We start from the raw sequence: 144179 nt of genomic DNA, 5'->3' as shown, positions 1-144179 counted from the left end.
TATGTCTGCCTAGTAAACTCAAGTGTTTCTGCTTTTCTGACAATTTTGCAGAAACAATAAGCAACCAGTAACCACTGGCTGCAGGTCTTGTTGACATCAAATCTGTTTTGCATATGAAGAATAAAAACTTTGCTGCATCACCAAAGGTTCAAATTAGTGGCTGTGTCATATTTGACTATTTTTGGCATGAGTCTCAAACAGTGGCTGCCTCTGATCAGTCAGAGTCATGAGTGCTCACATTAGTGATGTAGGAACGGTTTGTGAACCACAGGTGGCCTTTATCTTAGGATCACTTCAACGTTTTTTGTGCTCTTTTTCATGATACAAATTAAAATGAATAAATAAATCAACATTATACTTTTATGACAACTTATCATTAAAATTGATCAAAAATATTGCCATCTTTACAAGTTATACTAATTATGTTCATGAGAGCATTTTCATGAATGATTCTGTTGTTAATTAAAATCTGCATCGCAAACAAAATACAAAAGCTTGCTGAGGAGCAGTTATTAAATATTAAGCATATAATCAGTGTGTAATACATACTGTTTTCTGGTATCAACACTAAACCTGGATAGTTATGTTCATTAGTGTGTTCTGTGCAATTGTGTCCAGGGAGATTATGCTAGCTCTTTCTGCTAATATAAGATGACACCCACACTCCAAGCCTCTCATATTACTGTATGAGTCATATTGTCCTTGCTATTTCGGTCTCAGCAGGGTGGTTTTGTGTGTTGTGTGCATGCGGAAAAAGGTTGCACATTTGGCTCTGATTCATTTGTGTGTCTTCTTAGAAAGCATCTCAATTTTCTAAAAAAAAAAAGAAAAAAGAAAAGCAAGTGATCAGATTCAGAGAAAAAAAAAACAATCGTCAAACACTATAATGTAAGCAGCGATAATAGATAATAGATTCCCACAGCACATGAATGCTCTGCAATCAACACGTGTCAACTATGCTCATAGAGCCGTCATACAGCAGCTGATGTCTTACAGTAAATGGGATATTGCATGCAAAATCATTGTTATAAAAGATAGATACATGTAGAAGAGGAATACATGAATTCACTACTCTAAACACGCAGAGCAGAGGAATGAAAACTGCTAAATATTTTAAGTACCATATTCATTTCTGCTTATGCTTTATTGAAAATAATTTTGAAGTAGGTTTCTCCAGCTACTATAAATATTGCCAGTATCCGAAACAATGAAATCTGGACTTGATTGGCTGCTCACCCCAGTCACACACACAAACTATACTTCTTTGTTACTTTATGTAAACACACTACATGCATATACACACACATACACTCATGCACTCAAATCCAATCAGATGTATTTATTTAATTTATTAACGGGTCAATATCTGGCACATATTTTTTCATCAATTTAACACTTTAATCTTGGAAATTAACCGGTGTCACAAATAAAAGAAGAGTTCATAAGACAAAAATAGAGAACCTAAATAGAGAACCTAAATAAGGGACACTTTAATGTAAATTATTAATCTACTCTGTTAACAATACGCTGCCAACAAGCCTCACTGTCACTTTTTGGTCCCTTTTACAGTTATGTTCGAGCTACTTTTAAATTCTGCATATCCTGACATTATCATTGTGCATTTTTCTAGGGACAAATATGGAGCCCCTTTTATGTGAACGGGCACAACCTAGTTGACACCGACTCACCTAACCAACATCTTAATCACAGTCATAGTACCGTTGAACACCAGTGTAGACAATCAAAGTTTGTCGACCCGGATTTTCCTTGATAACCCTGACTTAAATCTGAGTAGGTTCAACTCCCTTCGTAGTACAGTCCACAGGGCAGTTTATATGCTCAACTGGAAAGGCTCCCTAGAGGGCACCATATGATGTATGAAAGATGGCATACAGACGGTAAAATAGTAAAATAGGTCAACCAAGAGGGTGGTAAAGAGAAGGAGACAAGTAAAACGAATGAGACAGAAACACAGCCAAGGGTAACATCACAGAGAATTGGAGTCCCATCACTCATGAGAATGCTCTCAGGACATCGTAGGTCAGTGGTGAATTCTCTTTGTGTTTGTCCAAGTAGAATAACTGTAAGTATGAGTACATGAAGGTGTGTATATGCAGGGGAGAAGAGTAGTAAGGGATCAAAGAGGACCAAGAGGAATTAGGGTAAGTGGTGGTTTAGTTGGAGTTGGAGAGTTGGAATGAACTGTAAAGTGTTCATGGGGAAAAAATATATTGACTCAATGGGGGCAATTAAGACAAAAGTGCTGATGTTCTCAGCTTTGCTTCCTAAAATATGCGTCCTTAATTTTCATCGTCATCTATGGGAAGGTGTGTGTGTGTGTGTGTGTGTGTGTTTGTGCATGTAAGGAAAAAGAGAGAACTTTGAATATGTTGTAGAGAGAGGTGACATTGTAAAGAGTTGAACCTTAAGCTGCTCATCTGATCAGAGCTGGAGATATGAAGAGTTTCTTCTCTCTGTAATTTTTCTGCCATGTCACTTTTACCACTGGCTTTCTTGTCAGTCAGTTGCTTAGTTACTAAGTCAGTTGACTGGAAAAAATATACTAATTTACAGTAATTGCGCTGCTATTGAGTGGAGTAGTCACCCCATCTTTAAACTGTTGTATCTCTGTTGTGCATGTTATTTCTTTTACAAATCAGCTAGGCCTCTTTGTTCAGCCATCCATTCACCCAACCAGCAGCTAGAGATAGGTCCACATCATAGCATAGGCAGCCTGCCTGTAAATGTGTCAGTCTGTCATCTTATCTGTCAGTTCGTCCATATTTCTATCTGTTTGGCTCATACAAAACTGCAACATAGCAGAAAGAACACTATAATCCGCACAATCTACTGGCAAAGTGCTGGGGCTCAAATTGCCATTTACTTTCTTAGTCCCTGGAGATTGGGTTTTTAGCCCTGTGTTCAAGAGTGCAAGAGCTGGAAGAGTGCTTGGAATGGAAAAGCAATTACTGGCTCTCATGACTATAGTAAGTATAATACTGACAGGAAACCAAATGCTGCGATAGACTCCTTAGGCCAAATCCACAAAGGTTCTCTGCATATTGACTTAACGCACTGATCAGTGTAACTTCACCATGTGCTGTAGGTCCTGATGCTTTTTTGTGAGCCAGTCTTAGTCAAGCTTGACCCTACCTAATCAACATTACCAGTGCAGAGATTGAGAGTCAGGATGTAACTCCATTAAAATCCATATATCACCATATATCAGCCGAAGTTCCCTATAGCCTTCCACGCATAAGCATATTATAAATGTCTGTTTTTTAGATTTCTAAACTTACTATCAATAATAAGACAGATCTGGCACTTCATAGTTTGGAACATCCCAAAGAGCAGTGCAGACTGAGGCCAGACTGTATTTAGGCAATGGAATGACTGATTTCTTGTTGCAAAGGCCAAGGCAGAGTTCCACTGCTTGAAGACGAGAAGAACAGCAGCCAATTTGTAATTTTGTTATTTTGCAGTAAAACTTTGTCGTAACCCAATAGCAATGATGAACAGTTGATTTATAAAGAAAAAAAAACTTAAACAGCTTAAACACATCGCTTACGATATATGCAGCAGTTTTCGTATATGTGTGAGAATCTATGTGTTCTGTCTGTAAATGTAATTTTCCGTATGTTATATGCAGCACAGTAAACTGATTCAACCACCTCACAGACCTTTCTTTGGTTGTAAAATGTTTGGAATGCCTGCAAAACATCTGTCAATATGTACAGGTACAAAACACATTCCAGCCACGTCAATAGTTTCCATAATGCATGGCTTTCCAACTGCTATTGATTGCATCACCAACTTTCAACTAGAGATGTTCCTCTGCTTCATTTTCATAAATAAACTTTAATGTGTTGAAGATTAATACACTTGCATTGCTATAAACTAATTCCCTTGAGGAAGCCTTGTCCAATAAACATAGATGGAGACATCTTCAGAGAAACTGGTTTGATATTTCTGATCTAAAACAAGAACTTTTAATGGTTTCTCAGATTGTCTTTCAAACATTAATTAAAATAAGAATAGCAATAAAATGATACACGCAACCATTCCTTTTGCTTTCTGTTTAATCCTATTTATGTTCTGTCAAAGACCTACCTGTCCATGCATTATGGCAAGTTGCTTTCATTATTATATCATCTGCTTTGCTAGGTAGTTGTTATACATGTGTACATACAAATGCTGGCACACACACGAGCACAGACAAACACACCATCTTTCTCAAGAACCCACATCTGCATAGCCCGTGGACTCATTGGCACAAATATGTTGTTGAAGTGCATACAAAACAGGCATTTCCACACTGACACACATTACATTACAGTACAAACACTGACATACATCTGCCCTTGTATGTCACTTGAAGCGCTTAATCTCTTCAGTGCTTAAAAGCCGAAAGTCTTTGTAATTCGACATGCTACAACCGAGTGACAGTGTACACATCACAACAAAGATTCTAGCAACAGCGGATGTCTTTGATTCTTCATTTTTGACCTCATGCAATTTTTATAGGCAAATTATTGTTGCATCCTTCTTTATCCTTAAAAACACAGTCTGTGATTCAAATATAAACCCATCCATGAAAAATCAAGATGTGACTTGTTATCACTTTCAGATTGAAATAGTTGGTTTTCATCTGTTCAGTTAAAACTAATGAAATAACTTAACTTTTTCAATATAGATACATAACTTATACTGTCAACAAATACTTTTCAGCCTTTTGAGAGTCAATGGGCTGAATTAATTAAACTCTATTGTTCTATTGTGCACATGTTTTCCTCTCTAACAGAGCACCATACTCTTTCCCATATTCTTCATCTAAAAACACTGATGACTGTCACACCATCTTTTCAATTCCTGCTCCCAGACCAAATGTGGTCCATGCATTGCCAACTAATTCAAGGATTCTGACACAGATGACTAGAGTAGTCTCCTGGCTAACCTCACCAGTACCATCGGTGGTGAAGTGGGAGAGTATCCACATGAATATGAATATCCCCCTATTCATAGGCCATAATAATCCCACAGAATGACAAACAGACATCTGTCAGCTGACACTGTCTTCTGCTACCACTGGCTCCATAAGGACATTCCCATAAAGTGGAAGCAAGGCCATCGATGCTTCATTGGCACCAACTGGATGATGCGCATGCTAGCCCTTTCAGCTTCAGCACCCATTGGCCAGATGGTGGGACAGACTGGTACCAGCTAAGGCCAATGATGGTCATGAGTGCTTTTGTAGCCTCTGCCCTACACCTGGCTATGGATCTTCCAATAGAATACATTAGTTGCCAGGTAGCTGAAGCTAATGTAGTCTAATGCAATAGTTGTGCAATAAATCTTCCCTTCATGATAGTCATAATGTTCAGTTTTGCTTTTGTAGAGATGTTGTTCAACTGTATGATATTTTTGAGGATATAGTTTGTGGTGTTGCTGTTATATTGCACTATACTATACTACACAGTGGACAAAATAATAGGGGCACCTGACAGTAAAATGCAATACAATTCAATGGGACCACAAACAACAGCCTCCAAAATGATCATACAGCTGAATTATTATTCTTGCAGTACTGTTGCATTAGACTGCATTCATTTTAACTAGGCATACCTAATAAGCAAACAACTGAGTGGGTAATCAGGTGTGGTGGTGTTCCAATTGTGTTCCAACCCAGTTCATCAAAGGAGTCACTTATGGCCCTGAAGAGGATGTGACTGCCCTACCAATTCAACATCTACTTTAGCAATAAGCTAGTTTTGTCAGTTATTATTTCCCAGTTAGTTTCAATATAGTTTTCTGAATGAAAAACCTAAATGAATGATGATAGGCACTGTTTTCCTGTCTTTATTTTCTTTTGATTAGATTACTCCACAACCATTGTCTTGTCAGTTGCTTTTAAGTCTTCCATTAATGTGCAGTTATAGATGAGTGATACAGGATAAGGGGTGATACAAGTAAAGTAGTAAAGTAAAGGCTTAGTGCCTATTTTTTACCATGAAGAAAATTACAAACTTGAAGCCACCTTATTTAAGACAAAAAAACAATTAAAACTACCTGTAAGTTTATGTGTTAATGTTCTGTTGCATCCCATGTCTGCTACTACTGTAGACCAAGCTCCCTCTTTCAGTATATCCCCTTTATTTTAGTCAAACATAAAAAAAACTGGCCAAAGCCCATGGCTACTCTTGCCACATAGAGGTCACAGAGCTGACCCAGTTCTTCCTGCATCTGGGTTCATTCCCTCTGTCAAAAAATGGGATGCTGGGGAAAACATGTCAGAGAGGGACTGAAATATATAAAAAACAATGCCATTGCCTTACACATGCTCCTTACATCTTCCTCCTGGGGACCCATTTACCAGGGGTAAATATGTCCCCAAAAAAGTAACAAAGATAGATTTCATAGCCACAGAACTACACTGCAGCCAATAAAAGCCAAAAATATTATCTATATATATATGTCAGATATACTTACTGTATAATACGTCTTTACTTGGTGGACATAATAACTTTCATCTAAGAATAAATAACTTGTAAACTCATAATAAAATATAATGTATAGATTAGCGCACATTCCACCAAGTAAATCCTTTATTTGGTGTGTCATGCAGTGTTATCTAAGATTCCTACCCTGTGGCCCTACAATTACATTTATTGTATTACACTTGCAACTTGGAAAGTAAGATGGCTGCCTTAGAAGCTTGACAGTAAATGCACCATAAACACTGGCCTTCAGTTGCAGTTGTTATTGCTAAGTCACTTACCTCTTTTATGTTTTCCATATGTTTTATTTAGTTAAAACATCATGTACCTGATCCTAAATCAATACCACATTCAGCAAAAAATGATATATTTAAAATGAATTCTTCATTATTCAGAATTCTTTTTTTTTTTTTTTTTTACATATTATGCCTATGGTCATGAAAACACTGGGCTAAATATAACGTATGACTCACTTCATCACCTTGCGACTTCAATAATGGCAGAGTATTGTGGCATAGCTATGTAGGGTGATGCATGCAGCTCTGTTCATGCTCTTAACAGTCTGAAAAACACAGTGAAAGGGAACTAAAGATGTGGTATAAAAGGTTATATATCAGCTTTTTGACCAGAAACGTCTTGACAGTAATGTGATGGGTATTTTTGCACTACAGCCAGGTGGCAATCATTCTAAATGAGTGGGAAGTATGAGTTGGTTTTCAATGTTGCATGTTTGAGACATTTGAAAGGAGTTCGAAAAACTGTTATCTGTCATGAGTTTCAAATGGTACCTCAGACATATATTTGGTTTATGATTATCTAGCTGTCACAGCTTACATCTTTATCAGTGTAGCCTCTCTGTCTCGGTCAAACTGACAAAAAAAACTGTCCGAAATGCAGAGCTAATCTTATCACAGAGATGTCAGAGAGATGACCCAGTTCTTGTTTCTGGGTTCATTCCCGCTGTCAAAAACTGGGATGCAGGGGAAAACGTGCCAGACAGGGACAGGGAAAAACAACGAGCCTTCCATTGTCCTCTGACATCAACAATCTGATCATTACGTGTCAATGTGTCACCACAAAAACAAAAAAAAAAACATACGAAAGCACAATCTTAATTTCATTACACCCCAAAATGTCTGCTATAGCTCTGATTCGTCTGAAATTACACCAGTTTAATCCATAACACAAGGACCACCAGAGTACTTTGCAATTCACAGCGTAAATGCTGTCTTACTACCATCTTACAGTATCCCTTCTCTTGTGAGCACCACATAATATCCCATATACACAATATTATTAAATGCACAGTGGAGAAAATGGGCAAAAGGCAAAAAAATCACCACTGCAGGAAGTTTATTTTTTCTTACGTTGTGCTTTTATTTTGAAACCTTACTAAGCACTACTTCCTGTGGGCGTGTTCTCATGAAATGCACACATGAGAATGTAGCCATGGGACTTTGATGTCAATTTGATGCCAATGAACTCATTAGGCTGCACCAAGTAGTCAGGAGGGAAGAGGGGAGTGGGAAGAGAATTTTTTTATGTTATGTTTGGCTTTTGTTTAGTATTTCTTCCATTTAGTGTGCAGTTTGTTTAATCGGTATTAGTTAACAGTCATGTGTATTTGGTTCAAGTAAATATTATTTAGATAAAGTTGTAAGTATCTTTTTTTAAGTTAAATGGGAGGGGTGTATAAACAATGTGGCCGTGGGAGTGGTAGAGGTGGGGAAGCAGTGTCAGTGTGTTAGAGAGGGGTTCAAGTTGGTAATTTCCTGGCAGCTGGGAATCTGCTACGCCTGAAAACCAGCTCTGTTCAATCACCCTGCTATTTCTGTGGTGTGGATTGTGGACTTTGTATAACTTGCTTTTGGACACAGTAAAAAAAATCAGATCACTGAACAAAAAATCCTGCCTCACTGGTGCTGCTTTTTTCTGCATTGCACTATACTCCTGGTTGTAAGAGTTTTCCACCATCATACCTTACAAGTATCACACCTAGTATTTATGGGTTAGTTATGGGACACACTCTGCAGGCAGCTCAGCCACCAAGACAAGATGACTATAACTGAATGATTTTAAATTGAATGCACATACAGTTTTGAATCTTCTGGTCTGCAGACTGTTAGTGTTTCCTGCTTCATCTTGCCTTGCCTTCTATCTACAATGCGGGGCTCTAGGGAAAAACGTTGGAGACTAATGAAAATGAATGAAAGAAGAAAGACAAGATAAAGATAAAGTCGAAATAGTAGCTCTTATGAATTCCAATGCCAGCTCCCATGGGACTCCAACAAGTTTTTGCCCTCTCCCCACATTTTTCCCCTGATTGTCTCATTTCCATCTGCTTTCTTTTCTTAGACAAAAGCTGAGTTAGATTCCAACATTGATGAGGTGTTTGGCATTTACGCTTACAAGGCTAAATTCTAAACCATTAGTCTCTTTCTCTCTTGCTCTGTGTGTGTGTGCATGTGTGTGTGTTTTTTTGTGTGTGTCTGATTTCACCCTATCCTCACCAGACCTCCCTCCATCATTCTTTTTCTCCTTTTGCCATTGTAATTTACCCCAAAAAACTTGTTGAGGCAGCAACTACTTTTCTCTCTCTCCCCCTCTATCTCTCTCTCTCTCACACACACACACACACACTCACTTTCTCTCTTTAGCTCTCCAGGGAGAGCAGTGTGTGAGAATTAGGTCTCTCAGCAGACGTGTTGTATTTTTGCTCCGACAGTTTGGGGCTACAGCAAGCAGAGAGAGATAGTGGATGGGATGGTAGGCTTGTAGACTCTATACGTGTGTGTCTGTGTTTGTGTGTGTGTGTGTGTAAAACAGAGCGAGAGAGAGAGGAAGAAGGAGAGAGTATGTCACGCCACACAGGCTTTTGGCGAGGACACCATCTGGCCACAGGCTCAAAAACTCATCCAGCATGACTGCTAGAAAATAAACAAAACATGCCTGCATGGAAGGTGCATACACAAGCATGCACACATACATACACTGCAATAATCAGTGGTAATTGTCACATAAATGATCGGATTGGGTCATTAAAGTTATGTGCAAGATGTTCTGGTCTGAAAGACTATTAGTCTTGTATTGTTAGGCTGTGAAATATAATTCAATTGAAGTGTCTGCAAAACAAAGTCCACAATGAATTGGGGTGGACAGTTCTTGATCTTTTAATTTGAGGCATAGTGAGGAGACATAATGTAAGGTACATTGGTAAATGTTAGTGGTTATACCTTTAATAGGTTATAAAGGCCTAGTATCCCTACGAATTACGTCCATATTGAAAAATTCTGTGTGTCATGATTTATGGTCCATGCCAACATTCAGCGCAGGTAGTAGTGTGCCCTTTATGTAGTGAGGAGGACATCAGGGTGTGCAGGTCAAGGTTGTGAATGAGTTTGCCTTCTGTTACAGATCTACGATTAATGTTCACATTTTCATTGACCATAACCACAATCTTTACCTAACTTTTTTTAAGTTTTTTATTTGCTGAAAGGTCCAATGTGTAACATTTAGGAGGCTCTATTGGCAGAAATGGATTATAATGTTCACAGGCATGTTTTCATTAATGTATAATAACCTTAAAATAAGAATAGTTGTGTTTTCATTACCTTACAATGAGTGATTTAAGCGAGTGGGTCCTCTTTAGAGCTATATAGTTCTGCCATGTTATATCGCCATGTTTATACTGTAGCCCAGAATCGACAAACCAAACACTGGCTCCAGATAACGACCTTTCACATGTTTTACAAGTTTCTCAGCTACCGTAGTTTCTCTTACACACTTGTAAGGCATTCAATCTTTGAAGGTATTCAGTTGGTTGCAATCTGCAACTTCACCCCTAAATGCAGTCTCTGAATTCCCATTGTTTGGCCAACATGAGTCCCATTTTGTCCAGACCGGACATTAGTAAGAAACAGCCTCAAGTCCAAATTGGGCTCGCATGGCTCCTATCCAGATCTCTTCCCTCTCTTCTTAGAACAACCCCAGCACCCACTGGTCCAGCTGATCTGGATGGGTGGATTGTCTCAAGATCCACTGCTCTTTAATCCAAACCCCGCACTTCCTTTTCCGATGACTGTAGGCCATTAATGTCATAGCAAATACGTGTTTCAGCAATAATGACGAAAGCAGAGAAGTTTTAAAGAAACAATGTTAGCTTAGCTCTTTAAAATCAAATCCAATCAGACATCATTCAAAAAACTACAGATTAAAATAAAACTGTAGCAAGTTTGAAAGTGAAGCCATTGCCAAGCATTAGAGAGCAGATATTAGCATATTTTACTCTGATGATACTCATACGTATGATACTCATCGTAAAACCTACATTATCTATACTGGATACTCATTTCAGCCGAGTACTTGCCCTAGTGTTGACACTACAGAATCAAAGTCATCTGCTTTTGAACATACTGGTGTAACTTGTCCTAGTAACTCGTCCTCACTGGAACTTCCAGTGTAATATGTGCAAAAGACCTATTTAAATAGGCTGTAGGTGCATGTGTAGTGTGTGTGTGTGTGTGTGTGTGTGTGTGTGTGTGTGTGTGTGTGTGTGTGAAGAGGCTTGTACATTCACTGTATCTAGGGACACAGAAGATGCAGAGGCAGAGACAGATGGAATGCAGTGACAGGGGCAGGTAGGACAGTGTGCCCCATTAAATCACTATATTTAATTCTCTAATTATGCAAGCAGCTAACAAAAAAACATTGCATTATCAGATACCCTCCTCTTGGTCTCTTGTTGTACACTGTAACGGTGTCAGAAACATCAGTAACAGTGACAATATTGTCTGTGGTTTTATAATGAGAATCTATATGATTGTATCTGAGGTCAAAACATGAGGCCTTACAATGCAATGTTCTCTCGAGACAATGACTCCTATGCTGACTTTGTCCGTCTCAATGTCAGACAGAGTGTGTGTGTGTGTGTGTGTGTGTGTGTGTGTGTGTGTGTGTGTTTGTGTGTGAGAGAGAGAGAGAGAGAGAGAGAGAGAGAGAGAGAAAGAGAAAGCACTTGTCTGTTTTATATTTGGATGCTCTTTTGTCCTGAACTTCATTCGCACTGTTGGGCCAATCACTCAGATGTGACCACATTAAAGTGTTGCTCAGCGGCCAACACACACACACACACACACACACACACACACACACACACACACACACACACACACACACACACACACACACACACACACACACACACACACACACGCACACAGTGAGAGTTCATAAACTTAGGAAAAATTCGCCAAACCCCAGTGTGACATTTAACTTATTCTGTGGCCCAGTATATTTGCAGCAACTAATCCTGTGAGAGTCCGCTTCAACAATTGACGATAATAAGAAGCACATGGGGTTTTTTGGCTTAATTTCTACTAAGAATTTTCTTTAGGCTTCAATGGTAAAAACAAAAATGAGAGCATTGTTCAAATTGAATACTAACATAAATTGATCTCCTCAAAGAATCTTTTCAATTGTGTTTTCCAAGTCAATGTTTTCCCCAGCCACTGCTTCTTAAATCCTAGGCCAGACTAGACTCGCACTCTGGAAACACATTGAAATTTCAAGGCCAGGCTCTGAACTACAAATAACTTTTAAAGTGAATGCAGCAGATTCCTTATTTTCACACAATGGCATTTATAGTATTATCTGTATAGCTTCTTGTGGCTGTCAGTCAGCACCCCTTATACATTCCTCATAATTAAACTAGAATGCACAACCCATTGGATTTAGTGTGTATATATATATATATTTAAAAAATAGATATTTGGTGAGGGTTTCTCTCTCTCTCTCTTTTATATCGATATTTGCAGGTTTTCTGTCCATAGGGTTCTACAAACATACTCTGGGCTTTCCATAAAATCTCTTGATCTCAATCATCAACAAACCATGCAGCATTTTGCAGAGTACAGACTGAACTACAGTGTCATTGATTTAAAAAACCCAACAATCATTTTGTGTTTCTCGATCTGAGGTGAGTGGACAGATATACTACAAGAGATGAGATACAAAACTGGTTGTCAAACTAATAAAACAAATATTAAAATGTTTTTGAGCATACAGTATTATAATAACAATTATCCATCCATGTCAGACTACTTTTTTCTCAAAATGTTGTTCTGTGTGATTGAATCAGTCTTATCTTTGACTGTGTTAAATATACGCCAACTATAAGGAACATCCTTACGGCCATCAAGACAAGCAGTTGTATTGACACACGCAAGTAGGTGCAGCGGCACGGAGACAGATAGACATGAAAGCAGGCAGCCAGTCAGCCAAACAGGCACAACATCAGGTAGAGGGACTGGCAGGCAGGTGGTCCGGTTGGCAGGCAGCCAGGCGAGGATGTAAGTGGACAGCAAGAAAGGCAGACCAGCATTCAGGCGTATTGACTCCCAAGCAGTCAGGCAGACTGACAGGAGGAGAGAGAGATAGATAGACAGACCGATAGACAGGGAATTATTTGACACCATCCCTTGTGGTCCACAAAGGACTTAGGCAGGTGGCATGAGGTATGTCACTGAAACCCCTGATGACAAGCAGAAGAGGGGTAATGGGAAGTTTCTAAAGGTGACAGCTAAAAAAGGGGGAAAGTTTTTAATGGAGCCAAAACTTTTTCCCCTTTAACTTTTGAAGTTTGAAGAACATTGTTGTTTGTCATTAAGAAGTAAAAGTATAATATAAAATATATGTAATGTTTATAGCAGTACTTAATGGGCCTATAAAATTAAAGTGATACTCCCCTCTCTTAGCCATTGGTGTTGTAGTATAAGTGCTGTTGCTACCAGTAATTCTGCACACTAACCTCTTGACTGGAATGTGTAAAATGCCACAATATGTATGAAATATGAAATCCTTACCTTAATCCTCATCCAAAACACAGTAAACAGATCACATTTAGCTTCATCAGATTTACTTTATGCATGCCTTTTAATGATCAGGTGCTCATTAGTGGAGAATCCGATAGGTTTGCATTCAAACACTCTTCAAAAAGTAAAAAATGATAGGCAATAACAACTATAATTCTGCCATACAACATTAGATACATATTACATTTCCATTTCCATAACGAGAAATAACGAGATACAATTAATGTCAAATTTAAGAAAAGGGACTATTCCATCTCCAAAACTACAGAGGAGGAGTACATACACTGCATAGAATTCCGTAAGATACCATAAATATGTACAAAATATAGAAATTTGATATTTTGATATCTAAAATAAAACATCTCAAACATATCAAAATTCAATATGTAATGTAAATACATATTAAAACTTTCACCCATCTTAAGTACTGGGAGCAGTGGGCAGCCATTGTGTGGCTTCCGGGGACTAACTCTAGATCAGAGAGAGAGCACAAAGCTAACCTGATGAAGCAACATGCAAAACCTACAGTTTACTCCTTTAAATGTATAGTGTAATCTTTAATAAAATAGTGTCAATCCCAGTATCCTGGTGTGTAGGAATATTTGTTTTTTTTGGTGTACTGTGGTTTGCTCTGCACCAGCTGGCACCCAGGAGAGCAGAACTGCCATTCACGTGTTATCTTCAGTGAATGCCATCCCTCTGCTGCATGTACTGTATGGGTGCATCTCCTCTCTCTTTTCATTTCAGGAGGTGGCTGTGGTTGAGCAGTACTGGCAGCTGTTTCCTTCCTCATTGGTCGCAGTGCTACTTGCTGTCCATGATGACAAAGTTGTCACTGATGTCCCTTCATCATGCTGTACTGACTTTGAAAGGTCAGTGATGACTGAGTTGACTTTAATGCCCGTTAAGATGTCCAGACACATCAGTCAAACATCTTGACTGTGCTTTTCTTTGTACTTGTATTTTCCTTTTGATTATCTACATCCAGTGACAGATTTGAACATATTTCAGTCTTTGCACACATTGTATGCCTAATAGGGGGAAGGTGATTCTTCTGTCCTTGGTGGCTTAGCACATTTTTTTTCCCCTTTGAATCCTTATCTTGTTCTTTATGAAGGTCTCATTTGGTCAATTTTTTTTCCTGGAAGTTTTTCGACCCAAATCACAAAATAGATAGTTTGTACAGTAATTGCCTTCCAAATCAACCGATATGCACCACATAACATTGTTTTTAGTGCCTTCCAAAATGATGTACATGTCAGTTAACAAAAAAAAATGTATAAGCTTTTTCTGATCTGCCATCACTGTGGTTTAGATAACCAAAAGTACTTGGTTAAGGTTATAAAAAGGTTGTGGTCACAGTTAAAAGAAACTACTGTTCATTGTTGGTACTGTAGGAGACAGGATGCAAAAGAGTCCCGCACTCTGCAGGTCTAACCACCTCCTCCTTTAAGGCAGTATAACAACACTTCACAGTCATTATTCTCCCTGCCCCAAGAGTATAGCTTGTCATTGACATTGCAAAGTCATTGTACGCCGACCAATATAGTGAAGAAAGTCGTTTTTTATTTTTTATATATTGTTCTCACTACATTAATTGTTGAATAACGTTGGTGCTGCAAAGCCCTATCACCATACATTCTAATTAGTTAACCTTATTTAAAAGCATGCAAACCAATTGCCTTAAACAAAACTAATTAAAGTGGAATATGTATTGTATGTTGTACTAACAAACATTTATTACATGTGCAACAGTGTAGTTGACAATGTACTTTAGATGTGCTCTTGACTTAGACAACTCATTACTAAATAACTAAATCATTTCAAGTATATAAAACAGTAACTTATTCATATATGCAAATAAACTTCTCATGACTACTTTTCTTTTGTCACTCGCTTTATTTTCACTTTAGAGCCCAGGCTTTTGTTTCGGTATGGTACTTGTCAAACCCATACAGATCCATTTTAGCTGTGTCACTCAAACTGGAAATTCTAACTGGTGATCTCATTAGCCCGGATCTGTAATCTTAAGGTCACTACTGCTTCATTGTGACAAACTCTGGCCTATCCATGACCTGTAAGCTGAATGAAAGGTTTGTGGTGGCCTCATGTCAGTCTGTCTGACATTAGCTGACAGGCTGAAGGAGTGAATGATGGCTTTTCATAAAGAAGAATGGCAGTTTTACAGACCACCAGCTGCTCCCAAACACTCATGTCTAACCTCCTATCCATGGCTGGTGTATTTGGGTGTGTGTACATTATGCTTGTGTGGATTGGTGTGTATGGGCTCCGGTTTAGGTTGTGTGTATTTTGCTTTATATGTATAACCTATAGGGACTGATGTAAATAAACTGAACAGCGAATAATTTGCATTGTGACACCCTAACACACATTTGTAATGACAATGCCTCAAAACTTTTGATTATTATTCACTCATTTTATTTATTTGGTTTGTGTTAATACCGGTATGTAGATTTATTTTAGTGTAGAACATTATCTAATACACTTGCATTGCCACTGACCCTGCTCTGAAGTACAGGCAATTAGGAAAAACATTAAAACTATTAATAGAAAAATCTCCATGAACAGACATTTGTGATGACAACAACAATACATATTCATTCATCTCCTGTATGCCCAGTTGATGAGGATCTCCTGTGAGCTCAATCATTTTGCCTGTTTTAATCCGCCGGGCCATAAACATCAACAGGGGTTACAAATGGGATAAATTTACTCCTCTAATCCTACAACGGGATCATTTTAAAAATAATCCGGAAGGTCAGCGGATTCTGTGTGTGGGGTTAAGGGACCGCCAGAGGCCTTTAGCAGCTTCCATGGTTACCCTTCAGATTTATTAAACTTAAATGGTGAGAGAGAGGAAATAACACCTAAAATTTCTCATCCAAAAAGACTTTAATAATAAAGTATTTTTAGATATGATATGCTCTTTTCTGCCAAAGCATAACTGTTGAAGGATCTCAAATGTGAGCCTTGTACTAATGGCTATTAGAATGCAGACTGTTCACACCAATCAGGTGTCCTCTCTATGAAGGAGTGCATAAACCAAAAAAACCTGTCCTGAGACCAGCAATCTAGTATCATGACTGTACTGTAAAACGCCTTAATTGTAGCAACATATCAGGTGCTGTGTTATAACCAGAGACACTGTAGGGAGATTCCAACTTTCCACTGCAATCAGCCCCTTCCTTGCAGAGCTGTGAGAGCTCGGAATCGTGATGGTGCCTTCAGTCGTGCTTGCGAGCTCTAACTCGACTTTCTGCTCACAACATGGGCTTGTGTTGCCCGCTGGAGGCGAGGCGGGGGAAGGCACGCAAACGGAGGGAAAGGATGAAGCGCTCTGTATATTTCCCTGCCTCTCCCCCGCTCGCTGTAGATAGCCGCGGCCACCCTCTTCGTCTCCACAGCAGAGAGAGGAGGCACTGGCAGAGCAAGGTGCTGCCAAGTCCACATTTCTGTTGCTCGATCCAACTGCAGCCAAGAAAATTACCCTCAGTAGGATAATTGAGTATCATTGTGCTCATTATTAGATAAATCTCAGTAATTTTAGAAATGAGGATCGTGTAAAGGGAGTCGTCTTGCGTCCTGACTGTCATCCACAGGTCTGGCAGTCTCACCCACCCCGCACGGCGCGCTCCCTCACTCTTATTTATTTATTTTGTTCCCCCTTAACGCGCGTCCCCGCTGCGATACCCAGAGCTCTCCTCACTCTCTCCTCTCTTCACTTCGCTTCCTCTCCTCCTCTCGACAGCATCCAGAACTATAGCGCAACCGTCCCCATCACTCTTTTCCTCCCCTCCTCCTCTTTCTCTCACCGCCAGATCTCTCTCCACTGCGTCTCTCACCCCTTTGCCCCCCTCCCCAGCTTAGTCCCTCACTCCTCTGACGCACGACAGGGAAACGGACCCGAGGAAAGAAAGAAAGACCAAAAAAAAAAAAAAGAGAGAAAGAAATAATAATAAAGCAGCAGCAGCTGACCCAACCGTCGATATGATCCACAGACTCCTGCTATTACTGCACCGGACAGAGGCACGGTCCTGAAACCGAGAGGAGAACACTCTCACCCGGCTACACTGTTGAGCGCTCGCCCGGGGGGCGGCGACGACGGCGGCGGAGGAGGGGAAGGAGGAGGAGAAGGAGGAGAGGGGAGGAAGAGGAAGCGGACGGGCACAAGTCGAGGGCTTGCATTTTAAGCAAACTGCTTAGAAAAAAAGAGGAGACGAGAAAGAAGGGGAGAGAGTCACCGGAGAGCGAGAGTGGGGGAGATTGCATTCCCATCACGTCTTCATTTCTCCTCTCTTTTGCCTCAGCTACTGAGTGAGAGAGGGTGAGAGAGAAGGAGGGAGAGAGAGGGAAATAAAGAGAGAGCGAGCAAAGAGAGAGATCTAACAAGATTCATACTTGTGGTCTTTTTTTTCCCCCCCGATGCTTTCCAATTGCAGTACGAAACTAAGGTGAGTGTGTTTGTGTGTATCATGAGGGGAATCTTATGCAGATATATGTGTGTGTGTCCGTGTGTTTATTGGAGTCTGCATAGCCATGGACTTCAACAAATCGAGGATAACGGATCGCAGGGATGCAGGCGCCTGATCAGTAACCTTTTTATTCTTTATTCACCGTTTTCCTGCCAATGTCACGACGAAAGGCTACTGCATTATGCTTGGCATGTATTTCAATAAGCGCTCCGCTCTCTCCGCTGTACTGACAGCAAGGTTATTTTGGGGGAAATTTCAATATACGAGAGCCTGCTTTCTTGACCGGACTGGGGAGCTCGTTAGATACGACCCTTTCTCAATAACTAAGTGTGCTATAAATTCAAGATTGAAATCTTTGAATGGGTCGTATTAAAATTGCCACTGGCGATGAGTAGCACTTTTAATTCGTGTAAGTACAGGGCTGTGGAGAATCTCCCCAGCTTGGTTTTTGAATCCATGGCTCATTCACATGCGCATCTCTTCCTCTCTCCTTCCTTCAATGCCCTGCTCCCTCTTTTCATCATCTACTTTTCTCTCTCTCTCTCTCTCTCTCTCTCTCTCCCTCTCTCTCTCTCTCTCTCTCCCTGTCTCCCCCTGTTCCTCTAACGGCTCGGTCACCCCCATTTCTTGTTGTCTTCCTCACAGCCCGGCATCGGACGGTGAGCGGGACGCACCGGGCGACAGCACAACACACCGCAGGAGGATATGTGAAGTTGGAATCCCACTAAACTAAGTACGTATACCACCCGATTTGATACAGCCCAAGGGGAATGTATTATGACAGATATTGTTTTTTTAATAGCTTTAAATGTCGTTAATACTTCTTTTCTGACATCGCACCGACGCTTTTTGATCCCTATCATGGAAGCGGAATCATTAAATACTGGAGGATTACGCACGGAGAGAGAAATGAAAACAGTGTATGTTGCAGGAGATCCTGTTCAAGGAAAAAAAAATCTCCCTTTTCTGTGTTTTTTGGGGGATTACAATCCATTTTCCCTTTTCCTCCTTCTCTCTTTTCCTTTCGCTGGGCTTTTGTTTTCAGCACCATGGACAGCGTCTCTGCTCCGGCAGTCGGTCCCAGCGCGTCTCCTCTGGATTTTCAGCATCCTGGTTTGAACGGACAGCGCTGCGTGTGTTTGTGTGTGTGTGTGTGTGTGCGTGTATGAAAAGTCTCAGCCCACAGCAAAGATTTTCAGAGAGTGTGTGTGTGTGTGTGTTTGTGTGTGACTTTTCCCCCACTTACCACCATGGAGACACTGAACGGAACCTTCGACCAGCTCCTATCCCCCATGTTTTTCTAAGAAAACAAAATTCAGAAAGCTTTATTCTTATAAACATTGTAATGATCACTTTTTTGTTTTTTTCATTCGTCCTCTTTATACATGATATTATTCATTTCTAGGCAGGCCGGATCTACTAAAGCACAGACTCATAACAGAGTATCTCGGAGCACCAGCTTCGCCCACTGCGCTTTTCACTTGCTCCTATTATCCTTAAACGGCATCACCAAGTGGGAAAGCCAGAAGAAGTTGTATTGATTGTATTTTCTGGCAAACGACAGGTTAAGTTACAATTAATAAGTCAACAGTTATCCCTGTTTATTGGGTTTATACGTGGAAATTTAACCCAAGAAAACACCGAGGGCATATGCTCTGCCGTTTTCTGCACGCCGGAATCATTGGACATACTGGACTATTTTCGTTTCCCTCCACCTGTTTTTGACATGTTTCTGCAATATTTACACTGGTAAATTCAGTTTTCATTTTCTATACCCGTGCTCACTTTTTTTTAAACCTTTTTATTAGATTTCCACGAGCTAAAGACGAGAACATATAAATATGCTAAGATTCATTTTACCGAGATGGATGTCCAGCAACAGTCACCAGTCCTCTACTTGTCCCACCAGTGTCCCACCTATTTCCCCGTCCTCTTCCTGCGCTAGACCTTCGATGCATCTACTCTAATTTCCAACGCGCTTTTCTGGACTCTCATTTACTGAAAGGGGGATTGAGATCCCTGTTATGTAATAAAGCTGGGGGACGTTGTCTCCTCACCAGTAACCTCACCCACCTGCTGTTGCCTTCGTTTATTCGTGGTGATAAGCATCTCTGAGGTGATTTATTGCGACCTTACCAGCATATCTGCGGTATAATAAATGGCACCCCCCATATACGGACGTTAACTGTCTGGATGTAGAGATTTGTTTGCGTTGCTGGGTATCATATTACCCATCCAAAACTGCTGTTTTTTTTTTTTTTTTTTTGAGATACCCAGCAATATTGCAACACCTTAAGCAGTCTACAGTGTCATTCTATTATTCATTGGTATTCATTTCAAAGCCATTTTCCATTCTACTGAAACTAATGCACCCTCCTCTCGCTCCTCTGCCTGTCTCTCATCTCAAACTTCACTTTGTGAGGGTGTGTACTTGTGTGTGTATTCCCTACCTCTATTCTCCCCTCCCATCCATTCTCTCTCTCTCTGTTCTGTGTTGCAGTGCTGTGAAGTGGCTCTGTCTCTGGAGCCGAGACTTCATCCCCTTGGTGTCAGCGAGGATGCTGTGGGTTACCTTGCTGAGCACCATAGCCTTAGGATGGACCACCCCGATCCCACTACTAGAGGACTCCGAGGAGATCGACGAGCCCTGCTTCGAGCCCTGCTACTGCGAGGTCAAAGAGGGCATCTTCCACGTCCACTGTGACAGTAAAGGATTTACAAATGTCAGCCAGATTTCCCAGATATGGACTCGGCCTTTCAAGCTCAATCTGCAGAGAAACTCCATGAGGAAGCTTTACTTTAACAGCTTCCTCCATCTCAACAATGCAATATCCATTAATCTGGGTAATAACGCTTTGCAAGATATCCATGCTGGAGCATTCAATGGCTTAGGAATACTCAAACGGCTTTTCCTACATGAAAACAAACTAGAAGTTTTCCGGAATGACACTTTTCTGGGGTTGGAGAGTTTAGAGTATCTCCAGGCGGACTACAATGTTATCAAACGGATTGAAAGTGGTGCATTTAGGCACCTTCACAAATTGAGAGTGCTCATACTTAATGACAATCTGATCCCTGTGCTCCCAAATTATCTTTTCCGGTCTGTGTCACTCACACATCTGGACCTGAGAGGAAACAGACTTAAGACATTGCCATATAAAGGCACGCTGGAGTACATTGGGAGGAGCTTAATGGAAATCCAGCTGGAGGAGAACCCTTGGAACTGTGTGTGCGAGATTGTCCAGTTAAAAACATGGCTGGAGAGAATCCCTTATACAGCTCTGGTCGGTGAGATCACATGTGAGCACCCATTCCAATTACATGGGAAGGACTTACGGGAAATCAAGCGCAGTGAGCTCTGTCCGCTGCTCTCCGATGCAGAGATAGAGGCCAAGCTGGGAATTCCCCGGGTCCCATTCAGCAATGAGAACACATGGCCTACTAAACCTTCCTCCATGCTCTCCTCCTTTCACAACACAGCCTCTTCTGTGGAATACAAGGAAAGAGTTGTCAAGCCTACCAAACGGCCCAGGCCCACAAAGAACCCCCCAACCCCTCGTAGCATCTACCCAGGCATGAACCTGCCCCCCATTGCTGGCTACCAAACAAGGCCTCCAATCCCAATAATTTGTCCAGCTGGATGTACTTGCAACCTTCACATCAATGACCTAGGGCTAACAGTTAACTGTAAAGAAAAAGGCTTTCACAACATCTCTGAGCTCCTGCCTCGGCCCCTCAATGCCAAGAAATTGTATCTCAGTGGGAACCTAATACAGAAAATCTATCGTTCTGATTTCTGGAACTTCTCAAGCTTGGATTTACTGCATTTAGGGAATAATCGGATATCCTATGTCCAGGAGGGCGCCTTTATCAACCTTCCAAACTTGAAAAGTTTATATCTGAATGGGAATGACATTGAGCGACTCACCCCTGGTATGTTCCGAGGGCTTCAGATGTTGAGTTATCTTTACTTTGAGTATAATGTCATACGCGAGATACAGCCTAACTCCTTCTCCCTAATGCCAAACCTCCAGCTGGTTTTCCTCAGTGACAACCTGTTACGCTCCCTCCCCACTGAAGCCTTTGCTGGCACTAACCTTGCACGCCTCAACCTCCGCAACAACTACTTCCTTTCTCTGCCTGTGCGTGGAGTTCTGGAACATCTGACATCCATTGTCCAGATTGACCTCCATCAGAACCCCTGGGACTGCTCCTGTGATATCATCCCCCTCAAACAGTGGCTGGAAAAGCTCTCCTCTGTCATTGTGGTTGGAGATGTCATCTGCAAGACACCTGAATATGCTTTTGGGAAGGACCTGCGTTCACTGGAGGTTGAGGTCATCTGTCCTGAGCTCAAGTATTCTTCAGGCCCCTCACCGGCCCTGCCTGGTGGGGATGATCTTACCACAGGGAGCTCTGACATGGGGGAGGCACATGGGAGGGGGGCTGTCCCACTCTCTGTCCTCATCCTCAGCCTACTCATCCTCTTCATCTCCGCTGTGTTTGTGGCTGCCGGGCTTTTCGCTTTTGTTCTTCGTCGCAGGAAGAAGTTGCCCTTCAGGAAACGTTCTGAGGTAGATCTGACGGGCATCCAAATGCAATGCAGGATTTTTGAGGACCCACCAAGGCAGAGTAGTGCCGGTAACACTGGCACACCAGAGAAACCAACGCCCAATATGCACACACACACTCACACTAGTCACACACATGCCCATGGTCACGTTTATGATTACATCCCCCACCCTGTGACTCAGATGTGTAATAACCCCATCTATAAGCCTAGAGAGGGGGAGATAGCAGAGGAAGACAGAGCACAGTTTTCAGAGAAGAAAGACAATGGCAGCAGTAGCAACAGTAACTACAGAACCTTGTTAGAGAAAGAAAGAGAGTGGACCCTGGCCGTCTCCAACTCTCAACTCAACACCATCGTCACAGTCAACCACACCACGGCTGACATGGCAGGATTTCATGAGAATGGAGGGCTCTGCCCTACAGTAATTGACAGTCAGAGGCCCACACCAACAGTGGGCTTTGTAGACTGTTTGTATGGGACAGTGCCCAAATTAAAGGACATGCATGTGGCGCATGCGCACCCACCAGGCATGCAGTACCCGGATTTGCAGCAGGATGCACGGCTGAAGGAGACATTGCTTTTCACGGCGGGGAAAGGCTGCTACCCTGACCCGTCCCAAAGCGATTACCTCGAGTTAAGGGCCAAACTTCAAACCAAGCCGGATTACCTCGAAGTCTTGGAAAAATCTTACCGGTTTTAACATCTCTAGCCCATGGAGAAAAAAAAAATGAAACACAACAAAATCAACACATTCACTTTGCCACCCTCAAAACAAAATCACCCAAAACCAATATCAAAAAAAAAATAAACTTGAAAAAGCAGCATGATATAAAATGAAATAATATATTACAGTTAAAACAAAGTTTCCCCCCAAATCACTTTGGAGGAGAGGCCATTCTCAGATATTTCAATGAAGTGCCTTTTTTTCAGAGTAGCCAGCAATGTCAACAGCCGTTATTTTTATAATATATAAATATCTCTATATGCCCAAGAGAGAGCAAAAGAGGAATAAGAGGGGCACCGGGGAATAAAACATAAGAAACATCCTAAATACATCTGTCACTTAAACCCCTTTTTATGGAGTTACCATGATGTGCAAGACGCACGGGAGCTGGACGTCTCCCTGACTTGAGGGTTTTCTTTCTTTCTCTTTTACCCCTGACTAGGATGTACAAACACCCGGAGGCCGTGCACATAACGTTTGTAGGATTTGATTGAAAGAGAGAAAAAATACATATATTAAAATGAACTGCAGTTTGCTGCATGCACTCGCTTCAGTGCAGAAAGCGAGGGGATTTACTCAGAACTATCACATCACATTATGAACAGAGATACTGCAACGCATTTACAGTTCAGTGTTCTATTTAATTTTTATATCTTATTAATATGGTTATTACTATTAATGAGGACTTCTGTCTATATCAGGGTGCTTCTCGTAAAAAGGACGCGCCGATGTACGGATGGTAAAACCTTTGTGAATATTATTATAAGACAACGCTCAAGGTTTTCTGGATATTTCCACACACTTTGTTGACCCCCCCTCCCTCCCCCTTCCATTGCTTCTGGATTCCCCATCGTCACCCACTAACGGCTTTGTAGGAAGCACTTTTAATGTTTTCTCTCTCACAAAGATTTGAAGAAAAATGTGCATATATTTATTCTGTAATTTCAGTGAAGAATTTAATTGTAAAGGTAATGTTAAATCAATGTATAGTGATTATGCGTCTGGTATAGCCTTCTTAATAAAAACAAACTCTTCAATCAAATGATGAAAGGGTTGATGCCACGGGAACCTGTGTGTGGAGCACTATTGACAGGCTGTGTATTTGGTGTCTTGTTAAAATGGCATGTTGAAGCTGTGGCCAACCATCATGAGTTAATGCTGCTGGAGATGGAAGGATAGCTACTGAACCAATAGAGTGCTAGACAGGAATGTAGTGGAGGGCAATAACATTTAAACTCAGTTCAGCACCTTATTATTTTCAGATTAGGTCTAAATTAATTGAAGTTAAAGGGAAAAGGTTGTCTTTTTTCCCGAAAAATATAATCACATTTTCTGTCTCCTAATAGTTTGTTCTATGATCCTCACCTGCTGGATATCATAGTGCACAATTTTGATTTGCCACTACATTACTGATCCTAGTTGGATGTAATCTGAAGGAAAAGGATACAGAAAACGCAATGCCAGAACAAGTCAGGTGAATGCTGCTGGTCTTGAAGTGGATGATATGACAGGATATACCAAATCAGTGAGGCACGCTGCAATTTCAATTATCTAAACGGGTACTGCTGATGTAGGCTAATAAACAGTAACTGAGAGAGGGTGAAAATGTGATTGGAAGTCACTCTTTGAATTTTCGCATCTAATTTCTCTGACTCCCTCCAAAGTAGCAGTGTGGATTCAGTCCACTGGAGGGCGATAAAAAGGCGTTCACATTTTTGGGCATTTGGTAGATTGGATGCAGTTACAGTCTAATGTAATGCACAAAATGTTTATCCTAAGAGGTCATTAAGTCTCGTATTCAGTATGAATTATTTTCAAAATATCTATATATAACATCTACAAGTGGAATAAGATAATTTTATTCATGTAAGCGCAGTTTCATCTGTTTCATTTTTTTCGTGCTTTTTTTCAAAATTTCATTCTAGCTGTATCAACAAATTATTTTTAAAAAAGAGACGTGATCAGCGCTTTTGCATATCGGTATTTTAATTTTCGGATTGTTGATTAAAATGACTATGTTTATTTTTATTTTTTCATTGTAATCCCAAGTGGTAAATTAATCCTCAACAGTCTCTTTCATAGCAAACATCAATTGCTTAATGTTTTTGCTGTGACATTTTTGACATTTTATATTTCCCTATCCTAGCCTGATTCATTTTTGGGACCAAATCGTAAAAAGCAGGCAAAACCCCAGGTTGAAGCAGCTGTGGAGTAAATATGGTGTTGCAGTACACATCATCATAGCGCTAATTCTTCTTCTCTTTCCTAAGGTGAAATTTTGATTTGGGAAAAATACGATGCAATCTTGATGTCTATAAATTTGTGATTATCTATGGAACGGAGGTGCATTTCTGTTTAAAATGATATTTTAAAATGGGCATCATATGCAATTTGTTTTGATTTCAATTTACTAGGAGTGGTGATCCTCAGTTGCAATTGGGTGTTATAGTTTCTCTTATGTGTCAACTTACACTACGTGGAAGATATGTAGCAAACCACATTCTTCTCTGTTAAATGGGAAGGCCCTTAGCTAGTGTAGTCTAGTCATATCCAGTATTGATCATCAATGATCCAATCTATAAGCTTGCATAATGTGGAACATTTTACCTTGTGTTGTACTCATTGTTTCCTTTTTTTGACAATTACTGTTGCTCAAATGAGTGGAGGTCACCTTCATATAAAGCCTTTGTAAGCATGGTAGCATTACGTCAAGGCTCTTTATTTTCTACTCGCAGAAAGTTTCACAATGCTGTACCCCCATGTTCTGCTGCACCATCTCATTTGTCTGCTCCTTTGTTTTAACTTTCTCACCTATACGCTCAAACACAGACATGTACACACACACACACACACACACACACACACACACACACACACACACCCACACCCACACCCACACCCACCCACACACACACACACACAGACTCACATAAAGCCTTCCTTTCCCTGACCAAGATGTTAGACTATATGGTCAGCATTTTCAGTGTGCACTCAGTTTGATTAAAAACATAATGCATTACTCTGTTAACCCTAACCCTCACCATCAACCCCATCCCCAAATGAATAAATAAATAAAGTTTTGGGATCATTGATGATTTTGCTATAGTCCCATATCTTGGTAACCTTTTATCCTCCACCCCTGTCACCTACCTACCATAATATTTCACAAATGAGTGCTGGGCTTTGTCCCATTATACCATGTTGAGTGGTTTTATCCCAATAAATCCTCTTGTTATCCTGCACTAATATCTCCAAGTGATTTCATAATTTGGTGGAACAGTAGATATGGACAACCACTGGGAATGAAGGTTGACTAAATGTTTCTTTTTTGTGTGTGAAATGTAAACATGCACTGCTTGTTTGAATCTTTCTCAATTATGTCAGTGATATTTAAATTTTGCAGTGGAGTTAACCTTTCCTTCAACATCTCTCTTGAGGCTTTTACGTTGGCAAGACTTCAGCACGGTAAATGCAGTGTGTGCCTTTCTTTCTGTCCTTGGGTTACTCTGTGTCTCTGTCCCTGCAACTTCTTTTTTCTATCCCTCTCTCTCTCTCTCTCTCTCACACACACACACACACACACACACACTCTCTCTCTCACTCTGACTATCATCTACTTTTGTCTTTCTTTCTTTGCTGAGATTGTGATCTATTTTACTTCTCTATATCTGGGCTTTGGCTGGTGTTACACCTTCCTTATGCTTATGTCTGGAGTCAGTTAAGTTCCAAGTCTTTGTTTTAACCATTTTAATCAACTTTGAACATGTTGTTAATATGTTGAAAGAGAAATTATTTTTAGATGTTGTTTTTGGAATAATGAAGGTTTTATTTGCCTCCATTTTAAATCATTCAGACTGTCATTCTAACTTTTGTGGAAACAAAATGTCTATGTTGGCTGTCTTGCACACACTTGACCCTTTGAAACTTGCATTATTTGAATGAAACCCACATACTAAAAAGCTGTGTAAGGTATCTCTTGCACCCTGGCTTTTGGCTGTACTTATTTTATTAAGATGTAGTTTGTGCTGGATTGGTTGTTTACGTGCACAGTTACACTGATAAAGTGATGCAAACTCCAATAACACACTGATAATAAGTCGCTATGCTGTAAATGTTCAGCAAGGCTTTTCTCTTAAATTGGTTTTGCTCTCTCGTACTTAATAGTTCAATTGTAAAAATGCTGGGCACACTCTCCTTCAGGCATACATCTAAAAGTCATATTAGAACATAATTGCATGCTTGTTAACAGACACATGTAATGACACATAATTCTATATCAATAGGCTGCTTTAAACCTTAACCATGACACAGTTGCTTCAAATTAGCTAGTTTTAGAGATTTGAGATACTATAAGCCTATTAGAAAAGCTTTGGTACACTCTCATACCAGCACAGAATTCACTCCAGCCATTTGCTGTCAGTAAATATAAGTGGATATTTTTCATGTTTAGTGGAGGCAGTATCCTGGATGTGACTGCGTGGATTACAGGTACACTTTTTAGGAGGCCCCCAGGGACGTGGTTTCATGTGTGGTGTGGTGTTATATTTTCTTCCTCTCCTCTCCTTAACTCTCCTCTGGCATTTTTGCTCAGGGTATTTTTGGGCCTCTGGCTGTTGTTTGGCTGGTGTGTGCCTGCACTGCATAGTGGAATAAGGCTGCTGTCAGTTGTCAGTGCACGTATGTGTTTCTGTGTGTGGGCATGCATGTTTACGTGTGTGCGTGTGCAATGTGAGAGAGAGGGAATGCGAGACAGATTGATAGATACATACATATTCACATCTGTCTTTGTGGTGGCTAAAAGTTTGGCAACATGTGTTTATTTTCTCTTGCTTTTCTCTGCTCTATTGTTGTGTGTTTGTTGATGGGTATTTGAGAGTCTTAATTAGCTCAGACATATTTTGAAATGAGAGCATGGAATGAATAGTGAGAGGAATAAGAAAATGGGAGGAAGGGATCAGTTTAAGAGCGCTATTGATGGGAGGGAGAGCACAGACAAGGGGCTTAGGAAAGTGTGAGAGAACATGGAGTTGTCAGTAGAGGATTGTGAAGGGTGTGCCACTTAGAGAAAGGAGGGATTCTTTTTGCTCTTTTGTAGCTGAAAGAAGCTGTAATCGTTCAATTAACCAAAAAGAAAGTCCAAAGCAGAGAGAGCATGAGGGGACTACGAGAGGGCTGTTACCACTTATATTTTGCATTAGTGTGTGTGTGTGTGTGTGTGTGTGTGTGTGTGTGTGTGTGTGTGTGTGGTGTGATATGCTTTCTCCGTTTGGGAAACAGGGAATTATCTCCAGTTTGCTGAAAAAGCCAATCTGTCTCTGACCATGGTGCTGAAGCTGCAGTATACTGCAGGTGCTGCATACAGAAAGGCACGTTCCACTTTTTGTGCATGCGTGTTTGTTTGTGTGTGGTGGGAAATGTGGGAAAGGCTCCTTTGCCCATTTGTGTGTGTGTGTGTTTTGTGTGTGTGTGTTTGTGTGTGTGTGTGTGTGTGTGTGTGTGTCCAGGAGCTTAGTTGAATTTTGTGTGATTATGCTGATGGCTCAACTTACTTCTGGTTTTCTTTGTGCTGTGTATATCTTTCTGCAAAGACAGTCAGGTCATAGCTGCAGTTTCTTCTGTGTCCATATATATATTTATATATATATATATATACACACACACACACACACACACACGCACACACACACACACACACACACACACATCTGCATTTCCTACTGGTGCTATTCTTTATACTGCACCAAGTGTATAATCCTCAGGAGACTGTCACACATCAGCGTAGCTGTCACTAAAATTACGTTACAAACAGTTCTAACTGGAACAAATGGTACATTATACAACAAACAACAAAACAAGTTGATAACATACAAAAAGAAAACCCAAAAAGAGAAAAGAGAACCACTCCAACCGGTACAGTTTCCTCAGTCTTGAGATCATGAAAAAGGCTTGAACACATTGCTTGACTGTGCTGCAGTGCAGGAGCTTGACTGACCCAGTATGTTGAAAGAGAGAGAGGTGGAGAGGGGGGGAAAGAGAGAGAAAAGCGGGGTGCAGAAGGAGAGCTAGAGTGAGAGTGTGTTTGTGAGAGAGAGAGAGAGAGACTTCTGCTGCCGTCTGCGCTGTAAAACTCTGCATTAGTATTGTTTGCCTAGTGAGTTTCGGGTCCCTGGAGATCATGGCCCTCTCTCCTGTCTAAAAAACGCTGCAAGTTTGGAAAAAGTTGCAGTCATTTGTGCAGCTCAGCAGTGTGCTACAGTCTTAGCTTTAGTATGTAAGAGAGATTAGCAATCTGTGTCGTTATCACTCATTTCAGGGAAGGGGAGGGCAGAAGGAGGGGCATGATTTCATAAAATAAAATATGGAGCATAGTGTCCCTGGCTGTGTTCTGAATAGCCCATCTCTGTCTTTGTTCCGCAGTGTGGGGCCTACTTTGTGCTTTAGAATGGCCTGTAGTGAATTTGCGGACTTGTCTTCTTCTCCTTTTCATCCGTCCTTTTGATTTCTACATTCAAACAGCAATGAGCTTGCCCACTTATTATATTTTCATGTAACCATTACAAATGAGGTGACATTTGCACAAAGTCAATCATCTTTTTTCTTCCCCTGACTCCTATGTTCGTGTGGATTCATAGTTTTCTATTCAGTTTTTCCCTCTTTTCACTTTGTATTCCCTTTTCTTTTTAACCCTCCCTCTCTTTACATTGTTTGTATTTTCCATCCATTATTCTGGACTCTCTCCCTCTACCCATCCATGTATCTCTTATTTAGTACACAGACAAACAACAAACTGTTGACCTGCTGACCTTGCAGCTAGTCTGTATGTTGTGCTCGGCTGGGTAATATTTCACTGACACTAGTTTAGTTCAATCATGTATCCTGTGCTTTGCTTTAGCTGACATGGTACAACTGCTTTTGCAGCTTGTCTCCAGGGATGAGCTTGTGTCTGTGTGTGGGTGTTTGTGTGTGTGTGTGTGTGTGTGTGTGTGTGTGTGTGTGTGTGTGTGTGTGTGTGTTTGTATGGGTTCATCGGACTGTGTGTGTTAGCCAGGTGCATTGCTTTTTAGAGAGTGCTCCATCACATCTACAAGTGACCCAAGAGAATGGGCCAAACTGGCTGAAATAAGAGTGTGATGACTGAGTAACAGAATAAGCCAACTTTCAGCATTTCTTTTTCAATCCAAGGCATTGAGTCGCTGCTGTTAAAAGGCCACTATTTGTTGTGTTGCTGGCAAAGAAATTCACAGCAAAGTGGTGTACAAAATATTATTCTAAAAATCAGCATATTGACTGGTTAGACTGATTGCCTCACAAGTCTCTAGAGACAGGTTTAAACACGTAAACTCTGTTTTGTGCATTTAGATTTTTTACTTTAAATTTAAACAGTTTAACAAAAATGTAAATTAAATTAGCCTAAATTATTTAAAGAACATTAAGGTTGAGATAAAGGAGTCTCTTTTGTGCCTGTGTGTAGTGGTTTGACATTCAGCTGCTCTACTCAGATCTGAAAGCTTTAGTTAGCCTAGGCCACCTCCTGGTGGCTCTTATAGCTGATGTGCCTGGTTGCTTTAAGCGTATAATGCTTCTTACACATGAATTCTTCAGGGGGTTCAATGCTGTTTCAGATTTAAGAATTTTTGGTAGGCCTATTCAGAGTTTTACTGAAAGAAAAATCTAGCAGCTGATGTAAAAATAAAAGCATCAAAGCATGTGTTAAATTTACACCAACAGAACCAGCCTTGAATTGTGTAATGCAGTGCTGTGCCAACACACTCACACACAGATTTGGCATTGGAATTGTGAATGAAGAGGAAAAGAAATAAAAGGGAAACAGAAGTATCGACTGAAAAGAGAGAAAAAAGAGAGAGGAAGTAGAGATGAAGGGAGTGCTGGGTTTCTCTCGTATTGCTCTTTGTCAGTACGGACTAGTCCATCTTTGTGGTGCACAGACAGTTTGTGTGTTTGTGGATGGAACAATCCACACTAATGCTTTAAAAATGCAACACAGACTATACAGCAAAATTCATTTGCATGTGGAGTAAATGATTCATATCTTTGGCAGGGTCAACATGAGGCAAAGCTGAATTTATGAGATCAAGTAAGGTGTAATGTCATATTGTACCATGCATATGAATAAAAAATATGAGCTTGCACAAACACAATTCTCTTCCAAAATGGAAACAACAGGCTTCTAGACTGGGTAAAGCTTACTTACACTTTTTTGTGGAATTGTTTTTGTATCACTTACAGTGCGTATCACCTGTGTGTGTGTCTGTGTGTGTGTGTCTGTTTGTGTGTGTGTGTGTGTGTGTGTGTGTGTGTGTGTGTGTCTGTGTGTATGTGTGGGTGATTAGCCCCAGGCTATAGCAGTGGCACAAAAAGAGGGCAAGTGGAGCAGGAGGAAGCAACTCAGGAGAAGGAAGCAGGGAGGAGTAATTTAGGACATATGGGACAAAATACAGAGAGGACAGAGGTACACCTAACAGGGCTGCAGTTGAATGAATAAATCATATGCTTTATAATCAGTCATGAAATAATTACTCTGACTATTGCTTGGAATTTCATTTGATGCTTTTCAAGTTGCTCATTTCTGTTTTTAGTTGGTTTTATTTGACCAGCTGGATTGTTTTAGAATTTAAAAACATTTTCATGTCATGGATACAACATTAACTGTGAAACACACCCAATCTCTCATTTATTTAAATTTGTTTCTTATAAATTTGTATAAATTAAACATACATTCAGGATGAGTTATAGATAAAAATTCTGCATTATGTGTAACATAATATCAGAAAATGCTTGCAACATACAAAGCTAGCTGACTTCAGGTTTGTGTTTTAATTTGGGGATTTAAAACATATATTATGTGTTTGTATGTTTGCGTGTATATGCAGTGGTTGCCTTTCAGCCTACCAAGACAGACCACTGGCATGTCCTCGCCCACTGACCTCATGTCAGCCAAACATTTATGCTCTGTTAGTGAGTGTAATGATGCGTAATGTGTCTTTACACTGTATGTGTGTATGGCCGTGATAGTGTTTCTGCATATGTGTGTTAGTGTATGTAGAGTGTGTGTAATGATGTGGATCTGTTGCTGTGCTAGTGAAAGTGATCTGTAAATACTACTGCAGCAGAGAGAGGGAGAGATTTGTGGAGATTTTTGCCTAATGAGCAGGGATCACTTGCATTGTTAGCGTTAGCTCGACAATAGCGGAGTTAGCTTAATTAAGGCCTGACTGCTTTTAGAGGATCAGCACTCACCCACACACACAAACACACACACACACACACACACACACACACACATACATTTCTATAGGTAATGAGTATTTTAATAGTAACAAATCCACAGCTACCAGAGGATCTCTGTAGCCAAAACAGTTTAGACAAGGATTTATGAGATGAGGAATTACTTTAACCTATTCAAATGTATTTGTAATGGGTAGAGCACTGAGGGAACTATGTTTAATTGGTCACATGGATAACATGTTAAGTGCTATAGTGGTATCGGTGGTGATTTTGGATCACATGCTGCAAATATCTTAGTACGTTATATCAAGTCTTTTAAATAGTTAGATCTATATGACCACTGTTGTTTCCTCTTCCTACCACTATTTGGTAATCTGTAAAGGGGGTGGTCCAATAACCGTCCCTAACCCCTATGGGTCTAGGGGTTTATTTTCAGCATCACAGAGGCCACTGAATGGTCATAGAAATGTTGTATGCATCTTATAGGAACACTGCGGACAGGACTATGTTTTTTTTAATGATCTTCTTGCTCTTCAGTTACTATACTACACTACTTTGTACAGTATATAAGCAACAATAGTGTATATAATTGAAGATTTATATAGTTTAAAGAATAGCAAAGATCGTAGGTGAAACTGACATATTGGTGGGACAGAAAAATTACAAATCTGTTTAATAGTTCAGCACCATGGACAGTGCTGTGGATTTACTGCAGCGCAGTAAGACTACTGATATTTCAGAGCCATGGTCAGGGTCATAGGTTCTAACTTGCCCAATCCTCAGTCAGATAAATGATCAATGAGTCAGGCAGACTAGACTAACATATTAAACTTAACAACCCACACTCTCTGCTACTAGGAAATTGATAGTGGAGATGTTGGTCATTTGGCTAACAAAGGGCATGTCATCCCCCTCAAATTGTTTTCTACCTACCACCTCTATCAATAATCTTGCCATGGTTTTGAATATGTATAAATCACCCCCTTTATCCTCTCTTACTATCCCCCCCCAAACCCCAAAACAATAGATAAAACCAGCTTTTAACCTGTAATAACATGCCAAGCACAGTCCCTAAGAACAAAAGGAATCCAGAATTGTACATGTACTAATTTTTTGCTGTGGAAAAGGTTACTATCATGTTTGGAATCCATAGAGCTCTGCCTGCAAGTGTGAACGTAGGAGGAGCATGTGTTTTTTCTTGTCACAGCTAAGCCATTGTATAATTTCTGTGGTGGTGTAAAAAACAGTCTCACCAACAGGGGAAAATTGACGTTAAGCGCTTGTTTTGTGTTATTTAAAAAGGTTCCACTGATGTATGTTGGCGTACTAGCTGCTGCTGTGTGTGCTTGTATTTGTTTCTCTGAACAATGTCTAGAGAGTATGTGGGTTGTGGAGAGAATCCATAATGCAGCCCTATAATTCAGGCAGAATGCTGATTCACGGTCACAGGCAGGACAAAGGCAGTATGTTTGCTTTACAGTGGCACACTGCATGGGTGTATGTGTGCTGGTTTTGCAAATCAGCATGCGTGTCTTACATGTCTGCTTTGCCCGCAAGAGTTTGGTGTATTTTTGAAGATATTTTCTGTCAGAGTATATTCCTGTGTTTCCCTGCAGGTTTAAGTGAGTACTTGTGCATAGACAGGCATGCATGCAAAGTATTCGTCCATGAATGCGTGTGTGTGTGTGTGTGTGTGTGTGTGTGTGTGTGTGTGTGTGTGTGTGCACAGCCACTGTCAGGCAGTGAGGGCAGCACCAGGCAGATCTCAGCTGTGTCTGAGTGAAGCTGAGAACCCTTAAGGAAACACAACTAGACAGAGAAGAACAGAGATACCTGCAGTGTGTGTGTGTGTGTGTCTGTGTGTGCATGATTGTGTGTGTGTGTGTGTGTGTGTGTGAGAGAGAGAGAGAGAGAGAGAGAGAGAGAGTTGGATAGTGAGATAGAAAAACAGAAAGGAAAAACCAGCCCCCACCCCACTTCCCCGTAAGCTGCTGTCAGTCTTCTCTCCACTATCTTCTCTTTTACCCTGGTCTTTTTTTCCCTTCTTTCCTTCTCTCCATCTTGCCTGGAGAGGAGAGGGCAGGGTGTGATAAGAAACCAGGGGGAAAAGAAGAGAGAATGATGAGATGGAGAGTTGAGGAAGAGAGAAGAGAGGATGGGGGAGATAAACAATGAAAACACTGCAAGCAATTGAAATTATGGACACCTAAAAAAAAAGGAGTTGGGGTGTAACTATTTTTAAATGTACGATGTATGAGCATGCTTAACTGCTTCGACTGACTAATTTTCTGGGCTCCACGAATACTTTGGTTTTCAAGAATGACTGAGTGGTGAAGAAGAGCAGGGCAGGTGATGGACAGGCGGGTGAGGGGGGAATTGTAAAGCTGTAATACTGTACTTTCTATCTGCGCAGAGTCAGGCAGTAATTTGGACTGGCGCTTAAGGCAGAAGCCAGAGCGATTTGTCATCATTTTCACTGGTCATTACACCAAATTATTTTGTATTAAAAAAAACAAAAAAAGACGTCACAGAGGATTTGAGAGATTGCTGCTTCATTTAATTGGTGCATTTAACATTTTTGCTAGCATCAGTTCTTTGAGTGTGAAAATAAATGGGAGGCAGACAAGTTGTTGGGGGAAAATGGGAGGAGAAAGAGTGATAATATGGAGAATGATGAGAAAGGAAAACTACTTAGAGAATGAGAGACAGATTCACATGTAGCAGGAGGAGCCTGCAGGGTTTCAGAGGCAAACAGGTAACCCAACCTTCCCCTCAGCCAGTCCATTGTTTCGTTGTATTTTGGAAGCAGCATAGAAGGTGGTGTCCCTCTTTTCTGACCAGTCTCCCATGTACCCTCTTCTTTCTCTCCTTCACCACACATCCTTATCCTACCCTCCATCTCTGAGAGCAGCAGCGGCAGCAGCAGCAGTTGATGGATCGTTCGGGTCGGCAAGGTTGACAGGCAGGTTGACGTAAGAGACGGAGAGACGGAGAGACACGGTGTGCATGTGTGTATGGGTGTAAGAAGGAAAGAAAGAAAGAGAAAGAAAGGAGAGAGAGATGGCTACCCTCATATTCTCCTTCACCCTCTCTTTTCCCCTCTCTCTTTCCTAGATGCCCCATCATTTGCACTTCTAAAATCAGCTACTGATACTTTGACCCCGATCTATTTTTCTCATCCTTCTCCCTCTTTCTGTATCATGTCGTGGTTTTACAGGAGTCATGCTGTTTGGGAGGAGCAGCAGTAGCCTAGAGGCTAGAGAGGCAGGCCTGTGACCAGGAGATTATTGATACAAATCTCTGGCATGGCAGGGAAAAACACGTGGAGAATGTGAATGATAAACATTGCTACAGCTAGGTAATAACATTTAAAGAAAAAGTTTGACATTTCGGGAAATACCCTTATTCACTTTTCTTGCCGAGAGTTAGATGGTAAGATTGATACCACCTGCTTCGCACAAAGACTGAAAACAGGATAAAACAGTGAGACATCTCTTTCTTAACCTCACAAATCAACATGTTTTCTCTTGTTTGGTTTGGTGGTGTCACTGCTGGTGGTAGCTTCATATTGAACAAACAAATATGAGAGCAGTATCAATCTGTATCAAATGTCAAACTACTTCCTTAAAGTGTTTTTAGGTACACATGAAGGAAACAACTGTATGTATTATATAGATATTTCTCTACACTGAATTATCCCTGTCTTAAAACAGATCGCTTATAGTTGCTGAGAGCTATTGTATTATCATTATATATTGCTCATTTACAACATGCAGCGCCTTCTTTCTCCTATCATAACTATCTCATACCGCTCTACATCTATTTAAATGGTATTTAGCTAATCACATTATAGTCCCTTACCTAAAGGAATTCATTCCACCTTTAATTTACACCTAAAGCTTCTTACTTTACTTACAATGAACCCTTTGACACATATAATCTCATGCATGATATTTAAGTGCAGTGGTCTGAAAAATGCAGTCTTCCATGCAATGCTTAAAAGTTTGTCATAGAGCATTTACATCGCAGTGATCGTTGGTGAGTCAAACTAGGAGTGGGAAATTATCTGACTTACCTTCATATAGACTTAATTTAAACCTGTGTTTTGCCTGAAAGATAAAATAGATCTTTAACTTTATAGACTAGCACCATAACATCTGTATGCAAGCTTTTATCTTGAGTTTGCTCCATCTTACTGTATCTCAGGCAATGGTATCATACAAGAGCGAAATCTTCCGGTCTTAACATATTGATCCTCCTTTTGGAGTGGGGGGAGGGCATAAGTCACAGGACAAATAAACAGCATCCATATTTTTCTGCATTTCGGACTCCTAATTGGATGAATAAACGCTCCAGCATGCATGAGTAAACAAAGCCAGGGTCTTTAAGAGGTTGGAGGCGATTGACATTGAGGTTGTGGCCAAAAGCTGTGGGCTATCTATGGCAGGCAGAGGGAAGTATTACAAACCATGCCAAAGTGTGTCACAGGATGGCATAGAGGCTGTTGAAGAGTTTGCTTTTCATATATTGAAAGGAATTTCAATCAAATTATGTTTAGTGGGCTTTTTTGCTGAAGATATGACAGTACATACATATTCCAAAATGATAATAAACACATATAAAAATGCTTTTGAACATAGTTTACAAGATTTTCTGTCTCTCAAAAATAACATCTCAGAGGCCTAATTAATTTCTGTGTGCCTGTATGCCTGATTGCTGGCATGTGCAGTACAGGTATGTTAGAATGAGTTGATTCTCAATCCTGTATTGAAAGGACTGGGAGGGTATGTGTAGAGATAAGTCCATTCTATGCTGCGGTGATTGGATATGGTTGTCTCTCAGGTTTCAGCAAAGAACTGACTGTGATTTTTACTTGTCAGTATCACAGCACATTCTTTAGCAAGCTAAATTCCTGCCTGTGTATGAAATTGAAGAGGGTTGGTTTTCTTTTTCTTTCTCATCATCTTCATTGAGAAAACATCAAAGTTACAGAGAGCCCCTTTCATATTCCAGTATTATTATCTAGTTTCCAGTTTATATTCAGTTCTAACAGTACTACAATAGTTTTGCTTCATGGCATTTTTTAAAATTTGCTCTGATTCTCAAGTTCATTCCTGGCCTCTCTGATTCATTTTTTGTCAAATTGAAATTTAAAAGATGCTGTCTCCACCTTTTGACTAACCCACAGGTGAATTGCAGTGACAGCATTATTCTGATGATTTGTAAAGTTTTTTTCTTTTTTTTTTTTGACAGTTGGCTCAACTAAAGAAACAGAAAAATCACTGTACGTATGAGAAAGATTAAAAATGATTTTTCATAGCTATGTGTGTGTGTGTGTGTACATGTTGTGGGTCTCAGATTAGATTGGTCTTGTGGGACCTGATTGAACCACTCCCCTGGATTGAACTAGACATCAGTAAAGCCTGACATGGCAAAGGGCTACTGCTGAGCATGCACTGCTTTATTTATCACCCCGAAGTGAGTATGCGTGTGTGTGTATGTGTTCACATTTTCAGGCCTTTCACAAGAGTGTCTGCATTTGAGGGTGTGTTCTGATCTGTGTGTGTGTGAGAGAGAATCAAAGTGACACATGCAGAACCAAAGACACATGCACACATATGTTGGGGCTCTGGATCCTGTCCAAGATCTGTTTTCTCCTTTTTTTTTATTTATACCACAAGGACAGAGATGAAGTCAGGGGCAGAATTTTGATGTGTGTGTGTGTTTATTTGCCTTTTTGCGTGTGAGTGCATGTGTGTGTGTGTGTGTGTGTGTGTGTGTGTGTGTGTGTGTGTGTGTGTGTGTGTGTGTGTGTAAGTATTTATAACACAAGGACAGTGATGCAGAGAGGAGCTGCATACTGATTAAGTGAAGTCGAAGAGAGGGCCTCTGTGTTGGCAGGCAGAGCCACACAGCAACAACAAGTCATTCACCTAATTTAGGACACACACCACACACACACACACACACACACACACACACACACACACACACACACACACACAGACATGTTTCACTGCAAAAATCTTTCTGATAACTGCATGCAGAATCTGTGCCACACGATGTTTTGAAAAACACATTTTTGTCTGCAGCTGCAGTGGTGTTTGCTTTGACTTAAGACTAATATTTTTTTCTAATTATTGGTGCAGTCATATAGAAATAGAGATATGCCATAACTCTTCATGGCCACTGAATCAGCAGAGAGGTCATTAGAGATGGAGGGAGGAAGGAGGAGAAAAAAGCTGAATGAAGAGAGGATAATGGATAGAGGGAGCACAGAGCGAGACAGAGAGAGAGAGAGAGAGAGAGAGAGAGAGAGAGAGAGAAAGCGAGAGAGAGAGAGGATGGGAAAGATCAATACAGTCTGTACTTTAAGAGCTAAGGATCGGCATATCATGGAACAGGGCGAGGAAGGAGAGTAGGTGTAGAAAAACAGAAAAGTACACGCAGTAAGTCTTCACGTTTTGTTTCCTTGTGTTCAGGAGGGAAAGAGGAAAAAAGAGGCATGCGAGCAGGTAAGAGCAGAGGTAGCAAAGACGAGGGGTCCCTTTAAGTCGATCGCACTGATAGGAGAAGCATGCAACAATGGTGTTCCTGAAAGAAATATAAAAGCAGATAAAGAGAGAGAAGCTGAGAAAGAAAGAGAAAAAGAGCCATGCTGCTGGAGGAGTGAGAGTGACAGACCGAAGGGGGATTTGCAGTCTTTCTGAAAGATAAGCACAGTGTTTTCTTTCTATCCTGCTAACCCTCACACTCTCAGTGGCACCACGTGCAAGTGTTCACACACACACATAGCCCACCGACACCCACATATATACACACAAACGCGCACGCACACAAAACCAACACTATTCTGTTGCAGCAAGCTCTTGGCACCTGACAAAAGTTCATCCGCTCAGAGTTGCCATGGCAACGAGGAGATTCGTTGTTGCTACCCGTACAGCCTGACTCCAAGCGTGATGAGAGTGAGAGAGAGAAGAGAGATAAAACAGCTAATTGAACTTTAAATGAGGATGTTAATTTGATTAGAAAACTGAGAAAATTGGAATCTCATGCTACAAAAATTCCATATTTATTTGTTAAGTGGTTTTTAATTAATGTTTGACCAACATGTTGGTATTTTACAACATCAAGTATACACTGCAGTTAGTTTTTTTGGCAGAAACATTTTATTATCATTGTTTATTGGACTAGTCGTGCAGTGTACTCACATATCATACCAAAATAAACCATCTAAAATGGCTTATATAATATTATAATCAATAACTGGGCGCTCTGGTAGCCCATCTGGTGAAGCTGGCACCCCATGTGCTGGGGCAGGGCCCTTGCTGCAGCAGCCATGGGTTCGAGTCCAGCCTGAGGATCTTTGCTGCATGCCGTCCCTACTCTCCCCCCCCACCTGTGCCATCTAATGAAGTCGAATAAGTATATATTTATATTTAAATGTGTTATTTAAGCATGTCTTTAAACTTAACAAAGCAGATATCACCTGCACAGCCACATTCCATCAGTCCAATTCTGACAAAAAAGGATGCAAAATGTGTCATTTGTTTCTCTACTTGATGCACTGATGCATTTAGAATTTTGATATATATTAATATAATATTAATAAACTGGATCTTCATTTAATTGACTTCATGAGATAATGTTAAAAGTATTTTATATATATTCTATGTTAGGTAGAAATAGGATTCATTTCTAGGTTTTATAGACTGCATAATAATATAATGGTATTTTATTTGCTCACATACTGCATATCTCCGATACATGGCTGGAGAGATTCTTTTGACATCGAGATTAAATTAAATTTAACATTAAATCAACACTAGGTAGGATTTGGTATTTGTTGTAATTTGGCACCACCAGTTGCACCACTGTCATAAATATGGACAACTGTACACATGCATTTGTTATGATTGTATTGCTTATGATCAAAAACTAGCAAGTCGACAACTTTGCTAAAAGCCAAACATCATGCAAGCGCAACAGTAGCCACTACCAGACATAGCAAGCCAGCTAATGTTACTTACTACTCCAACAGCTAGAGGACAGCTCGTTTGTCTGCAGCTTTTTATTTGCCAATGACTAAAAGCCAGTCCGAGATTTACTCTTGTCCAGTGGCTTTGCTCTCCTTTTCTCTTCATAGCTTCCTCCCTTGTCCTCTTAGGTCTCATCACCTCTGCCATTAGCTATGTCCTAAGAAGTTACATTGCCCGCTCGCCGAGCTCCAGTTCTGGCATGTCACCGGCGCCACTTTCTGTCAGCATCGCTGTGTACCAATAATAAAGTTTATAAAGATGATGAATGATCTAAAACATAAATGTCATAGTCACATTTTCCAAGTATGTGTAGATTGTAATCTGTGGAAAAAATGTAACAGGAGCAAATCCTGTAAAACACAGATTGTGTCTTTCCAACTCGTCAAAAAGGTTCCCCTTGTTACTTGATGTTCAGTTTTTCTTTCATCTTTTCTTCCTTGAGTTTGCTTGACAGGCACAGACATGATGAGGGAGTAAAGTTGCTGTGAATGCGCTATAAGGGCTGCAACTGCAAAATACAAAAAAACAAAAATACTAGAAAAGGCTCACACATATCATATTACATACAAGCAGAATTACATGCAAGAAGACATGAAAACATTATATTAAAAGTCATAACAAGCTTTATTAATCACCATTTTGATTTTGGCGTTACAGGACAAGAAGATTGTCGTGGAGTTAATCCGTGCTTCTTGTAGACATCTTTCAGAATGATTGTAATATTTATGATGTTTCACTGGGGATATAGAGGAAGAAACTGTGAATATAATAATAATTAAATAATTATAATTATAATCTATGGTATGACTATGAGTTTTGTTCATGCAATGTTTATCCTTTAATGGCATGACTATTTTGCTATCGTTGGCACATTCAATTTGAGATAATTAGCTGTCAGATTATATTATCTTTTAAATCTGCTATGCAATCTGAAAGAACGGCAGGGGTAAAATAGAGAGTAGTCCAAGAACTAAAGAATCTTTTATGTGCCCATGCACACACACACACACACACACACACACACACACACAGACACACACACAGCACGCCTTCCTCTTCTGCTCAGCACACAGAAATAATGAAATATTGATACTCCACAGACTGTGAGCAGCTCAGCAGCAGTAGTAAATTTGAGACCTCAACACATGAAAGGAGAGCAAGAAGTTTTTTTTTTTCCCTTTGTTTCCTACTTTTCTGCTTCCTGTGTAATATTCTACAACTCCACTGAACTGCAGGCCTTCTGGAGTTCACAAGGTCACGACCGGGTTTCTCAGCATGGCTCATATAAGACAGCTAGAAAGAGATATATTAGAAATATTCACACTTTGACCTTCTTTTCACAGATAATAGCAACTGCTGAGCTTTGCACCGATTGTAAAAAAAACCAACACAAACACACACACACACACACACACACACACACACACACATAACCAAATAAATAGTGGTTAATGATTATACCTGATGTAACACACGGTGCATTTAAAACAGCTATCAAGGCATAACACTGACAGTTGTTAGCACGCTCATTATTTTATGAGAGAGCGTATGTGCACGCGCCTGTGTGTGAGTGTGCGAGCGTGCATGTGTTTGAGTCTATTGCTGTCAAAACATGCAGAGGGTAACAGCAGGGATGGAAGACATTTCCCTTAGAAATGATGCAGCAGAAGCCTGGTGTGTGTGTGTGTGTGTGTGTGTGTGTGTGTGTGTGTGTGTGTCTGTGTCTGTGGCTCAAGTTGTGCATATGCATTTTCCTCTTCATTCACTATGCTGTTTGTCCCCCATAGGGGTCTAACATCCGTGCTATGCTTATGGGAAAAACTGCATAATGGGAACACTTAGATAGGCCACCTGCATATTATGACTTGTGCAGCCATTGGTGATATACACACACACACACACACACACACACACACAGAACAACTGCAACACCACAGAATAATTGCTTGATGGCTTTGTCTCCTAGGAGGTTGAATGGCTATATCAATGTGGACAGTCCATTGGTATATTGCCATTTCCTGGGCTTGATTTCTGTAAGGCAGAGAGCAAAGATAATCATTTTTTCCAGCACTAAACTTCATCCTGTGGCAGCAGTTTAACTGTGCCAGGATGGGGTTATACATTTGCCATCACAAGCCATATTACAACATACTGTGGGTAAATGCTGATGCAGTGGGAGCCCCAACACACTTTAATGCAAATACAATGCCAATTAAAGCATAAATTAGTACACCTCTTCACATAATTTATTATTCTAAAAATCCTGCTATATGGATATATTGATTTCACCCACACTTTCTTCTACCAGCCTTATGCAACGCTAACAGGCTTTCATTTTCACATAGAAAAGCCCAGGACACCAGGTTAATTAAGGGTGCTGGTGCTTACTCAACACTGGAGTAGCATGTTTGCATGGACTATGATTACAACCCTCCATTATGCTACCAACAGAAAATAGATGCTTGTTAAGGAGGCAAACCTACATTTTAAGATGTACTTGATAAACTGCAGATTCTTTTAGAGAGACTCTCCAACACTGGGGTTAGGTTAGATGTGAAAGTGCTGTACCACAAGGGTGCTTACTGAAAAGAGAAAGGTTGTTGTTCCATTGACATTTTGTGTTGCCAAGCAAATGCCTTAATGATAAGTATCAGAGACACATAAAGTGGTTACAGAGACCCCCATGGACTCAGCAGATTTCTGTTTTGATACCTGGAATCAATAAAGATACACTGCTACAAAGTCTCTGAGCAATTGCACCCACCCATGCACTGTATAGTAACATTACAGTAACAGTTTAGTGGAATTATATGGATGGGGAACAGTACTTGCTAACAAAAGAGGCTGTTAATTTAGAACAGGTTCTACGCACCCTACTCTCCAGATGGACTTCTTATGTGTGAAGTGGAAGCCCTATGTGAAGAGGTGAATCAACAAAAGAGGAGCTGGTGTGGAGATCTAGCGCATAAGGAGCAACAATGAGACCACTGCTGAGGACTGCAGACCCCTACAGGTAACAGGGTTAAAATGTGTGTGCACATATTTGTATGGTGGCCTTAAAATAATATATTGTGTGCATGAATTGAAACCACAGCCCATCTACTTCCAATGTCAAAGGGTTAACAGTCCCAGGTCATTGCACTGTATTACCATTTATCTCTACATTGTCCACAACTTGACAACCTCCTTTTTTAAATTTTGTACTACAGCCTACACTTAACAAAGCAAAGTTAGCCAGCATAGAGAAAAGAATTTCCATTTAAACCTATATGTAAAGGAGAGTGCAGAAGGGATAAGGACAAATTGATTGAATTCAATATATTTGTTTGTAGAAATAAAAGCATACACGGCAGGCAAGCAGAGAGTTTTTAAATTACAGCAACGGATTATTCTGTCACAATATGTGGAGAGGTTTGTTTGGGTAAAGAATATTAGAATCTGGGAATAACATGACATGACAATAAGTCACAGCATGGAAATGTCTCTTCTCTCAAGCATTAGACTGAAAGTGTGCATTAGAACAGTAGTCCTCCATTCACTATACCTTCATATAGTCAATTATTAATAGACCTGGCATTTATCACTGGAGAGGATAATTTAGTGCAGAGGAACATAGTCAAAGAGCCATGGCCAGATAAAAATCAGTATAAACACATTTATTATATTAAGACCTTGAGAGTGTTTTACTGTGTTGAAAGAACAGAGTTACAAAATGGGAATACAGATAATAAAACACTGCAAAAGTAATAAAATGCAGGAAAAAGATCCCTGGCACTACATGTGCTATAACTCCAGATGATACCAGTAAAGGAACATTTTAGCAGTTAATGGTATCTAAAAGTGGCTTCAGTAACTTCTCTGTATATGCCAATCTGGTATCCAGCTACTGGCTCTTTGGAATACAGGTGAGGGTTCATGTCATACCCACATGCACACAAACAGAAACACTCATATAAACTTGGTTGGTTGGCAGCTCTCAATGTTGAGTGCCTAGTTTTAAAGTGACTGGATCGATACAGGGGAGTGAATTGCCAATTTCAGTTTGTTCTATTGAAATCGGCTGGCGCTGCATTCTAGAGGGAGAGCACCTGAAATTGGCAGTGGCAGAGTGGAATTGGATTTGTAAGGAGAGAAAAGAGTGAGCACAATGATCAGAGAAGGACTTGGACGCCTACATCCATCTTCATGCACACACACACACACACACACACACACACAGAAGACATTCTTATGGCATTGCTGAACACATGATATCTCAGCCACATTATGGCAACAGTTATGAAAGTGCCTCTACCTCCCTGTCTTACGCCATCTCACCTACATGGGCCCACTCACACACACTCACTCAGCGCTCAACTTGGCTTCTTCGATCCTAAAGTCCATGGCAATCAAGCTCTGTGTCTGAAGAGCAGATGATTGTGTGTCTAGATAGTGAATAGCTCCTTCCGTTTGATACTGTCCATTCTGTTTATTGGAATGATATGGACTGAAGCCATCACCAAACGACAGAGCATATTGGCAAGGATAGATGTCTGGCCATAGAAATTGTATACAATTTAAACCATAGATTTTCAGTCCTTTCTAGCCCAGCAAACCAAAACAACAGACAGTTTGTTCAGCTCTGCTTTTGAAAGCTGCACAGGACCCAATGGCGATGGAACACAGAGAACCATAGCTCTTTCTGGACACTTTGAATACCAGACCCAATAAACTTCAAATACATAACATCATGTTCAGAGGCAGATCCCTGTTTAACAAATGGAGACTGCATCCCATCATATTTAATCTCTGTTTGGGAAGGCAAATATAACTATTACTATACTATAACTACTGCTTTAAGGCGGGAAAGCCAACTGCCTGCTTTGGTTTTCTGTGCGTGCCTACGATTCCCACATTTGATGGCCAGAGAGGAGGTGAGTGTAGTTCATCAGGGCTGCTGACCTGCTACATGATGATGATTGCGGCATTGTGTTACTGTCGCAGCAGAGGGTGCAGTCATCCGTCTTTACCTCTCAAAGCCTGGGAAGCATTGTTAGAAGACAAAGACGATGTAAAAATGAGCAATAGCTACACATAATAACTGTGACTACAAGCAGAGCTCAGTAGTGAGATACTGTATTCAATGACTCTAGTATCAATATATAAAATTGTTATATAAAAATAAAAAAATAACTTTGAAAGTTTGATCACTATGTAATATCTATATACTATAATCCGACATTCAAATGTTGCTTTTTTCAGCTGCAACCAGTCACCTCAATACTGGCAATTGTGTGTGTGTGTGTGTGTGTGTGTGTGTGTGTGTGTGTGTGTAGTACGTGTTGTTATCATTGACTGAGAGAAGTAGTGATGTGGTCACAGCTGGGTAAAGATTACTCGTGCTGAGTCACAGCTTACATAAAACAACAAAAAATGCGCAATAATCTCTAGGTAAATTATAACCATACAAGCACACATGTACACCACACACACACACACACACACACACACACACACACACACACACACACACACACACATAAGCACTGTGGAATCATAGCTGCATTGATTGTAACAAGCTGATATGAGGATTTTAGACTGCAGTTGTTTTCTCAGAGTGTAGATAGTTATCTGACATTTTATGGTTTTGGGGTCTGCATGCCGAGACTGTAAAACACACACACACACACACACACACACACACACACACACACACACACACACACACACACACACACACACATGCACACACATACACATGCACACTAAGCAGTAAAGGAGTGGTGAGGCCCTATGACCACAATACATCCTGTGGATTATAAGGTGCTATCTCACTTGAACTCAGAGCATTTTGCCCTGACCACTGGATAGAGCTGAGGTAAGACTGAAAGCTGATGGCTGCAGCTATTCAACTAAAATATGAATCATATTTATTTCATATTACAGTTACTATACTCTACAGTAAGTAAACATTTTCTACAATATAGATTATAGCATTTTTTATTGATACAGTATGGTTTACAATTTGATGCTGGATGATTATTACTGGATTAATTTTGAATAATTACACGATTAACGTATGATAATGGATGAATAAATAAAATAGCAGACTCACATAAAACAGATCATTGTTCAGTTCATTGCCATCCTTTTACTTTTTTAAAACTTTCTGTTGCTTTCAGATGTTTGTATTATGCAGTCATATCCACATTACTTTTTACAGACTGTGACCAAGTCTGTTAATGATAATGTTGGCTATGTGAAGCTCTACGAGTAGAGTCAATAATCCAGTGTAAATTGCAATGCAGCCCTGAGGAACAGATGTCTGTCGAGGGCTTTGATTACTGTTGTGTTGACAGATTCTTTTTCGTTTAGATGTACATTGCACTGATCCACGTTTTTCATGCCAGTCTCAAACATAATTACAGGTGACAAACCTCCTCTTGGACTGACATTAACTTTTAAGGATATGTCTCAAAGTAACCAGTGAACTAAAGGTTTTAAGTAAAAGTTCAAATGAAATGTATTATCCCAAACTGCCTGTACTCATGGGAACCATAAACAGTGCAGCCATAGTGCCACTGTTTGCTGTTAAGTGTGTGTGCATCTGAATGTATCAGAATCTGTCTGTGTGTTGGGAGGAGTAATATGATATGCTGTTATGGGTGAAAGCTATTTTTAGGTACTTAACAAAATGGAAGACGGGAGAGGCTAAAGGGTTTGTACTGTATGAATGTTTGTGTGTCTTTTTTCTGTCTGTGTCTCTGTGTTACATTGCATGTTTGCAGGCGCTTTTCAGTGCTTCTGTATGATGTGCAAGGGGGCATGAACACGTTTGGCTCTCTGTCTCTCTCTTTGCCCTAGCCTGCTCTTCACAGCACATTAAACAGGGTGGCAATAAGCCTCTCATTCAACCAAATAGACACATACCCACACACATACAGACATTCACCTTGTTTTTGTCTCCAAGAGTACAATGGAGTGAAGCCTAATTGCTTGAGTGATATGATGGGTGCCTTTGCAAAGACTAGACCCGGGCAGTCGGGCAGTGTTCTTTTTTTCAAAGTTTTGATCTCCTTCTCCTTCTAGTTCTCTTTACTCTCTATATATGTTTTGTTTAGAGGCTTTTCCCATGACTTATGAAAGCTTTTGAGTCCAAGGTTAATGCAAGGAGAATATGTGTGCGTGTCAGATCTGTGTTTACTATATTTGTGCGTGTGTTTGTGTGTATGTGTGTCCTGCCAATGGGCTTCATTAAGAAGGGGAAGTTTTTGAGACCTTTGAGACCTTGCCTTTAGGAAACTTGATGTCATTATTGGGTGTTAATGATGCTGGCCTTTGTAATCACTCTCTGTGTATGTGTGTGTGTGCATGTGTGTTTGTTTTTATTAGATGGGGAGAAGGCGGTTTTCAGGGATGGAGGTGACCCTAATGGTCATGTTCGCAGTGATGTCTGTGGTAGCCATCACTCTCCTAATTCTGTTTGTCACCGGAGAGCCTGGGGTCATTAAAGATGGTAGGTGAACACACTTACACTTACACAGAGATGCACATGTAAACTTAAACACATCTAAACCTTCAGCATGTTCCTTTAGTATTCGTGAAACTGTTAATGCTAGGTAGCTTCTGCAAAAACAGGAGAAATATGCCTTTTAGTAAGTCCACTTGAGACTTTTGCAGGCTAGCTAGCCAACAATATATCCTGAAAACACTCGGGTGATGTCCAGAGGAGGGACTGTGGGGACAGGAGTGCTGCCACGTGGTCCCCAGAGTTAGCTAGTGATGCCCAGAGAAGCCAGTCTATAAACCAGCTGCAAGTATCACATTTGATGTGTAAATGTAGTGGCTTTGGAGTTCTTGAGAGAAACCTTTTAGTGAAGTAATACTTATCATTACTTTTTTATTTCCATCAGCCAAAAGAAAACACATTTTCAACTTGTAATAGGCCTGCAATTATAGAAATCTAGCTTTGCTCCAAAACTAAAGCTCAGTACAAGATACCAACACAGCATATTTTTACATATTGTAGGTAATCATTAACAGACAGCTAACAAATTGTAACAGACTGGGTGACACGTTAGCGTTTAACTGCTATGTAATGAGTGTCACTGTGTTAAGAGATAGCTAGTAATTAGGTACTGACATTTCCAGTGTGAACTTGTTATTAAATGCTGTAAAAGGATGTGAGTCATTTCAACTATCTATGACAGTGATTTGTGTGAGAGAGAGTACCTCTGATTGGCAGAGGGTTGTGTTTGTTGTTCGTCCTGTTTGTTTAGGGAGTGGGGGAAATGAGAAAAAGCTAGTTCTTCTTTTTGTTTTTCCATTAGCTTGGCATTGGTACTGTTCGCTAATAATTTGCTAGGAAAAAAAAAAACAGAACACACAGTACAATTTGTTACATATGGGGCTGCATAACATTATGACCACCAGGGTGCCCAGGTAGTCATAATGTTATGGCTGATTGGTTCCAATCAGTTTTATGATTGGAGATGAGACATGAGCGGCAGCCTCTTAGGTTAGGGGACCTTCATTATTATGGTTAGTTACAATTTTTACCACCTGTTTATGGTCACGTAACAATCATCTGAAATGTTTTGTTGAGCCATCCATCCACCCATCCCGCACAGGGAGGAGGTTGCTCTATAAAAACTCACCTACTTTCCTAATTTTCTCCTTCATAACTACCACAGCCACCATGGGGCTTTGCTATAATGACTGATTATGTTGGTTTTCTCAGTTGATGAAGGCAATTCATTGGTCACATGGGTATAAATATGAAACTTCTGAAAAGACTGTATACTAATTTATCATGGTAAGATTACTACAGAGCCCCTAAGGGGACATGAGTGAAAAAAAAAAAAAAACATTTCAAGAGTATGTGGCTGCAAACAAAATGGCAGATCTCTGCAGGAGAATACACAAGAGGCATCTCTGGTTTGTTTCTTGGCGGACATAGTTGATTTCATTTGCAACTGCAGGATTACGTACAACTTTATGGACGTATACCAAATGTAACGTTAGGGAAATCAACAAGGTCCTCCAAGAATGAATGTTTTCCATCGAGAATATCCTCTTACATGAAGTATCCTCTTCAGCTGTCTTAAACTTATTTGAAAACTATGCCCATAACTGAGCACTGACTTAAATTCTTTATATTTGAGGCCAAGGTCAAAATATAACTCCATTAAACTCTCGATAGCAAACCCCACCTGAAGCAATGACCCAGAAGTGCTTTGACCCTCGGGTTTTGACCGGAATTTCTAGTACTTTTTTCCACTCAAAATATTCTCAGGAAAACCCAAAAGTTTTCCGAGAAAATTCAAAAGTTTCTCGGGGGAGAGCAAAAGTTAGAAGCTCCGCAGATTACTGGATTTTCACTTTGAATTTTTGTTTTAAGAAAACATTTCATCTTCTGACAGGAACTACCGAAGTATTCGTGCCTCAGTGTCCCAACATTCCTCTGGCTGAAAGAGTAGACTGTTTCCCTGATGCTGGAGCTTCAAAGGTATGACTCACTATCATTCCCAAGAATGTAATGTTTGTGGATTCTTTTCTAAAGACATTGAACAAAATTAGATTTGTGAAAGAGTTGAAGGTTCCATGATGACATACAACTCAATTACTGGTCTTAGTAATGTTACAGTTGAAATAATGATGCTGTTGATGACGATGATTTCTGCCACCCTGGTTGTAATGATTATCAGAACAATGATGATGATGAAGATAGCAACATTGTTTATAGTAGCAGCAATGACAATAATGACAGTGTGGGTGATGATAACGATGACAGCATCAACCTTCCTACTTCAACAGCTACAATGTGAGCAGCGCGGATGCTGCTGGAACCCACTGGATGAGAGAAATGTTCCCTGGTGTTTCTTCCCAACCAACCATGGATACACAGTGGAATCAGTGGAGCAACCAAATCCTTATGGTAAATCCCAGTTTTCCCTCCCTCTACACTGCTCTCCCACTTGTGCACTCCGGACTGATATTATTATAATATAATATTTGGTTTTATATTCATTAATATTATTATTTGGTCTCTAATTCTAATTGCTTTACATCCATTCAGTCAGTCTGTCTGTCTGTCTGTCTGTCTGTCTCCCTTATATATTTTGTTTCCTTTTTCACTTACTTTGCCTAAGGCATGGTTTTCTGTGAAATATGACATGGATGGCATATCAGAAAACATGATTGGCTTTGCAGCATGCAGGTTTTTCTATTTTCTGCTTGATTTCACTGCCTTATGTGAACTCAGTTATTCACAAAGAAGAACCATTGGACATTTACAGTCTGAACTACAACATTTTCAATCACATTGTTCAAATAGCACAAGGATTTTTTTTGAAAAGAAGAAAAAAAACTATTTGGGTGCTTGTTTGTGTGACAAAAGTAATTAAATTGAAAAATGGCAATGCTTAGACTGAGAGGAAAAACAATAATTTCTCTTGGTCTGCCTGAGAAAGGTTTGACACTATTCTTATATAAGTTTACCTGTCTTCAAATATGTTTAAATGCATTCTGCCATGGCATTGCTCCAGGCTACTATGCAAATAACTCACACTTACCTCCAAGGCAACTGAGGACTCTGTAAACTCCATAAGCATATTGCACCCTTTGGTCATACTGGTAGATGAATAACCTGGGAATACATCTGTGTTTGAAAGGTTTCCCATCCCAGTTCACCTGATGCATTTTATGTGGAGTGCTCAAACTGAGGAGTGTTGCAGTTTGTGTTTATTGTTGCACTCCACTCATCATTGAAAGGAATAGATGTTTGGTATATTATAATTAGGCTAAATGTTTTATTTTTTAATGCACTTATGTTTCATTATGTGGTTGGTGCACAGTTAATCCAACAATTATTCTCTTGAGCTTGGTTATCAGTGGGACATGTTCAGAGCATTACATAGAGCACGCAGGTTGAATATCAATACAGAATATTGGTCAGCAGTGTATCAACACAAGTATTAAAGGAATTGTTTGACATTCTCTGAGTCTTGTCATCACCATGACATTGCCAGACAACTAGCAGAGATTCCAGGAAGCACCCACCCAAGAAATAGTCCTGCAAATATTCCCACAACGTGTCATTTTTAAACTTGGGTTTTTGTACCGATTAAACAAACAAGATATAACATGTTAAACAGTCAGCTTTATAATGTGATCATAGGCAGATTTTGTTACTTTTGGAAAGAGCCAGGTTAGCTGTTTTCTCTTTCCAGTATTTATGCTAAACTAACATAATTCTATAGTCCTACAGTAGTTAATTATTAGTTTTGTGTCATTTCATCTTTACTTTGGGGGTTAAGTAGTAAAATGTGATTTCTTTCTTTAAATAAATATTTCTTTTTGGATCATAACCTTTGTCTCCCAATTGTCATGTGTTTAATTTTGCAGAAATGAAGGCCCAACTGAAGAGAATGCCCTCTCCCTCTTTATTTGGGGCTGATATACAAGAGCTGTCATTTCACGCAGAGATGCAGTCAAACAATCGACTCCGATTTAAGGTACACACCATCTCTCCCTCCCTTCTCTCTTCCTCTTAAACACCTTTATTTGCTTGAACGCAATTTCTCATCCACACACACATACACATTTTGACAGCAACAGAGGAAACATCTAGTCCAGTCAAATTAATTTCAAAAACATTTTATCAAAGCATGTTTAACAGGAATGCTGTACAGAACAAAGACATAAAACAAAACAAAACAAAATAGCTGTATACACAACAAAGTACGAACATGACCGTGAGATATGAGGCCACGCTCAGACTGCCTGTATGGTTGTTTCCTTTCCTTAGATCTATGATGCCCACAAGCAGAGGTTTGAGGTCCCCCATGAGCACATCAACAGCCTCAACAGTGACCCATCCAGCCCCATCAGCAACACACTGGAGGTGACAAACAAACCCTTTGGCCTTACCGTGCGCAGGAAGGAGAACCAAAAAGTCCTGTGAGTCCTTACCATGTGTGTATGTGTGTGTGTGTGTGTGTGTGTGTGTGTGTGTGTGTGTGTGTGTGTGTGTGTGTGTGTTCATTGTGTATTTGGTTGTGTCGGACAGGCAGGGGTTGTTTATAAGAACTACAATATCACATTGTCTGCCTTGAAGACAGTGAAGGAATTACAATAGACAGCAGGCTATGCATCATGTGTAATTTCAACAAAATAACATTGTTTGCATTCAGACATGCACTGCATATTTGCTATGTATTGCACTATACATCATATACAGTATAGGTAAGGCAAGGCAAGGCAAGGCAAGTTTATTTGAATAGCACATGTCAACAAGGGGCAATTCAAAGTGTTTTACAATAAACATGAATGGTTTTAAAGAAATGTGAAATGTACAACATACAGGGCAATATAAAAGGCAATTTAAATGCAATTAAAAATAGTTAATTAAAAAATGAAGAGAGATAAAACAGGAGAGTAAATGTCAAGTGCAGTGTAAGATATTATCCAAAATACGTCCTCAAATATGATTTAATAAAAGGGAAGGTGCAAAAAGAATTGTATTCAGCCTGTTGCAGTGTTTTAGATATGTGGTGCATAGAAGATAAAAGCTGCCTATTCATTTAGTTTAGTTTTCTCATAGTCTCATTATCATTTATTATTTCTAACTCCTTCCCACCTACGTTAGTTTCCCACAGCAACAAGTAATTAATGTTCATGTCACTGAGGGCACTCAGTGAACCCTGGGTGACATCGCAGTGATCAGTTACCCCTCAGAGCCCACACAGCTCACACACTTCCTATTAAACACCAAAAGGCATTAAACCATTAATACCGCTGATGTTATATAGAATATGGCACTCAATAGGGCTTGTGAGGACACAAAAAACCCTGTTTTTTTATTATTATTACTAGGTTGTAAAGCACATGCCATAACAGTGCCCTTATACACTAATGGTCTTTTGCACATCACTGTATTCTGTTGTTTTGAATCAGAGATGATGACCAAGATTTTCCTCCAAGGCAAACATTTATCTTTAATCCAGATGACTCAGTTTCTTTTATGGGAAGGTGAAAATCAATGATTCTCTTTTGTCCAGCAGCAACAATGCTTTCTTTCATTTCATGTATCCTTATTCTATGAGTTCAGGGTTTGTCTTTACTGCAGAGCTAAATATTAACATAATAATTTTAACCCTGAAATATCTTTTCATTGTCACTATCCCGAGTTTTCATAGTAAAATTATTATTTTTTGTCATTGTGAAATGCTCCTATATCACATGACAACCTTCAGCCTTGCTAACTAACATCACTTTCTAGTGTATCGTGCAACATCGTTGTCTTTCTCAACAGTGCACATGACCTTTAACCAGAAGTGGTGAGATTGTTCGAAAGATTAGTAGTTGTTTAGTAATCAAATTCATCCTTTCATTGGACTCATAAATGTCTTTATGAGGATGCTTGTTATGTGAATGACTATTATCACTACGTTTGAAGTGTTTTGTGGTGTATGCCATGTCATGTATTAGGTACAGACTTTGGGTTTTCAAGGACCCTTTTTTGTTAACATAATTATTTGATTAATTCCAAAGTGGATATTTTCTTCTCTGCATTATACTCATCATAACTTTTTTAGGAAAGGACTAGGAACTCACTTAACTTTTGTTGAGGTCAGTGTAACAGTTTCTGCCAGTCACAAGAATACAAAAACCCAAATTAACCGCCCACACTACCAAATTAAATGTGAACATTCACTAGCATTTAATTAGAATCTTTCTTTTCTTTCTTTTTTTTATCACTGGGTCTGTTCTATTCAATAAGAGCTGGAGGTTGACTCCAAGTAAGTTTTAAGCGGTTTAGTTATTTAAACTTATTGCAGGAAAATAATTAAAAGCTAAATGCATACAATTTATCAACATTTGTAACTACATGCTATTAATTTAATAGTTTCATTGTATAATTATGATTACAAGTAATTTTTTTGTGGTTTAAACTGGCCTTTCTTTTTTTAGCCTCATTTAGGACAAACAGTGTGAGTGTGACGGCAAACACAAGAGAGAGCAAATCTAAAGAAAATAAAAAAAACGTTGGAAAATCCTATGATACAATAATCTGTTTATTGCTGATAATTGTATCTGTAAAGTTTGGTAACTTTTTCCCACATTTCCTTTTGTTCCTGCAGTTGTTATCAAAAGCAATATTCCATCCATTGTTTAATATTTTATAATCAAATGAGTGGCAGTTTTCCACTAAAAAGTAGAGAGAGATAACAAGGTTTATACTGGTATTGCCATAAAGATTACACCAGGTCATCATTAAATGTTTATTAAGGTATCATTACCCCAGATATCCAAAGTTTAATTGATACATAGAGCACATGAAGAGAAAGTAAGTGTGTGTACATGGAGTAATTATAATCACTCTGCTCTTTGACCTGTCTGGCCGGTGTGTGGGCGTTCTCTTCTTGTAACCAAAGCTATGCAATATCAGTGTATATTTACTGCATTTGCATTTACTGTATATTTTGTCTCTATATTGTAGCTTTGTTCTGGCAGCTGCATACAGCTATAGCAGGCTTAGAATTTCAACTACCAGCGTATGTCTTGTTTTGAAGGCTGGAGAAATGCTACCCAGAAGGCTTATTAGTGCTTGATGGGATGGTCTGTCTTCTCCCAGTTATTTTTTTTTTTACAACTCAACTCCTCCGCACGTCCTTGTCTCGCTCCCACTCCCACTCTCTCTTCTCGCTGAATCTCACTCTCACTTTCTTTCGTACTTATTTGTCTCTCACATTTTCTCTCTCACCTGGTCTCACTCTCTTTTTTCCATCCCCTTGCTCTTTCTCACACCAGTCTGTCTTCTCACATTCCAGTGGTGACCCTTTGTTATATCTTTTTATCTCCTTTTCTTTTTTAAAAAGGTTTGACACTACAATGGCTCCACTGGTGTTTGCAGACCAGTACCTACAGCTGTCTGCTAAGCTTCCATCCCATAATATATATGGCCTGGGTGAGCATGTGCATAGACAGTATCGCCATGACACAAACTGGAAAACCTGGCCCATCTTCACCAGAGACGCTTTCCCTAACGGGGTGATTAATACAAACACACACACACACACACACACACACACACACACACACACACACACACACACACACACACACACACACACACACTTGGTTGGTTGAAGGTACATTTTGCATGCAACTGTATACAGTCTATATCTGCAACTATACACCTGTCAATCCTTGTAATGTAATGTGTGGGTCTTTACTTACTCGTTACTGTTACCTTTACACTCAAGGGCTTACACTTGACAGGTGTAGGGTGTATGCATATGTGTTTGTGTAACTGGCATGTTTGTGTGTGCTCCCAACGTGTATTCTCATTACCCTTCATCCCCCTGTCTCTCCCTATGTCTTCCCTCCCTGCAGGGAACCCATAACCTCTATGGACATTATCCCTTCTTCCTCTGTCTGGAAGATGAGAGTGGCAAGTCATTTGGGGTCTTTCTCATGAACAGCAATGCTATGGGTAAAGATAATGCACACACACCCAGACACACACACACGGCACCCAAAACATAACAAAACCATTTCAAAGTGGTTCAAAGGCACATGAACCTTCAGTTATGACTGAAGACGACACAAAAAAGTGTGCTGACAAATCAAAGAGAATAATGTATGGCTGTTTTATTCTATGAAGGAGATGACTAAAGGCAATGGGAGTGGCCACTGACATGTCTGTAGTCTCCTCATATAAAAGCTTATTCTGCCACTCATGGATTGTCATACATAGATGATGTGTCTTTCTTTATTATATTTAAAACTCATAATTGAGGCCACTTATGGTTATGGTAATTGAGAATGGTATTAGGATGAAGTTTGCATCATTTTTTTCAGAGGTGACTTTGCAGCCTGCTCCTGCTGTGACCTACAGAACAATTGGAGGAGTCCTTGACTTCTTTGTTCTCTTTGGAGACACTCCAGAACAAGTGGTGCAGGAGTTCCTGGTGGTGAGGCACAAAAACTGTACAAAAGAACATACTGTAGTTCTACAGCGAAGGTTTTTCTATATCTATTGTGGAAAAAGTGGTTTGTGAGTAGCCTTGGCAGAGTAATTGCATTAACAATATGTCCAATTGTGTTGTCCAGCTCATTGGCAGGCCTGTTATTCCTCCCTACTGGTCACTGGGTTTCCAGCTTTCTCGGTGGGACTATGGCAGCCTGAGTGAGGTCAAGAAAACAGTGGAGAGGAACCGTGCTGTAGCCCTCCCATATGTAAGATCCTGTCTGGTCAATTTTCTTTCTTTTTCTGTTTCTTTTTTCTGTTTCATTTTTTCTGTTTCTTTTTTCTGTTTCTTTTTTCTGTTTCTTCTTTTTCTTCTTTTTTTTAGGCAAGCATCAAGCCTGACATCTAACATTGTTATCAAGGCCACTGCAGTCTGTGAATTTCTGTTGATATTCTTCAAGAAATGTGAAATAACACAATTTGTTACAACAAATTTGACAAATATAATATCACCATCCGTGATACATGATGGTTTTCAGGTGACTACAGTCTGGGAAATAAAAAACATGCAACATGGTTTTCTTGCCTTTTGAATTTCAGTCAGTAGTTTTTTTTAAGTAAAAAATGCAAACTGGGTATAAAACAGAAGCAGGTCTTTGAATTTGACCTTAGATGTTAAAACAGAGAGACATTTTAAGGAGGTTGCAGGATTCTCCTTTTCTTTATATATATGCATTTTAAAAACCAACTCTCCAAAACAATGTTGTGACATTGCATAATATGTGCTTCTATAGCTTTTGTGGGGGAATTGAAGTGAAGGAAATCGATACTTTACCTTGTACACCCCTTGTTAAATTTGAACCACTCATGCACTACTGTGTGGTTCCAGAGGCAATAGCCTTAACCACTACACTATCTGTGAAGACGTGATATGAAGGTTGAAGCAGGAGTTGGACGGACAGTCAGAGTGATAGCGATGGCCTTTAGCTTAGACGGGGTAATCCAGCTTTCTGTCAAATAATGGAGAGTCTGCTGGGCTCCATAGGTTCAATCCCGGGACAACTATTTTTCAAGCATCACTGAATGTTAGCGCTGATCAAAGATCAATCGACCGAGTTCCTTTCATTATCTCATTCATCCTGATCTGAATGTTAAAACTACTCCAACACCTCTTCCCTTCTGAGACACTTGATAAATACCAGTTCTGGTTGACATTTTCTTGAGAATGAGCCTCACTGCTTATTCGTCTGGGCCTGAGACTAGTAACCATAAGAAGTCCCTTACACACAGAGCACTGATGTTTAACATACTTTCTATTCCTTAATTACTAAAGTAAACTAATAAAGCTAATCCCAGGCTTTACATGTCCCCTCATAAATGTACCACAACTTAACAATGGCTGCACAAATCAAGGACATGGTTTGAACTTGTCTTATTTAAAAGATCAAATTTCTAACCCATCTCAATATTTCACTCTGATAATCTCCAATCTCTCTTTCATATCCAAAGACATTAGGATGCAGCTGCTTCCTCTCCTGCTACACTCAGGGACATATTTGATAACCATTAGATAGACCACAGAGGGCATTATCACATTCTCCCTAATATGTCTGGAGCTGATTACCATTAGAGGAAGGATCTGGCAGAGCCTTCCAAACCATCTGCTCCATCGATATGAAGTAGATTTTGGCAGACAACAGACAGACAGAGAGCAAGCATAAAGTCACACCCAGGCAAAAAAAGAAGAATGTGTTAATATTCCCATTGTCCTCCCAAGGTTTAGCAGCACATTAGCCAAGTTGTTTGCACTCACACCAGGTCTCCAAAAGTCCAGCAAAGGCAAGTCAGCAGACAAGCGTTTTTTTCAGTGAGGCTCACAGTGCAAATGCAACACAGTGTGTTTATTAGCCATGCTGAGTTGGAAATATAGTGTGTTGGGAGGATGCATTCATATCATATTGAAGATGCTGAGTGGAGGTGTCCAATTTATGCACAACAGTGGAAGCATGAGTAGTTACAATTAAGAGGTATTAAGAGTAATGTTTTAATTGATTTCATTAATGCAAGATGCAAATAGGATTTTAATATATGGAAGCCATGCCAGCATTTTTACATTTCCAATTAAACTTTGAATATCTAATGACATCTAGTTGAAGTAAACTCATCAAGTTATTCATAAAATATACTGTATTCCAAAAAGATTATCTCAAAGCAAAACTAGGTAATTTTGATTTTCATTTTGTTTTTGTAAAATAAATTTGACATGATTAAGTTTAGAATCCTTTTTTTTCCTGAACTGCATATTAATAGGTATCATATTTACACAAGGTGCCCATACACCACACTTTATTTTCTTCTTCTTCTCATGCAGGACATTCAGTACACCGACATTGACTACATGGAGGATAAGAAAGACTTCACTTATGACAAAGCCAAGTTCAGTGAGCTGCCGCAGTTTGCCGATTACCTTCATGAGAAGGGACAGAGATACATCCTCATCCTGGTAAGAAGTACTTAATTGTGAATGAAGCAATGTGTGTAATTAAAAACATTGAACGAATAATTAACCATTAAACATTACCGTCTAACTACAAAATAACAAGTTCTGGGTCGTATTTCCTAGTGTTTTGTTCTTGACTCAGCTACACCAACCAACCAGTGAACAATTCTAATACAGCAATTTCAAAACTTTTATTATATAGGCAGCCATGCTATGTAGTTTGTAGTAAATGCAGCAAAGGTTTTTTTTTCTTCTCATATTCGTATAAGTGTATTTCTTTTGTCTGCAGGATCCTGCAATAGCTACCAGTAAGAGGGTAGGGAATACTGCATATGGCTCCTATGACCGCGGGACTGAGAAGAACGCCTGGGTCACTGACTCAGATGGGAAAACTCCTCTGTTGGGAGAGGTGAGCTGCATTTGGGTGGAAGAAATAACTGGAGCACACATATAGCTGAATACACATAGTGACTGCTTAATTAGAAACATATCTTCCTTTAGGAATATATTTACCTTCTTCAGATGGTAATGCTCAAGCAAGATTCCATCTTATATATGTCCCATGTCTGCATCTTATAGAAATGTTGTCACAGTGATATTCAAATCATCCAGTTGTTGAGATGTCAACCTTAATGTTATAATTTAATATTATATTCCATTTGTGCCAATGCATCCTTCTAAATGCTACTCGATCTTTAACCAACCTTGGCATTTCATGATTGTTGCCAGGTGCACCAGGACTGGCATCTCAGTAACTGACAAACTGTTGGGAATTGTTTATTTTACAGCATATTGATTTCACTGAGAATAATGTGCTTAACAAAACATATTCAGTCAGCTACAGTCCCCTAGCAGTATTCTTGAACCAGCTTGTGCCGAGACTTGAAGTTAAGCCCAGGTACAGTATGTAAAATAAAAAATGAATTAAAATTTTTTCCAATTGCTAAAACACAATTTTGCAAACTAGGCTGGTTTTGTCAAAATACTTAACACAATTCACAAAACCACCCACCCAAACTGCAAAATGAAGCACAGCAACCAAAACTACATGTAGCATTCTCAAAATCAAAAAACTTTTGCACCAAATGGCACACACTTCATTCATATAACCAGATTTTTGTCTAACCAACTACACACTGTTGGGTATAATGAAAAGCACTCTCATCTTTAGTACGCTTTGTCATAATACTAAAATAATTCAAATTATAGAACATTTTTCAGATTGCTCACATGCACAGACATATTTGCAGATACACACACGCTGTTGAAACATTTATTTTATTATTTTTCACCACACAAGTCAGTGCAACGTATGCACAGCAGATTACATCGGAGTGAACAAAAATATGCTCACAAAAAAACAGTAAGAAAGAGAATTGCAGAAAAATATATATATATATGAAAAAATGACCCGTGGTCTTTTTATAGTGCTTACTTCCTGATTGAAGTGGTAACAATTAACCATTGAGGTGTTTGGCCACGTGGCACATATATTGGCCAATTAGCTCATGTAGTGTCATTTTGAATGGCAGTGTTTAGAAATGGCAAACATGTGACTTTATGTCAGATTGTTGTGTCTTATGCAGAGAACAGTTTTCAGTGCATTTAAAAAGGGCCATTTTGAATTGCAAAATGTGTGTAAAGCAGAAAATGTGTTTAGAGTTTTGGAGACTTGAGAAGAGGTTTTGCTCTCTGTGTGTCAGTTTGAATAATTGTGCTATGCATGTCATTTTAGTGTGTTAGCAATTGGAAAAAACTGTAAGTAACATAATGTTGGCGAGATACCTGTTGAATATATATAGGATCCTGGTGATTCCATGACCCACGGAAATCCAGCGGTGCAGAAGGTCTGCTGCATGTTTTGGCGTTTGGATTATACAATATATCATGCAACATTAGCATAAATATGCATCTGCTGTGTGTATGCAAGTGTGTGACTCTGGTTCTGGTTTCCCTGAATCTCCATCAAGCCATAATATTCCCTAATGGAAGTTAAAGCCTCCAGTGTGTTATTTTTGATCCTTTTCCCCACAGAGCACGTGTTTAAAAAGCTCTCCCCTGCAGAGAGGGCTGAAGGTGGGGGGTAAAAGTCTGTTGCTCCCATGCTTTTATAGTGTTGCTTTTGATTATGCACACGATTAGGCCCAGTCCCTCGGCTAATCGCTTTTTCATGCTGTTTATAACAGGTCAAACATATGCATTGATTCCGCATTAGTGTTTAATCTTAAAATGTTCTGCATCACCACATCACAGATTAGGTGTGTGTGTGTGTGTGTGTGTGTGTGTGTGTGTGTGTGTGTGTGTGTGTGTGTGTGTGTGCGTGTGTGTGTGTGGAATAAGCAGAGAGAGAGAGAGAGAGAGAGCGAGAGTAAAAACAAGTCTGTTTGTGCATCTGTGTGTATCCATTTCTCTAAATGAGAAGCTATTCTTGTTGTTTCTGCTTTATGTGTGTGCATATGTGTGTGTGATTATAATGGATTCCAGTTTATTTTCATATTAATGTATGTGTCCTGGTTATGAAAATAGTGGGGTCTGTGCAAAATGACCTCTGCAGTGGCTGTTTCAGTCATAGATACAGACAGACTGGTATTTATTTTGCTTTTCAGACAGCTAATTGCTCGCAAAGATAAGGATAAAAGCTTTTCCTGGTGGCCCATATGTTTCAGTGTGCAAGTAAAATCACTGCACGACCTCAGTCACATAGATGAACATTTCTGTTCCGAGCACAGAGGCAAAAAAAACAAAAAAACGGATAAGAGTAAACAAAGCAGCAGCGAGAGAAGGGAGTCTATGTGAGTTTAAAGGTATGAGAGACAGAAACATGGGTAGACAAGAAGGCAGGTGCAAGAAGACAGACAGTCACAAATAATAGATTAGAGAGTAATGTACAGGGAGACAGCCTGGCTGTCTTTCTGAGCAGTAGAGTGACAGGGAGGTACACAAGAAGTCAGCAATAGTGAGAGACAACAGACAAAAAGACAGATTATCAGGTAAAGACAAAAAGGGGACAGACAAGATGGAAGGTAGAGAGACACTTTGGAACAGAGGCAGGCAGAGCGACAGATAGAGACGGGTAGAAGAAAAGAAAGACAGACAGGTAATGACATAGATAGGCAGGCTGACAGACAGGAGAGCATAAAAACAGACAAACAGACGTAAAGATAGAGTGAGATATGCAGCTACACATACAGCAGCATTTGTTGAATGTGCTTACTGTGTCAGTATTAGTATTAGTAAGCAGCCGGAGACGTCAGAAAGACAAAATCTAGGAGTTAAAGGAAGGAAGAAATCACTATAAAACGAAAGATGGCAACTGCGCAGGACTATCAATAAGCTCTGACCTTGAAGTTCTGACCACCTGCCAAAAACATCTGCCATAAATCTATATGAGTGTGTGAGTGTGGGTGTGTGGCTGTATGTATGTGTGTGCGTGTGGGCACGTGAGCATGATTCATGTCTCTGCTACAGACTAGGTTGTAAAGTTATTGGCAGTGGAAGTAAAAGGTAAAAGATAGCTAGCGTGGAGCAACCTTGAGATTTAATATCTACTGTGCTCTACAGAAGGGTTCACACACAGAAATGCACACACACACACACTCACACACGCAAACGAAATCTCCTCCTTTCTCCGTGGATTAATCATTTTTCTCAATACATGTCATTAAGGACGACTTCTAACACACAGTCACGTCTAGAGATTTCTATTGCATTATCGATTTCTCCTCTCCTCTGTTCTCTTCCTCAACTTGTCCATCTCTCCATCTCCTCTCTCTTTCACCATCTCTCTCTCTCTCATCAATCCCGCCCCCTCCCTTACTTCATCTCTCTTCTGTTCTCTTTTCTTTGTCATTTCCACATCTCTAAGCTGTTTCTCTGACATTTCCATATAGGCCTAGTTTCTTTGGCTTTTGTGGAGCTTAACTGCGCCTACGCCATCTTAGCTGATCGCGCCCCATATTTTTGTTTACATGCACAGAATAGGCACAGTGTAGGCTAGATTATTGCCTAGTTAAAGTGTCACAGATGTTTTTTTAAAAAAGGATAAAAAAAAAAAAAACTAGAATTTTTAATGAAGTCCTGTTCCATTATGTGTGAAGTAAATACTGTCACCAGGAAGGCTCAGATGGCGTTGCCAAACTAATGTTCTCATAGTTGGTGCTTGTAAACACCATCTCTCATTTCTCTCTCTCTCTCAGGTGTGGCCAGGAGAAACTGTATTTCCAGACTACACCAGCCAAAACTGCATCGACTGGTGGGTTGATGAGTATGAGCGCTTCTCCAGGGAGATCAAACACGATGCCCTCTGGATTGTAAGTCAATTTTAAACATGTAAAATGAAGGTGTGTATTCACTGATTGGCTGTTCACTAACCTAAAATTCTGAAACTATTATTCTGCAAGCAATTACACACGCACAGGGGCGGCAAGCTTAAATTTGTGTAATTTTCGGTGGCAATTACTTCACCGCCGGTTGAACACCGAGGCCAATAAAGAGCACTAAACACTGGCTGACACAAAAACAGCCTGAAATTCATATTATACTGTTAATGATTCCTCAGCCGAAAATTTGGATTTGGTTCACTCATTACTCGGGTTGTATGCTGCAGTACACACAATTTCACATTTTACTTCAAACACCTTAGCTCAACCTAGGTCACTTAACTAATGTTTATCAGAGAGAAAAAAAAAAGATGAATGTGAAATCTTTAGTTAATCACTTTTGCGAAGTGATCCTAGATTGACAACACTGTTAGCATGCCATACATACTTGTAATATTTAGTTTAAACATATATGATTGCCTTTTTTTTAAACAAAGTTGTTTGGTGCACTTGCAGGACATGAATGAGGTGGCTAATTTCAAGAAAGGCTCAAATAAGGGCTGTGCTGATAACAAACTCAACTATCCTCCCTACACTCCAAGTAAGACACCTTTTTGTTTTCTATGTTCTGAGTCATAGTCATACTAGATACTTTTTGTTTTTGAAGTTGAAGTTATGATATCTACACTATCTTTGCTCCTTTAGAGACATGGTTGTGCCTCAAAACTTTGTCATCCTAGCATAGTTAGTTTGCCCTTGCTTACAAAACTGTTATGAGAACCAAGCACTAAAGTTACCATACTACAAAGAAATAGAGGATGTCATAGGCCTGCAGCTTGTAGCCCAAATGCTGTGCACTAGTTGATAAATTTGCCACAATAGCTCATAAAGTAAGTTCAGGTCCAGAGGAAAACTCATCTAGAATAGTGGGTCCCTGGCGAGGAATTTTGAAAATGACTCTTCTGCCATGTCTTTTATTCCAACTGTGTTCCAGACAGGATGATCATAACTGGAAAAGGCATGCTCCCCTGATGCCACCTTTTTATTGCACTCCTCCTTAGTCATCCTCTTCCTCCATTGCTCTTTCTGTCTCTTATTTCCTCATTGTTCCCACTTCCTATTGCAGTATATATCAATGTCTCTCTCGTTCTTTCTGTCCCCTTCTTCCTCTTTTTTTTTCTCACCTTCCCTCATTACATCCTGCATTTTGTATTCATCTCATACTTCCTGCAACCTTACGGCTCATCTCTTCACCTCTTTCATCTTCTCTACCCCCAGAGATTCTGGACGAGGTGATGTACAGTAAGACTCTGTGTATGGATGCCAAGCAGGCCTGGGGGAACCACTATGATGTCCACAGTCTTTATGGCTACTCTATGGTGCTGGCGACTGAAAAGTGAGTGCATACACGATCAATGACAGAAGGAGTTTGGCCAGCTTGTACTATGAAGGCCAACTTGCTGCCACCTCTTCAGAGCAATGGGGCATTTGCAGACCCAAAATGTGATGTCAAAACATTGTAATACACAAAATCTTTAAAATCAAGTGTTGCAGAATGAGAAATGGCCCTGTGCAACGGACAAATCTGTCACTTGAGTACAGAGACTTATGCCCTCCGCTAAATCACAGCTTGCGACTCTTGCAGACCATTTGCAAGTTTGATCCCATGTGATAAGTGCAGAAATATGTTTTAATGAGCCCGGCTCCCAGGGTGAGTAAATGAATTTCTCGTCTGGGTCTGGCACTGAAACAGTTCAGGGGTCCATTACTTACACAAACCTACAGAGAGTCATCAATGTGAGTATAGGATATAATCATTGAGATATGGAATTTGATGAAGCATTAATAAGGTTTAAGTTTATTTAACCTGTATTATCCTTTATTTATTGATATTTAGGCAGATACTCTCACTAGTTGAGTGCACACGTTATCCTGAACAATAATGCCACGTGCATCGTGCATGCAGGGGTCACATTGGTTTTTGTACCCTATATTCAAGTTATGCTAATGGTTGTAAAGCCCATTAAGTTATGTAAAATATATTTCATAAAGTTTGCCTTGCCTCTGCAACTGTGCTTGGGTACCACACAAATGATACAATTGATGATATTGTGATGAGTGAGGTGGCTCCGAAATGTATGTCGCTAATCTCTGTTTCCATCACAAGATCACAAACAAGCAAAGAGCAATTTGAAAAGAGTGTAACAAAAAATGCTCACCAGAGCACATCAGATTCATCCATCCTATCAAAATAATATAGACAGGAGAGTCAGATTAGCACATCTGTGGAAGCCTGGCACACAAGGAAGTGCTGCACAAAAACACAAACCACTCAAATGTCACAGAGGTATGAGGGCGACAGTCACATTTATCTTACAGTAATTCCTAAAGTCTCAAAGCCCTCAGCTAGTCATTTCACACAAGGCTAAAGTTGGCGTCAGTTGCAGAATTGTAATATGCACTAATGGTGATGGTATGGGAAATTGCATCAATTAGAAAGCAGCACACACCTGCACTGATGGGTTTCCGGCTGATGGAAAACAACACCCCATAAAACTAGACAAATGCAATGCACACCCCTACATGCAGATATATATGATATGCTGAGGTTAAACGTCTAAAAGTAGTTAAGATGGTGCCTGAATTGTCAAAATATTGATAACATTCAACTTTCAGTAATAAGTTCTATAACTCACGTCAGCATTACAAGGGTTCCTTCACCTTTTCTCACTTATTGGGAAATTCTGCAGCAATTTTATGCTGATTCATCACTGCCATAAGCTTTCAAATGTACCTCAGATACCAATAAAAATCGATGCATTTGAATAAAATGCTACTGTAACCTTTCAGGTGTTACTTTCTTCCTGAATGTAGCCTCAGCAGTCTAAATCATCAGACCCTAAATTTTTTGGGGCCATCTGTTTCTCCTGTTGTAGCAATTAAATTACCATTTCCCAAGGTATGATGAATATCTGTTACTGAAGCCCAACTGTTCAACCGTAGACAAAATTGTACAGTATAACTAAGCAAACACAGGGTGAACACATATCCACGACCAGTGTTGGGCTAGTTACCCCAAAAAATTTGATTTATTACTCATTACTATTTTTAAAAGTAATATAATTACTTATTAGTCTCTGCCAACTGAAATGTATTAGTAATTAGTTACACTACTAGTAACTGGGGAAAGTAATATCATTTCAGTTTGCACAACGGAAAAACATATTTACCTATGCACCTGAGACCATGAAATACAGGCCATCTGAAGTCAACTTGCTGACTCACTCCTAGCTCATCTTTCTTTTGTCTCCTTTCTCACTCTCTCTTTCATTTTCTTCCCCTGTCCACTAATTAAAATGTATTATTGGCAGGAGACACATTTTGTAAACATCATCAGGGTTTTGTATTGTCATGGAAATCAATGCTGCTTCGATTTCCCTTATCAAACAAAATAATAATGTACAATGGGGAAGGAAAAGTACTACCAGTTCTGGCTTTGTCCCCATGTCTATATCTTGCGCTTCTCTGTGAGCATGTATGTGTTTGTGCATGTGTTTTTGATATCTGTTTCTCCCTTGCGTTTTCTCTATGTCCCAATGTCCTTTTTATCCTAATGACCTCTCTTTCTCTCTCTCTCTCTCTTTCTCTCTCTGTCTCTCTCCCTGCTTCTCTCCTTATTGCGTCCTCTCCATCCCACAGAGCTCTGCAGCGAGTGTTTGGAGGAAACCGTACCCTGATGTTGACCCGCTCCTCCTTCCCAGGTGTGGGAAAATATTCTGGTCACTGGCTGGGGGACAATGCAGCCAACTGGAACGACATAAAATGGGCCATCCCTGGCATGCTAGAGTTTGGGCTCTTTGGGGTTCCCTATGTGAGTAGCAAACCTTCACAGAAGGGCAAATACTGTTTTCACTGTGCCTAATGTAAGTGAGTTTGACAGAATATGTATTCTACCTGGTATGTACGACAGGGCTTAACATGAGTGCAAGGAGTAATCTTTTCAGTTTTTCACTGGAGCATCAGATTCTAACATCAAATTCAGTGTTAACCTTTTAATTTTGATCCAATTTCAAGCCTCACCTTTGTGTTGTAGCACTGTCACCTTTGTCATAGCATACTTGCAGAAGAAATGATTGTGTTTTGTTAGATTACAATTGTGCATTAATTTAGGAAAAAGAAAAAGAAAAATCCAGGCACCCAAGACCTTTATGCAGTCTGGTTAATTTTTTATCAAATATCCATTTACATAGGCACATTTTACCTGAGTCTCCGATTTCCCTCAGATAGCATTAATGAAAGAGACATAAATTGAATTAGCTATGTGGAAGGCTTGTATCATACAAAAAAAGACCTTGTAAGAAATCTTAGAAAGTTAGCTTATTATGTGGTTCAGTTTAGTTAACATGTAGTTCTGGCATTAAGAAATTCCTCTTTTGCCTTTCTTAAAAGAGGATTCAGCTGCTAATTGAGATCTATGTTCAGGCGTGGGTATAAAGACAGAGGGGCAGGCAAGAAAAAGTGTGTCTGGAATGAGATCCATTAAAATGTCTGGAAGAACACTGGTTCTCTTTGCAAGAACACTAGTCAGTACCCCAAGTGCACGTTGTACTTGCATGTGTGTATCTGCAGTGCACAGAGTCCAAACAGCAGTAAGAAAATAACAGGGAGTCAAATGCACATGCAAACACACACACACACACACCCCTCCAGCTGTGCACGTCAGGTGGTCTTATAGATGCCAACTACGTCCTGGTGGGACTGTGTCAAGCTGATTTTAGGTTCTTCTGCACACACACACACACACACACACACACACACATATGCTGAGACCAACAAACAGAGAGAGACAGAGAGGGAGACAGCAGGAGAAATGGGATTTGGATCGACCCCCCCATTGAGTTTGTTGTAAAATGTGGCCAGTTGTAAACAATAGAAAGCAAGCAGTCTCTGTGGACTGGCCTTTGACTGAAGTCGCTTTCTTGGACTCCATTGTGCAATTAATGTAAATAAAGATCACTTCCCACATCTACTGCCTGCCAGTAAATCTTGACTGAATTGAACGGACATCAAGAAAGACATTTTAAAAGACAAATATGTGGCCAGCTATCACATCGCTGCCACTTTTTTTTTACGACTACATAAGATTTGTTGACCTCAGGTTCAGTTGTTTTCTTTCCCGACGGTGCCTGGATTGACATTTATAATATACATAGAGCTACTTCTATTTCACATTTCAACGTACAATTTTCAACTGGAATCCATAGCATCCCCTTTTCTCTGACTTTGTCAAACAGCACGCCAACTGTAGGATTCCAATACAATGAATTTAACATTTACAGTAATAGAAATATACTGTATGTTCCGTCTAAATGTCAAGCTGTCATCCCCTCATGCAATTCAGATCGGAGCTGACATCTGTGGATTCTTTGACGACTCCAGTGAAGAGTTATGTCGTCGCTGGATGCAGGTGGGAGCTTTCTATCCCTTCAGCCGGAACCACAACGCTCAGGGCTACAAGGTACTGTAAAGGCACTTTGTTCTACAACTCTTATATTAGACTGTCAGTTTTAGATTTATGTATCACACAGCCATTGTTTGGTCTAAAGTGCTGCAGGGTATACTTTTCATTTCATAACATTGTATAGGAGCTATGAACTCCAAATGGTTAAAAATAGAAACTTCTTTCAGTATCCATGGAGATTGTCATCATACTGTTTTAGAAAATGGGAGCAGTGGGACCTCTGATTTGGGGTTTAAAACTGGGAATGTTAGCTGCTGAAAATCATTATAGCGGCATTGGGTATTGGAAATCTGAGCCTGAAGTAAAAGGTAGCTCAGAAGCTCAAACACTTTAGTAAAAGATAATGTCAATGCTAAATTATACACAGCCGACATATTGTAATTTAAGCTTCAGTGGCCCCCATAGGCATCAAACCCTTAACTGACCTTTGAATGGGTAGTTTTATCTCTCTTGACTTATACACAGCTTCAACTCCAGCTGTGATATCTGCGTACATGTATTTCCTAGTGCTTGGATTTGCCTGAGATGTTGGGTGACAAATTGTGTGATGATGAAAAAAAAAGTGCCCCCAAAGTGTAATTCACAAAGCCCTTCTGCTAGACCTGTCAAGCTTTCCAGACTCACACAGCACCATTCAAATTCATTTTCAAAACAATGGGTCCTTGATTTCAGACATAGGCAAACAAAAGCAGCTTTCTCATTTCTAGATGGCGACTGTTGATTGTGTCGGCTGAAAAGATGAACTGTCGTGAAGGGGATCAGTTGCAGTGACGTTAGCTCATGAGTTGGTTGAATTGTGTCTCTTACATGATATGCTAAATGACTGAGGCTAAAACTAACAGGTACGATGTCTTAAATGTCATCACTCCCAGCTGATGATCAACGTAGAACAGGTGGACATAAAGAAGAAACAGCATTGTTCTATTTTGGGGGTTTAAGAGAGGGTAAAACAAACAAAAAACAAATAAAACATCACAACTCATTATGTATGTAGTATGGCTCCCTAGCACCATGCACACTGCTTTATAAAGCAGATCAATATCAAGTTTAACAGGCCTGCCTTGCCTTGTTACGGTTGCTAAGCTTTGATTGGACAATTGCTGTTCAGGGGAGGGGTTTAGCGATTCATTAGTTAAGGCTAGGTACTTAAAAACCTTTTGGAGGCCAGAATAGACCAGATTCACAATAACAACAAAACTGGTCTAATAATAATTAGAGCTATAATTAAGATATGGTGAAATTTATGTTTATCTTTAACAAGCACTCTATAAATGTCAATGTCACATAACACAGGAAGCCCCCGCTGAGCCTACTAAAGTGTTTATATTGACGTTGCATACTGAGCTATAATGGCAGATGAACACAAATACCGAGAGAAAAGTCAGTCTTTAGTGTTGAATAGCCTGAAAATTGATGCTCTCCCAACATTCTCCATGTGACATTTTCATGCTCATCACTGCTGTAAAAATAGCACAGCATTGAGGTAGGGAACAGGGCCGGTTGACTAAGAAATCATGTGTGTTGCATGGAGGAAGTTGAGGGGGGGACATGATGATGATGAATTTGAAGTACGATTTCCACTAAATGAGACAGCTAATGTGTGACCTTTGCTATGCCCTAATCATGGCTCTCATCACACGGCCATGCAGGCCAATCCAAACACACGCATACACACACACACACCTACACACACAGACACACACACAGACACAGTTCTCATCACACTCTCAGAGGAGCCGAGGGCATAAATGATTAGCCAGATGAGAGGAGCATGGCCTGTTAGCAGCTAATCACCCTCTCACTCTCCACTATCATAGAAATTAAATCATACTTCTCTGTTTCTTTCTCACACACTTTTTCCCTCTTTATGTCTTTCTCTCAAGTTCTCTTTTGCTCATTTTCTTTGCAGACTCTGCCTTTAGATTAGTCCTATGTAATGTTCAGTTCCATTTTTAATCATTATAAATATGTTTAATATCCACTTTTTCAATATTACTTTTTCTACCTCCCTTGTTTTTCCCTTCCCTTGCCTCCTCCCTTACACATTCCTTAACTCTCACTCCATTTCCCTCATTCAAACAACTTTTCTCTTTCTTCCCCCTATCTCTTTCTCTTTTTTTCCCCTATGGATAAAAGAACAATCTTTAGTTTTTCTCTTCTCTCTCGTTCATCAACCCCATCCGTTTAATCCATCTTTCTGTCTTCAGCCCCAGGATCCAGCTGTGTTTGGCCCTGACTCAACACTGGTGGCGAGCTCTAAACATTACCTGAGGATACGTTACACACTTCTGCCTTACCTCTACACACTCTTCTACAAAGCACACACCACAGGGGAAACTGTTGTGCGCCCTGTCATGCACGAGTAAGTCATTCAAAATATTGTAAGTATGCTGTCAAGTCCTCAGTTCAGTCAGCAACACTCGCAAAGCATTTGAACATTTATATCAAATGGGTATACAATTAGATTTGGCATAAAATGTTGCTGTTTTAGCAACTCACTGCTCAGATTCTGTGTGCTAATCCAAAAAAACTAAATTATGCTCCCTGCTTGATAAGTATTAGGATGGATCGCATTAAAACCCCAAAACAACATGGCCACTTTGAGCCACCATCCTGAATCTATGCGACAAGCAAGCCAGGCCTCCCCTCTACTTTAATCAAAGCAAATGCAAGGGAAACACAGCTTCTGTCCTGGCATCTGAAGTGACCAGCTGACCACTGCGAGCAGCAGGTAGCAGAAGAAGAGTAGCAAACTGCTATTATTTACTCTTTTAAAAAGTTGTTCAAAACAATAATCATGACAGGTTGTCCTCGCTGTGTACCTGCATGAATATGATTGGATGTTTCTCGTCACACAGTTGTGAATTAGCCAATCATTTTAAACCATGTTGCAACAGCTGAAGCCAATCAGCCAATACAAGCACAGCTTCCATGCCCCTTCTGAACTTTAACTACTTATATAGCAGTTTTTGCACTTTGGAATACAGGATTATATTACTGCAGATTAATGAAAAACATTGTTTTCCTTATTGAATATACCAAGTTGGCTGGTGAAGCAATACATGCATGTGGAATATCATTATTTTATTTATGTATTAAAAGTTTTGCAGTGTTTTCCTTTTAGCTATCTGAACTCATTGGAGGCACTAGAGACAAATAAGCTCTTTTTTAAAATTGTCTCATTATGGAAACTATGTGAAATATGGTGATGATTTTATGAGCTGGGTCAACATTCCTGCATCTTAATTATAGGCTTAATGCTTTAGTGGAAAAGTGTGGCCCACAGTGTTTCCTTCAACTTTATTACATTTGAAAAAAAGAATGAATAAGGAATAATGAGGGTGGAAAAAGTGTTAATAGAACATTTAGCATACTAACATATGTATATTTCCCCAAAGTTAATGGAACTATGCAGCAAAGGATATGGTGATTTTTACGCAATGAATGTAGTCTAAAATATGTTGTTGTTAGCCAGAACATTATGAAAAATATGTCTAATTGATTCCATACTTTTCTTTGTCACTTCCCAGGTTCTACTCTGACAGTGCCACCTGGACAGTGGACCGCCAGTTCCTCTGGGGGAAACACTTGCTTATAACACCTGTATTGGACCCGGTCAGTCAACAACACAAAAAACATTGCAGAATACACAGGCATACATATATGAACATACGTTGGTCTTTCAAATACACATGCTCACTCAAAATGTACTTGCATATACTGCATCACCTCTAAACACACAAACTATCATATACAGTATATATAGAAACATACACTGAGAGATGTGTCTTGCAGATGATGCAAATGAGATGATCAGCTACTGACACACACACTCACTCACACACTCACAGACACACACACACACACACACACACACACACCCTGACCTCCACTGGGAAAACATGACATGGGATTTTCTTTGTTGCCCTCCCCTTCTCTCATCCCTCTTTTTTCTCTCTTTCATATCCTCCCTCTTTTCTCTCAGCTCTAATGAGAGCACTGACCTCATTACTAGCAGATTAGAAGTGTAGATAGTGTGTATGTGTGTGTTTGTGCATGTTTGTCACAGTGTGTGTGTGTGTGTGTGTGCGTGTGTGTGTGTGTGTGTGTGTGTGTGTGTGCGCCGGTGTGAACATACAAACGTGTGTGCCTGTATGTGCGTGCATACACAGCGATTGCGGTCATGTCAAAGTGGCCTGATTAATAAGCAATTTAGCATGGCCTCTTGTGAATTACAGAATAGTGGAAAGCGAATTGGATTCATAGTGGGGCCGGGGATAAAGTAACTTCAATAAGTGTGAAAAGTTTCTAATAAAAGAAGGAGGGGAGGGTTTAAGCTTGCAGTGCTGCAGGGTTCAAGCTGTCCTAGGGGTAGGGAAACGGAAGAGCCATAAGGTGACTATGCAGGTTGTTATTTTTGTGAATCATAAAGGCAAGCAAGGCAAACACAAACAGCAGTCAAAAGTGCACCTACTTTGGGTCTTTTTAAGGCTAGTAGTGTACTGTAGTACAACTGTAGTGCAATTAGAAACAGGATAGGATGAAAATAAATCCAATTTCAGTGGGTGTGTTTGGGGCTGGCATCAATTATGACCAACCTTTAAAGTGTGTGATCTCTGCATCAAAGTGCCCTGATAACTGATTAGAGAGAAATGTCTCTATTAATTCAAACTAAATGTTGAAAAAAAATTATGACCTTGCTTGTGATGGTGCAGACATGTCATGAGTGAATTTACAGTACAGTGAACTTCACTTCAACACTCATTTGGAGACTATTTGGGTGACACTGTAAGCAACTACAGGGACAGTTTCGTTACAGGGGGAGCATCTAATAGCCAGTCCCTGACAAGTGCAGAGGATGCATTCAGCCCTACAATTTTCACTTAATGCATCACAGCACATTTTGACAGGTCTATGTTTGAAACCAGTCATTCACACCACAGCCACATGTACAGTAGCCTATGCCGCTGGAATGAAAAATACAAGTTACTTTTTCTCTGCTTGAGGGAGTTGAAATTTAAAATCATGGCCAACATACCATCCACAGAGTTTGTAAATTCTGAGTAACACATGTTCAATTTGGGTCAAACCAAACCAGAGCAAAATACAGGAGATGCCCCATGCTGCTTGATCAATGCTGACAAGACCCCATACTGAACCTCCCCTCCCACTTCTGAATACTGAAGTTCATGAGAGACATAGAATTAGCAAACAGGTGCAAGTTAGCACAGCAAAACTCTGTTTCTGATAGAAATGCAAGAGAATAGCAGAATGTAGACAAGCCAATCACAATTGGCATTCTATTACCCATTGCCAACCAATTTAAAGGTGGTTTTGAGCAATTATTTACATGGAATGGTTCACACTTCAGTGTGATAATGTAACCTAAATCTACATGTGTAAATTTTTTAATAAGTTTCCAACTGTGAAACTCTATTTTCTTTTTTCATCCTCTCTCACATGTTATGTTAGAGCTATTTCCTGGTATGTCTGCAAGTAACATCAAATCTGCTGTAGAAAACTAACACACTGACATAAGCTTAAGAGGCATTTCGGACCTCTGCTCCACCACTTGAAAAGGACTCTTTCCAAGCTACAGATCCGATGTGGCTAAATATTCATCTTTTGTGGTGACAGGGTGCTGCTGAGCTGTGGTGCTGTGCTTTAAGCCAGGGTGAGGGCAGACATTAAGAACAGAGTGCCTACTATCTGTTACAGATGCATCAGGCTGTGAAGGGCCACATGAAGAGAGTGTCAGCGACTCGAGTGAGGTCACAGGCTGATCTTTAACAACCCTTCACATCCTACCTTCACTTTCCTTTTTCATTATTCTCATCTCTCTCTGTCTCTATCTATTTATTGCTCTGTCTGTCTGCCTGCCTCTCTCTTTCTCTAATGATGCTCTTGCTCTATCATTCAGATCAGCCAATGCTTTAACCTTGATCTCTGTGATAAACCGGGGAGATCTCCTGCACTCTCTCTCTCTCTCTCTCTCTCTCTCTCTCTCTCTGTCATCCCCTCTGGTCTTCATCCATGCTTTCACTCTCCCTCCTCTTGCCCATTACTCCCTTTTCTTTTTAGTTTACCCTTTCATCAAACGTTGGATCCCTTATCTCATCTGCATTCTCTTAATCAGCTGCTGTCAACTCGCCCTTGTGATCCCATTTCATTTCATTTCACCCCTCCCTCACCCCCCTATCCCCCCGTCTCTGCGTCTCTTTATGCCTCTCTCATCTACTTCAGCTACCATCTGATCAGTCTGCCAGTATGAATCGTTGGCCCACCTGATCAAATCTTACCTTATGGCTAACAGAACTTATGGGGATACAGGCCTCACGCCTTGTCCCGCTCAATCACAGTTAGCAGCCACGCTAAGTCCTGCAGTCCCTTCCCATTTGTCAGCAGACTGAGTGATAGGCGCCGCGAGCTAATCAGACACCAGAAAACGAGGTATAGGGGGAGCATCCATTTCCCCAGGCTGTCATCCCACAGGCCATACAGCGGTTGTGACAGGTGATCTGCCTCAAACTGCAAATGTGGGCCCTAAAGATGGCATTAAGTCATTTAATTTGTTTAGCAGGCCATTAAAGCAAAATGTCTCTACTCTTTATAGTGTTTCATATGCACTGTTTGGGTGTATTGCTTTTCAAAATGTATCTTATTTGCTTATGTGTAATTATCCTTTGCTCCTTGTTCTTTCAACTGCTTATTTTTTCTTTATCATCTCTCTTTCTTATTCCTAATAACAGGCCACAGAGAGAGAGAGAGAGAGAGAGAGAGAGAGAGAGAGAGAGAGAGAGAGAGAAAGGGAGCAAGATGTTGGTGCCATTGGTGGCTTTGACAGACGGCCTTGGCCTACACAGCTGACATAGTGTATTTCACAATTTGGTCTGTTATGAGGAGGACCTGTGGTTCTCTCTTTCTTTCGCTGTGCTCTCTGTGTTTATCTCTCTCTCTCCCTCTGTTCTGGCCTGTCAGAAAGAGCAGGGAAGTGACAATGCTATCAAAGGCTTGGTGCACTTCTATTGATTGTTCCTGTCTGTCCACCATCGTAAGCCATCAAAGGGTGTCACCTATCATTCGCTGCCTGATGCTGTCTTTTCCATCATCTGTTGCATCATAGCACTGTAGTCTGAAATGTCACAAGGGCTTTGTGGAAACTTTATATCAGATGATAGGTAGTTTTAAAATAAACCTCTTTGATGGAACCATTTTATCTTCTTCTTATTTATTATTAAGTCGCAGTGATTTATAGCAGCAAGACATATCCGTACTTTCTTTGTGGAGTATTGTAGCTTCTCTCTTCATGTTTAGTCTTGTAAGATTAAAGTGTCAGGATTTGCGCAGTGAGCTAAAGCAGGTGTTACTGGGTGCAAACACAAATCAGACACAGGAACACTTTGACATAAAACACAAAGCTGACAACTTTTGATGTCTACTCCACAAATCAGAGGCGTACAATGTATTTACAGGACCAGCATGGAGAAGTCAGTGGCATCTAGCGGTGAAGTTGCAGATTGCAACCATGTCAATACACCTCAAATTTTCAAGCGTTTAGGAGAAACTATGGTGGCTGCAAACTTGCACAAAATATTATATTAATAGCCAGTGTTTGGGTTGTCCATTCTAGGCTACTGCAGAAACAAACAATCATACAATACACAAATGCAAACATACCTATGAATATAGTATTACATTTCTGCCAATAGATCCTTCTAAATGGTACACACTGGACATTTAGACCATTGCTCAAACAAGCACACCTATGAAGACATATTTTGTTTTTTGTCTGCAGGGTATGGACACAGTGAGGGCATATATCCCAGATGCCGTGTGGTACGACTATGAGACGGTAAGACTATTCTGATCATTTCCTCTTCAGATGTGTCTCAAGAGAAATTCCCAACAGTGTGCTAATTATAATTAGGAGAATTTGACATGGTAAAATTGTTGTTATACATATAAATTAATTCATATACTTACAGCAGGACATTACAGGCACTTCACCTCCTACAGTTCAAATTGTTGCTAAAAAATTCTCCATGGTTTCCCCAACCCTAAATACCTACATGAAGAAGACAGACTATTAAAAACACCGTCCAATATAATGTTGATTAAAAAACTAAATACCATAGAATTGAATAAACATCCCTCTGATTCAGTCCTAAAAAACTGAACATCACAAGCTTCATGAATATGATAAAGAGGAAAATGGGATGATACATTTGCAGGGGTATTTTATAATACATTAGATTGTACAGATTTACCCAATTAATTGGTAACATTAATGTACAGTGCTCAACAAAAATGACTGCGAGGGGAGCTTATAAGTATCATGTTACATTAGTGGTAGTAACAAGTACACAAAGAACATGTATCACATGAAAGTGTTTGCCTCGAGTTCTTTGTTTGAGACGAGAGCGATAAGACAGAGCGAGAGTGGGGACAAAGATAGAGTGAAAGAGGGGACAGGGAAGAGAGGAGAGACTATCTCCCTGACAGAGAGATAAAAGAGGTGTTGAGCTCCTTTGGGACCTTATTTGGGTGTCACAGTGGCGATGTAAAGCGCCCACTGATCAGATGAACGATTAGATTGGCTGTCTTGCCGTTGGCCCCTTGTCGTGGTTGGTCCCCTGTGATTATCTGGGTAGGAGAAAGGAAGGGGGTATTGATGTAGTGAAAATGATGATGAAAAACAAGTTAGAGCTGGAAAGGAATAAAGGAAAAACAGAGGGAAGAACGAATATACTGAATGGAAGCTGAACAAAGACAATGTAGCAAAAAGAAGGACAACACATGACGTGTAGAAAGGGGGGAAAGCAGGAACAAAATAGAAGATGAGAAGAAGAAAATGGGGGCGACAATTACAGTATGTGGAGTATTGGGAAGATGGGAGGATTGGCCAGCACGAATAAGGAGAAGACGAGAAGACAAGGCTAGAGAAGACCTCCTTAAGGCAGACAATGAGGGGGTGATAAGATCTGAAATTGCTTGTAGACGCTCCACTAACTCCAACCCACACACTTGCCCATACTCTACTGTACTGTATAAAATGGTACATGCACATACACACACACACACACACACACACAGACCTCCATGAGAATGGTAAAATGGGATAAAAAAAAGAAAGAATTAGAGCACCACAAGAGAGAATAACAGGATGTGGAGAAGGAAGTAGGTAGAAGGGGAATGAGAGCAGATGGAGGGAATAGAGTTTTAAATTGTTTTAGGCTGGTCTGAGGATTAAGTCCTCAAGAGATCAGAAATTAACTGTGCTCTATCTGTGTCCTCAGAGAAATGATGGAGGGGCAGAGAGAGAGAGAGAGAGAGACACACAGAAACGGAGAGAGGAATTTGTCTCCACATTTTATAGAAAAGTGCTTCCTAGCAGAACAGCGCAGTCTCACATTTTATCATCATAATGCCAAAAATAACACATTTGACATTTTCCTCAAGCAACTCGATCACTGCATTTTCAAAACTTTTTTTCTAAGGATTTCATTTTTTTCCAAAAATGAAATCACCTTCAAGGCAAGAATTAGGCTTTAGTTTGTTAAATAACTATTAGCTAAAAGGACATGCAGTATTTATTATGCTAAATAACTGGAAATAAAAAAAAGGAAAAAAATCCTCACTTACCTCCAGTAGTAATGTCATTCAGTAAGGGTTTGGCTTACTTGGGTTTCTAGATATTCTTCTCTAAGATTCCTGCTGCAACCCAGATACAACAGAGACAACTGGCATTTTATTTATGGATATCACAGGTGAACAAATTACAGTAGAAAAACCCATGACTCTGCATAATCTACAAACCTCACAGTGAACAGATATCATAGGGACTATTTTTTCAGTAGCAAGTAGTTTAATGTGTGCACAGTGAGGTCTGTGGAGTTTCCAGAGTAAAAGAAACAATATTTGTGCACAAAAACCTTTGCAGTGAAACTTTGAACAACACATGATGCAAGAGTGGAATGTATAGCTGAGAGGGCCAAAAGTCATCATCAATGTTTTTTATGTCTTGAGGTTTACTATGATGCTGTAATTCAAGAGTCAGTATCCTGTGTTCTCTGTGTTTGATTGCAAAGCAGCTTTGGACACAATAAATACCCCAGCAGGGTTGCATGCCTAGATCAATAACTGATTCATTTACAACATTGACAAACACATTTTTCCCTGCATTTCTGCTTCAGTGTTCAGAAGAATTCAATCTGCATTGTAGAGACATCAGTTTCATGCAAAGCCCAAAGCCAGTATTTCCCGGCCCAAGCTAAATTATGGCAACTGTCCTAATCTTGGAAAGGGGAGCATGATAATTGCCTTGCCCGCAGAGCATCATATAGGGGAATTTACTTGAATTAAGAAGATTTTTTGTCCTACCAATCAGATGGAAAAATTGACACACCGCAGAAACCATGTTGATATGTATCTACCAGCTGACAAGCTTGGTTTACACATTAGAGGTGGTGCAATCCTCCCCACGCAGAGACCGGATGTCACCACTACATACAGGTACACACACACACACACACACACACACACACACACACACACACACACACACACAGGCGCACACACACAGTTACCATCTCAAATAATGTTGAAACATTCCAACAAGCTGTAGTATATAGACAGATGTATCAAATTGTGTATCCTGTTTTTGATTAATGTGCACTGCACAGATTTAATTAGTTATGGTTTGATTTACTGAATTGTAACTAAATGTGAGTATGGTGTTTGTACTTTAGCGCTTGTTTATGTGAATGTCTCTAGTCGGCGTAACCCCATGGGTTTGATCGTTGCTCTTGATGACAACAACCAGGCAGCTGGAGAGCTATTCTGGGATGATGGGGATTCAAGAGGTATTGTAAGACAGGATCATGGGCTTCTTGTTTTTACCATTACATCATTACAGTATTTTTTTTATAAAATCAAATTGAAACTCCTATCTCGTTTAGTACAAAGCATCACATGAGTCAGTATTTCCATCCACCTGCTTTTACACGCTTTTTCAATTTAAGCATAAAAACCCTGAGGAACTGGCAAAATTCTGAAAAAGATACTGTAAAAAAGTGTATCTTTAAAATCAAAATGTGATTAACTTCAATAGAAACAGACTTACTGAATAAATTATGATTAAGAATGTGACGTAAACATCCGCTGAAGTGATGACAAGTAATGACAGGCGAAAACATCAGATTTGTGCGGAGTGATGAGTGCTCTGTAATGTTCCTCAAAATAATGAATGAAACCAAGGTAAATGGCATTTTTCCATCATGTTTCCGAATTCCATTAGAGGTTTGATTGGCATTCATGTAATCATCTTGTTGCACCCTCTTCTTCTGCAGTGGTTTAATGGATCCAAACTAGAGAGAATTAGTGCCACCAGCTGAGGAACGGATTCCTAATATTCACTATAAATGCTAGTTGATGGAAACATACATCAATTTGCATTTTCTTTTGATAGTTTTGCACTATATCTGGATGGAAATCTAGCTAGTGTGACTGTGCAAACACTATCAGTCAGCTCATACACATTAACAAGTTAAGGTCGGTTACTCTGTGTGACTCTAAATCAGTTGTATGACAACATCTACTCCTTTTTCTTTTTACAGAAACAGTTAAAACAGGCAACCACATCCACTACAAGTTCTCCGTTTTATATGTAAGTTTCCTTCACATACATCCACACCATCTTTTAAATCCACATATTCTCTCTGATCTGAACTCCAGTTCAAAGTTCAAAGCCACCAGAGACTTTAGACTTTCCCAGTCCAGAACACCAAGGATGATTGATCCATGTTACGCTGCTAAAGCTTTGTTGGATCAAGTACCCCATGCTTCTCACAGCACTGAGGATTCCCTTGCATGTTTAATGTATGACAGTGAAGTTCTTCCTATATGTTAGCAATACACTGGGGTGGGGGGTTTACAGACAGGAAATCTATGGGAACAGCTGTTTGACCGATGGACATGAGTTTTGGGAGTTTATAAACTGGTTGCTTTACCAGTATGCATGATAACAGCAAGTGATGTATGTTGTGACTGTTGTACATTTGAATATATGGTCTATCAATTAAAAAAAAATAAAAAATAGCAATAATAAAAAGCCCTTTTTGTTTAGGTGCACCCAATAACTTTAATGGGTTCAATTCAGACATAATTGTGTGTCTTCTGTCTTATAGGGAGTGCTGACAATGCAGGTGACCCACACTGGCTACAGTGACCCTAACAACCTGAAGTTTGACAACATTATTGTCCTGGGTGTGCCTCATCCTCCCATGTCCGTCTCTGTGACTCATGTAAACACCGGAACAACTGGAAACTCTACCACCACAGTGCCGAACTCCAACATACAGTACAATGAAGCCAAGAAGGTAAACACACACATGTTCAGGGACATCGTCATGCACACGTGCAAACTTTTCTTTTTACAAAAAAACACTGAAGAACAATTCAAAATGTCTTTTAAGCGCTTAGCCTTTCTAGGATGTGTGTAGGCATATGGCCACGCAAATATTTTTTTTTTTATATAAAAGTCTAACTACCCCACCCTTTAGTTCTGCTAGCTCCCTCCCACTCAGCAAATTTGAAAAAGTGCATCAGAAATCTGCAAAGGACAGTGACTGTAGGGGGCGTGGCCTCAACACCAACTGGAGTGATTGACAGACTGACCACAGTAGCGTAGCATAAACAACGAGCTGTTAGTCAGAGCTAATAAGCAGCTGCTGTCAGACTCTCCGTGTCTACCCTGCAAACACAAAGAGTCCGCTGGAGCTTTTATAGTCACTCGAAGCACTTTGAAGGTCGTTTCTGTGTGGTACCTGCGTGGTAACTAAGCAGTAAGCCTACATATGTGTGTGTCTGTAGAGGGCTGGCAATGTGTGGGATCAAGGTAGCCATTGCAGTCCGGTAGTGTTTCTATAGCTGTCTAAAGCACAAATCTGTACCACTGCGTCAGAATAGAAAAATACTTGGTATAATTTGTATTTAGAGATGAACACAGATTGTCACTTGATTTTGCTCATTCACACAAAAGATTCTATAGCTCATTGTTGTGGTTTCACAGCCCATAATTTTGCTGTTTTGGTTTAGTTTCACCTCTCTTACAACTTTGTTTACAGCAGTAAAAAAAGTCCTGACAAACCCACTGTACACTATCTGCCAAGTACTAGACACCAGACAGACAAATTTAGTGACTAGCTAGTGAGTATGGCCAAGAATTTGGCAGCTATAGGGACTTAGATATTTCCCTCAGGAGTTGATGGAGACCAGATAAACTTTATAATGTGATAATATGTCAGTGCTGTGTTAACAGAATGTCCCGCTGCTTCCAAGTGGCCAAACAATAATTTTTTGGCTTTTGCCTCAAGGAAAGCACAGAAACCGCATTACTAAGAGGGTCGCTATCATTCTTATGCACACACACAAAAAAGTGAATATTCTATCCTTATTCTGCTCAATTTAACTCGATTTGCTGCCTTTGACACCAATTATCACGCCATTTTACTCAATAGGTTGCATAACTCGGTTGGCATTTCTGTATAAGCTTTAAACTGGTTTCATTTCTATCTAAGAAATAAGATAATGTTTGTATCAATAATCATGTGGTTCTTGGTCCAGATCTCTTCTCATTTTACATACTTCCTCTGGGTCATTTGTTTGGCCACTTTCAAGACGTGTTATATCACTGTTGTGCCAAATGATACACAGATCTATTTCTGTGCAAAACCCAATAACCTGAATCAATTTCCCTTCCTCCATGACTGCTTAGCCACCAACAATGATTGGTTGTCTTAATTTACTCCATCTAAATCCTGACAAAACAGAGATTATTTTAATTGGACCTGATCATTTTGTCACTGTAGTTTTAGTTTATTGGATCATTTTGCTGATATATTACATTGACCATTTAGAATAGTGGCATCTTCTTCAACCAGTATATGACTTTTGATTATTGTGTTAAGCTTGTCCAGTCCTGTTTTCTTCAGCCAAGTGATATTGCAAAAGTTAGATGTTTCTTGTCTTCCACAGATTCCTCACACTATATTATTTCAGCCTTTCATTTTCTCCCGTATAGATTATTGTAATTTCCTCTACATGTGTTTCAGCCAAGCTGCTTTACATCAGTTACAGTTGGTCCAAAATGCAGCTGCCAAGTTATTAACTAGAACTAGCTGACAGTCCCCCTTGTTCTTGTATCCCTTGATTAGCTTGCTGTTTTAGCCACAACCATCTGCAATCATTTTACCCAATTGCTTAGATTTTCTGAATCTTTGGACTGTTTTAAGCAGCTCCTTGAAACACATATTTAAAGGCAAGCCTTTATATAGATTTCCTTCACTGTCTATAGTTTTGTATGTTTTTTGTTTAGTCTGCATCTTGTTTTGCTTTCATTGGGTGTGTGCACTTTGTAATTGTGTTTTAAAAGTGCTTTAAGTACAGGTTTTCTTACTTACTTGCTACAACTGAATTGCTACACTTTATTTATTAGTGGGTGCTGTTGTTTGTTACATTTTTGGCTTTTAATGTCAATTCCTAGTATTTAGTAAATCACATTTGGAAATGGCAAATAGCCAGTATAACTGAACTCCATAGTCATAGCATATGAAAAACTCCCAGACATATTTTCAGCTATTTCCACTTTGTCAGTAGAACCTTGCTGTCCTGATGCAGGACAGATGCAGGCTGGATGAGTTCTACTGTGGTGGCTCATTTGTTTCAATAGGAGTGAAACCATTACTGTACATTTCAAGGTTAGCCTCTAAGTGTAAGAAATGATAACAATTTACATTAGGTGAGGATTGTGAAAGGTTTGTGTGAGTGTGTGTGTGCGTGTGTGAGAAAGATGATCCTATAGTAAGCGCCCAGGGTTATGAGCAAAAAGCAAGAGTCTGTAAAGTGTCAAGAGGTTCAGTTAGATAATACTATAAAGATTTGCTTTGTACGCTTGTATATATTTGTCTGCACATGTGTTCATGTGTGCGTGTGGTCATCACTATGCTTGTGTAGATCCTCAAGGTCTCTCTGGTCACACATGCAAGCATGCATTTATCAAATGACTCTCAGCGGTAATCATTTCCTGGGGGTGAAGGGTAAATGTGCTGTTAAACCTAAACTCCAGCTTGTCATGTCCATCAGTCTTCGTATGCCTAGTTGGACTGGGCCTTGAATATAGCTCACAGCCGCCAAACATCATTAGTTCCATATACACTTAAATAGAGCAGTGCAATATGTGAGCCACACTGGGTTTATATAACAATTTCCTGCATACTATATAGCTTTATTGCCTTCTATATTGTTCACAGTGCATGTCTAAAATGATTCCTTTAACAGTCCCTGTGTGGTCTTTTTCTTTTTTTTTTCTTTTCTTTCTCTTCTTCTTCATTTTCCCCTCCCTTCAATTAATTTCTTTATTTATCCATCTTCCAAATCGTGACTTGTCTCCTTTCTCCTTTCTTCTCTCTAAATATGCTTTCTTGTGTGTGTCCTGCAAGATGCATTTTACACAGTAGAATTGCTGAAGCGTGATTCCAAAATAAAATAACACGAGCTACAAAAACTGATGAAGATCCCGGAAGTCTACTCAGCAGCTGAGGATGTATCATATGGTGACTGTAGAGAAAGGGGCTCCCTAAGATTTGCTGTGAGAATGACTCATAATTCCCAGCAGAGGCTGTTGAAACACCGAGGGAAATTAACAGCTGTGTCTTAATTGATAGCACACGCATTGTCAAGCACACATTCTGTCTCAAGGAAGCATGTCTGGGTTTACTTGCATAAGAAGTCTCAGAGCTTGGGAAGAATGGTCTCAAACTGGCATACTTGGATTAAATAATCTCTGCTTTCTCCCACCTTTCTCCTCCCCCTTTATTTTATCACACACACACACAGGTTCTGTCCCTACAAGGCCTCTCCCTGACCCTTGGGGAGACCTATTTGGTGCAGTGGGAACTTGTGGCGGAGGAGTATCAGCGGTTCGACTGCTATCCAGAGGAGAATGCAGATGAGGCTAAGTGCAAGGCCAGAGGCTGTACCTGGAAGGTGAGGGGTGACACAGATGAGGTTATTATTACAAACCAAAAAAACACTAACTTTTCAGACATCTGTACAATGTTGATACATTTTCTTTTCCGTCCCCATTCAGCCAAGCACCATTGAACGTGTTCCATGGTGCTTCTATCCAAAAGACTACGGATACTCTGTGACCAGAACCGACCAGACTAACTCAGGCATGACAGTTGATATCACTCGGAACAAGAAACACAGGAGCAATGGTCGCCCAGAGTCACCAGACATCGACACACTCCGTGTTGAGATCCGTTACCACAGCAGTGACATGCTGCAGTTCAAGGTGTGTGTTTTTTTTTATGCTAGTGGTGAATCCTCTTTTGAATCGTGTTTCTGCCTTCTCAGTGTCATTCTCTAACTGTTTTTCTTCATTTCAACGGATCCATCCACACACACACACACACACGCAACTACACTGACACACTAACGTCCCCTTCCTGTCCAGATCTGGGACCCAACCACAGATCGTTATGAGGTTCCAGTGCCGCTGTCGCTTCCTACTGCGCCTGAGACTAACGAGAGCAAGAGGCTTTACAAGGTCCATGTTACCGACAGCCCATTTGGAATCCAGGTCATCAGGAAAAGCACAGGAACCAAGATGTGAGTAGAAGTACTAGTATTACAGTTGTTTTGGGGTATATTTGGGTTTACCTTCTATGCTGTAAGACAAAATGGCATGCACTATAGCACTTGCTATTAGAAAGTGTAACCCTTGAGATTTTATTGAAGTTAAACAATAATTGATTCATTAGCAACCACAACAGTTCAGTAGCACAGGTACTTCAGTTTTTCAAAGACGTACTCTCTCACCTGCCTGCTTTTTTCAAGACATAAAATAAAAATGTTATGATAAAGAAATATTTCTTTAAAGGTCCAGTGTGTAGGATTTAGTGAAATTAATTGGTGTAATTGAAGATTGCAAATATGCCGCTTCAACCTCATCTAAGCGCAAAGGATGGACGATGACCCCAAAATGCCGGTGTTTGGTTTGTCCCTTTGATTACTGTAGAACAGGTGTGGAAGGTGACCCTTGACATTTCTAGATCCAAACCTATTCCTATATTCAGGTTATTACACACCAATAAAAACATACCTATGCGTATATTCCATTTATGCTAATAGATCCTCCAAAACACTGGACCCTTACTTTTGATGTGGTGACATATTTTGTGCAATATATTTTATGTTATTAGCCTTTCACCACTATTGCTACCTACCACAGCCAGGTAGCTCTTGAAAGAGAGACCTCATGAGGTTTTTGTTTTGTTTTCACAAGCACAATGCCTTCCTGTTGTCCCGTAAATTGGCCCCTTTAGTGCCGTGATTCACCAGGCAATTTTTGGCAAAATAGATGCTCCTATTAACAAGCAATAAACTGACATGGGGTAAAAATTCTATTCAACTATTTTCAGGCTAGAAACTGTTTTTTTTTTTTTATCCTGTGAGATTAAAGTAACAATGCTGAGTCAACTCCTCTGGCACTGTTCCCCTATCAGATATGCTCAGGAAAGTTGTCCTGTGTATCAGCACCTAAAGTAGTTTCTTGTTGTTCAGCAGTCGTGATGATGTCACATGAAGCAGTCGAGCGTCAGAGAGCCTTTTCAAAGCATATCTTTAAGCAAGGGTGACATTATTTTGTAGTTAAGCCTTCCGTGTTTTTTAGAAGTGTCAGTTGAAATTTTGCTAATTAAAATTTATGAAGTATGTTGAAGGAATGCCTGCAGTTCCTACGGGTTATTATGCTTATTTGTGTCAAACATATTGTGAATAACTCCCTTTGACAATAATTCCCTCTCCCTCTCTCCCTCCATTTCTCATCGATTTAATCCTCTGTCACTTTTCTCAGCTGGGACTCCTCTGTGCCAGGTTTTACATTCTCAGACATGTTCATCCAAGTGTCTACTCGACTGTCATCCGAGTATGTGTATGGCTTTGGAGAGACAGAGCATCCCACCTATAAACACAACTTCAACTATCACACCTGGGGTATGTTCTCCAAGGACCAGCCGCCTGGTGTAAGTATCATATTAAAGCACATTCAGTAACTTTACACATATGTGAAAACATGAGTACAGCACTAATGCTTATCAGGTTTAGCTGTTATTTCACACTGTTGTTGATGCATAGTTTACCAGCATATCATATGTTTGAGGGAATGTTTTACTGGAACTGATTTCCATGAACAAAATTTGACATTCAATAAAATGATTGTTTACCGCAGTGACACCCTGGCCTTTTTAAAGCCTCGGCATCAAAACTAATTTTGTGGCTGTTACGGCACATGTAACAAAACACGGTGCACCAAATGTCCTTAACATAACAGCCTCTAGACTGCAGAGGTGACTTGTAAACAACCTTCCTGCACAGTATGTAAACTTGTCTCTCTCACATTCATGTCACTTTGATGCGATGCTGTTGATATGAGCAGCGGTTATAGAGTGTCATCATGTTTTCCCTACCAGTGTCAAGGCCAGACAGGATGAGGTTTCCACCTGCATCAGCATTATCAAGTCTAATTGCTGAGCTGTCAAGACAGCTCCACAGGGTTTAGACTAATGTTATGAGAGCCCCTCAGAGAGCAATGGAATTAGAGTTAGGAAAAATGATGAAAATGGACTGTATTTATTATATTTTCATGTACTAATATTAAACCAGATAAGACAACACTTTAAATAGGACTTCACCACATAAAGATCATAAACAAATGAATACACAGAGCATTCACTTTTAGTTAAATTTTAAGAATACCAAAATCAACATTTTTTCACTTTACTACACATTTAACAGAATTAACAGAGAACAGAATTCAGTAATTTTCTGAAGCTCAATAGCGTTGTCTGGCACAAAATACCCACAAACTCTGAGGCAACAGCATGGATCTGTAATTTGCAAAGACAAAGATACTAACTAAAACTAGGTTGTGTGAATATATTATATATATAATATTAAGCTTTGCTTAACTTAAATCCTGTTTTATTTAGAGTGTCCACAATTGGACTATCACAATCCATGTAATTGTACCCAGAATGAGTGAAGAAAGACCGGCAGACAGAAACCAAGAAAACACTGTCACTGGCTGCCTTTTTTTTTTTAGTGAGTGAGCTAATGACCTTCCTCCTTCTTCAGTCAGGCCATCACAGCATGTAGCAGTGTCACAAGCCCACACACACACACACACACACACACACACACACACACACACACACACACACACACACAGCAAAAAAAGCCAACATCCCAACAAAACTGACACAGAGACAGAGCCTGTCCTCAAAGCCATTATGATACAGTTTAACAACTTACCTGATGTGCAGGGGGCTAATGGAGTGTGACGTGCCCATGAGTTTAGGTTGCGAGGCGATGACATCTTAAAGTGGCAGATTCCTGTCCCCCACCACCTCTCTATCTGTCTTGTTCCATCCTCATCTAAACACTGAAGACAACAGTTGGACCCTCATAGTAGTTACAGGAGGAACAGTCATAATGTCCACACTCTGAGACTCAGCTCATTCCTACTAGAGCAGTATATCGCTACATATGCATAATTACTGAGAAACACTACTCAGTGTGCATGCAGATAATCAATGCAAGCACACATAAATCAGCAAAAGGCAGATGTGTATTAACATGTGATTAACTGGTACAATAAACAAGAAAAAAATAATGAATGACTGCCTTCAGACACACAAACCAATTTAAGTAGTGGTTAAGTAAGCATTACACACTATTTTTGAAAAAGCAAAAAAAAGTTCTGCCCTGCTTTTAATTTGCCAAGCAAATTATAACTGAGTTTGGTAAACATAGCTTTTGTCATTAATTTTAATGTTCTGTATGCTTCATTTAGGACTTCATGATTTGATTACAGCAACCGACAGCAACTCAAATCCCCAAATTATGTCCCAGTTCTTGTTTGTTATCTTCAAACTCAGGCCAGAGAGGAATTTGGGGGATTTGGGAGTGCATTTGGGTGCTATAACTAACACAGAAAGTATATATTTTAATACATGTTTTAGTCAGTGAACATTAATTTGCATAGATGATAGTTCTAGGAATATATTTCCCTATTTTTGGGAAAACTGTAGGATGTTGACACTGCACTGGAAGCAAGCCCACTGTAGCAGTGTTGTTGTCATACCCATAAATACAATGAGAAATGCCCTGTCAGGTGTAAAGAAAAATGCTCATGAATAAACAAAATAGCACACAAGCAAACATTTGTACAATCCACAGAACAGACCAATTCTTTAACCAACATTCACCCATCTCACACTTTCACTTTTATTCTGACTCTCTGTCTCTTTACTACAGTACAAGATGAATTGCTATGGAGTGCATCCCTTCTATATGGGCCTCGAGACCACTGCTGATGCCCACGGTGTGCTTCTACTAAACAGCAATGCCATGGGTGAGAGAAACACACACATAAAGGCACACACGTGCTTGCACATGTGCAACGCAAGTACATCTCCATACTGGGCACTAAATGCAACAAACCACTCTCCCATGCACACACAATCACACTTGCATATGCAGTGAGCATCAATGTATAATGAGTGAGGCCATTTTCCATATTTTGAGCATGTCTTATATAAGGGCCAACACAGCACAATGAGCACTTTCTTCTTTCCTCTACTTTTGTGCACTTTTTTTTTACAGTAATACACACTTGCACAGAACGCAGACATGCATCATACATACATACACACACATATTACACATACCTTTCTCACACAAGACAAAGAGCAGAGTTACTCATTATGTGCCAGTGTCTTTCTAAAGTTATTCACCAGTATGTCATGGTATAATTCAACTGAAAAAGTGAAAGAAATATGGTATTCCACTCAGCTTTAAATTGCTCCCACACAAACACACCCATGACTTCATGTATTCATTCATGTTCATTTTTAGGAGGTGCATATATGTCTTGTTTGCTTTGTGTCCAGATGTGACTTTCCAGCCTACTCCAGCTTTAACCTACCGAACTCTGGGAGGCATTCTGGATTTCTACATGGTCCTGGGACCTACGCCTGAAATGGTTGTGCAAGAGTACACTGCAGTAAGTCTTCTTGGACTTCTGGTCTGTTTGTGTGTGTAACTGTGTGCATTCGTGTGTGTGCTTCTGCACCTATGTGTGTGTGTGTGTGTGTGTGTTTTGTGTCTGGCCCTGGGCCGCTGTTGATGGACTGCAGCAGCTGGGAGTTCCTCGCTTCATTGCGCTCTCTCATTTAGCCTATCTAAACACACACTCGCGCACACACACACAAACAATCAAACAAACACTTTATGGATGTTGTCCCGATTTCCTAAAAAACAACTTTTTTCTGTGCTGAACTGTTTTGACTTCCTTGTTTGTTTTTCTTCTTAACAGCTGATTGGACGACCTGTTCTACCTGCCTATTGGTCTCTTGGGTTCCAGCTCTGTCGCTATGGTTACGCCAACGACCAGGAGATAGCAGATCTATACAGAGACATGAGGGAAGCTGGTATACCCTATGTAAGTTTTCAGACAAATACTTTTTTTCATATGTCTGAATTCAATATGAGAAAAGCACCCGTCACAAGAGTATTGATTGCAATCACATAGGAGAAAAGAATATTGTCAGCATTAAAAAAAAATTATAAAAATACTACAGAAAGCATCCTCTTCTCAGATGCACCTCTTCCAAATGTTGATTCTGGTTACAGTGAACCAAATAAACAAATCAGACACAGTTAAATACTAGACTGCAAAATGAGAAGGATTAATAACTCTTGGGAGAAAAGGACCATGAGCCCACTGCATAAGACACATTTATGAAAATATCAAACCTCACGTATCACAACTTCACTAAAGTGATTTAAAATAACAGAATATTATAGGACACAATGCTGGTGTTGCACACATACATCTTATCCAATTAAATTCAGGTATGTTTGCCTGCTTTTGCCAAAACACTGACTTCATTCAATCAGTGTCTCAGCACAAGGAATCATTTTACTGCCCGCATCTGAGCAGATGCAATCTGATAGCTTCTTCTTGTCCACTAAGTTGTATAGTATGGGGAATTGTACTCAGACTGAGCTTATTCCAACAGACCATGTTTTACAATATGATTCAGTGGAATACGTACATAAAATTCAATTAGATAAAACAAGGTATTGGGATGAAGCAAAATGGAGACACTGATTTCATGGACTACATGGGACACATTCAGTGTAACCTAATGAAATGTGACCTCGAATTTCATTTGAAATGCATTCCATTGTAGGTTTCACAGCCGTGTCCAGTTTGTACCAGGACTAGTAATTTTCTCCGACAGTTAAATCCGGGGTTCACATTTGAATAACATTTTTGCAAAACAGTATAAGGAAGCGAGTGTGTAAGAACACATGCTGTTTTTGACCATGTCAAGATGTCCCATGTGGAAACAGGCCAGAATCCCATCCTCTTCATCATGCAGAGCAGAACATGAGAATTTCCATCGATAATCAAGTGATCCCCAGAATATGCTTTCACAAAGCCCTATCCTGCAAGGAGCTGACGCCAGCCAAAAGGATCCTGCATCATTAACTGGAATGAAAGAAGCAGAAAATGCTACAAAGAAAGGCTACATATCAGGTAGCTTTAGAGACTAGACCAACCTTAAACTGTGGCAGACACACCAGGCAAACAAGGCAGATAAAGTTTTGTTTTTGCTGAAAGAAAGAGCCCTCACTTTTCACATATCTCAGGTGTTGCATGTACAAATGTACAAACAAACTTTACAGATTCCCATGTTTATAGGTAGGAATACCAACATTTGACACCATTGTACCAAAAAGAAAATTTCCTAACCTGATATCTAAGTTAAAATGAATTTATTTTTTACAGCAGTCACACATTCAATTTAGTAGCAGCTGAACTTGCAGCAAACAGTTATCCAAAGACTGAAGTAAAATGCATGCCCTAATAAAAACGCTATGTCTATTACAGTGAGTTGGTCATGTTGATGTTATAAAACAGAAGACCTTATAATACAGGAAGATATTGCTGTTTAAATCACTGCTATGTGTAGTTTTAATTCCTGTCTGGTTCTTATATTTTTAATAAAACAATGTGGGTTTAGTCAATTTCAGCTTTAAATGTCATCTGCTGCAGGATGTGCAGTATGCAGACATTGACTACATGGACCGTCAGCTGGACTTTGTTCTGGACCCCGAGTTTAATGGACTGCCCACCCTGGTTGATCGCATGAGAGGAGAGGGCATGAGGTTCATCTTCATTCTGGTAATGCCATTATATCATAAGCTGTTGATATAGTCACAAGTGGGCACAAGGATCAGCAATCATAGGCAGATATAAATATTATATAGATAAATTAATGATGCCTAAAGCTTCTGTGAGGTGAATCTGTGAAGGCTGAATGTTAAATTACTGAATCATTAGCTACTCTCTAGTACTAAATTCTAAGAGTTGTGTGTATTATAATTCCAGGATCCAGCCATCTCAGGCAATGAGACATCTTATTACCCTGCCTTTGAGAGAGGTAAAGCAGCAGATGTCTTCATCAAATGGCCCAAAAACATCAGTGATGAAATTGTGTGGGGGAAGGTAAGAGGGAATGGATGTCCAAACAAACGAGTGGAAAAACACACAAGCATGTAATACTACAGAGAGATTGAAACTGACAGACAAAATGATGGCTTTTTCATAGTGTGTGCTGGTATAATTGTCCTGCACCCTTTTTGCAGGTCTGGCCAGATTACCCTAATGTCACAGTAGATAACTCTTTGGACTGGGAGACCCAAGTAGAGGTACAATATTTTCTTTATTTTTATTTATTTACTCTGCTGACACATAACACTTCCTAGCTTCCGACATATTGGAAAGTATGCAGACAAGATCTTGAAATGGCCCCTTATGCCATAATTACAACACAGTGAGGGACAATTAAAATGCATCGGATCTTTTGGACTTGGTTGGGTTGTTGAGGTTTCAGCATTTCATGTCCTGATCATTTGACTTTACCATTTTCAGAAATTCAGGGCATACACTGCATTCCCTGACTTCTTCCGCACTACAACAGCAGCATGGTGGAAGCAAGAAATCCAGGATTTCTATAACAAAACCACAAAGTTCGATGGCATCTGGATTGTGAGTAACCCGAAAGAGAAGAAATGTATAAAATGACCTAATTATGTCGTTCTGCCTTATTTTATTTTCACTTTTTAATATCTGCATCTGTAGGACATGAATGAGCCTGCCAGTTTTGTCCACGGCACAGTTGGAGGGAAGTGTCTTGGTAATCCACTTCTAGAGAACCCCCCTTATATGCCACGTAAGATACTCACAATTATATATTTTATTCTCCTCATGTTGTTATTACATTTTTAAGCTATGATGTTAATACGAGGAGTATGGTTTTAAAGGATTCTATATGTTTGTTCTTGTGTGTGTGTGTGTGTGTGTGTGTGTGTGTGTGTGTGTGTCTGTGTGTTTGTGCACCCTCCCAAAAGCGCTGGAGTCTAAACACCTCGGTTTAAACCACAAGACTCTGTGCATGAACAGTGAGCAGATACTCAGTGACGGAAAAAAAGTCAGACACTACGATGTCCACAACCTCTATGGCTGGTCCCACACCAAGCCCACCTATGAGTAAGTGCATTAATGTGTTTACGTGTGTGTGTGTGTGTGTGTGTGTGTGTGTGTGTATGCATGCATGTCTTCTCGCATGCTAACTTCCATATTCCTTGTGACTCTATATATTATTTCATACCTAACAAGTAAATATATCACTCATAAGCGTAAACATGAAACGTATTTGGCTGATTAGCATAATTCCAAAGATATGTTGTTTTTATTGGCAACTGAAAACAGACTGAAGTAGACAAATAATCTCAATCCTACATAATCTTAACACAGTCGAATCTGATGTGGGTGAAGAGAAAAGAGATCAGGAGGAGCTGGAACTATTATTGCAAACACATTTAGGAAGAAAAGGCAGCCGCAGGAGCTGTATAACTGATATCTTCCAGCTATCCAAAGAAATACAGTCTCATCAAATCTTTATGATAATCACCAATGTGAAACTACATTGTTCCTCGTGGTAAAATGTTCTTCTCACCACAGGGAGGCCAGATTGCAGAGTTAGCTACAAAGGCGCCCGGGGATGCTCGGTACCATTGGGCCTTGAGCCCAGGTGCTTTAGCTGAGGAATTGTTTCATTTTAGCACTGTGCTGAATTTAACAATCAAAATTAATTGGCTAATTTGCTTCTAAAATGAATGTATTTTATTTAAGAGGGAGAAGACACTTTTACATTTGACTCGTTGCTCGTTTATGTATGTCTTCGTGTTATTTCCATGTGTAAAACAAGTTCCTGAGTATCTCTTCTCTGTGTATTCAGTGCCCTGCTGGATGTGACAGGTAAAAGAGGCATAGTGGTGACCAGGTCCACTTACCCCTCCAGTGGAAAATGGGCTGGACATTGGCTGGGAGACAACTTTTCGAGCTGGGACCAGCTTTTCAAATCCATTATAGGTACATATAGGCATATATTGCAAATATGCTCTGTGGGACAAAACTGAAATCTGAGAATAATAGGGTCTTGCACAATTATGAGAAGGGGCTGATGTGATTGATCACACATGCAAGCAAACTGCAAAAGAAAAAGTCTTTATTTTGGCATAACTCCCCATTTTCCTTTATTCTACAGGCATGATGGAGTTCAGTCTGTTTGGCATCCCTTATGTAAGTATCATCATCTGATCTTGGTTTTGACAAGACATAATCTTATTGATGTGACCTTGTCCTCTCTAAGTAGATTACAGCGGCCTGAGTGATGTTATTTTGTTTGCTAGACCCTTTGATCAGAGGACATCTTGAAATACAATGTAAAGCATTTTTTTTACAAGCCCCACCCCACACAAGAGGCCTATAAAACCATATACATTTAAAAGTCTTTAATGAAACTTACATTTTTACATTGTTCTATGTCTTTGATAGTTTGCCTCTTTGTCTTTATGTCTTCCTCTTCTCTCTCTCATATACTGGCATTGTGTGGTCTCCCAACTTCCCAATGTATCTAATAATAATTATAATCGGACACCTTATTGATCCATGTATGGTAAATCATTTGCATGCCCCCATTTAAGCCGCAGGGTCACATACACCATATCCCTCTCTCATGCGGTGTCTTGCTCAAGGACACTTCAGAAAGATGACACTTGCCACAACGGTAGGGTGACCCCAAGTGCTTTGGTTGAAGACTGCTCTTTTTAGTCACACCTGTACCCTGGTGCCCAACTTTCTGTCAATCTCTGTCTTCTCAAACACACATACACATAAATGCTGATGTTTTTTTTGTCTGACCCTCTTTCTCAGACCGGAGCAGACATTTGTGGGTTCTTTAATACAGCTCAGTATGAGATGTGTCTTCGCTGGATGCAGCTGGGTGCCTTCTATCCATACTCACGCAACCACAACGGCCTGGGCAACCCGGTGAGTGAATTCAAAACAGGAGAAAAACCCTAGGCATGTGTTGAGTTGTAAACCCACTTAAATTCAGTTTCTTGCTTATTTTTGTTGTCGTTCTTTGTTTCATGCTGATGGCCAACTAGGAGCCATAACATAACCACTGTTAGTTCTGTGCATTCAAGCTAACTTGACTTAGCCATTCTCTTCCCTATGAACTCCTCTGACATATTAATACTGTTAATGGTAAAAGAATAATGTGCTGAATAACGGAGGATTGAATTATTCTATTTTATGTAGTTGCCATTGCCATGTTAAGGGGAGTAGTTCTACTACCAATAATCTAATTAATTTGAAAGAATAACACCAGAAAATTGTAGAAAAAAGATAATCTACAATGTGTTTAAATTCAAATGTAATTTATGGGGAGAAACCGTGGCAATCCCAGGAAATGAGGGAGTCATTTTAAAATCACAGAACCTCCTCCAACCCAAAAGTGTCAATACATGTCAGGCAACACATTACCACTGTTGCATTCTAAATGTGCGTGCTCTGCTTTACAACCCCGCTTAAGGAGCCAAATAAGTAAGCGTTATGAAAGCCGATTCCTTTGGCCTTAAATAACACCACGCTAATGCTCGCTGTATCTCGAGAGATGACCAAAATCTGCTTGGGCTAGCATGTTCTTGTGTTCTGAAAATAGGGGCTCAAGTTGTGTGAATATAGTCATACAAAAAATATTTACCAACACTCCTGTTGTTCTCAAAAAATACAAACCAGGTTGCTTTCTCTACCTCTCTTAATCTGCGCCTGACATACACAAACACACAAAAAGATAGACCTGTTTGGTGGTGTAGTGTCGGTGGCATTCATTCTAGCAGTGACCTTTAGGAGCGTTGGAACACATCTGAGAAATCCAATAACGCCCGTCCGGAGATCGATCCCACCGGGCGAACTTTCTCTGCACTGGAGTCTGCAATACTAGACAGGACACAGATGTGTGGTGTGTGTGTGTGTGTGTGTGTGTGCGTGTGTGTGTGTCAGTGCCTGTGCTTTTTAACGACATGGAGTGGGGATATAATTGAATTCTCAAGGTGATCTGGGCACCACTGCACACCACCTAACCTCCACTCCACACATACACCCCATGATTCCAATCATTTAATAATGGCTTGCAAATGGGTGTTTAAACATGGAGAAAATTGACAAAAAAACACACAGACGGCAGGAGAGGTAGGCACAAAATGACAGTTTGAGAGGTAGAGACAAAGTCAGGAGGAGAAAAAAGTAAGAAGATAGAGAGAGGATAGCAGTGTAGGTATTTATACCAAATAGGAGGAAAAGGAATCGATGGATTGAGAAGTGAAATACTGACAAGCAAATACAGATAAAGGAACAGGGAGGGGAAGAGAAGTTCATAGGCTACGAGACAGAGAAAGTGAAAAGAATGTTGAGGAATAAAATTGGCGGGGAATAAAACAAGATGGCAATTTAGCAAGTTAAATGGTGGTGACACAGGGTGGTGATAAGGAGGTGAGAGCTGGGATGAGGACGATTTTGAAACACCTGCGATCAACTCAGAAAAGGAACGCACGAGAGGAGGGTGCTCGGTGAGAGGACGGGAAAAAAATACACAAACCAGGTCTGCAAAATGGAAGAAAAAGGGAATCAAGGTCAGCTATTTATGTAGTCTACTGTAAAAACTGTATTATTTTTCCAGTCAGCCATATAAAATCCCCAATCATCAGACAGTTAGCGACTGTAACCTCCAGTCTGCTTAACAAGGCGTTTGACAACAAAGCATTAACACCACAAACCAGACCAGAGGGTACACACAAGGTCAGAGACAGTGGAGAGAGAAAGAAAGAGGAGAGTTTTTGCAGAGTCATTCCCAGAGCTCCGTCACGCCTAGTGTCTCTTTGCCCTCAGACAACTTTCAGTGTTGACCTTGAGATAAATTCACTGCACCAGCAATATACTGCAGTGTCCACGGACATATCAGAACAATGCAAATTAATTAAACAAGATAAATTCTCCACCAATAGCTGTTTTAGCAGTGCAGTCATATTCAAGTCATGTATATTGTTATTCCCCCCAAAGGGGCATATTGTTCATCTAAACATGTTTTCTTTTTCTGATGAGAGCTCTGTAATGCAAAACAGAAACTCAAAGGTTTATGAGACGGGGCGAGGGAGTAGATTCCAGACAGATAAATGAAGAAAAAGACCAAGCAGAGGAGAGAAAAGATGAGAAGGGCTGACACAGCCAGATAACCTCATTTTTCCTTGAGGCCATGCGTGTGAGTGTGCACGCGCACACACACACACACCCCATACATATCTGTCTACAATCAGTGTGTGTGTGTCACAAAGCCCTTTGCCACTATAAATGTGGCCATGAATTAGGTGAATTCATAAGATGGATTCTCTGTCTGCTTCTCAGTCTTCAGCACTCCCTGCTCTCATCTCTTCATCAGTCCCTCCTCTAGTTTTTCACAGATGAAAAGTCTACCTTGGGGGCTCACGGTGGTGTAACTGTCAAGTAATGCAAGATTTGTGTGACTGCATGTTGAAAAATATAAAGAGAGTTTTTGGGGGATTATACTGTTGGCGACTATCCACCTTTTCGTAAAACTAGGTAGATTGCCTTGGTTGAAAGCTCAGTGAGGAACACAGTGCTGAACTGAGTGTCTGCCCTTTGTTGGGACTTGACAGCTATCAATAGCTGCCAACAAAGGTTTTGCAACTTTGGGGACAGTCTTTTTGAGCTCAGCGGTATTTGAGGCAAGCTTGAGCACGGTGTTCCATGGAGATATGGTCCCTGCAGTCCAGGCGCCAGTAGAGTGCAAGAGCAGCACTAATATTTGATCCGTGATTGTTTACCATACGACTTTGTTCAGAATAGCTGCCTCCCAGCACAGGCACAAATGGGGATATTTTCTATGGCTTCCATACATCAGTGGACATTCCCACATTTATGGAGATGGCAGAAGATTCCATAGCCTGCCTACACATTAAGTCCTGTGTCAACACACTTGTTTGATAGTTTCAATTTCTCTGTAGCCGGAGGCTGTCAGGACGCTAGCTTCACTTGTCTGTTGTTTCCCGCTTCTGATGGGCAACAGCAACGTCCAGCGTGAGAGATAATACTTTTTTTTTCTTGCTAATTCAAAATAGCTTTGCAATCTCTGCACTGTATATTTAGAGGTTGCCACTCCTAGGTCCGAACGGTTACGTCATGCAATGCCCTTCACCGAATAATGTGGGATTTTAAGACATTCCCTATTTGCAAGTCTTCCCTTTTTCATCCCGATTATTAGCTTACAAGCTTAATTCAATGCTATGCTATACGTGTCTCTTTGTACCTCCCACTGGGCATTGTGTATCTACTACCAACACATGACACAGTTGATTGGAGTTGAGACGAGAGGAAAGAAGAGAGGGTGTATTGATATATTACATTAGAAAATAAGCTGAAGCTTAACGGCTCGTTCGCACTGCCTACCTTAGCAGCGCATGTGCGCAGAGGAATGTCTTGCATTTTATTTCGCCGCCCATGTTAACAGTCACACTGCCCTCCTGAGTCATGTGTCTCAGCTGCAGCTGTATCCATATTATACCAGCAATATGTACACCTTCCACTATAGTTTCATTGTCTATATCTGTAGAATATGGCATGGAAACAAATATAAATGTAAATCTAAAAAAGTAAAGCAGGCTCATACTCAGACATTCCGATTTATATTATCAGTATCTCTCTTTATGTCTATTTTTAACACTTATACACACACACACACACACACACACACACACACACATACACACACCTAACTTACAATGGTAATTTCTTCCTGGTGAACACAACTGATTGTGAGGTATGAGGGTGCAAAAGGAGGGTTACTAAAAAGGGAGGCAGGTAGAAGAACTCCTGGGTTTCCAGATAATTACAATCTTGTAAATTTCCTAAGAAAATTAAATGATAATCTGGTAAACTCCTTAGGTCATAAGATAATGGAAATGTTCTGCATTCAATCATGTGCTGGTCGGCCTGTACTTAGTATCCACTGGGCTACTGTTAATAACTATTATCAAATCTGACCCAGCTAAATTGCAGCTGGGAAGAAAATGTCTGTCATTTTATTGGTCTCTGTGATGATTTTAATGATAATATCTTATGATTTTTTTCTTAAATTGAAAGGCAGGAGACATGAACACACAGATTCACATTTAACTGCATAACAAAGTTCCCCAAACACGCATACACACACAGTCATATGCAAATGAAGTACACACCAAGACACGTACACACGGTATCATAGGGGGGAGCATATGGTGATGACACGCTTCAGATGAAAATCTTCACGAACCTCAGTGTGTGTGTGTGTGTGTGTGGGTGTGTGTGCGTGTACATGACCAGACATATTATTGTCCTAAATACAGTTCCAGAAAATGAGCTAATTCATTTAGATTGGCCCATATATACAGAATGACAGTACACCGTGTCCTCTTTTTCTGTATCTTAAGGGAACACTTGTTGCCAATTAAAATTAGGTAAATGTCAGTACAGCGTGGGGCAGAAGAGTGCGAGCATCATTTATTCAGTATGAATGCGAGTTGGCCATTTGAGTATTTCTGGTTATTCATTTGCAGCATGTTGTGAAATCCAAATGGAAAGAGTCAAAACTGCAAACACGATGACAAGAAAAGAAAAACATTGCTGTGTGTAAATGTACAATTATTTCACAGGAGAATCTAAAGGTAATGCATTCATACTCCACTGGCTTGTTTTTCTGCATAGCCCTGCATATCTGTGTGTATCTGTACTTGTAACTGTACTTGAGACAAATTAACCAGAGATATCGGTTTTGAGGTGTATATCCACAAAACAGTGAGTCTGTATACTCAAACACTGAGCATCTGTCTCCAACTATAAGTAAACAATGTCAGCCAGTGGATTTTGTATAGGTATTTTGAGTTTTTGCATTTTGCACTCCCCAAAACAAGGTGTCCGTCCTAAAAGTTAACAGGTTATCTGATAAATTAAACACCTCCCACGGACACCAATTGTCCAATCATAGCTTAGCAACTGCAACTAGGAATGGCACGTCTGTCAAGCTTTGGACTTGTCTACATGCAGAGGCCATGTATGTGGGGCTGTAATAAGAGTGATACTCTTGGATGAGCTTTGATGATGCAATTTTTATTTTATTTTTTTAAGCCTTTCAAAAACCAGATCCCAAGAGCAAAAGTGTGAGGAATGGATTAAACAGTATCTGCTGTAACTCAAGATGCAATTGTTAGCATGTGTGCTAAAATAACTAGTGGCACTACAGTATCATACTCTTATTTACACTTAACTCCAGGCTTTGTTACCTGAGATTGTGTTGCATTCTCCTAACACATCAATTAGTCCTCAAACACACTGTTAAAAAATATGAGCACATAAGCAGCCAAACAGCTTTATATTGGAAGGACAGTGTTTTTCTTTCTGTTTGTCTTCCGTGTATCATACTCACTAATCTAGGACTAACTAGTTCTTCATTGCAATACGAGAACAATGCTGTTTCTTTATTCCAAGACTTCTACATGGGTCATCACTGGCGAGACAGCATTTTTAACCAACTAACTGGAGCTAACATCAGTTTATTTAGCTAATATCGAATCATTGATATGTGTTATGCAAAAATGAATAAACAGAAAGCCCAACAGGTGTAGCAGCACGCTGACAGGGCAAAAAAGCCGAACCCCTGTTTAAACACACATCTGTCACCATTTTGTATTACTATTCATTTTGGTTAACCTGTTTGTAAAGAATACTTTGATATTCCTTTTTTTTCCATCAGAGACAAGATCCTGTTGCTTGGAATAGCACCTTCTCCGAGGCGTCCCGTGACGTCCTGAACATCCGTTACACCCTCCTGCCCTACCTGTACACACTGATGTTTGAGGCTCATACTAAAGGAAGCACAGTAATCAGACCACTCTTGCATGAGTAAGCACAGACCACGCAAAACACGCAAAGAGGTCTTTTCTGTTAACAACATGGCTCAAGCATTACATGTAATCACTTAATCAGATCATATATTTGCTACCAGGATGGGTCATTTCACCTGGTTTGCTGCCAAGATAACCTGATTTTAAACTATATTGATTTTCATTAGTATGCAGAATATCACATGTGATTGCTGGACTAAAAAACAATTTAGGAAGAGCTTTAATTTAAGTGCTTCAACACGTTTTCAGCACCACTCTACTTTAATGCTTAACTAATTTTTAACTAGTTTGGGAAATCTTACCATCAAAGCCTCCTTTATTAGCTATGGATGTTAATGGGAGGCAAGACAAAAAAAATCCCTTTTTATTTGCATATCCATACATTTTGGAGTGAGGTTAAAGAAGCTGCTTTGTGACATTTGCTCATTTGAATAACTTGACAGGGGAAGGGAAATTTGAAGTGTCTTCCCTGCCACAGCAACAGCCATCAAGAAGCTCTTGAGCAAGGCACTTTCTGTTTCAGATCCAGTGAGACTGTTTAGAGGCCAACCGTAGATGACTGTGGCTATACTTGGCAACTCCCAGATGTGAATGTGTGGAACTGTATGAAAAAAAAAAAGACTTATTTATTCATTTTAAGAGACTCTTCTAAAGTCACAGATGGTATTTAAGGAGCTGGCAGGGTGAGTCTGGCGGGGTTATTTGGCTTGCATCTTCAAACCATTGAATTCTGAATGAGTACTTGAACAGTCGTCTGGGCTAAGGACACAGGAGAGAGCGTTGGTTACAGTTTTTCAGTCAGGCTTAATGGCATCTGTGCTGGTGTGTTGCAGGTTTGTGACTGATAAATCTACATGGGAGATCTACAAGCAATTCCTCTGGGGACCTGCCCTACTTATCTCCCCTGCACTCGACCAGGTATAGACACGCGCTTCAGCTGCTTTTTTTTTTTTTTTTTTTTACTATTTGATTGTTATGCATTAATAAACATATCACAGATGCATTTCAGGTATAGTTGTATCCTCTGCTTATATGTCTCAACGTTTTGGTTGACCTCATTCTTTTGATTAACTGTTTTAACAGTGTTAACTTTGTGATTGACAGGGAGCCAGGGATGTGGATGCCTATGTTCCTAATGCACGCTGGTATGACTTCCACACGGTGAGTCCATGCCCATAACAACCAGAAAACAGTTAGAGAGACAAAGTGACTGAAAAATAATTACAGTATATGTTATTCAAAGAGGTAACATCTGACTGGCTGATTAGTGTTTACCTAATCTGGATAATAGTCCTAACATATGAAAGTATGTTTGTGCATCATATCTTGTGCTGAAGATGCAAAGCAATGCATCTATGAGGTGCAAATTATTTTTACAAAAACAAATATGTAGGCAGACCAAGACCACAAAAATAGACTTAAACCACACTTACAACAAGAACACAAATGACAATATTAACAAGAGACATCTTTGACAACATCATTAAGGAGTTGGAGCTCAACAACTGCAGAAGGCGCCTTGATGACAAAAACAAACATCCAATCATTCTGTCTCTTTCTTGCTAGGGGACTCCCCATCTGTTAGACAGCATCAGAAAGCCAAACAAAACACAAGAAACAGTATAAACTGGGACATGGGATGGTGGAGAGGCGTGGTTACCTCCATTAAACTTCTCCCTTCAGCAAACCGAGATGGGCAAGCTGTTAGAAAAAGGACCAAGGACAAAGTGAAAAATACTGTAAAGAGGAAGTTTGCAAAAAAGTCTTTTGGCGTGTGATAAATTACTGAAATGTTTCAGATGTAGCCTTTATAGATGTCACATATTTTACTGCACGCTGGGTGATTTACCAGCACGCAAATGCCAATTTCCCACAAAGGATTTGTTGAATAAAATGAATCAAAGTTTAATTACCCATACAGTATTTCTAGAACTTTAATAGTATGCAATTATTATATGGTTTCATCAGGCCAGAGATGTTGGAGTGCGTGGCCAAGTGGTTACGATGCCGACACCCTTGAACCATATTAACCTTCATATCCGAGGAGGATATATCATACCCTGGCAGAAACCAGAGAACAACACACATCACAGGTAAGTGCACACACATCATGGCAGCACCCAGCTACAAGTCAGCACCCTGTATGTTTAGTGTGAAGTGTGTGTTTTTCATGTCTCTGCCTCAGTACCTGTGCAAAGAGATAGGGTGCATTGGGGGGGGGGGTTAAACAAGACTTTGCCTTGCATGACCGACACACATCAAAATGAATGTCATCTATGATTGTTAATGTGTTAAAGAAAGAAGCAGTGAGAATGAGAGAGAGAGAGAGAGAGAGAGAGAGAGAGAGAGAGAGAGAGAGAGAGAGAGAGAGAGAGTTAGAGGGGGATAAGTGTTCCACCAGCAGTGAGATCAGGTGGATGCCCCCAGCAGGAATGTTAATGTATTTGTCCTCAACAGCAGGTATAAATAGGTGTTGTCCTTTAGCAATATGCTATAACACTCTCTACCCCTTTTGTTTCAGTCGAAGGAATCCTTTAGGACTGATCGTTGCCCTGAGCGACAGTGGTACTGCTCAAGGATCACTCTTCTGGGATGATGGAGAAGGAATAGGTAAGTGAAAGGGTCACTCTTGACACACACACACACACACACACACACACACACACACACACACACACACACATAGAAAATCATCATCAGATGGTAGACAGATTATTACAAACAGACAAAAACACCTTGGGCCTCTTCAATGCATTTTTGGTTGTTAGCCATGCTAGTGGTATGGTTCTATGGATGGCAGTGTCTCACATTCACAACTTTGATCATAATAATCATCATCAGGTCCAATTTTTAATTCGTCCAATAATTTGATTCACGACCAATGCATTGCGAAACAAAATGTAGCCCCCGAACACCTCTTTAGAGAACATAAAGAGTGAAGAATGAAACTTTACAAGTTGAATCCGGATTAAATCAAGATTTATATTGTCAGGACCTCATTTTTAACTAAAAATACTCAAAGCTCAGAAACAGAAATAATGACAATTATCTAGTTGACCCTGAACAGCAGCTAACGGTATTTAAATCAAAACACACATCACACACACCGCAGAAGTTCACCTCTTTTAAGCCTTTGAATTAAGAAAACTTTTTTTTTTTTTAAATGTGATAGATTATAGTAGTGTGCAGACAAAAAGGACTAAACATAAGGCTGTACTTGATTTACAGATGAAAATACCAGCGTTGGTGTTTACATTGCATTAAGTGGAAGTTTCTTCAATTTATCTACAGAAGCAGTTTTTAAAATCAGAAAATAAAGATCCAAATGAATGCCTTCACACCAGTTTGTCTGAAATTCATGTACAGTATGAGAACGCAGATAGAGTTACTGAATATGAATTTCTCCATTGATTTTATCAGGTAGACAACTACAACATAGAGTCTCTCCGTTTCCTCACTCGTTCTCTCTCACCCACATACACTCACACACTGATATACGGACAGAATAAGTCTCGGAAGTGCCTCTGTGAGAAGATGCACTCCTCTGTGAGAGGCATGTTTGTGTTGGGACAAAGAAAGAGAGGGGGAGATAGAGAGAGAACGAGGGATGACAGAGAAGGGGAGTGACAGAAACTATTACAGTAATTCCCCGTGTCGCTGCCTGGAGATATACTCTCCATCACTCCTCTTTTATCTGCTCGCTCGCTCTGCGTCTCCCTGTCTTTCTGCAGTGTAGCCTCCCTATGTCTTTCTTGTTTGCGTTGCCTCTCGCTATGGCGCCTGCTTACCTGTATTATCTGCTTTTCTTGAGTTCTGTGTGTTTGAGTTTCACTTCAGAGGGTTAGCTATTCACTCTGCTATCAGTCAGACTGACTCATATGTGCATTAGTCACTCATCAGTTATTCCCTCATTCATTCAACCACAGTAGGTTTGAATTACCCTAATTCTATTATTTGCTCAGTTAATCAACCAGTAATAAGTGAGTCTTTTAATGAGTCAGTGCTGTAAAATATTAACCAGCAGTGGGATGTAACTAAGTACATGTACTCAAGCACTATTAAGAACAAATTTCCAGCTCCACCTCAACCAACAACAACAGTTAAATCCGGCTTTTACACTAATGCCTGAGTAATAATAATCTTCTTATCTAATAATGATATATACAATGATAGTATAATAGTCACAGTTGTCTGCATTACTTACTTAACATTTCCCTGACTATACTTAAATAGTTTTACTTCCGTAACATTTAACTGATTATTTTAACAGTGTGGTATAAGGACTATTGCAGATGATATTACATGTCGGCCAATAGATCATCCTAAATGTTACAAACTGGACCTTTAAATAAATTATCTAAATACTCCTCTACCACTGATATTAACTTATCTAACCGGTCACTTAGCTAATCAGTTTGACAATTATTTGTGCAGATTTTCAGTATTTAATTCACTCATGAATGCAACCCTTAACTACATTTAGTTATTTATCCACCTCATCCAGTGATTATTTATTTGTTCATTCAGTCAGTCAGATGAATATTAACCTACTCCTGTGGTCCATATGAATACTCACTTATTCATACAGTCCCTCATCTATTCACTTCTTTCTGTCCTATCATTCATTCAGGTCGTCATACACCTATTTTCTCTGTCCTTCCATTGTCTCCATTTCTCGCTCTGTATGTAATTCACTCTTATTTTCTCTCCTCAGACACAGTCAAGAGAGAACAATATCTGATGGTCTCCTTTGCAGCTGAATCGGTGAGTTCAGGGGCCAACTACATGTCACATCTCTTTTTTTCTTCTTCATCGTCATTATTGTCATTAATGCAGCAAGACTGGAGAATAAGCCAGTGCCTTGAAATGCAACTGGCTGTGGTAGGCGGATGTCAAAGGCTAGCTGTTGAAAACCATTAGCACAGAATTCATGTCTTACTCTGGGGTGGTGATTTGAATGTAGCTTTTACTCATTTTGGCTGAGACAAAATTCTCACTTTAAAAACTCTTCTTTTGACACCTTTATCAAAGACATACAAAAGCTTATGTTGTTGAATCACTTAATAATGGTAGTATTATTATAATTTAAAAGTAGATCATTTTCATTAAACTTTAACCAAAATATTTAAAAGCTTTAACAATGAGGATTTTACCATCAGAAATGGTGAGGTAGTGGAGAGGATTTATGCAAACACATGGCAGTAGCTTTTTTATGGGTATACTCAATGTTATTGTCCCATTCTCCTTATTGCCTTTGTTTTAAGATTTAGCAGTCTTGTACTTGTCGTGGTTATTTAGAAATTTTAAGCAGGTAGATAGTGTAGATGTTCATTTGTAGAATTTTATAATGATATAATCTAGAGCATTTAGTTTTGTCTATCACCAAGCCGACAGCCCTAATGAAGTTACAGTGTCATTTTCATCAGATGTGAGGCTTTTGTGGTGCACACACCTGTTTAGTGTTTTCATGGCTCCAAAAGAACAAGCTCGAATTGAGGTGGTTGGAGTGGAGCAGCTGTGGTTGTGTTTATGCAGATCACAGTGTGTTTCTGGTACTTGTTTTGTCACAAAATTGCACTTAAAATTTCAACCTCTTATCACAAACACAAGCACAAAGAGCAATTTTGTGGCTTTAGTTGGCAAAAGCACAAACACCAATTTCAAAATGACAAAAAAATAACTTTAATTTATGTTGTATTTGCTTCTTTCACCTAGTACACATTTGAATGTGTATCAAAATACAGATTTATGTGTGATTAAAGCAGACTCTGTTCCATTCAGATAATGAGTGATTACCAATACTCCAATGCTTCAATTTACAATCTCTAATTTGATGAATAGCTATGTTTAATTGGGCGAACACCTTACCTTAAATAATATTAAATTATTTAAAGTTGGCACATACGATTTTATGTGGAGCCATGATATTACCAATGTGTATAAAAATTATAGATATAAAGGAGGACCACAAAATATGAAAATGTATCTGTGTTTGTACCTCTGCTGACATTGTGTGTGCACAAAAATAGAGCCCAAAGAGTTTGTGTTGTATGTGCAAGTTTTATAGCCAAGTTCAGTGGGAAGAGAGTGTTTACCAGGCCACAGCTTGATCACATTTTGAGTCCGACATGACAGATCCTCCCTAATCACTGGGACTAATGGGACTAACCCAGCCCTATTTGCTTCTTAGCCAAGCAAAGGCGCATAATCGCACACATACACACATTAATGAGCACACATTTAATCACAAACATGCACACATACATACAGTATATGCACACATCTACAGTACACACATACCCACATACAGCTACCATGGCCAAACATCTGTGGCTGTCCTCTGCCTACCATCAGGCTCATTCCAAAGCAATTTCACACAGCGATAAAACAGGCACACTGTCTGACAGCCAAAGGGGGAGAAAGCGAGAAAGCGAGTGTGTGTGTTTTTTGTGTTTGAGTGTGCTTGTGTGTGTGTTTGTGTACGCATGCACGCGTGTGTGGGTGTACGTGTGAACAGGCAGATGTGAGAAGATGAGGATAAGTTGGGCAATGAGGCCAGCGCTGCCTGGCAGATTAGCAGATCGTATGCCATTTTGGATGGCTATCTGAATGTAGATGTGTGTGTGTGTGTGTGTGTGTGTGTGTGTGTGTGTGTGTGTGTGGAGAGAGAGAGAGAGAGAGAGAGAGAGAGAGAGAGAGAGAGAGAGAGAGAGAGAGGACATTTTAGTTTTCCTGTTTTTAAGGGGCTGCAAAAACCAAAACATAAAGTAAAAATTATAATTCGGTGCATATAAAACTAATGATTTGGAGATAGATACTCAAACATTAAAAGTCTTCTCCAATAAATAAATGAAGCATAGAAACCTTTTTTTGTTTTGTTTTTGTTTTTTGCATTGTCTGTATTCTATTTCTCATAAACTCTATTCGTCTCTTCACCCTCTCATCTCCAACACTTTCAGAACACCCTGTCTAATCAAGTTGGCCACAGTGGACTGGCCGCTGCTGACCACTTGACCCTGGGTGTGGTAAAGGTTTGGGGTGCAGGCAGTGTTAAGATCACAGGGGTGACCCTAACAGACGCAACCGGAACAGCACATCCACTGACTCCGGAGCACAACACTGACACTCAGGTAAGAAGAGTTTTGGATCTTTAGGTCACAATTTAGTTACCATAGTAAATTGCAATTGTAGCTAACTGCTTGCTCATGGTGGGAATTGTTGGGTCTCTGCAGATACATTTATAAGGAGTATGGTCTAGACCTGAGATAACTTCTGTTATGATTTGGCACTATAAAAAAGAAATAAATTAGTAGTAGTGGTTATCTAAATATGTATTAAATTACAAGTTAAACTTAATTTAGTAAAAGTTGGATCAGTTCTAACTGAAAATAGTTAACCCTTAAATAAGTTTTTAACATGAATGAAATGCCATTTCTGAAAAAAATAAGGGTGTGTACCAATGAAACTGATAATGCATGGTATATAACAAACTACATCATATTGCAGCTTTAAAGCCACAGAAAAATATTTTTTTTAAAAACGAATACTGTTTGCAGTTTCCAATTTGTGCTGGATTTTCTCACACCATTTGCTTAAAATCAACTATAGACATTGTTATGCAGTAGCATATTTTTTCTGCAAAGTCTTATTCACTGATCACTAGGAACATAAATACTAGACCGAGGCATCTGCTAGCAGGCATGGGAAACTTTGATGGTAATGGAACAATATTAGCTAATGGGTATACAAGCGTACATATTCCACTGCATCCCACAGATGCACTCAGCAAAATTTCTGCTCTAATAACCTCAAAATAAACATATTAATCACTGTCTAACATGCATACAATCAGCGTCATTGCATTTAATAGTTCACTTTGCACATTCATATCATAGCTCAGTGAGCTCCTTTCATCACTGCATGCACACATTTCATAAACACACCCCAGCTTTCAAGTTGACTGAGCATTTCCCTGCCAGTCAAAACCTGTCACTTCAACAACCAAAAAAAACCCCCAAAAAACACAGGTTCACAACTCAACCCCTGCTGTGCCGCACATTGTCATCTAATAGCTGTAATCAACTCTGCATTCCCCCAGACACTGTTGTTTTGAAATGAACACAGAGCTGAAGACTTGACTCAGGACAGTGATTTTAAAGCTGCTCTTGAAAAATGAGTGTCACTTCTTCTCGCTCTCTCCATCATCTGCTCCAGTGGTTGAGCGGAAAGAAATGTGACCGACAATCACAAGGAATTGTGTGCACAAAGCCAAGCCATATGGCCAGTTACACTACTTGCTACATGGTGATTTCTTTGCCCAAAGTGCCTTGTACCACAGTTACACAGTTAGTGGTCACTGTGAAAATGTAATCAAAGGAAATTCCAACAGTATTTGTCTGTCAATCTTCAAGGTCACTACAGTGTTAAACTTGAGCTAGAGGGGATTCAGTGTTTTACACAAGGACAATAAGGGCCTGATCTGAGGTCATTCTGCTTCTTTAATCACTAGGTGAGATCGCAGACACAGAAGGTATAAGAATCCTGAAATGTAATAACACAAGAGAGTAAGGAAGAAGAGCTTAGGTCATAAAAAGAGAAACTGGAAAAATGAAAGATATATATAAATGTGGAAGAGGAGGGTGGGGAGGGTATAGAGCTATCTCATATATGTTGGAGGTGGGTAATGGGTAAAGTGGAAGTTTACCACTACAAGAGTGTGAAGCAGAAGAAAAAGGAAAGACGAGGCCAGGTTTAAGAAGAAAGCATGTGTTCCCTCTCCTCATTTAGTCTGTGATACAATATTCCTGTCAAGGTTGTGTACTGTACTCAGTGCACTTATCGGGAGCGTGAAAATGATAGCTACAGCAGCTCCATAAATAATTGTGGGTGAAAAAGCCTGGAAGCCTTTGATTTATACTGTTCTTGGAGAAGACGGACAGGGAGAAGCAAGAAGAGATGGCAAGAATTGCAGATGAAGAAAGTCAGAATGACAGAGGGATTTTGAGGGTGTGTCAGGTGTTTGTGTTTGTGTGTCTGTGTGTGTGTGTGTGTGTGTGTGTGTGTGTGTGTGTGTGTGTGTGTGTGTGTGTGTGTGTGTGTATGTGTGTATGTGTTGGGGATGCAAGGATGGGTAGAGAATAATGAAAAGACAGAAAGACAGTCCATCTTTGGAAAGTAGTGAAGGAAGGACAGAGCAGGGTGGAGAGAGAGAGAGAGAGAGAGAGAGAGAGAGAGAGAGAGAGAGAGAGAGAGAGAATGCATCAGAGGAAACAAATGGAGAGAGGAATAGAGAGGTGAAAGAGATAAAACAGGGAGAATGAAAGATGGTCATAGGGAAGGAAGAAGGGCAGCGAGGAAGGAGGGAGAGGGAATGAGGATGACACAGTATGCGCATGGTAATAAGTGGTTTTTCAGTGCGAGACAATCCATTCATCTCCTTGAGTATTGTCTGATAGGGTAACAACTTGAAAGAAGCAGTAAGCAGCTGGCTCTGTGTCATTTAAATACAGTGAGGAGGGAGAGCTATTTCTGTCTAGTACAGGATAGGCCAGTTCATACTGTCATTTTCAATATATCATCACGTGTGTAAGCCCAGGCTTGTTTAATTTTACTACACCCTCCCATGCCATTTATATGACATGAATGGAAATGGGTTATACAGATTGATACAAGGTACAGAGCAGAGCAGAAAGAATGTACTGTACATTTTCATACATTTCTCACACTGAGTAGACTTAATTTCTGAAAAGACAAGACGGTGAAAAAAGATACATTCATCTATTTATCTATATGCATGGTTGTTTAGCTTATGCAAAATACATTGTGTGAGAGGCAAAATGTATTTTGCAACACACTCTCACTCGTCACTCGTGAAATACATGCAGCTTGGACAGTGACCACTGCTTCAAAATATGTCACTGGAGGTACCCCTGTCCTGCGTTCAAATCCGACCCATGGCCCTTTGCTGCATGTCAGCCCCTCTCTTTCCCCCTTTCCTGTCTATCTTCAGCTGTCCTATCCAATTAAAAGACAAGAAACCCCAAAAATATTTAAAAACATTGTGAAAAGGTTAGAGTGAAAGGTTAATAATGTGTAGGTTTAAATTATATATGTGTATACTGCAGTATTTGAGGAAATACAGGCCATGTCTCATTTTACAACTGGTGCACACCTTAAGAAACTACATGTATCTGTCTTCTTGTGTCTATAGGAGCTGATAATAGATGCTACTCCAAGGTCAGTTTTTGTGGATCAGAACTTTACCATGACATGGAGGACCACCATCTGATCAGCTGAAGGAGAGTTTTTGTGTTTTACTGGTAAATAAGTTTACCCGTAATGTTATTGTATTTCTGTTGCATTTCAAAACCTAATTAAAAGTTGTTGTTTTTTTTTAACATTACTGTACCATAACATCTTAAGTAACATTATATCAGATTGAGTACATGCAGAAATAATTCCAAATCATAACATGTTTTTACAGCAAATAACTTTGGAGGGTAGCTGTTTGGTGTTTCAATACCCTCAGAACAGAACTACAAATTATTAAAGCTTTGTTGTGATGATACTGGAAAAAAAAATAATGTAAACAATGTTGGCTGTCTTGATTATTTTACAAATTACATTAAAGATTCCTTGTAGAGTTTTTGACCTATGACGCTGTTTATTTATAAGCAAGCACAGGTACACCCATGTTCATGTGGATAACATGGTCCACAGACCTGCCAATGGTTTCACACTATTCCAGTGCTCTGCAGGTGGCAGGAATGTGTCAAGTAAAGTAGGACTGCAAAAAGCAACAACAAAGGCAGGGAAGAAGAAGTGGAAATATGGATGTAAACAATACAGAATTATAAATGAATAAACGGCTTTGCAAATGTTTTTTGAGGAAGGAAATGTATTCAGTATGTTTGACCTCAAGGATACACACAACGCATAAACGAATATTAGTTTTATTTTTAGTTTCAGGTAACATAGGTACAATTAAAATTATAACCATTACCATTCACAATGTGGCTTTTTGATGAAATGGCTCAAAATGCCTTTCATGTTTTTGTGGCTTGTCAAATCAAAACAATGAAACATTTAAATCCACTGAGAAATGTAACCTTAATTTAGCAAGTTTGACTATATTTAACTTAAATGTTCAAAAAATCGTTGTTAATAGTGACATCAGTGAACGGCTATCAGGGTCCTCCTGATCATCCTGGGCATCGGCCGAAAGTGACGTACTCTAGAATGAATGCTGGAAAATAAATTGTAGAGTCATGTGTAGAATAACATTACTATCTGCAATATTCCTACATTTCATTTAGACGATTGACTCCATACTACTAACTAGCTTGCCATTCACAAAGCAACCAACGCCAGATCCTGCCAAGCCACAGCCAAACAGCCAACAACAGCACTGTAGGGAGGCGGAGAGTGAAGACAAATGTCACCTTGTTTGCGGTAAATCCAACCTAAATCCCCACATGGAAATGCATATAAATTAGTCCACATGCAGCAGAGAAAGTTAGGTAAGGTCTCATTTTAAGTTATGTTCGAACCATTCACAAATTGGCAATAAAAAGTGATTATTACAACATAAAATTACGTATGAAATGGTTCAGAATCTTACATATGGAACCTTTAATACATATTACATTATAGTTCTTTATGATGAACAGGGTTCACTGCTCCCAATTTCAGTTATTGTCACATTATCTGTTTAATAGTAAAAGAAAGATCATCTTAACATAACTTGTGCCCATGAAACATGCAGTGAGCAATTTTATCAAATTGTCCTGGCCCTTTTCTCACTCCACTGAAGCATCAGTAGGCAACCAACCGCTGTGTAATATAAGTGAACAGGTGTTAATAATAAAATAACAAACAGCGAGAACTAATGACCAGTGGAAGGAAACACATGCGGCATCTCAGGATGTCTGCTTTTGATAATTAGAAATGCTTTGATTCAAGAGATGCACAATGTTGCGATTAATTCCCTGCAGCACACCAGTCACCAACAGTGACTAGTATGCTAGTACTAAGTGCATTTAGTTTTAGTATGAGTGGGCACCTGTGTGTGCACAGAGGCATGCATCTCTATGTGTATGGGTGTGCGTGTGGGTGTGCCAGGAACTATAGACACTAATTATAGCTTTCACCTGCGGCAAGCTGTCTACCTGTGCTTTGTCTCGTCCCATTACTTCCCCATATAATGATACAGTCATCCATTATTCAACCTGCAGTAAATGTAATGATATCAATTTAGCCATAGGCACCTCAAATTGATTTCCACTGTAATCGCCACTCCTCGGGTATGAATGTACAAAGAGGTTACTGCTGAACGGTGTATGGAGCGGTGTGTGTTTTGGTGTGTTTCTGTGATTGTGTCCAAAAAAACTGGAAAATTCCATTCAAGCCCCTGTCTCCAGGTAGTATGATATTTTGAAGAGTGAAGTGCCTGCAGGACAAGTTAAAGGCGATCTGACAAGGTATTCTTCATGGATTCATACTAAAGTCATCCCACTGCCAATGGAGGAGAAGAAACACTGAAACAATCAAGGCTTTTATCTGTTCTTCCACATTCTTATAATGGTGGTTTCTGGTTTCATCAATTGTTTTTTAAAGTAATATTGCATTTCTAATCTTGCTGGAGAAATAAACTTAATTATGAGTCCCCTCTGACATTATCATAATCCAAATTTGTTGTTGTAAATAAGTGTTTTTAAGTTTTCTTTTCTGTGTATAAACTACTATAAACAGACAACACAACAGGGCAAGCTGGCTTTCTTCTTAGACATCATGAAGCTCTCTAATCTATTTAAGCTTAGATGTGTTTGGCTCAAACTTTTTTAAAAAATGAATGTTTCTTTATGCATGAATTAGTGAATTGTCTCAGTTTGAATACCCAATTTCATGCAGAGTATAGATCAAATGTATGAGTGCAGTCTGTAGGCTATATGACAAAATTTTACATGCCTCAGTTTGTGTGTAAAAAGCTTATAAACTACAAAAATAAGGGGAAGGGAAAATTAGTATATCTAGCAAAAAAAAAAACACTTATACACATACCTAGCTCCATATAGATTTTTTTTTTTTTTTAATAATAATTGCCCAATTTATTGTTATCAAGTGTTTTAAACTCTCATATCAATATCAGCATCGGCCAGTACCGGTCATCCAGTATCAGAGTCCAAAAAGTTCAGATACAACCCTCCTTCAAGCATGATCTACACATGAGTTCTTTTTAAAAGAGAAATAATCTGACCAAGAACTTTAAGCCTCATTTATACCTCATTGTCCATAGATCAATGTGTTTTTCTCTTATTTTCTGAAAGAGAAACCCATCTTACCAACCAACATGCTTTTAAATGAGCTGCAGTAACAATGTGTCTTTGTTACTGGGGTGACTGACAGATGCAAGTGTGTCACAGATGAAGGGGGGACAAAAAGATAAAACATCATGAGAGACAGAGGGAAAACATGTTGACAACTTCAAAGACTGTCAGATGTGACGGGTATGTGTGTATGCATGAACTTGTGTACTTTATGTGTTGTTGGTGTACTTTTGCTTGTGCACGTTAGTATGTGTGAATTGCTTCTTGTCTTTGTTCATGTGATCTTAATGCGAACTTTGAGAAACACTGGAGTGGTTACAAATACTAACAGGTAGGATAAAAGCATTTCCTGATTATTTTACGTATGTGAAGGCTTATGTAAGAGTCATTAAGTAGAAAGATCTATGTGCGTAAGCCGCCACCTGCATACATTTTACAATCCAATATTTTTATTTTGAGAATATGAGTCCTAACAAAATAAAAAATATTCTAAATCTGACAACGTTCTTCCACTCATGTATTCCTTACAGCTTCATTTTGCTTTCATATATGCAAGTAAGAAATAAATCACACAAATAAAGAATATAAAGGTGTCTTTGTCTCACTTTTCTGCATTTCTCTGCACTCTTACAAACTCCTTCACACACATATACACATACCTTTTTTATTTTCCGTCATTTCTTGAGCACAGCAACTGTGTCGACAGCCCAATAGCACCCTACCAGACCAGATCCTCAGAGACAGTTTCACCATTCGACAAACACCCCTACTCTCACTAACACATGCATGCAGACACACAGTGTAAAAACTCTCAACTGTTTGTCATGAATCACTTCACTTGTTTGACATCATGCCTCAGCTACGCAATTTTCTCTTCACCTTTACTAATCTGGGGCTCATTTAGGGCAGTCATGCAAACCGGCAAGTCATCTATACCTGCCCACTGGGAGCCTACTATGCTAATTTGTGTTTCTGCACTGTGTGGAAGGAACATAAGTTGTTCCTGACCAAGACCAAGAAGAAAATAAAAATCTTCCCAAAATCCTGGGATGATAAATACTCCTTACTTTAACAGCTGGGGTGCCAAAGGAGCCATAACCATATTTATAAAAAAACATATATATTCTAAGAAATCTTCTATTAAATTGACATGTTTTGGCATTGCCTTTCACTCTATTCTTTCCATACTTATTTGTCAGGGTGCCCTTGAAGTAAACAGAATATTTTTGCTTCAACCTTATTTAATATTATTCATACATATCAGAATGAAATGCCACTTTTCTCCTCTGTTAAAATGTTTAGTTTGCAGATGAAGGTCTTGTACAGAAATGTTAAGTTGATTAAGTTGAACACCTGCATCAGTTTGTGTTCTGTTTTGTGTTGTACTCTTTCCCCCCTACTGCTAGATTTGGAGCTAGCAAAATCACATTGATATTTCAAAAGGGCTGGCTGCTAGCAGAGTGTGATAATATACATACATTATTAACGACGCAATACAATACTGCAGTGGTGGAAAACGCACTCATATATTTTACTTTTTAAATATAGAGTCTAACATTTAAGATCTGACTCAAGTAGAAGGTCTAACGTATTAGTATCAGCAAATGTATTTGAAGTATCACGAGTGAAAGTTGGGCATAATAGTAAGTTTCAGAGTCTCATAATATGATATATATTGTATTATTTGTATATTATAACCAAAAAATTAACATTAACAAGCTGTGTTACAGCTGGTGGAAGTACTAATACTTTATGTATACTTTATATATCATATAAAATTAAAATCTTAATCTGAAAAGTAACTACAGCTGTCATATACACCAATCAGCTATAACATTATGACCACTGACAGGTGAAGTGGGTGGGATATATTAGACAGCAAATTAACAGTTTGTCCTCAAGTTGATGTGTTAGAAGCAGGAAAAATGGGCAGCGTGAGGATTTGAGCAACTTTGACAGGGGCCAAATTGTGATGGCTAGACGACTGGGTCAGAGCATCTCCATAACTGCAGCTTTTGTGGGGTGTTCCCGGTCTGCAGTGGTCAGTATCTATCAAAAGTGGTCCAAGGAAGGAAAAGCAGTGAAGCGGAGACAGGGTCATGGGCAGCCAAGGATCACTGAAGCACACAGGGAGCAAAGGCTGGCCCGTGTGGTCCGATCCAACAGACGAGCTACTGTAGCTCAAACTGCTGAAACAGTTAATGCTGGATCTGATAGAAAGGTGTCAAAACACACAGTGCATCACAGTTTGCTTGTATGGGGTGATATAACATAATGTGCATCAATTTAAACACATGACAGTGAACCATCTGAGGGGATCTTTAAAGACAAAAGGAAGATATGGTGTGACAGTGGTCCAGATGATAACTGGTTTTAGTTCAGATCTGCATCAAAAGGCAAGGGCAAAAAAAAAAAAACAGCATAAATCTTCAGAGAGCACTAGACAGCCATTTTATTTAGAGTGAATGACTATAATTAATAAATGCCATTAAAACACATCTGTCGACACTTGCGCTACCCCTTCAGGTGGCATGGCAATCATAATTGCAACAATCACCATCATCATCATGATCATCACCGTCATCACTCTTAAAATGCCTCAACCGAGAATAGTAACGCAACTTCCTTCAATTGAGTCACAAGATACAAGCAAAGGAAAAAACTAAAGTTCTACAAATCTGTAATTAGCACTGTGGTTGAAAAGTAATTTGGCTAGAAACACAATGACACATCAAGTTGTGTTGGGTAAAATCTAAACATCATATGTGACTTGAAGTTGTTCCATCTAGCTATGAAAAACTTAACTGACTGACTTGTTAAAACTTAGTTCTTTAAAAGAAGAAAATCAAGCAGAGGCAGACAATTAACACTGATATTATTCACCTTGTGACTCTGGCTGGTGAGTTAACTAAGGAACCAACTGTTTTTGTTTGCTTTAAAATTACTACCAGTTAACTATTCACAAAGCAGCTACTTTGGTAGAGTCTAATAAAATAACAAACTAATGGATCAGACATTTCCATGTTGGGCTTCGCTGCAAAGAAGGATGAAACTGCAAAGCTACTTATGAGTCAGTGTAAATTGAGAAAGAAACATTTTTAAATTTATTTTTTTCTAGATAGAGCATTGAGAAAAAAATACATTTCTTTCTGGCAGACAGCAGATTGTGGATTAAGCACCAAAGGATGGCCACACGCACACATCTTCAGAAATCACATCAAATGGCACAACGGCACACCCACGCACTTACACACTCGCACAAACATTCCTTACAAATCAAATCAAAAACAGGGCACGCACGAAGGAAGAGCAATTTGCCAATTGGCCAGACCAGCCGCTCAGAAAAGGATTTAAATATCACTGGAAATGGGGCCAGTGTGATTGCATCACTTCCGGTTCAGCAGAGCTAGTCAAACGCCTCTGGTGGCCAAGTAATTCAATACTCCAGATAGTATGCATAATGTCACAAATCACCCTACACGCGGGATAACCACTGAAATGAAGATTCAAATGAAGCTCGCCCAGCTGTGTCGTTGAGGGTATGTGCAGTTATACTAAATACATTCTGCTTTTGAGTCTTTACACAGAGTAAAATCATCACCCTAATTACATATGAAATATATAAAGTGTCAGACTTACTTCTTTAATTACAGTTTTTGCAACTGAGCTTGCCTCATCTGAATATGTGACAAAACGTGACGGCTGCTCCCTGTAGCTGTCAGCTGATAAAATAGGGACAAGAAAAAAGAAGACCAATAAATGAATGAATAATCCCTGCTCATTACGTACACATAACCCTATTTTGGCTTTGCTTCCTTTCTTTTCTTTTTTTAAGGTACAGCACCGCAATGGAAACAAGGGAACTGAAGCATCCACCGCTGGCTTCACTTTAGATTACAATCACTCAGAGAAAATGACACATACATGATTCATTCACACACTTCACACACTTGTGTGGGCTTGGGCTAATGAATGTTTGTGCGAAATGCATGTTACATTTTCGGCACAAGTCGAAGAATGTAGCAAAGGCTGACAGTCATGATGCATGGTAGTAATTGAAAAGCTAAAACGGGAAAGTGTTCTATTTAGTTTGTGGATAAATGTTGCCATGACAACACACATTGCGCCTGACTGACATTTAGAAAAGACACTCTGGGATTGTTCTCCTCAGTCTACACATGCAACATGGACAATATTCCTTATAGATTTATTTTCCAGCTTTACCTCACTGCCCTCAGCATAATGTCAGTGTGTGTGAGCTGTCATTGTCGGTCTTCCGTTTGTAATGTTAAACCATTTAAACAGGCTTCCCTTTTTCTTTCCCTGCTTTTTTAAATTATATTATTTCTTCCTTCTGTTTGTATATTACTACTAAAATATATTTTATACTTCGTTTTTTCTAGTTAAAGGATTATTATACACCCTCCTCTGTATTGTGACCATTTTGTGACCACATCATTTATTACAATTTAGTTACTTATACTGTGTGAAACGATATATCAACAAAAACTTTTTCACATTGCATATCAACCATCAACTTTAGCAGAAGTTGGCTCTGTAGGGCTGCAGCTGGATAATGTTGTTCTATGTATACTGGAGCACATTGTCACATGTGACATTTTCCCCTGGAAGCACCAAGACAACTTGCCCCAGGGTGATGTTTGCTATTGCTCGCTATACCATGAGCTAGCTTTGGAATCAAATACACATTTTCTCTCCTCTGTTCTGTGCAAAAATTATATAATTGAACTAGTGGTAGGAGCTTGTAGTAGGGGTGGCTGTGGCTCAGAGGCAGAGCGGGTCGTTGCTTAATCGGAAGGTTGTGGGTTCGATCCCTTGCTCCTGGTGCCACATGTCGAAGTATCCTTGATAGATACTGATAGATACTGAACCCCAAATTGCTCCCGAGGCCGTGCATCGGTGTATGAATGTTAGTTTCTGTTCGATGGACTTTGCCATCACTGTGTGAAAGGGTGAATGTGGCAAGTAGTGTAAAAGCACTTTCAGTGGTCAAAAGGCGCTATACAAGTACAGGTCCATTTACCATTTAGTATAGCATTCACATGAATCTCATTCTATTGCTAACTTACAAGCTTACAGACAACCACTTGTTGAGGATTTAAATGACAAACCTTTATGGTACATTCTCCATCTATACAGAACAAGGCACCGCACACCTGTTACTCCATCACATTAAACAGAAAGGATTAAAGGAAAGAGTACACTTTCTGATGGTTACACTGCATGGGTCACATTTCTTACTTTGTCACTGAATATGTTTTTGATTGATTCAATTAAATCATCACCACCCTTGAACACTAAACAATTCATAAAAAGTATACTTTTTTGTAAATATAATGTTTTTTGAACACACCTGATGATAGCAAAATTTGAGACTTCCCCAAAAGGACAGATTACCATCACAGAACAATACAGCCGATGATGACAAATTGAGAGTGATCACTGAGAGTGGATGGGGGAAGATGAGAAATGAGAGTAGAAAGCAAGAGAGGGAAGATGAGAGATGGGGAGCACTGACATGGTGAGGGAGCGGGTCAGAGAGAATAAAGGATGGTGGATGAGAGTCAGGAATATACTGAGTAGGAGGGATGGATGGAGGGAAACAGAGAGGAGGGGAGAGTCCTCTTGGTAGAATAGTTCTGATTGAGGTCAGTTTTCCCACCAGATGAGACTCCACTTTAATCACCCTCTGTCGGTCTCATCACCATGGAGGGGCTGGCCTCATCAGGGAGAGAGGAGAGTCAGTGTTCGAAGAGAGAGAGAGAGAGACACACACACATATCGACAAGAGAAAGAAAAATTACGACGAAAGAGACACATACAAAATGTGAGCGGGATGTGCTGAATAAGTGACATGGGGAGGCATATCTACAATGAGAGAAATGGAAAGCGAAGGACAAAATGAGAAACTGCAAGAGAAAAACATACATAATGCTGTGTGAGGTACAATGTTGGACCAATACAGAAAAGAAACGGGTGCACAGAATATGAAACAGAGTAGAAAGAGAGAGGAAGTAATTGACAAACACAGCTTCAACAGTCTAAATAGTCAAACATCCCACCGAATGAAAAAAGATAGTCAGTAATAGACAGAAATAGCAGATGGAAAAGATTTATAGTTTGTGTATAAAAGAGGAAGAGGATTAAGAGGAACAGAAAAAAAGAGCTCAGTGGGGAGGAATACTATGAGAAAGAGGCTAACTGACTTAGAGTGTTCAATAGTCTGCTATCTCCCTAACCCCAATGGCCTGGTTTTACACTTGCTGTGGTTCTGATTAATGATATGTTTACAGAAAACTTCACCAAAGTACAGCTGTGTACGACCATTTCTGGATGGATTAGATATGACGCTGGCACTGCCACTATGAATGCTATCAAGACATGTGCACGTTAAGCTATATACTATGGAACTCACGTAGAAGTAAAAGTTGTGTTCTTAATGCACATAAACTACACTACAGTGCGACTGCTTCATTTAAGTGGACAGTTTTGGATTGCTTTCTTGATCGGAAATAACATTCACACCATAATAAAAATGTTTTAGGTATTCTAGTTCTAGGGATATCCCACAGGATTCATATGAAATGGTCAATGTAAAAGCCCCCTGAGAGATCTGTACTGATTCAAGGATAAAAAAGGAGAGAGAGAAAAACAGAGAGAGACCAGAGAGAGTGAGAGAAAAATTGATGAGAAGATAGGATTCTGGTTTCAGCATGAGGTCTCCCATCTGTCTGAGGCCAGAGTGAGACCTGCTTAGCTTTGATTCAAAATTGCACACTGAGCATTAACAGGAGGCACACTTAGCGCATGAAAAGAGTATGCTCAATTGCACATATGTCAACATAAAAAAGCCGACAACAGAAGTTCACACACACTCATTCAAACACAAAACCATTGTTGTGTGTGTTTACTCAGTCCTTTTGTATTCACACACTCACACAAAAAAAATGTAATATTCTTGAGTCTGCAAGAGTAAGAACATCATGTTCTAGCACAAACTCCAGCTTCGGGTTCCAAGAATGATTTTATTTGCATTAAAAGAATATTGAGTAACTTGAATATGACTCAATTTGCAGTGATCCATTTTTTAAGATATATTATTCCTTGACTGTCTAAAGTGGTCTGAAGAAGTCCAAATTCAGGAAACTCTGAGTGTTCAAAATCACAGGAGTCTCTTTCTGACACAATCAGTCCTAAAAGCAAAGAAAAATATCCAATTTGGTCAATAAATGAGAAGTGATGGAAAAGCTCTGTTGGGTGCTGCCATTCCCCTCCTCCACAGCTGGTTTGGAATCAGGGTTCCTTTGGTATGAAGAGGATGATTATCCCATGTTCCTGAAAATGTGTCTTAAAGCCTCTTACAGTCTTAGGAGGGAAAACACAGTGACAGCAAAAGAATAGTTCACCCAACATCTCATAAAATGTACGTATCATATGGAACATGCTAACCCCCAAGTGCTTCGAAATACACTTTACATTATATTATATGAATCTGGTGTTCTATATGAAGATGCCACTGGCTCTCAGTCCCCAGCTCATTCATTCCAACAAGACATTAATCTTTAAAATGGTTACAAATAGGGCTAAAAGGCTAAATACTTTAAAACATAGATGGACACTGTATTTTTTAGCAAATGTTACCCAAGTAAATAATGCATTTGGTGTGCTACTGAGTACTGCAGAAGGATGGTGTGTGTAAGGCAGCCTGTAAATAAACTACAGGTCCCATATTCGTTACAATAAACAAACATGTCACAGTGCAGCGGTGTGACTTATTGATGTGTTTTGGACAACAGTGAAGGTCTATGGCACAGATGAATAAGCTGCTTTCTTATCAGATTTCATATCAGGCTACATATATAATATTTGTTAGAAGGATCAATTGATCATTGGTTTTGATTTTTACATTTTTAAATTTAAGATTTGTTGAAATTGAGAAGCACATATATAGCCAGCCTTTTTGTTAAATAACAGCAGACTACTCAAATGCGACAACATGGTTAATAGATTTGCCAGATCCACATTATACAGTATGAATATGTCACTTAATTAGCAGTCAGGTGTACTGCAGCCTAATATAACTGCGTGTAGTGTAATAAAGTCTAATAAATTAAAATGTATTAGGGAAAAGAGCTATAAAGTCGTCATCCACTGCTGCAGAGACACAGGGGTCCATGTGGCTGTGTTCAGGGCTTGGAAGCCATCAAGGGTTTTCATCCTTGTCATTATAGTAGTAAGTTGGCAAGGGCACGAACTACACAGTATGGGGTGCAACATGGGGAAAAGCTGAACCGGAATGTTCTGCACCATGTCCCCCTGTGAAGCACATTGCTGGCTAGAAGCGGATGGTTACGTGCCATGAGTCATGGAGGTGGTACAGTATGTGGCTCTCTGCTGCAGAATAGCAGCGACAAGAGGACTCACACATCTCACCAATCATCAAAGCAAACAAGCTAGCAGTGGTCCTTCCACTCTTTATGGCCTGTGTGTGTACATTACATAAGACAGCTTTGCCTTTACTGCTATTCTTGGAATTGAACCCCTGCAGGATCTATTGTCCTACACCTCTATTCCTTCCAACAGACAGTCTAATAACATCATCATCACATAAAGCCCCTCTTTCTCAGAATCTGATGAAAGAAATAGCTGCAATAACTAAGATGGGGATGATGAGCAAATCCATCCTAAATGCGGCAGTGACGTCACAGGACAGCAAGGTGCTTGTTTTGGATTTAGAGCACAAACTTTGCAAACAATTTTCAGGAGGTCACATATTCAGGAAATGAGAACAGTCTTTTCATTTAGTCTTTGGTGCCTTGAATTGCTAACCTTGAGTATACAATGTGTTATAATTTAGTCAGGTAGTTATTATTATTATTATTATTATTATACGACTAGCAGCTAATTATAATTAAAAAATTCAAAGAAAGAAAGAAGAGGTAGAAAGCAGTTTAATTATCCTACCACACAGTCCAATGTTGATGTTTGACTGACAACTAAAACATTGCGTTGAGTTTATTGAGTTATATGGGTTTGACTTTATGACCAAGGACATCCTTATGGATGGCTGTCTGCTAATGCATGTTTATGTGATTTCATCATGCATGGCTTGTAATTCAAGTGACACATGACTATATCTCTATATATAGCTGCGTATGCGTGTGTGTACACATTGTTTACTGAGTTTGCAATTAAACACTAGTCTCTATATGAAAATACACAACAGTGATACACAATAGACTATGTTCATGGATGGCTGTCTGTTTATGTTTATGTGATGTCACGCATGGTTTGTAATGCAAGTGGCACATGGTTATGTTTCTGTGCATGGCTGCGTACGCGTGTGTCACTGTTTATTGAGTTTACAATTAAACACTGTGTTGGTGTTTATATGAAAATAAACAACACAGTGATCAGAGATGAAAACATTTTATTAGCTCTATGAGTGACACAAATCTTACTCACTTATCAACTCACAAAAATGCTGGAAATGTCCTTTGTATGTCTGTGCAGATGGTTTGGTGAGAGTGTGTTCTTGCATGTAAATGTGTGTGTGTGTGTGTGTGTGTGTGTGTGTGTGTGTGTGTGTGTGTGTGTGTGTGTGTGCGGCCTGTGTGTGACCCTGGTTTAACCTTGGGGCTGGTGTCATCCCACAGATAGATCGGTTTGGGAGGAATCTCAGGTCCCGCGGACACATTAAGGGAGTGCAGCATCACTGAAGGATTACTCTGCGCAGCAGGAGCCTGTCTTTAAATGTGTTAGCATAATGCCGGAGACAGCCAGGGAGAGAGAAAGGAGGTAAAAGAAGATGAGAGAAACAGACAGAATGAAATGAAGAGAGAGAGAACACACAGAGGGTGAGACAGAGCTTCTGTGAAACAGAACAATATTGAATTTAAAGAGATAAAGACAGTCAAATTTAAAAAGTCCACAACTGATATAAAATATATAATCTTGTCCATATGGGGACAAGATTCCACATAACACCATATTACACAAATAAAGCAAAGTCATTTGGGTGATAATTGTATGAGCCCTCTTCAGAGCTCTTGTCTAAACAATAAAGCTTTAAGCTATAATTCTCTCACAATTACCTTAAGAAGAAAATTACATGGTACGTTTTATTCTTTCTCTCTTTTACAGTAATTCCTTCTCATGCTCTTTATAGAATAATATTCACTTTGTTTCCAAGGGTCCCTGTGATAATCTATTCAAAACCAGATAGATAGATAGATAGATCATTTACATACTTTGGATGTGGGTTGTAGCGATTCATGCTTCCCACAGTCAACACCCACAATCATTCAATAATTAAATCAACTCCCAAAAACCCTGCACTGTCTGAAACCTACTCCACAAGGGGTATTAGTGCGGTTGGTCAGAGGAGGAGAGACACCAGCTTCACCCGTTGTACCTTGTGTTGTTTATTTCCCTGTCGGAGTGCCTTCAGGAGTTGCCGTTTGTGTTGGAGCCAAGGCCGACGCTTCAAACCTGACTGACAGACAGCTGACTGACTGACGGCGGTACAGTGAGTACCTGGTGTAAATATTGCAAATAGCCTGAGTGACATTGTTTGCGAACACAGAAGCTGATATCTTGATTTCCAGGTTTAGTTTGGTTTGGTTTTGTGGGGATTTACAGTAAAACCCAGAGTGGATTTTTGAGTTGTTTCTCTTTTGTGAATGTGAACTGGATTGGACTGTGATGGGTTGTGGGGAACACTACTGGACTAAACTCAGCAGGTTGAACTCTGAGACTGTGGAACATTCTTGTGGAAATACACATGTAGAAGCTGAGTGTGGACTATTTGTTTTTGCAGTGTTGGTTTCTTTTTATGTTGCTCATTTCATTGCAAATTGAAATTGCTTTGTGTATGGTTATTATTATATTATATTATTATTTCTGTTCTATTTTTATAAATATTGTTTGTCAGACCTGACTGTGACCGGCACCCCTAATAGGGGTGTATAAGTGTGAATGCATTTTATTCAGCATGTGGGATCCATCGATTTGAAAACTATGTTCAGTGAATATGACGAGGCAATCCCAAATATGTTCATGGTCTGATCCACTCTGGCTGCTGCAATGCTAGCAGCAATCCACGCTTAGAAAAAGTTAACTTAGAATTAAAATGAAATACTTGACAAAAATTGTTTCAGAAATGGAAATTGGACCACCATTGATAGGCAAATTGAAAGCTTTATTATTTCGCCTTCCTTCGTCCTTGTGTGTGCAAATGCCATAGCACAGTGTTATAATGGAAGTATAATGAGTATTTTGTGTCTTTGATAGACAATTTGGCAGATCTGTCATATTTATAACATCAAAGCCTATTTTCCCTTGTTTACATGTCTGGTGTTAATATTACTCATCATGTTTTTACCATCTGCCCAGCATTCTTGATGTTTGTTAGCGCAAATAAAGCGTGGGAATCCAGTGAACAGTTTATATTTTTTAGACTGAGTGAATGGTGTGTTGTTGCTTTATGGAGCATAAATCAGCTGTAAGGTGAAAAATTGGCGGCGAAGGTTTGTGTAATAGTGTTGATGTGACAAGAAGTATGAGCATATGTTACTGCACTTATTATCTAATTGAGGCTGCCTGTGTGTGTGTGTTGTGTGTGTGTGTGTGTGTGTGTGTGTGTGTGTGTGTGTGTGTGTGTGTGTGTGTGTGTGTGTGTGCATTTGAATATGATAATGTGTTTGGTATTTGGGCTGAACCAAATTGTGTATTTGTAGGGAACAATAAAAAAAAAAATCTTATTGATCATGTGCAGTATGGAGAAAGAAAAGATGAGAGAAAAGCCAATGTATCAGTGTAATTACGTTGTGGGAGCAGAGTTGAATAGCTACAGTAAAAGAAAATGTTTACATTATGCATTAATAAGAGATGTAAATATGTGTGTGAATGGATTTTTGTTTACACATACATTTTTGTGTGGACACAAATTTATTTCACTAAATTTGAAATTGAATTGAATGAATTTAGTTACGTGCTCCATAAGAAACTAAAATACACTTCAACGCTGCAGAGTTACAATGCGGAGACAGCAAAAAGTGTGAAGGGCAGCATGCTTTGGCTGCTTGCTTTTTCCCAAACAAGGTTTTTAATTATAGTGGAAATTATGAATTAAAGTTGTAATCATTGAGACTTCAGTCCTGGTTGGTTTGGTGATACCCACAGTTGGCGTTATAACAGCAAGTGCAGTTTAACACTACAGCAAACATTCCTTGAGCAGCTTTGGCAGTTCTTCACAATAGTTCACTCTGGCTGCTCCTTCTTGTTCTGCTACTTCTTTGCAAAAATTAAATGAAAAATTACCGTTTTTGATAGATGTATTTTTGAACGATCGTGGTCAGCGTTAACCACAGTGACAAACACTTGCAATTCTTTTGGCAGTGGATTGGCAAGTGCTTTTAATGTGAAGCAGTGGATGTTCTGTTGCATTACTAGGAACTTAACATAGCTCTGCTATGGTGTAAAGAGAGCAAACAGTAAACAGTGAGGCTGATATCAGTGAGATAAAATTCTGCTTCACTACATGCATCTTCTGTGAGTTCCTTGTGCTTAGGTAGACAATCTGAATTTAGCACGGTAAAAGGCAAACTACAAATAAAAAACTAAATAGAGAGATAATTACTAAATATAAATATATTTATTGGCTAATAATACTATCAAAAACATGGTTTGATTTCCTGAAAATCTTGGGGATTATAACTTTGAGCAGGTTCAAAAAAGGCTTAGTAATCTCTTCTTTTTTAGTACCACACATCCAGCAAAAGCATCTTGACTGCAAACTTTCTGCTCACAACAGTCATAGGGTAAGGGTTAGGCTCTATCACAGTGAATTATAGAGCATAAAAACAACAATTACTTGGTTGTAGTTGTAGTAAAATGTAAGTTAGATCTATAGCAGTATGTGTGTAGCTCACAGTCCCTCTTACAAAGCAAATTAAAGTAAACACAATTACTTAGTGGAATATAATTACAACCTGATACGGTCTGATAACATACAGTATGTCCGTCTTGTCTTGTGGTGGTGCTGCAAACACAGAACTATAAATGAAAACCTATGCTATATCTGCGACTGGATTGTCATTCATCCCTTGCCTCAAGAATAAACCCACCTTAAATTAGAACAAGGGATTTATTTTTACAGATAATAATTGGATAAATGAATCAATCTATCTACAAACTTTCGATTATATAGTTAAAAGGAGACCCCTGCTAGTTTGTGATGTCTATGTGATCACCCAAAATGTAATTTCACAGCAGGCAGTGTCGCATGTATTATTATTATAGATAAACCCCCCTTTTTTTAATACATGCCTGTCACAGCGGCTTATAGGAAAATGGCTTGGTCTCTCTCTTTCTCTCTCTCTCTCTCTCTCTCTCTCACACACACACACACACACACACACACACAAACATGCACTCGCCCTGTAAGCTTTTGAGTGAGAGCTGTCCAAGGTGCTGAGAGTTAAGCTCCTCTCTTGGCGTTGGCTGTATCAATGAGGCTGCCACTGGCCATGGTGCTGAAGTGGCAAGGTGCGCTTGTGCTCCAGTGTGTGTGTGTGTGTGTGTGTGTGTGTGTGTGTGTGTGTGTGTGTTGTGTGTACATTGCAGCTTTTGTAACAGGTACGTGCCATTCCAGTGAGGTGGTGATTTCAGGTCACAACTGCCCCTTTTCAACACTGCCAATCCCAAACAGTTTCTCCCTCAAAGAGACTCAGACTAGAAAGAGAATAATCTCTCCGAGACGAGGACTTTTCCAACCTTTTTACAAAGCCACTTAATGATGGCAAAAAAAAGAATATATGCCCTATATAAACCCTGAATACCCCCATCACCTCCCGCATGCACACACACACAATCATTTCCAGGGCCTCAGTGGCACTGCAATTCACCTATTTAAAAGGCATGCAAGCCAAAAGACAGGCATCTGGTGGAGAGAGATAAAGACGAGATGTCCTCTGACTTTCTGACCCTATGCATCTCTTTCCTTTCATCTGCCCTTCCCAATCCCATCAACCCCACTCCATCATCCTGAATAGGCATCACTCAGATGTTTGACAGCAATCAGGATAAATGGCAGACTTAGACGGTCCATTCACTTTCCTGTGGCCTCCTATAGAAATCACAAGCTGGTGAAGTGAGGAAGATGCACATCTGAATAATGCAACAGTCTAGAGGGAGTGGGGAAGAAACAGTAGGGAGGAAAAGGAGAGACAGATAGAGAGCTGATTGACAGAGGGAGGGGAAAGATGGAGGCAGAGTGAATGAGTTGAAAACAGGGTTAGAGAGTTGGAGAGGCAAACATACGGAAGAACAGAGGCAAGGACGGAAAGAAAGGGGGATGGAAAAACAGATAAGGGAAAGTGAAAGAGGAATGGGGAGGAGATAGGGCAGATTGAGAAAAGGCGGGATCACAGAGTTGAAAATGGTGTGTAAAGAAGCAAGATAAATGAAAGGAATAAGGTCAAGAAGGGGAAAGCAAGATTAATAGTTGAAGTGGAAGAGGGAAACAGAAAGAGGTGGAGGCAGAGAATCTAGGAGGCAACAACTCTGTTCCACTTTTGGCAACAAGACTGCAGAGTGGAGAACAAACAGAGGACAACATTGATATTCCTTTCTTCTCTCTGCCATGTTCTCTTCTTTTCTTGTCGTAGCTTGTTGTCATTCTTGATGTGTCTTGCTTTTTTGTGGTTTTTCAATTGTTTGTGGCTTTTCAATCACACCTATTTCAATACGCCGCTCTCCTTTTGCATTTCTCATTTTGCAAGGCATCTTTGGCCCTTGCCGACTCGCTCTACTCTGTGTCCAAGTGCCTCTTCTCTTTATCCTCCAGTGCATTCCAGCGCTTCACATGCACTGTTTTGTTTGCCCTATAAAATTATGGATCATTGATTTAGAGTGTCTACAGAGTGTTTAACTACTTTTTGTGATTAACTCTGTGTGAGTCAGAGGGAGGCAAAAAATAAGAGAGTGCGACTGTGTTTCTTCACATCTGTGTGCATGTGTGTGCTTGTGTACCTTTATACTCTATTGTCTGTTGTTTTGATTAATCTGTCACACTTCAGAAGCTATGGCAATAAAGCAAATGTTTCAGTATGTGTCACTCTCACAGCATCCATTCAGCAACAGTACGAGAGGTGATGCATGTTGAGTGAACACTAGATGTTGATATTGTTGCTGACCCTATTCGTTACTATGTTTTGTATTGATAAGAATGCTGTAAATGCTGGTTTCTGATTCTGATTCTAATTTCTGTTAAAGTGACAAAATAACAAAAAAAGTAATATTGTGAATTTGAGTTTTCATACGAGGCTGTGGTATGTGTATGTGGTGGAAGCATTAGACATTATGCTAATGATTCATAGTAGTGCTTATAATGTCATTTTATTGTTATAGTAAAATTGCTAATTGCTTAAAATAATTTACGGTCATTTAAGTCCGGTAAAACATTTACTTAAAGGTCCAGTGTGTCAGATTTAGTAGAATCTATTGGCATAAATGGAATATAATATTCATAGGAATGTTGAAATTAGTGTATAATCACCTGAAAGCGAGAAGATAATATTGGCTATTTCCATGTAGTTATTCTTAAGGCCTGTCACTAGGTTGGATTCAGTCCCCTTGGAATCAGTGACACAAGGCAGTAGAAACACTATCGTTTTGTCCACAGTGGCCACCAGAATCAACAAAAAAGGAAAATTCCTTGTAGGTACTTTAATGTGATGGTATATCTCTTTACTGTGACCCATAAACTGTTTGGAGTATTTAGGATTTGTAAAAGTAAATAATGTATGCTAGAAGACAGGCAGCTAGCTAACAGAGATAGGCCTGTAAACGTGTTGAGAATTAGTCAGTTAATCTAGAAAGTCAGATGTCTATCCAGCAAAAAGAAAAAAGTAAGTAAAAAGCAAGATAAGAAAAAAGGGCTATATAGCTAGACTACCTAAGTCAACCAGTTCATGCAGTTAAAGGAGTATAACAAGGTTTTCCTGTGAAAGAGTAAATGCGAAATCAGTGTTCAACCTACAGAGTTGAACTCATACAGAGTTGAACAAAAAAGTTTATTCTTGCATAATGTAGAGTGTTTATTGTACATCTGTTATTGAGTCTAGGTGTGATACACACTTTGCAATGCATATGTTGTATGCTATTGTTTACCCAGAGAGCTCAACTGTAGTCTATACTGTAGGTGATGACAACCCAGTTCATGGTGATAAAAGAGCTGATGCTCATTGACTATAGACCAAATGATAATGTCAAACAGTGTTGCTCACTTGTCATGAACATGTTTTGCACAAATAACCCATGTAATTAAATGTGTTGCACCAGTCTGGACTAAGTGTTTCATTCTGAGCCTGTAAGCTTTCTATTTTGTGTATTGTTCTATATTCAGTGTCTTGGAGAACAAGATCTCTGTGTGTGAAGTCTGACAGTGTCCCTTTTCTCTCTGTCCTGTTTGAAATGATCACGCCTTTCTCTAAATTAAGAGTTAAAAATCTTTGATGTGTCGATTTTTATGCTAAAATATGAGAAAAGAGAGAGAGAGAAGGGCCAGGGGGGATGTAGATTGAGGGGACATTATGCTGAATAATGCAGTAACAGACGCCATGGGCTACTTGTTGTCAGTATTTATTTATTTACTTATTTATTTGCCTGGAATAATAGTGCATCCATTCCTCTTCTCAGGCAATTACTTTTAATTGGATAACCTTTCCGTTTGCTGAAGAGCACTATTTTTAACTTAGAAAGCACAAGGTGTTGGAGCGCCATGCTTTCCCTCAGGAATAGCTCACTACACAGATAGGTAGACTGCAGAAGAGAGTCTGTTAATATGGAAAGGAGATGCAAGAAGTGGGAGGGAGACAGAGAGAAGCACACACATCAAACAGATGGAAATTCCTTGTTTAGGGTGATTTCATATGGAAAAAAGAGAGTAGAATAAAGTTTTGAATGCAAGGGATAACAAAAACATTCACTCTTAGTATATATGGAGCAGCTCCACCTAAATGAATAAAAGTAGGAATTTATAACTCAACAAAGTTTTATGATTCATGGTAAGCATTGATTTCATCAACCAGTGTCTGAGGTATTTCTTACCTGGTAGGACTGACAGTGATAAGAGTCTCAATTATTCTTTTTAAGTCTCTCATGAATGTTTCGGGATGAACGTGATTATCTGCTTCTGAGATAAATGAAAAAAAAAAAAAAAAGTATGTTAACTCGTGCATAGACACAAATTTAAAAGTTTCTCTGAATATACTCTTAACATGTATGCACCTCCACCGAAAACAGAAGTACAGTACTTTATTTCACCATTGTTACCATATATCTCTCTTCTGTGTAATAATTTAAAGAGACTGTATGATAGAGCTGCTAAACTTTAGCATGCATACTCAGCAATAAAAACCCAAAAACTTTTTGCCATTTGATGTAATAAAATGTCAGGCTGTATCTGTCTACATGTATGTAGGTCTCTGAGAAAAATAAAGGGAGACAGATAGAGGGAGACGGTGCCAAGAAAATGTTCACCACTCTGTAAAATACATTGGTGGATGTCATTTGCTATTCACCATGCATCAGTTCCATTGGACTGTTTAGTCAATTTGTATGCTCTATGTGTCAGTTCACATTGTTTGGTGCAACCAGCGTCTGCTTTCATAAGCTTTCAAATCAGCTAACAAATCTAATCCCAGACAAAGTTGGTTCAGCTGTTTGTGCCTAAACTTCAGTTTCCAGTTCAAATATTCCTTTAATTATTGCTTCGTATTACCGCTATAATACTTGTAGTTTTACAAAATTCTACAGTTAAAAATGTACTAGTAAACCAAAGTTTAAGGTCAACTCCAAAATCACCCGTCCTGAGGGAGGTCGAAGACCAAAAGGTTACTCTTTTTATTGAATGTAAGTTATTCCTAATAACATGAAGTGGGCGATACTGAAGAGATGTGGGATAGAAAAAGATTTAAAATACATTACAGGTAAAATAGCCTCATGATGAGGGCTTTTGTAGACTGGCAGTGTGCCACTAAGTAGGAAACAGTCCAAGTGTAAACAAAATATAGATTTTGTTCTGTTTTGGGCAACTCCATGAGTAGTTGACAAGGCATGAAATCAGAAGGAAAGGGCTACAAATAAACTAAGCTGTTGTGATCTTGTTCTGGACTGCCTTCAGTGTGTTTTCAGAATTATACTATCTTTTCTGCAGCACCCTCCGAACTGTTCGTGTTTTTACCCCCTTTTTCGAAACAGCAATGGATAGCATTAAATGGATAAATTTAATAGTAGCAACATTTTTATTTTTTGTGTTCTGTATTCGAGTCAATGGTTCAAACAGGGCAGAGGGAATTTGATAGATAAACACATATTGTCTTGCAATGGTTTGTTTAAGGACTTCTTTTTAAACATAAAGATTTTTTTGAAAAGGTCTTGTTTACATTTGTGTATGCGTTTGTGTCTGTGGGGATGCATTTCTACCTGTTTTGCCTTCACAAGACTGCTATTGTTCAAAAAATTACATTGATCGGCTGTAATGTGTATAGGTTGGCAAACTGTGTGCATGCTGGGTTGATTGCATGCAGGTTTATTTAATTTGAAATCAATGGAAAAGAAAATAGACAGTCAAATTCAATAGTAACTAAAGTATAACTGAAATAACACTGCCATTGATTAGCATTTTGTGTCCCTATACATGGTAGGAAGCAATTACAAATCAAGAATGCATTGTATGCTTGTTATTCTTTGTTATTATCATTTATTTGGTGGCTTTTTTTAAGCCTGTCTCATTTCCCAGATGTTTTCCAATCATGAGCCATGTTGGGTTTGTGATGTGTTGCTTCATCGTAAGCTTGTTGGATGACTTAAGAGTCACTCAAAAGCATCCTTACATTGACAGTGTTTGTTAATCTGCCACCCTAGCAGGGGCAGATCAGAAAACAGCTGCATGAATACTTTATATATATATATATATATGTATATGGTTACAATTAGAAATTAGATCAGCCACCAAAAGAATCCCTTTGTTTTAGTTAAGAGAAGATCTTAAATCTGGTTTCATTTGGTTTTCATATTGCTCTGAATTATCAGTGGCAGTTGGGCAGGTGTGTCATTGCAATTATTAATTTGTTGAATGAATGAGTGCAATGCTGAGGAATACTCAACAAGTTGTAAAGTGTGTGTGTGTGTGTGCGTGTGTGTGTGTGTGTGTGTGTGTGTGTGTGTGTGTGTGTGTGTGTGTGTGTGTGCATGTATGTGTGGGATGGGGAGCCGACCTGTTTTTGTGATTAGTGTTCCATGTGAAATGTTTTTTGTGTTGTCTCTTTGTTCTTCTTTTGCATGTGTGACCTGAATGCAGGTGCTTGTATGATAACCCAGTTCTGTGCATACACAGCACTTGAAAAGCCACTCTTTCAGTAAAGCCTTTGATCATAATCTGACTGCTGCTTTCATGATAGTGTGATCCTGAATGCACTCATAGCGCAGATGTTTGTTTTACTTAAGAACTGCTGAGTGCTGTGCCTTTGGCACACTACTGTAGCTACCTTTCATTGTGTGTGAACTTATTTAAACTGATTATCAAGAGTTACAATAAATGATTGTACTCTGGAGTTAGGACAAGAATTGCAATATGTGAATGTTATTGGTGGTGCATTCCTTTAATTTGAAAGGCAATAAGAACAATGTTCTGTCTCTTTCTTTTTACCAAACAGACACACAAATATATTTCACACTTACAGTACATATCACAATTACTGTTCTAGGCCCCGTTGGTTCTAATACACACAGGCCAGTCCCTCTAACAACACATTTTAGGCTTGACATCTATGGATAATGTCAAAATGTGTATGTATTATGACCAGCCAATCAGAGCCTATTCAATCCCATGGGAGCTGACCATATAAAAGTTCCACCCATTCCTCATCCACTTCCCTTCAGTAAAAGCAGATGACAATATAACTGAACATGGGTTTGTCTGATGCATATGTAACTGTTCTTGTATGAGCCTCAGTGCTTAGCAATCTGGCTCCTTAGGACTGGCCAGACTGTAGTTGTTGGCAGCAGTGGGAATTTTTCCAGCAATCTCCTCATATTGCGTTGTGCATGCCACTGCATCAGACCTGCCACTTATTCCTCTGGAATGTGATGGCAGATTGTCACATTAAAATTCTTCTGTCTCTGTGTCCCCAGATCTAGTAGGTGTAAGCCAATATGAGGACTCTGCTGGCAACCTTACAACTACTGTGTTACAAGTTTGTCTCTAACCACACGAAGAAGCTCTGCAGGGGCCTGAAAGTAAGACGAGAAACAAGCATGTGTGTTTTTATATTGAGACACGGCCTCAGGACGTGTTAGACTCATTTTGGCCAGCAACATTCAGTTTTGGTGCGTGTCTGAGCTGTTTTGAAAATGGAGGAATAATAATAAAGAATTTTGTGCACAGAATGTGTGTTGCATCAACCTTAAGTGTCAGCAATGCAATGATGACGTAAGTAGTGTACACTCCGTCTCAAACACATTTTGTAATGTACGTTTTTGCCTTCATTTCATCCAGTCATATAGATATTCTTCATAGTCAAAATGTTAGTCAATTAAATGTGCTTATGACTTAACAACATAGTTTTTTGGAAAAGTTTTGTTTCCTTTAAAGATTTTTTGGCTCACAGAAAACTCACAACACAGCTCCAAATGAATTATTGTTTTTAAACAGAAGTTAAAGGCTACACTAAGATCTAATTTTCACAGCATTAAACTGCTGTATGTGTTTGTGATCAAGATGTATGTGTGAAAATACATGAATGTATGGGTTGTGCTGTATGTGTAAGATTATTTGTCTTATTTGACTGTACATATGTACATTTTATTAAGCCCAGCAACACACAATCCAAGTTTAGCTATATCTATCTATGAAAAAAGACTATTAATTGTGACAGCATGGACTTGTGTCATGTTCATTTTAGATGAGTTTGCTAAGATGACTTAAAAGTCTAACAAACGCTAACATTAAAGGAAGTGTCATTGTTCTTTACTAATATTATCAAAGGAGTTAACTTTGCTTTAAATATTTTATCTTTTTGTACTTTCTTTTGGTCTTTCATCTCTTTTGTCAGCTGTTTCATGCTCACATTTTACTTACTGTCCTGCAACTGCGAAATATATTGGTTCTCTCAAGATCAAGGTTAGCGTGTGTGTGTGTGTGTGTGTGTGTGTGTGTGTGTGTGTGTGTGTGTGTGTGTGTGTGTGTGTGTGTGTGTGTGTGTGTGTGTGTGTGTGTGTGTGCGTGTGTCACTGTTTTGGTCAGTTTTCTATAATTAACTTATAATAACTTATGTATGAACATGTTGGCAGTGTGATTGCAAGGCAGTCTGAGTGAAATATATGTGTTTTATAAGAGGTGGAATCTGCAGCTGAACACTTTAAAATGCATTATGTTCCACTAAAGCTGTGAGACAGGTCACAATGACATGCCTCGCAGAGTTTTCCTCATAACGTTCAATTTCACTATGAAAGGTCAGGGCAAACACTTACACAAAGCATGGCTAATTGATGTGAACTGAAAAGGGGAGTGCATTAGAGACACTAAACTGAATAGAAATTGTGTGAGCAAAAGAGTGTGTGTGTGTGTGTGTGTGTGTGTGTGTGTGTGTGTGTGTGTGTGTGTGTGTGCCTGTGTGTGTCAGGGGGGTTATTTCTGGGTGAGTGCACGAGTGTGCAACTCTGTGAGCGTCTGTGTGTGTGTCCATGCCTACGTGTTAGTGTGTGTAATTGGCCTGACGTGGTTTGTGTATTTCAGCCCAGGGGAGGTAAGTTATTGGACTGACCTCTGTAGTGTGACAACAGCAGAGTCTGAGGCAATCTAAAGGCCCAAACATCAGCAGCCACCAGCAACCAAAACACATTAAAGATTAAAGCAGTCGCTCAGAACAAAGCCACGGGTGTATGGTTTGTTAAAAGCAGACTCTGTGTGTACTGTCGGTTCCGTTGGGGCTGGTGGGGGCGCTGTGCGAGTTTGTGTATGTGTGTGTGCTCGCGTGTGTGTTTAGGAATTTGATCTGTTGTGTGTTTTTTTTTTTTTTGTTGCTGTGGATGGATATTTGCGTGTTGTTGAATCCATTGTGGCAACTTCGAAAGCCACTTATGAAAATACTAGTGTGTGTGTATGTTTTGTTTGTGTGTATTTTGTTAAACCTGTGTGGGGACATTAAGTGATCTAGGCAGTGTAATATGCTTCCAAAATTAACTCTGATTTTTCCAGCAAGGTTTTCTTAAAGTGTTTGTTCTGTTGTTTGGTCCCTGGAAATGCTTTTTGAAGATACAAAGTTTACATGTTAAAGCAGCAGACATGCACCTCTGCTTCAGTTAGAGTTAGAGACTGATGAGGGCTGTGTGTATGTGAGTGTGGAGTTTGGCGAGGTTGAAGGCAGATAACACCTCCTTGTTAACTTAGAATCTGTCCCCTTGTTACCAGCATCTTCAGAGGAAAGGTGGCTGAAAACAACCTTGTTGTCTCCCTTGTTAAAATGGAATCCAATAGCTCATTTTTGTGTGTATAGGTTGAGTATGTGTGTGTGTTTTGTGGCCATGGTGTGTGAGTGCATGTCTCTGTAGTGTCTGTATTGAAGTTGCACGGTGTGACAGGGTTGAGGTCAGTTGAGAGAAAAAGAGAGAAAAAGAAACAAAGTCAAACTAGAAGAGGAAGTAAAACAAGGAAGGACATAATATGCTGTGAGTGACAGAGAAAGGAGAGAAGGGAGACACTAGAAAAAACACAGTAGAATGAGACATGAAACAGTCATAATGTCAAACAGACTGCAAGGGGAATCAAAACAGACATAAAGGAAGAGAACTTGACAATGACTGAAGATATGAGAAGGTTATAAAGGATACTGAATGAGACAGTTGTCCACTAATCAGAGGGTTTACGGTTAAATCCCCGGCTTCTCCTGCTGCAAGTGTCCTTGAGCAAGATACTGACCCCCAAATTGCTCTCGGTGTTGTGCCATGGGTGTATGAATGTGTGTGAATTGCATTCATTTCTGTTTCTGATGAGCAGTTAGCACCTTGCATGGCAGCCTCATGAATGGATGAATGTGACATGCAGTGTAAAGCGTTGTGAGTGGTCGGAAGACTAGAAAGGTGCTTGCAGTCCATTTAGCATTACCATTACAGAAGTTTTTAGGATTGGCTTTACATAAAAAAAAAAAAAAAACAGTAATAAACATCAGGCATCCTCAAGATTTTGAGTTTAGATAGAGTTGACAAAAAATTAGATGCCTCAGCAAAGTATAAAATAGACAATAAAGAAAAGAGAAAAATTAGGAGATCTACAGGGAAAGCCTCAGAGAACAGCCATTGCTGTTTCAGCACAATCTTCTCCGTTGTCCCAAACCTCTCAACCAGTCTTTCAACACAGTGGAAATGACTTTCCTGTGTTACAATGGGTGTTTTGGTGTTTTGTGTGTGTGTGTGTGTGTGTGTGTGTGTGTGTGTGTGTGTGTATCCATGCCTAAGGGCTGCTGAAGGGGGTTCCGTCCCTCCATGAGCAAATGTATGAATTTCTTATTATTGTTATGAATTCAATTCAACATCATCATAGTTTCCCAAAAATAAAAAATACAATGTTTTTGTTGTCATCATTTTTATATTATACAAATAATATGAATAGTTTTCACTGTTAAGCATTACATCTGAAACCACCCTTCACACATGTAAATGTGAAAAAAAAACTATGACTATAAATAAATATGACTGTATTCTTACAATGCAATTCCACTGATTCTTGTATATAAATATTTAACACTCCGGATGGTGTCAATCTGCATTATGAGTACTTATACTTTTAATATTTGAAGTGTATTATCTCTTTACTATTGCTTAACTTGCCTTTTTAATGCTGGATTTTTTTACTTGTACTGTGTTTATATTATAGTGTGATATTACTACTTTTATAAAATACCTGAATACTTCTTTTACTACTGGTTTGCCCTGTACACTTAAGTTGAGTACAGCTAACAAGCTTTTACTCACTCTGTGGTAAACATAGATACGGTGAATAGGGTGAACAAAGGCACACACACAGACACACATCGATCATGTAGTTTTGTCAGAGTTGTGATGGGTTATGAGGGATGTGAATGCTGTACTGACCTTGCTTGCCATCTATCACCTCAATAGTTTCACTAACACACAAAGCATGCACACAGTCAGTTTCAATTCTTCTTAAGTAAACAAACACCCTCACATAATAACACACACTAACATTTAACACTTCCACAAACTTTTTATTATTTTATCAACTCTTGGAAATACCTACATACACATCCAACTGAAATCTCTCTGTCAGTCACATGTACGGTGACCTTGATAGCTCAACGTACTGCAAAGTAAGAAAACACACGCAAATAGCCAAAACAATTTGACAACACATGTAATTTTCTTGCATTTTTTCGATTTGCATGTGTTTTCTTAAGTTACATTATGTTTTTTTTTTTTTTTAAGTATATTTTGGGGCTTTTATTGCCTTTATTTGATAGTGACAGCTGAAGCTAGACAGGAAAGAAGGGCAGAGAGAGGTGATGACAGGCAGCGAAGGGCCGCAAGTCGGATTCGAACCCTGGGCCTCTGCAGAAAGGACTCAGCCTCAGTACATGGGTCGCCAGCTGTACCGACTGAGCTAACCTAAATCTCTCAGGGCACCGTACATGGGGTCATTCTGCTCAACTGTGTTTAGGTGTTACTGATGCACCATCACACTAATGGAGCTTGGATTGAAGGAGGGAGAAAGGGGAAGCGACAGGTTGTAGATAGATACTGGGTTAGGTGGGAGGCAAAGAATGTAGTAGATAGGAATGAATGCAGGGAGATGACAAGAGGGATACGGGGAGGTGAACGTGAGGCTGTGCAGGAATGAATCAGAGAAGTAGTCGTCGCCTTTAGCAAACTGAGGCACACTGATCAATACAAATCGTATTTCTGCAAGTCCATTCATCTATCTGCTTTATTTATCTCCATTGTGTCTGTGACCTCTCCCTACAGCTTCTGTCTACCTTGTAACCTTTTTCTTTATTTACTGACTGAATCTTCTACTGTTTTGTTGTGTGTGTGTGTGTGTGTGTGTGTGTGTGTGTGTGTAAGGAGGTGTTCTACAGGTTTGATAAAGGTAATAATAAAAGATTCTGGGTGAATTCCATTTGAAAGAAACGTGTAAGAATTGCAAGTTATTGTAGAAGAAAGGTCAAATGGTATCAGAATGACCTAAAGCTTTCTGTAAGAGCGGAATTTAATGGGCGGTTGCATCCCATTCATCAGGTTTAAATTTGCGATTTGTTGTCCTCACTGTAACTTTCACCCAGGAAGCCTATTGTTAAACAAACCACGTACTGTATTAGCAGTGTAAATGCTCTCGTCAATTACATATCCTAGAAAGTCTGTAAAAATAAAACAAATCATTTTATTAGCCAATATGGGCAGGCAAGTTGTGTTTGGAAAACCCTGCACCATACTGACTGTTTACGCTTGGCTGCGGTTTAGCTTCATGGCTTCCTGTACCATCCCTATTGGGACTTAAGACAGGTGTGTGTGTGTCAGTTTTTGTGAATGCGAGCGTCAAAGAGGGAGAGGAAGAGGTGATGAGAAAAAAACGACTCTGAGGATTGATTTCCGTAAGAATGTGGGGGATCGATTGGTGTGTTTGTGTTTAAAAAGTCTTTTGCTTTTAAAAAGTGTTTGCAACCATGTCAGAGACCCAGATATTCTGTACTAAACAGTTGCTGGTTTCATGGTCATGTGTTTCTTGTGCATGTGTGTGTGTTTAGATGCGGAAGTGCTGGCTTGGGTGTCACTTGGTCTTATTAGACCCATGCTTTCCCCCATTCATTTCTCTCTCCTTTTCCTGCTCTCTCTCAGTCCCACATTGCGTGATTCCTGCATACACACACACACACACACACACACACACACACACACACACATACACGCAAAACAACTGATCACACACACAAAGTCTCCAGAGCTGTATGCCAACAGACCATCGGCAACTGCTCTTGTTTACGCGGAAGATGAATGAGACAGATCGCTGCTCAACTTGCCTAAATAGCTCCCCAAACACGCAGACAGGTGGTGTGTGTGTGTGTCTGTTATTGTGTGTGCATGTGTTCAGGGAATGAGTGCATACGGTGTGTGTGTGTGTGTGTGTGTGTGTGTGTGTGTGTGTGTGTGTGTGTGTGTATGTGTGCGATGGGTGGTTGCATGTATGTTTCAAAGATCTAGTGGCAGGTGGCACCATTTCATTGTTTGTTTTTGGTCCCATCCCACTCGACTTCCCTCTCCTCCCTCTTGCTCATCTCCTCTCCCTTTTCCTCTCTTCTGTGTTACCTTCTCTGCTCCCTCCTTTCTTCTCCCTGAAGAGGGTTAGGCTGAAGAGTGCAATTCCTTATTTGAGAACAAAACCGAGGTATGCCATTCCTAGCAATTTTGCTGAAGAAACATTCATCTGAATAAAACTGTAAAGTTGGTCTCAGTCCACTCAAAGTAACTGCAAGGGTTTGGTTAAAATAGTGAAACGGTCTGAAAAACCTACTGCACATTTGCACAGAGCATTTTTTTTATTTCCTCAAGTACATGAAATTTTAACTAAGGAGGCAAATAAGTATGGAAAATCATAAATGGAAACGTTCCCTGTTGCTAAAAGAAATGTCATGTTGGAATAGCCGAGAAAACATCTACATTTAACAGCAGATCAATATGGCTAACTGGAGAAGGACCACCACAGACTTAACCCCAATAAAGGGAAACGTATATTTTTCTGAGTCACAATAGATCTGCCTGAAATCAATACACTTGACTTGGATGAGATAGGGGGCCTAAAACTAAGACCAGTCATATTTGTACATGTACACATATGACAATACAATGCCTCCAGAACCCACCTCTTGATCCAGGATCAGAGAGGTGTTTAATGTTGTGGACTGTATCATATTTGAAACTTTTTCCTTTTCATATCAAAATAAAGTGGACAAATACTGGGTACACAATGCAATATAATACCAACCAGTGTATTTCCTCATCAATGACCACAGAATGGAATCAAAAAACGTCTTTACAGAAAACTGAATGCAGTCTCTCACTCTCCTTTCTAATCAGCTGACAATGGGCATTTACTCTTTTAAATAACCCAATCAAACGTAGCCACAGTCTCCTCCAGCCAATCATGTGGTGCTGTCAAACTTTAAATCTGTTCTCCTCTCTGCTGCTTTTTGCGGAGCCCCCCTGGTGACATTGGATAAAAAATAAATAGTAACAACAGTCTCTGCATGGAAATGACTGCAATAATTGTCTCATGCCCATGCGTTACTATCGCGTGGCCACGCAATACTATCTCGTGGCCACGCGTTTTTATCTCGTGGCCACGAGATAGTAACGCATGGGCACGAGACAATTATTGCAGTCATTTCCACGCAGAGACTGTTGATTGTTAACATGGACAAGTTTGAATAATTTTATTTTATTTTAATACAGGAATGAATTACAATGACATACTTCAGTCACTTGCGGTAAGGCATGGAGTAATTCTTAGCAAGACACACCACAACACAACACAAGACACAAATGAGACTGATTTGCGGACTTCATCATGTCTTCTTCGCAGAGTTTGCAGCTTTCCGATGACGTCACTTCATAACGTTCTCATGGCAACAGGAGGAAAATGGCTGCTCTTGTGTGAAGTAAACGCAACATTTTTCAACTTTCTGCGAAGATATATGTGACTTTTTTGCAACGAAAATTCAGGGATTATGAAATCATGCAAGCCCCGCATATTTCGCGCATTTTGCGCGTAAATCGGTGATTTATGAGGCAAAAGTGCGGCGTCTTTGAAAATAAATAAATGTGCGGACTTTGGCTGATTATGCGTTGAATTATGCGATCGCATAATCGCGTTTTTCTGTAGGGACTGCATTTAGCATTACCAACAGTGACATGTCCGGCTTCACTTAGACGTAAGCTCCTCCAGCCCGTCATAGCATTATTATTGACATTACACTCGCCATGACAATAATAACAAAGCTACTCTTGAATACAAAAGCAGACTATAAACTACCTTTATTCATGAATAATAAACAGCATCACTGACAGCTCCATATGGATAACCATCCCGCTACTGAAGGTGAATTATCTCGTGGCCACGCATTAACTATCTTGTGCCCACGCGTTACTATCTCGTGGCCATGCATTAACTATCTCGTGGCCACGAGATAGTAATCCAATCCAATGTCACAAGGGGGGCTCCATAGCTTTTAGCTGTCATTTCAGTGCAAAATCGTTGTGACCCTCCTTCACCTCATTCACCTCCAGTTTATCATATTATTGCCCAGATTGAGCTCATCAGAAGTCCACTCCTCATCACACCTAGAGCTTCAGCTTTCTCTTCATTCCTTCATCACCACCTCCACCAGTGTCTTGACTCCATCAGGGTGTTTTCTAAACTAATCACAGCATCACCAACCCCTCCAAATACGATTACATCACAATGGGGTCTAATCAAGATTTTTCACATTTCTCTTAATTGTGCACATGCCAATTAAATATACACCGATCAGCTATATGATGATGCAGCCCCATACGCAACAAACTGTGATGCACTGTGTGTTCTGACACCTTTCTATCAGAACCAGCAATAACTTCTTCAGCAACTGGAGCTACAGTAGCTCGTTTGTTGGATCAAACCACACGGGCCAGCCTTCGCTCCCCACATCCCAAGTCTCTCCTGATTGAACTGGTAACTCTGTCTTTTTAGATTAAATTCTGTAGCTGAAAGGAAGCCAGTGCAGAGATGCCAGGGCAAGATAAATATTTCCCCCTGTTTTGAATCTACAGAAAATCCTTACAACCAAATTCTGGACCAACTGTTGGTGACATACGTTTAAGTGAGAACAGTAGAAATGAGGCAATGATGATTAATTCTTATGTGGTTCAGAGCCTTAAAGTTGAGACAATTCTTCAAGAAATCAGATTTGACTTATCCAATTTGGACTGAAATGACCCATACTCTAGGATGAACCAAGGGTAATGCAATAGGAAATGCACTTTAGGTTGGAATTAACCAGAAAACAGAAACATTAGTACCAGAATTGTCCGTTGCAGGCAATTGCCTCTCTATCATTCTGTCTTTTTTATGTCAAAGTTTTTTCAAGCATTGTTTCTAGCAGGCACATTTGTGATGCGTTCCATCAAAATGAGTCGGATGTCGCAGCGGCCCGTTTGTGTAGAAACACGTTTTTACAGAAAATACAATTTTGGGCTATTTTCAGTTTTTACATGTTTCTAATTAAATAAAGTCTCAGCTTTCATACCATGTCAAAATTAATGCAAAATACAAAGGATAAATATAGCTAGCATAAATAAAACGAAACAGGTGTCAGATTTCAAAACACCGGCTAGCGTGTTCATCAAACCATGTCATCTGTCAACTGTCAGTTTAGATAGACACGGACACGGAGACAGATTGACAGATTGACAGCCTAGACAAAATTAATTTTCGCGACGACGAAATTGCTCAACTTTTAAATTCAATTCCTGTAAGACATGCTACTTCAGACG

At 39.6% G+C, this 144179-nt stretch overlaps 2 protein-coding genes across 3 annotated transcripts; both read left to right on the top strand.

Moving 5' to 3' along the window:
• Nucleotides 1–16776: 16776 nt before the first annotated feature.
• slitrk3a (SLIT and NTRK-like family, member 3a) lies at nucleotides 16777–26395 on the top strand. The gene is made up of 3 exons (XM_051396849.1): nucleotides 16777–17835; nucleotides 18502–18589; nucleotides 20357–26395. The coding sequence occupies exon 3, from the start codon at nucleotides 20415–20417 to the stop codon at nucleotides 23127–23129; it is 2715 nt and encodes a 904-aa protein (XP_051252809.1). The 5' UTR covers nucleotides 16777–17835; nucleotides 18502–18589; nucleotides 20357–20414; the 3' UTR covers nucleotides 23130–26395.
• Nucleotides 26396–46192: 19797 nt separating this feature from the next.
• On the top strand, nucleotides 46193–111879 carry si (sucrase-isomaltase (alpha-glucosidase)). Of its 2 annotated transcripts, none has more exons than XM_051396823.1 (48): nucleotides 46193–46295; nucleotides 47810–47933; nucleotides 49840–49925; nucleotides 50234–50354; nucleotides 51824–51933; nucleotides 52227–52378; nucleotides 55300–55471; nucleotides 55817–55916; nucleotides 56285–56397; nucleotides 56537–56662; nucleotides 58765–58896; nucleotides 59183–59302; nucleotides 63090–63203; nucleotides 63729–63813; nucleotides 64491–64608; nucleotides 66912–67083; nucleotides 68614–68730; nucleotides 70941–71095; nucleotides 72264–72348; nucleotides 76529–76585; nucleotides 79121–79245; nucleotides 79507–79595; nucleotides 80349–80398; nucleotides 80919–81110; nucleotides 84628–84777; nucleotides 84881–85087; nucleotides 85250–85404; nucleotides 86651–86819; nucleotides 89113–89209; nucleotides 89748–89860; nucleotides 90173–90298; nucleotides 91922–92050; nucleotides 92258–92374; nucleotides 92515–92577; nucleotides 92801–92917; nucleotides 93011–93101; nucleotides 93280–93418; nucleotides 94170–94303; nucleotides 94479–94513; nucleotides 95147–95263; nucleotides 101079–101227; nucleotides 102063–102147; nucleotides 102334–102390; nucleotides 103198–103322; nucleotides 103751–103839; nucleotides 105944–105993; nucleotides 108189–108359; nucleotides 111440–111879. In XM_051396823.1, the coding sequence occupies exons 2-48, from the start codon at nucleotides 47810–47812 to the stop codon at nucleotides 111515–111517; spliced, it is 5478 nt and encodes a 1825-aa protein (XP_051252783.1). In that variant the 5' UTR covers nucleotides 46193–46295; the 3' UTR covers nucleotides 111518–111879. The 2 variants fall into 2 exon arrangements, with proteins under 2 accessions (XP_051252783.1, XP_051252784.1); XM_051396824.1 differs by lacking the exon at nucleotides 46193–46295 and adding an exon at nucleotides 47114–47135.
• Nucleotides 111880–144179: the final 32300 nt, after the last annotated feature.

The sequence above is a fragment of the Dicentrarchus labrax genome, unplaced genomic scaffold, assembly GCF_905237075.1.
Source record: "Dicentrarchus labrax unplaced genomic scaffold, dlabrax2021, whole genome shotgun sequence".
Classification (NCBI taxonomy): domain Eukaryota; kingdom Metazoa; phylum Chordata; class Actinopteri; family Moronidae; genus Dicentrarchus; species Dicentrarchus labrax.
The sequence above is the reverse complement of the archived record's forward strand: the minus strand, read 5'-3'. Positions and strand labels throughout refer to the sequence as shown.

Coding starts and splice junctions, on each gene's coding strand:
- slitrk3a (XM_051396849.1), top strand. CDS start 20,415: ATGCTGTGGGTTACCTTGCTGAGCACCATAGCCTTAGGATGGACCACC.
- si (XM_051396823.1), top strand. CDS start 47,810: ATGGGGAGAAGGCGGTTTTCAGGGATGGAGGTGACCCTAATGGTCATG. Junction 58,897..59,182: donor AGAGATACATCCTCATCCTG/GTAAGAAGTACT, acceptor TTTTGTCTGCAG/GATCCTGCAATAGCTACCAG. Junction 93,419..94,169: donor CACACCAAGCCCACCTATGA/GTAAGTGCATTA, acceptor CTGTGTATTCAG/TGCCCTGCTGGATGTGACAG.